The sequence below is a fragment of the Carcharhinus amblyrhynchos genome, chromosome 3, assembly GCF_965287045.1.
Source record: "Carcharhinus amblyrhynchos chromosome 3, sCarAmb.v2.hapA, whole genome shotgun sequence".
Lineage (NCBI taxonomy): Eukaryota > Metazoa > Chordata > Chondrichthyes > Carcharhiniformes > Carcharhinidae > Carcharhinus > Carcharhinus amblyrhynchos.
The window spans coordinates 6689325-6833503 of NC_137326.1; the positions used below are offsets into that span (position 1 = coordinate 6689325).

General features: G+C 45.7%; 3 protein-coding genes across 3 annotated transcripts; 1 reads left to right on the forward strand and 2 right to left on the reverse strand.

Annotated features, from left to right (window-relative positions):
• The first annotated feature begins 20332 nt into the window (after positions 1–20332).
• On the forward strand, positions 20333–42196 carry hmces (5-hydroxymethylcytosine binding, ES cell specific). The gene is made up of 7 exons (XM_080186228.1): positions 20333–20419; positions 25497–25723; positions 28341–28484; positions 29531–29653; positions 35200–35348; positions 37046–37238; positions 41804–42196. The coding sequence occupies exons 2-7, from the start codon at positions 25535–25537 to the stop codon at positions 41999–42001; spliced, it is 996 nt and encodes a 331-aa protein (XP_080042354.1). The 5' UTR covers positions 20333–20419; positions 25497–25534; the 3' UTR covers positions 42002–42196.
• Positions 42197–51087: 8891 nt separating this feature from the next.
• LOC145363374 (coatomer subunit gamma-1) lies at positions 51088–112048 on the reverse strand. The gene is made up of 24 exons (XM_080218654.1): positions 111906–112048; positions 101345–101397; positions 98612–98692; positions 92843–92914; positions 91152–91231; positions 89106–89181; positions 86563–86655; positions 86178–86264; positions 83632–83789; positions 79870–80003; positions 78639–78706; positions 76140–76328; positions 73937–74032; positions 72446–72689; positions 69743–69818; positions 61929–62032; positions 60738–60863; positions 59191–59259; positions 58927–59069; positions 56834–57005; positions 55312–55409; positions 53131–53269; positions 52482–52580; positions 51088–51612 (listed from the first exon to the last, which is right to left on the reverse strand). Exons 1-24 carry the CDS (start codon positions 111940–111942, stop codon positions 51482–51484), a joined length of 2625 nt encoding a protein of 874 aa, XP_080074780.1. The 5' UTR covers positions 111943–112048; the 3' UTR covers positions 51088–51481.
• A 15236-nt stretch (positions 112049–127284) lies between these two features.
• Positions 127285–131846, reverse strand: LOC145341309 (uncharacterized). The gene is made up of 2 exons (XM_080186230.1): positions 131650–131846; positions 127285–127965 (listed from the first exon to the last, which is right to left on the reverse strand). The coding sequence occupies exon 2, from the start codon at positions 127951–127953 to the stop codon at positions 127435–127437; it is 519 nt and encodes a 172-aa protein (XP_080042356.1). The 5' UTR covers positions 127954–127965; positions 131650–131846; the 3' UTR covers positions 127285–127434.
• Positions 131847–144179: the final 12333 nt, after the last annotated feature.

Sequence of the window (144179 nt, forward strand, 5' to 3'; positions counted from 1 at the left end):
ATAAAGAGATCTCGGGGTACAGGTTCATAGCGCCTTGAAAGTGAAGGCTCAAGTGGACAGAGTGGTGAAGAAGACATTCGGCATACTTGGTTTCATTGATCAGATTATTAAATACAGGAGTTGGGATATCTTGTTGAAGTTGTACAAGACATTGGTGAGGCCACACTTGGAATACTGTAAACAGTTCTGGTCACCCTATTATAGAAAGGATATTATTAAACTAGAAAGAGTGCAGAAAAGATTTATTAGGGTGCTACTGGGATTTGATGGTTTGAGTTACAAGGAGAGATTGGATAGACTGGGACTTTTTTCTTTGGAGCATAGGAGGCTTAGGGGTGATCTTATAGAGGTCTATAAAATAATGAGGAGCGTAGATCAGCTAGATAGTCAATATCTTTTCCCAAAGGTAAGGGAGTCTAAAACTCTAGGGTGTAGGTTTAAGGTGAGAGGGGAGAGATACAAAAGGGTCCAGAGGGACAATTTTTTCCACACAGAGGGTGGTGAGTGTCTGGAACAAGCTGCCAGGGTTAGTACTAGAGGTGAGTACAATTTTGTCTTTTAAAAAGCATTTAGACAGTCACATGGGTAAGATGGGTGTAGAGGGATATGGGCCAAATATGGGCAATTGGGAATAGCTTTGGGGTTAATAAAAGAGGCAGCAATGACAAGTTGGGCCGAAGATCCTGCTGTAAACCTCTATGATTCTATGAGATCATAAGATACGGGGGGCAGAATTAGGCCATTCGGCCCATTCAATCCTGGCTGATAAGTTTCTCAACCCCATTATCTCATCTTTCACCCATAAACTGTCAGCCCGAGTCTACTCCAGTTCGAAGGGTCAGTCTGCTGTTCTTTATTCTATTATATTAATGTAACGGCCATTTTGAGTTTTAAAAAAGACAGAATCCATTTTGAGTCCTGTTTTACCAGGGCAAGATTTCAATTTCTGTCAAAACTGGTCTGGGCTGAATGTGCATCTTCTTACGAGCAGTCACCCAACTCCAAAGAATACTCCATCTCACCCATGATGGGTAGCACCAAATCGAACTTCAGAGAACGCAAGTTCAGGGGATGATCAAACGAGCCAGAAAGTTGATTTTTCTTATTTCTGGCAAAGACAAATACACAAAATACAATATCTACTCGGTCACACGAAAGGGAGAACTATCAATAATTAATCAGGATGTCAGTTCAGAGTTTAAAAATAGAAATTTGCAGAAATGCACTAAAAATAGCCAGAGGAGCTAGTTTATTAATAATTCACAAACGCAGGGTTAAAAAATACCAACGGCTGATATACTTGTCTCAGACATAAATGGAGACATTTAAAAATGTCCTCCCGCATTAGTGAGTTCCAATATGATTTTTCGTCATTTCCCCAACGGAATCCGCTGTGCGATATTTGGAAGTGTCTTCACTAGCTCGCGGTGACGGTGAGACTCGTGCGCTCCGGGGATCCTTCCAGCAGTGTGGGTCGGGAAACTCACTGGGGTCTTCTTGCTCCTGGTGAGGGCACCGACGGCAGCAAGGCCGCGGGGTGGTGTCAGATGAAGTGAGGTCTAAGCAACGGCAAGATTGTGTGGACGGTGGTGGCCACACTCCGCCATCCCCCGCGTTAAACAAAGTCTGTATCTGTAGCTATTCTGACCACCTGGTCAAACTAGTCAAATCTCGCTCTATACGAGCTCCATCACTGAATATTCACATCAACCGATCCCACAGTGCCAAGAACTCCCACCATTTTTCACTGAGGAAGAGCCTGCGTGAGCACAACGTGCCACGGATATGTAGCATTGCCTTGCTTCGTTCCTCCCAGAATCAAGTCACAGTGGCAGAGTCCCTCCAGTTGCAGTGTTGTGGTCCCTCCTGTTGCATTGCTGCCTCACAGCGCCAGGGACCCGGGTTCGACTCCGGCTTGGGGCACTGTGTGTGCGGAGTTTGCACGTTCTCCCCGTGTCTGCGCGGGTTTCCTCCGGGTGCTCGGGTTTCCTCCCACTCTCCAAAGGTGTGCTGGTTAGGTTGATTGGCCAGGCTAAATTGCCCCTTAGTGTCAGCGGGATTTAGCAGGGTAAACGCATGGGGTTAAAAGTGGAGTTTATTTACGAGTCACAATTCGGCTTAAATTTACACTATAATGAAGTTACTGTGAAAATCCCCTAGTCGCCACACTCCGGCACCTGTTCGGGTACACTGAGGGAGAATTTAGCACGGCCAATGCACCTAACCAATGTCTTTGGAGAGAGGGAGGAAACCAGAGCACTCGGAGGAAACCCACACAGACTGGATAGGGCCTGATAAGGGGATAGGGCCAGGGTGGGATTGTTGTCGGTGCAGGCTCGATGGGCCAAATGGCCTCCTTCTGCACTGTAGGGATTCTACGATGACCTGAGTTCAGCTGTTTGCCTTTGTGGTTTACAACGCCTCCAGCTCCATGTTTGTTGTTGCCGGGTACTTGCTACTTACGGTGCTCCCCATACTCTGACTTGATTTTGATTGTCATTAGTATTCAGTGAAAACTACAGGACATGATGATCTTTCCAAAGTCGTTTTCTTCGGATGGCTCAATGGTTTTGCAATCCCTCCGTTGGCTGTGACTGTTGTTTGGCTTCCCCGTCACCATAGAATCCCCACAGTGCAGAAAGAGGCCATTCGGCCCATCAAGTTTGCACCAACAACAATCCCACCCAGGCCTTACCACCCCCCCTCCGTATCCTACATATTTGACCCGCTAATCCCTCTAACCTATGCATCCCGGGACACTAAGGGGCAATTTAGCATGGCCAATCAACCTGACCATAGAACGCTGACGTCTGGAGTGGAATCATTGGGAAAAAGCAGGGTGGGAAAAGCCAATGCAAATCGCAACCTTCAGCTGGCAAAATATGCCCAGCGTGGCCTCGTTATAACAAATGCCCTTATTCACCAGAAGGGCAAATCGGGGGCATCCTAAATCAAAGCACCAGCACCTACTGGATTGGTCAGGACCTGAGTAGTGCTTGGATCACGCAATCCATGTAATGGTCTGATGTTTGCTGTGTAGATCATCTACTTGCTCGATCGGTGATGAGATGAATGGTGACCTGGCACGGGGACATTGCAAAGCCCGAAAGTCCAAGGGGAAGAAGATGAGTGCGTTGGCCCAAAAGCAGCCTGACTATCGGTGGCCAAAACATCACCCCTGCCAGGTCCTGTTTTCTCAACTCTCAAATGAGAGGGCACGGAACATGTCTCAAAGGCACTTGGAAGCTTTTCTTGAAGCAAAACAACATTGACATTCATGGCTGGCTGGCCATTGGTTGCATCACACTTTGAGTTAAGGTCTTAATGATGAGGTAGTGTGGGGGCAGAGGAGGAAAGAAAAGGAAGCGAGTTCCTACACCCCCGACCCCACAACTTCATGGGATCTCCGCTCCCATGCACCCAAATAATCAGTGAGGCAAGAAACAGCTTGTTCAGACAAGTGAAGACGCAACTGCAGAAACCCATGATTCTTTGTAATGATATCCTCAAATTAAGGGAGAAACATAGGGAGAGGTTGGCCAGGCCAGGACTTGATTCCTAGGAGAACGAGGGGTGACCTTACTGAGTTGTATAAATTCATGAGGGGCAGAGATGGGATGGACATACGTAGGGTGAGGTTTTCCAGACACGCTCCCCCCCAAGATTGGAAAATCCCACCCGAGGTCAGACTTTCGCATGGTCCAACACTCCCCCCAAACTCCCGTCCACTCTGACTCCCACGGTGGGTGGGGCAGGAAAATGTCCCCCCTCATGGTATCTTTTTTTCCCCCAGGAAAGGGGGAATTGAAAACAAGAGGGCACAGGTTTATGGCGAGAGGGGAAGAGTTTAAAAAGGACCTGAGGGGCAACTTCATCACACAGAGGGTGATGCAGGCGTGGAATGAGCTGCCTGAGGAGGCGGTTGAGGAAGGTACGATAGCAACATTTAAAAAGCGTTTGGATGAATACATGGATGGGAATAGAAGGATATGGGCCAAAGATGGGCAATTGGGACTAGCTGGGAAAGCACTGTGGTCGGCATAGACCAGATGGGCCGAAGGGCCTGTTTCTGTGCTGTATCGCTCTATGACTGACAGCCAATGATAACGACAATTTTGAAGCAAGCTAATTAATCCAGAGCGTTCCTCCACAACAGCAATCTCCTCTGCCTGATATCATTGCCGTGAATATCCTCATTAACCTTTCCACGGCTTTTCGCAATTACAAAATTAGCCCAACTCAAACAAGGCTGGAGATTAGAAAAGTTTTCCCCGAGCATATAGAGGATATTTGAAATAGATTCCCAACCAAAGCACACTAATTAATACGCTCCTCCACACAATGAGCTAGATAAATGTGTGAGCAAGCTTGAAGGTTATTTGGGTAAGAGCAAGTAATGATCAACAAATCACCGCGTAGCACAACGGGGGCGATTCTGAGCACGCCCTCGCCCTCCGCGGGATTGGCGGGGTGCGCTCGAAATCCGGAGAGCGCAATTCACGCCGGCGAGTTTCCAAATTCCGATCGTACTGGCCCCTTGCCGGTGGAGTGGTGTCAAGCAGGCCACAGGGCAGCAGGAAGTTCATTTCGATACATCAGGATGTCAGAGGAGACGTCAGGGGTAAGTTTTTCACTCAGAGAGTGGTGGGTGCGTGGAATCGGCTGCCGTCGGTGGTGGTGGAGGTGGATTCGATAGGGTCTTCTGGATGAGTACATGGGACTTTGTAGGATTGAGGGTTATAGGTAAGCCTAGTAGGTAGATCGGTGCAACTTGCGGGCCGAAGGGCCTGTTTGTGCTGTAGTTTTTTTCTATGTTTCTATTAGCGAGTACTCTCTCTCTCTCTGGGACTTCCTCCTTCACTCGATATTCGGCATGTGCCAGTGTGAGGTCAGACCAGCACCATTTACAACACCTCCACACAAGCGTGAACCTTCACCTCCGAAGGGGCGTGTGGGGGGGTGGGGGGGGGGGGGGGGAGCAGTTCGGAGGTGAGCATTCAGGGAACCAGCACCCTCTGGGGGGGTGTTCACTGCACAGGGGGCACTGGAGAGGAGGCGGGGGTATACAGATAAGCGCAAATTGATGCTGGGGGGGTTGAGGATGCCACAATCAGGGGGAGAGATCCACAGAGGTCACTTGCAGGTCTTACCTTCCCATCACGTGGGCCGCTCTTTGCTTTAAAGGGGGTTTTGGATGCTGGTCCATTTCCTTCTGTGTCCTCCTTCCTGGGTGTTCCTGTCCATATGTGGAGATGCCAGCGCTGGACTGGGGTAAACACAGTAAGAAGTCTCACAACACCAGGTTTAAGTCCAACAGGTTTATTTGATAGTAAACCCACAAGCTTTCGGAAACGCTGTTCCTTTGTCAGGTGTGTGGAAGGTTCTGATCAGAGAAAGGCATATAAAGTCACACACAGTTCACAGATTACTGATTAGAATGCAAGTCTTTACAGCTAACCTGCTATTCAAGTCTTCAAGATGCAGACAATGTGAGTGGAGATAGCATTAGGCATAGGTTAAAGAGATGTGTATTGTCTTCAGACAGGACAGTAATTGAGATGTTGCAAATTCAGGCAAGTCATGGGGGTTACAGATATTTGATAGCCAAGTTCTGCACACATGAGGATGGCCTCAACCAGGATCTTGAGTTTACAGAACATAGAACATTACAGCGCAGTACAGACCCTTCGGCCCTCGATGTTGCGCCAACCAGTGGAACCAATCTAATGGCCCTCTAACCTAAATTATTCCAATGTTATCCATATGCCTGTCCACTCACCATTTGAACGCTCTTAAAGTTGGCAAGTCCACAACTGCTGCAGGCAGGGCATTCCACGCCCTTACTACCCTCTGAGTAAAGAACCTACTTCTGACATCCATCCTATAACTACCACCCCTTAATTTAAAGTTATGTCCCCTCATGTTAGCCGTCACCATCTGAGGAAAAAGGCTCTCACTGTCCACCCTATCTAACCCTCTGATCATCTTGTATGCCTCAATTAGGTCACCTTGTAACCTTCTTCTCTCTAATGAATATAAGCTCAAGTCCCTCAGCCTTTCCTCATAAGACCTTCCCACCATACCAGGCAACATCCTGGTAAACCTCCTCTGCACCCTTTCCAATGCCTCCACATCTTTCTTATAATGCGGCGACCAGAACTGTACACAATACTCCAAGTGCAGCCGCACCAGAGTTTTGTACAGTTGCAACATGACCTCACGGCTCCGAAATTCAATCCCTCTACCAATAAAAGCTAACACACCGTACGCCTTCTTAACAACCTGGGTGCCAGGTCACACTATGTCACACTATCTATAACCCCCATGATATGATGTGGAGATGCCGGCGTTGGACTGGGGTAAACACAGTAAGAAGTCTCACAACACCAGGTTAAAGCCAACAGGTTTATTTGATAGTAAACACGACAAGCTTTCAGAACACTGTTCCATCGTCAGGTGAGTGGAGAATTCTGATCGCAAACAGGGAATATAAATGCCCTGTTTTTTTGCCTGACAATGGTTTTACGGTCATCAGTAGATTCTTAACTCCAGATTTTTTTTTCTTGAATTCAAATTCCATCATCTGCTGTGGTGGGATTCGAACCCGGGTCCCCAGAATATTAGCTGAGTTTCTGGATTAATGCCACTAGGCCATTGCCTCCCCAGGTCAGGAATTATCCTCAAGGTACTCAACTAAACAATGCTGTTCACCTGTTTATGGTAATGACATAATTAATGTAGCACTAAGACACTGTCACATTATAATCCTCTTACCAAAGCAACTGGTAAGATAAATACAATCTACCACAGCTTGGTAGCTTCATCTATAGTCATCATTCTCAGGTTTCCCTTACCTGGTAGATCTTTATCTTTTCTGAATTCCTCTCTGGGTCTATTTGAAATGTTAGGAAGTGATCACGAACGAGTTTGAGCTCATTTTGGCTCAGAGCCTATCCTTTGGACAACTTTGTATCGCATTTACATAGTTCTCTGTGGCGCACTTTCACAAATTCTCTCTTCAGATCACTAAGAGCTGTTGGTGGCACAGCCCTCACGTCGATGCACAGATAGTCAATATTCTGGAATAGTTTCCGTCTTTTTATGATCAGTAGCATTATCATCGATAGAATACCCTGATAAATAAAGAAAGGACAGAGAAAAAGGCAAAATAGATTCTTAGTATACACTCTAAAATATCAATATAAACGTCCTGATTTATCAGTTCCAGTGTAAAGTTAAAGCTGATGGGAGGTCCATCATAAGAACGTAAGAAGTAGGAGCAGGAGTAGGCCATCTAGCCCTCTGAGCCTGCCCCGCCATTCAATAAGATCATGGCTGATCTGAAGTGGATCAGTTCCACTTTCCCGCTTTCTCCCCATAACCTTTAATTCCCTTGTCTATCAGAAACCTTTCTACCCGTGAAATATATTCAGCGAGGTAGCCTCCACCACTTCAATGCGCAGAGAATTCCAGAGACTCACCACCCTTTGAGTGAAGAAGTTCCTCCTCAACTCTGATCTAAACTGCCCCCCTCCCCCTTATTTTGAAGCTGTTCCCTCTAGTTCCACTATCCTATCTAAGTGGGAAGAATCTCTCTACCTCTACTCTATCTATCCCCTTCATTTTCTTATATGTCTAATCATGAACAATGTTCAAAGGTGCTTTGAAGAAGAACATAAAAACTAGGAGCTGAGGTAACCCAGCCAGTCACTCGAACCTGCTTCATCGTTCAGTAAGTTCATGGGTTGTTTCTACTCCTCAGCTGTACATCCCAACACTATCCTTATGCCCCTTGATCCCCTTTGTGTCCAAACATCTGTTGATGTCTCCCTTGAACGGACTCAGTGACTGAACATTGTGACGCTACTGTGCCTTTAAGGAAAGTATTTCTCTGCAGTTTTTTTTAAGCCGACGAGGACGTCTTGTATTTTGGCATTTGGTATTTTTGCTGCCTGCAATCCTCCTATTGTTGCTGAAGTAATATAATGGGTATCTTGTTTATTTTTAATCTGGGCCCAGTGCAGTGTCCTGGAGTTTTATGACCCTTTTGGGAATTGTTGATTTGTGTTTGATTGGCAGGTTTGATTGGCCTTTGGATAGTTTTCTCCTCACAGGCGAAATCCCAAACTCTTTATTTCCATTGGCAGAAGCTAATTTGGACTGCCGGCTGAAAGCGGTGTTTTTATCTCTCTCCTAGGCATTGGAAATTCTACTGTTCGTCCTGGCTAGCTGAACGCTAGAAGCAAGCAATGTCTCTTTCTCTCAAAGTGTGCTGAAAGCTTCAGCACTACAATGCCATATTCGAAGGACTAATTCACAGCAGGTGTTGCAAAGCTGCAAGATCCAGCATCACGTGAGTATACTTGCTTTCGGTGCTAAGCCAAGAGTGGGGTGCACGCTTGTGTGATCTGTTTAGCTTAGAACAGCTGTTAAGGTTCATATAATATTATAGCTATGCTTTTGTAATTGCTAAAGGTTATTGCTAATTTTCTTATCATATGTTAACTGTGTTCTTAAATGAACTTCTTTTGATAAAAGCTTCCTAGTGGGTCACTAGAATCATACCTGGAACGAAACATCTTATGCTCACCAGTGCCAAAATTCAGAGTGCACGAATTAATGGTCTTGGCTGAATTTATAAAACAGCTTGGAGTTTCTGGCCTGGATTACAACAACATCCATAGCCCACTGGGGTAAAGAATTTGAGAGATTCACAGCACTTTGACTTAAATAGTCAGAGTCCCAAATGGCCAACCTCTTATCCTGATCCCCTTGGTTTTAGATACCTGAGACAAGATAGCAAAGAAAACTCATAAATAGTGTGTAAATCATTGAGAATTTAATGAACTCAACTTGACAGTATCTGATCTATTGACTTTATAGCAAACTGCAGCGTTCATTTCTCCTCTGCAAATTGATATCTGTATATTGCAATATATTGTAATTATTTATAAACTTAAATGCCCAGAATTGTGCATTTAGTTTATTATTTTATATTTTATTTTTATATTCCTGATCGCTGACAGCTGTGTTAAGAATTATGAGCAGATGTTTTATTTGTATTACCATCAGAATTCAGCATATGTTGCTATGATGATTTTTCAATAACTAATTATCTATTTTTTCCATCTATCTGTCTCTGCCATCTATCATGAGTCCCCATTATAATTCACCCTGTATCTGCCTCTGAGGGACCCACGTTTATTCTCGCTAATACATTCCTTTTCACATATGTACTGGAGCTTTATTAACCTGTTTTTCTGTCTCCAGTTAATTTTCTCTCATTTGGCACAGTGGGTAAGCACTGCTGCCTCATGGCTCCAGGGACCCAGGTTCGACTCCCAGCTTGGGTCACTGTCTGTGTGGAGTTTGCATGTTCTCCCCGTGTCTGCGTGGGTTTCCTCCCAAAGATGTGTGGGTTCGGTGGATTGGTCATGCTACATTGTCCCTTAGTGTCCCGGAATGTGTCAGTTAGAGGGATAATCAGGGTTACAGGGATAGGGCATGGGTGGGATTGCTGTCACTACAGACTTGATGGGCCGAATGCCCTCCTTCTGCACTGTATGGAATCTAAGGTTCTATTCTATTCTATTCAACTCTATTTTCTTCTTTCTTTTTGAATCAATTTTTCACCAGGTTAGTTACCGTAAGGATAAAAACATACAACTAAGGATAAAGGCCGCAATCTTATTGGCGTTCATGCCAACTGAATTTTCCCATCTCGCCGCGGTGAACGGAGATTTGGCTGACCACCAAATTTTCGGATTTCACCTCAGTGGGAGCCTGGAGTGAACAGCCAGTAAGATAGCGCCCAGATTTTGAATTGGAGACCGAATTACTTCAGGATGCTCTCGTGTACTTATTCCCACCCTCTAACCACATAGGCCTCAAGGCAATGAGCGGGATTCTCAAGCCACGTGTGCCCCAAGACTGGAATTTCTCATCCAAGTTCAACAGATCTTTAAATGGCCTGCCTAAATTTCTGTCTCGTCCACCACGATTCCCAAGGAGGGCAAGGCAGGGGAATTCCGGCCTATGTTTGCTTTTGATGTTACCTGCAGATCATAGAGTGCAGAAGGAGGCCATTCAGCCCATCAGGCCTTCACCAACCACAATCCCACAGAGGCTCTATCCCATTAACTCCACATATTTACCCTGCTAACCCTCTGACACTAATTTAGCACAGCCAATCCACCTAACCCGCACAGCTTTGGACTGTGGGAGGAAACCTGAGCACCAGGAGGAAACCCACACAGACATGGGGAGAACGTGCAATCTCCCCTTCACAGCTCCAGGGACCTGGGCTCGATTCCACGCTTGGGTCGCTGTCTGTGTGGAGTTTGCACAATCTCCTCGCGTCCGCGTGGGTTTCCTCCTGGTGCTCTGGTTTCCTCCCACAGTCCAAAGATGCGCAGGTTCGGTGGACTGGCCGTGTTAAACTGACCGTAGATGCATAGGTTAGAGGATTGGTGGGTAAAATATGTACGGCTATGGGGGTAGGGACGGGGTGGGTTTGTGATCAGTGCAGACTCGATGGGCTGAAGGGCATCTTTCTGTACTGCAGGGTTTCTATGATTTCCACACAGAAAGTGACCCAAAACCGGAATCTAACCCAGGCCCCCGGCGCTGTCAGGCAGCAGTGCTACCCACTGTGCCACCCTGCTGTCCTAGGTTGAGTAAATCTGGGGATGAGAGAAAAGAGAGGATGACGGGGGAAGGGAAAGAGAGAGAGAGAGAGAGGGACAATGGCTGGGATACTCCAATCTCCTAGGAATTGCCACCACTGCTAGCTGGAGAATTTGGCGCTCAGGCAAATCTCCATTCACAGCAGCTGGGATTCTCTGACCTCACTCGCGGCCGGAATTCTCTGACCTCTCCCGCAGCTGGGATTCTCCGACCTCACTCACGGCTGGGATTCTCTGACCTCTCCCGCAGCTGGGATTCTCCGACCTCTCCCGTGGCTGGGATTCTCCGACCTCTCCCGTGGCTGGAATTCTCCGACCTCACCCCTGGCCGGAATTCTCCGGCCTCTCCCATCACTGTGATCGGAGAGCGCCAAACCTTTCCGTCCTCTCTGGCAGCGGCGGTGAGGCGAACAAGACCGGAGCGTGCCGGTCAGTATACACTCCTCATTGCCAATGATTTGCTTGTTGCAGTGAGTTTGTTACCACTTCCTCGTGCTTTCGTGGGACATTTTTGTATCAGGCTCCAGCACATAAGAAGCAACCCATGTGGAAAACGTTAGATGAACGTTACAGCTCACCAGATCGAGTCGCTTACACTGTGCCCTCAGCAGTAATTAAACAAGGTGCAAAATATGGATGGTTGAGGTTCTGCGAAAATCACAGTGGGGAGGTGATTTCCTCTGTGTGCGAGGCGCAAAGAAATTATAAACCTGTTCTTTACAAATGAGCCTTCTGATTCTCACTGCAGTTATCTCACAAATTAAGCCTTCTCACACTCTATAATGTGGGTATTTAAACTCTTAAACTGAGGAGAGTCAAATCATTGCAGATTGCCGTGGAAAGGGCACAGAGCTGAGGAAGTGGTATTGATGAGTGATCCAGTGACCCAGAGTAATGGGTCACTGGGGACCTTGGCTTGAATCCCACCATGGTCGACAGTGAAGAATTGAATTAAAAAGAAAACAGGAATTACGATGAGACATTGTTCTAAAAACCCCATCTAGTTCACTAATGTCTTTTAGGGAAGGAAATCTTCCGTCATTGCCCAGACTGGCCTATATTTGATTTCATTCATTCCTGGGACATGGGCATCGCTGGCTGGCCAGCATTTATTGCCCATCCCTAATTGCCCTTGGAGGGCAGTTGAGAGTCAACCCCATTGCTGTCACATGTAGCCCACAGCAGGTAAGGACGGCAGATTTCCTTCCTTAAAGGACGTTAGTGAACCAGATGTATTTTTCCGACAATGGTTTCACGGTCATCAGTAGATTCTTAACTCCAGGCATTACTTTTTATTGAATTCAAATTCCATCACCTGCCGCGGCAGGATTCGAACCCGGCTCCCCAGAACATTAGCTGAGTTTCTGGATTAATAGTCTAGTGATAATACCACTAGGCCATCGCCTCCCCTGTGACCTCAGATCCATAGCAATGTGGTTGACTCTCAAACGTCTTCTGAAATGGAGGGCAATTAGGGATGGGCAATAAATGGTGGGCCCAGCCAGCAATACCCACATCCTATAAAATCAAGGAATGGTATTCTGTAAATTTGGAATCTAGTTATGTCAATCCATAGTTTCTGATAAGGAGCCACCAGGAACTTTAGTCAACAAACAACAACCTAGATTTGTGATTGGAGCCTTTAATGAGCAGAGATGGAAAAGAGACTGCAGAGTCACTGGGATGAAGTATCCTGTTCCGCCTACCATGAAAATCATCACAGGCAAGGGGCCACGGAAAGATCCGTTGACCTTGGGTGGGATTTTCCGGCTTCAGGGCAAGCACAGCCAGGAAATCCCACCCATTATAACCAATTTTCCACCATTACGGGAAGTCAAGATCCATCTACTTGCACCCTAATTTTATTAACTAGCCTTCAAAGCAGCACTTGACAAAATGCCTTTTGAAAATTGATGTAATTAACATCCACTGTACCTGCTTTCTCAGTGTTAACATAAAAACCTCTATTCAATGAGAGTTACAATACCCGCACGTCCAAAATTAACCCATGAGCTTCTAGTATTTGATTTGATTTGATTTATTACTGTCACATATATTAACATACAGTGAGAAGTATTGCTTCTTGCACGCTATACAGACAAAGCATACTGTTCATAGAGAAGGAAACAAGAGAGTACAGAATGTAGTGTTACAGTCATAGCTAGGGTGTAGAGAAAATCAACTTAATGCAAGGTAGGTCCATGCAAAAGTCTGATGGTAGCAGGGAAGAAGCTGTTCTTGAGTCGATTGGTATGGGTCACTGTTTGTGTGGAGTTTGCACATTCTTCCTGTGTCTGCATGGGTTCCCTCTGACTGCTCCGGTTTTCTCCCACATTCTGAAAGACATGCTGGTTACGTGCATAGACCTGAGCAGGTGCCGGACTGTGGCAACTCGGGGAATTTCACAGTAACTTCATTGCAGTATTAAGAATGTTCCTGACTTTGGGGAGGCCCAGATCTAGGGGTCACAGTCTCAGAATAAGAGGGAAGCCATTCAGAATCGAGGTGAGGAAGGACTTCTTCACTCAGAGAGTTGTGAACCTGTGGAATTCTCTATCACGGAAAGCTGTTGGAGCCAGTTCATTCAATATGTTTAAGAGGGAGCTGGATGTGGCCCTTGTAGCTAAAGGGTTCAAAGGGTATGAAGAGAAAGTGGGAGTCGGATACTGAAAGTGCGTGATCGTATTGAATGGTGGTGCAGGCTCAAAGGGCCAAATGGCCTACTCCTGCACCTAGTTTCTATGTTTCTCTCTTTCCTCATCTCAGCCCTAAATGGTCCAGCTGGTATTCTGAGAATGTGCCCCTTGTTCCGGATTCCCCAACCATGGAAAACATCCTCCCTGCATCTACACTGTCCAACCCTGTTAGAATTTTATACATTTCAATCAAACCTCCTCTCATCCCTCTACTCTCTAGTGAGTACAAGTCTAGTCAAACCAATCGCTTCTCATAGGGCTGTGGATGGAGAAAGAACGGCTACAACAATAATTTAACAACAATGATGGCGATAGTGGCTTTTAAATGGCCATTCTGGCTGACAGTGAAGCATGCTGGGTATTTTGGTCAATTTATAGATTAAAACCAGATACAGGTGGTAAAGAGGCTGTGGTCTGGATGCTGTGATCTGAAGCATCTTGCGTTGGTCAGGTCAGGGAAGTTGTTTACATTAACTGAGACATTGTGGCGCTGATTTTTATGGCTGCTATGTGTGGGACATGTAAAATGAACTAAGCATCATGGCTTCGTTCAAAAGGAGTTTCACTGGATGTTCGAGCCATGTGACCAGTTTCTTGTTACACAATTGGCTGGTTGACAGAGAATCTTCCAGAAGCAAGTGGAGAATTGTAGGTAAAAGATATGTGAGTTCTTTGTTTGGCAGCGATAACTCGGAAGAGAATAATCACTGTAACAAAGCTTTACCCTGAAGGAGGCGGTACTAGAAGTGTTACATAAAGAAATAATTGAATTACTGTCCTTGTTTGTCTCATTAAACTGGAATGTTTGAATTAAAGCTGTATACTTTAAAGCCTCTACTTTCTCAGAAGCCTAAGGAAATTTGGCATGTCAGCTACAATTCTCACCAACTTTTACAGATGCACCATAGAAAGCATTCTTTCTGGTTGTATCACAGCTTGGTCTGGCTCCTGCTCTGCCCAAGACCGCAAGACAAAGGTCATGAACATACTCCAGTCCATCACGTAAACCAGTCTCCCATCCATTGACTTATAGAATCATAGAAACCCTACAGTACAGAAAGAGGCCATTTGGCCCATTGAGTCTGCATTGACCACAATCTCACCCAGGCCGTACCCCCACATCCCTTCATATTTTACCCGCTAATCCCTCTAACCTATGCATCTCAGGACACTAAGGGGCAACCTTAGCATGGCCAATCAACCTAACTCGCACATCTTTGGACTGTGGGAGGAACATAAGAACATAAGAACGTAAGAAATAGGAGCAGGAGTAGGCCATCCAACCCTTCGAGCCTGCCCTGCCATTCAATAAGATCATGGCTGATCTGTCGCTGCTCAGTTCCACTTTCCCGCCCTCTCCCCATAACCATTGATCCCCTCTCCTATCAAAAACCCATCAACCCGCGTCTTAAAAATATTTAGCGAGGCAGCCTCCACCACTTCAACGGGCAGAGAATTCCAGAGATTCACCACCCTTTGAGTGAAGAAGTTCCTCCTCAACTCCGTTCTAAACCGCCCCCCTTTTATCTTGAGGCTGTGCCCCCTAGTCCTACTGTCTTTTTTGAGCGGGAAGAGTCTTTCCACCTCTATCCTATCCATCCCATTCATCATCTTATACGTCTCAATGAGATCTCCCGTCATTCTTCTAAACTCTAACGAGTACAAGCCCAGTTTATTCAGCCTCTCCTCATAGCTCAACCCCCTCAACTCCGGTATCAGCCTAGTAAACCTCCTCTGCACTCCCTCCAAGGCCAAAATATCTTTGCGCAGGTGCGGCGCCCAAAACTGCACACAGTACTCCAGCTGCGGCCTCACCAATGCCCTATACAGCTGCAGCAAGACCTCCCTACTTTTATATTCAATCCCCCTCGCTATGAAGGCCAGCATCCCATTCGCCTTCCTGACCACCTGCTGCACCTGCAAGCTGGGTTTTTGCGACTCATGCACAAGGACCCCGAGGTCCCTCTGCACCGTCGCCTGCTGCAGTTTTTCGCCCCGTAAGTAATAATCCTTCCTACCATTCTTCCTACCAAAGTGGACCACCTCACACCTGCCAACATTAAATTCCATTTGCCATTTCCTGGCCCATTCGCCCAGCCTATCTAGATCCTTCTGTAGACTCTCCACACCCTCCGCACAATTTGCCGTTCCCCCAATCTTGGTGTCATCAGCAAATTTCGACACCCTACACTCGGTTCCCTCCTCCAGATCATCTATATAAATGGTAAAAAGCTGAGGCCCCAGCGCCGACCCTTGGGGCACTCCACTAGTCACCATCCGCCAATCCGAATAGCACCCATTGACCCCCACTCTCTGCCTCCTATTTGACAACCAATCCTCTATCCACGCTAACACCCTACCCCCAACTCCATGTCCCTCGACCTTCTGCAATAACCTCTTGTGAGGTACTTTGTCAAACGCCTTCTGAAAATCTAGAAAGACCACATCCACCGGCTCTCCTCTATCCACTGCCCTAGACACATCCTCATAGAACTCCAGTAAATTTGTCAGACACGACTTCCCTTTAATGAAACCGTGCTGCGTCTGCTCTATCAAGCAATTCCCTTCAAGATGCCTCGCAATTTCCTCCTTAATGACAGATTCTAACATTTTACCTACCACAGACGTTAAACTAACCGGCCTATAATTCCCCGCCTTTTGCCTGGCACCCTTCTTAAACAACGGCATAACATTAACCGGAGCACCCTGAGGAAACCCACGCAGACATGAGGAGAATGTGCAAATTCCACACAGACAATGACCCAAGTCGGGAATCGAACCCAGGGCCCTGGAGCTGTGAAGCAACAGTGCTAACCACTGAGCTAGCGTGCCACCCTACACTCTGTCTACACTTCCAGCTGCCTCGGCAAAGTACAGTAAGAAGTCTCACGACAATTATTGGTTTATTTGGTAGCAAAAGCCACAAGCTTTCGACAAAGCAGCCCGCCTCAAAATGAAACTGAGTGGATGATTAATTCAAAAGTTTATTTCAGAAAATACATGGAATCCCTACAGTACAAAAGGAGGCCTTTGGGCCCATTAGTTTGCATCAACTCTATATCAAAGTATCTTACCCAGGCTCTATCCCCAAAGGCCCACATATTTCCTCCACGAATTCCCCTAAGCTAAGGGGCAATTTAGCATGGCCAATCCACCTAAACCAGACATCTTTGGACACTAAGGGGCAATTTAGCATGGCCAATCCACCTAACCTACACATCTTTTGAAATCTTAATGGCAATTTTGCATGGCCAATCCATCTAACCCCACATCTTTGGACTGTGGAAGGAAAACCAGAGCACCCGGAAGAAACCCACGCAGACACGGGGAGAATGTGCAAACTCCACACAGACAGTGGCCCAAGGCAGGAATCAAACCCAGGTCCCTGGTGCTGTGAGGCAGCAGTGCTAACCACTGTGACACCGCGCTGCCCCCACACCTCTGAGATTTTGGACAGAACATGTGATAAATGTATCAAACATAGGAGAAACAAGAAACTCGGGCCTTGTGATTCCCAAAGTCCTCCACCGTGAGGATTTGCCTCATGTTCATGGCTGACTCTGGTGCAGACTAACTGATGAGCATTCATTCTTCCATCATCATCATATCATGTATTTACTAGGACGATGGGAGCTGATCTAGGTGGACTTTGGTTGACTTCTCCGACCCGAAAATCCTAACGTTGCGCTGAAAATTGTGAATTAGGCAGAGGCCCAAATTCCAGCCAATTACCAAATGTGCTTTGGATCTCCATTCTCAGAGCCCTGCTCCAAATTCCTAACCACTTTTTGCTTCCCCTGTTAAGAATTAACCAGACAGAAGGTACAAACAGGTCTGGTCAATCACAGTGGATGTGATGGCCTAGTGATATTATCAATATAGAAAGCATTCTTTCTGTTTGTATCACAGCCTGGTATGGCTCCTGCTCTGCCCAAGACCACAAGAAACTACAGAAGGTCACGAATGTAGCCCAATCTGTCACACAAACCAGCCTCCCACCCATTGACTCTGTCGACACTTCCCGCTACCTTGGAAAAGCAACCAGCATATTAAGGACCCTGCATATCCTGGACATTCTCTCTTCCACCTTCCTCTGACAGGAAAAAGGTACAAAAGTCTGAGGACACGTACCAATCGATTCAAGAACAGCTTCTTCCCTGTTACCATCAGACTTTTAAATGGACCTACCTTGCATTAAGTTGATCTTTCTCTACACCCTAGCTATGATTGTAACACTACATTCTGCGCTCTCCTTTGTTTCCTTCTCTATGCTTTGTCTGTATCATGCACAAGAAACAGTGGTTTCACTGTAAACTAATACATGTGACAATAATAAATCAAATCATGTATCACTGGAGTATTAATTCAGAAACTCAGCTAATGTTCTGAGGACCCGGGTTCGAACCCCGCCACAGCAGATGGTGGAATTTGAATTCAATAAGAAATATCTGGAATTAACAATCTACTGATAACCATGAAGCTATTGTTGGAAAAACCCTCTGGTTCAGTAATGTTCTTTAGGGAAGGAAATCTGCCGTCCTTACCCGGTCTGGCCTACATGTGATTCCAGAGCCACAGCAATGCCCTCCAAGGGCAACTAGGGATGGGCAATAAATGCTGGCCCAGCCAGCGACACCCATGTCCCACAAATTAATTTAAAAAAAATTACACCCTGGGAAATTTCGAACTCAGTAACACAGCAGGAAAACCTCAAACCCACGTACTAATGAGACATCAATTCATCCCATCAATATTTCATTAGAACAAGCAACTAGCTCTGGATTCTTTATTAAAAAGCACAGCCTGTTGCTCAGCACTAATTCATCAAGCTCACCCATTGGATCAGGGTGGCTGAAAAAGTGCTGCTACGGCCCATTTGAAAGGTATTGATTCTCTCTAAGCAGTTTTGGGCTCCTGCCAGAGAATTATTGTAACTATGTTCATGCTTCGTTAAGTGACTTCAAACGATTAAAAGAAATAAAGCCCCTGCATTCACAAGGTGGTTAGCACCGCTGCCTCACTGCACCAGGGACCCAGGTGAGATTCCCGGCTTGGGCCAGTGCCTGTGCGGAGTCGGCGCGTTCTCCCCATTTCTGCATGGGTTTCCTCCGGGTGCTCCGCTTTCCTCCCGCAGTCCGAAAGACGTGTTGGTCGTGCTAAGTTCTCCCTCAGTGTACCCGATCAGGCACTGGGAGTATCGTGACTAGGGGAATTTCACAGTAACTTCATTGCAGTGTTAACGTAAGCCTACTTGTGATACTAATGAATAAACTTTAAAATTTTGAACTTTTCACGACATCAGGATGGCCCCAAAGTGCTTTTTCACCCAACGAGGTACTTTGGAAGTGTATTCACTGTTGTAGGTAGGGCAGCACGGCGGCACAGTGGTTAACACTGCTGCCTCACAACACCAGGGATCCGGGTTCAATTCCGCCCTCAGGTCACTGTCCGTGAGGAGTTTGCACATTCTCCCCGTGACTGCATGGGTTTCCTCCATGTGCTCTGGTTTCCAACCAGGGTCCAAAGATGTATGGGTTAGGTGGATTGGCCATGCTAAATTGCCCCTTAGTGTCAGGGGGACTAGATAGGTAAATGCATGGGGTTACGGGGACAGGGCGGGATTGTAGTCGATACAGACTCAATGGGCCAAATGACCTCCTTCTGCAATGTAGGGATTCTATGATTCTATAATTTGAACACACAAGTAGTAATGTAATAATGATCTGATTTTGTTTAAGAGGTAAAAATTAGTCTCTGACACAAAAATAAAGATCTGCCAAGAGGCAAAGGTTTGGTGAGTGTCAGGCCAAGCAGAGGCATGAGTAGGAAAGCAAAGATCGTGCTGTGTGCAAATAGGATTGCCAACCCTGACTGAATGTATTCCTGAAGATTTCGTCGCATGATTTGCTCAGCCACAATATGCCTGTCCTTGTGACGCATGGCCTTCATACATCAATCCAAAAGCAAAAAGACACACCACCAATTGGATGATACTTGACTTCACTCAAACAGCCTTTTCCCCCAATTTCAATATTATTATATCTGCTAAAGAGAAATGTTCAAGGGAAACGTCAAAAAAAATTAATGTCCCGATGATTTTTGTCTAAAGTCGCACATAGCAGTGTCCTGGAAATTGGCCTCCAATTCTTTCAATTCCAATTCTTCACTGTATATCAATACATGTGACATTAATAAATCAAATCAAATCAAATCCTGGAGGATCCAGGCCAATTCTGGAGGGTTTTCAACCCTAGCCTATTCCAGCTTGCCTACCTCACAGTGTCAGGGCCCTGGGTTTCATTCCTGGTTCAGGTCACTGTCTGTGTGGAGTCTGCACGTTCTCCCCGTGTCTGCGTGGGTTTCCTCCGGGTGCTCCAGTTTCCTCCCACAGTAAGACGTGCAGTTAGACAAATTGGTCGTGCTAAATTCTCCCCCAGTGTACCCGAATAGGCACCGGAGTGTAGCAACTCGGAGACTTTCACAGTAATTTCTCTGCGGTGTTAATGTAAGCCTACTAACAAATGAACTTTAATAAATAAACTTTAAAACAAGAGGAACTGAACTTCCAAAAGTTTGGAAAATGGTACAAATAAAGTTCTCAAAGGGTGTGAAAGAAACTCCACATGAATAAAACTCTGCCCTTCAGTGTCAAAAAACACAACTGAGGGTAAAAGAGAAGTGAAGAAGAGAGAACTGGTGAAAATAAATTGGAGATGAAGAAATCAGCAATTGGGACTAGTTGTCCTTATCAAGATGGCGGGCGGGAGGGCCGGAGTCTGCAATTGGCGCCTGCTTGACCTCACCAAGATGGCGGGGCTGGAACGGGTCCGGGGGCGGGGCCGCGCGATGTCTGAGGCTGAGGCTGGGGCGGGGCGGGCGCCGCGCATGGGCGTGGTGATGACGTCAATGCGTCCTGGCGTCAGGTCGCGTCGGGCGGCGGTGTTACGTGGGCCGATCGGCGCGCGTTGGCAGGCGGAGCGGCAACAATGTAACGCTGCGCCAGGTGTGTCAGTGCGGCCAGTGTATCCAATTGGGCAGGTAAGGCGGGAAAGGCAGTGAGACCGAGTGAGGAGAGGAGAGGAGAGGGGGGTCCTCAGGGAAGCTCCTTCTGAGCTCCCAGCCTTACAGTACAAGCCTGGGCAAGAATGGTCAGCTTGTCCTTAAAGGAGGTATTGAGCTAACTTGTATCTCCCATGGAGAGGAGAGGAGGGGGAGGGGTTCATTGAATATTTGGGAGGAGGGGTTCATTGAATATTTGGGAGGAGGGGTTCATTGAATATTTGGGGGGTGGGGTTCATTGAATATTTGAGGGGTGGGGTTCATTGAATATTTGGGAGGTGGGGTTCATTGAATATTTGGGAGGTGGGGTTCATTGAATATTTGGGAGGTGGGGTTCATTGAATATTTGGGAGGTGGGGTTCATTGAATATTTAGGATTCAGGGAGACATGGTGGTTAATCGTGATATGGAGATGCCGGCGTTGGACTGGGGCAAACACAGTAAGAAGTCTCACAACACCAGGTTAAAGTCCCACCGGTTTATTTGGTAGCAAACGCTACCTGACGAAGGGGAAAAGCCCCGAAAGCTAGTGGCGTTTGCTACCAAATAAACCTGTTGGATTTTAACCTGATGTTGAGAGACTTCTTACTATGGTGGTTAATAGCTGGGTTTGAGTCCCTGGTCACTGTGTGGAACCTCGCAGCGCCAGGGATCTGGGTTCAATTCCCAGGTCACTGTCCGTGCAGAGTTTACACATTTTTCCCCCGTGTCTGCATGGGTTTCCTCTGAGTGCTCCGGTTTCCTCCCACACTCTAAAGTTGTGCGGTTTAGGTGGATTGGCCATGCTAAATTGTCCCTCAGTGTCCTAGGATGAGTAGGTTAGGGGGATTAGTGGGCTAAATACCTGGGGTTATGTGGGATGGGGTGTGGGTAAGATGCTCTGCTGCCTCACAGTGCCAGGGGCCCAGGTTTAATTCCTGGCTTGGGTCACTCTGTGTGGAGTTTGCATGTTCTCCCCATGTCTGGGTGGGTTCCCTCTGGATGCTTTGGTTTCCTCCCACACTCGAAAAATGTGTGGGTTAGGTGGATTGGCCATGCTAAATTGCCCCTTAGTGTCCAAAGATGTGTAGGTTAAGTGGATTGGCTATGGTAAATGCGCAGAATTATGGGTTTTTGGGAGGGGCTAGGTACGACGCTTTGTCAGAGAGTCAGTGCAGACTCGATGGGCTGAATGATTGTATGCTACTGGGATTCTGTGGTTCTGTGAACTGTGGTGAGGCTCGGAGAGATTTGTGTATATTGTGTATGTATGTTTTGTCACTTTGATCTTTATCCCACCTCCCTGTTGCACCTTTCCCCTGACCCTAAATTAGTATCAGGCGCCGACGAAGGATTATCCAGACTCGGAACATTAGCTCTATTCTCGCCACAAATGCTACCAGACTTGCTTTGATTTTCCGACCCTTTGCTGTTTTTGCCTCCTTTTCTCATTCGGGATCACGTTGTGTTCGGCAATGCTCCCGGGAAGCACTTTGGGATATTTTAAATGTGCTACATAAATAAGTTATTCCTGCTCATTCATGTGATATATTCTTTAAAAACAAGAAATTAAAGCAAAATGTCTGGCAGTACCTATTGGGAGAGCAAAAGCAGATTTAACGTTTTAAGCCCTTTGACTCGTTATCAGAAAAAAGGTTAGAAATCAAAAATGATTTTGTTGGGAGCAGTTGATATTTAGATAGTTTTTTTTCTTTCTTAACATTTACTATTATTTAAAAGCTTTTACGTTCTTTCTGAGCTGCTAAGTGTTGATACTTTTTTTGCAGTTTGGTTATGAAGGGTGAATGTATTCAAGGGGCGGCTGGATATAGCACTTGGGGTCAAATGAGATCAAAGGCTATGGGGAGAAAGCAGGATTAGGTGATTGAGTTGGACAATCAGCCATGATCGTAATGAATGGCAGAGCAAGCTCGAGGGGCCAAATGGCCTCCTCCTGCTCCTATCTTGTATGTGTCTATGAATAAGGAAAGTGAAGCCCAGTGTAAAGCTTGTAATTTGCTCGCTGACTCAAAGCACTTTGGGGTTAAACTGTGCCGTCCGAGCAATTATTTTTTTCTATAAATCTCCAAGTGGGCGCTGAGTATTTGATTTATTATTGTCACATGTATTAACGTACGGCAAGAAGTATTGTTTCTTGCGCGCTCTGCAGACAAAGCATGCCATTCATAGAGAAGGGAAGGAGAGAGTGCAGAATGTAGCGTTACAGTCATAGCTAGGGTGCAGAGAAAGATCAGCTTAGTGCGAGATAGGTCCATTCAAAAGTCTGACAGCAGCAGGGGGAGGAGCTGTTCTTGAGTCAGTTAGAAGTTTGTCATTTTCTGTTGGGTAACAGGGAAGAAGTTATGGGTGTTTTTTTTTTCAGAATGTGTATGCTCATCTGTGGCTTTTTTTCAGAAACATTTGCAAGTTTCAGTTTGACTGACTCCTTTCCATTTCTTTTGCAGTTTCCTCTCTTCGTGTAGATGGTTATTTGTGAAACAGGCTCCGAAGCTCAAAGTTTATTGTTGTTTATTTGTGCGCTCAGTGCCAGGCTCTGTCCTTATTCTCACCCAGTGTGCCCATCTGCACTCATTAGGGAGCACCTGGGGAGACGCTGATGGAGCCACCACCTCCAGAAGAAGGGCACTGAGGTTGACCATCGCTCCCCTGTGCCTCCCCCCCAGGGTTTAGGCCAGCTGTGACTGCGGTGCACAGACCGGATATCGAAGCTGTAACCCCCTCCTCTGTAGAGTTCTCTGCTGCACCTGCAGGTGCACTCTTCAAATGGCCAAAATCTTACAGACTCGGTGTCAAAAAATAATCCTCACATCTGGTGTCTGAAGTTCACGGCATGGAGGAGGCCATTCTGCAACCGTCAAGTTGCCCTCCAGCCGATCCTCACATTCCAGTAACGCTGTGGCTCAAAGTTTAACGTTTATTTATTAGTGTTGCAAGTAGGCTTGCTTACATTAACACTTCAATGAAGTTACTGTGAAAATCCCCTAGTCGCCACACTCCAGCGCCTGTTCGGGTACACTAAGGGAGAATTTAGCACGGCCAATGCATCCTAACCAGCACGTCTTTTGGACTGTGGGAGGAAACCGGAGCACCCGGAGGAAACCCACCCGGACACGGGGAGAACGTGCAGACTCCGTACAGACAGTGACCCAAGCTGGGAATCGAACCCAGGCCTCTGATGCTGTGAGGCAGCAGTGCTAACCACTGTGCCACTATGCTGTGGTTGAGGCGGTTGATTTATTATTGTCACGTATACTGGGATACAGCGAAAAGTATTGTTTCTCGTGCATTATACAGCCAAAGCATACCGTTCATAGAGTACAAAGGGGAGTAAGTTGCCAATCGGGCTTTTTAAACATTAATGGGCATTTCTGTCTCTTACCACTGTTTTGGACAGTGAGTTCTAGATCACAACACCCTCTGGATGAAGCAGATATCCCTTCAAATCCCCACCACATCTCCCATTTCTTATCCCAGATCTTTGACCCATGGTCATGGAGCGGGGGAGGTAGGATCCAGTTGGCATGGCCCACATAGGAATCAATGAGACAGGTAGAACTACACTTTTGTTGCATTCCTTTAGCCCCCACTAGTCATCGACTTTGCACCAACTCTCCCAAAGAGCACCCCACCCAGGCCCCCTCACTCGCCCGATCCCAGGAACCCCGTATATTGATCATGGCCAATTCACCTAACTTACACATCTTGGAACACTAAGGGAGAATGTAACATGGCCAATCCACCTAACCCACCTAAATCTTTGGACAGTGGGAGGAAACTGGAGCACCCGGAGGAAGCCCACGCAGACATGGGGAGGACGTGCAAACTCCCCACAATCGCCCAAGACCAGAATCAAACCCGGGTTCCTGATCCTGTGAGGCAGTAATGCTAACTACTGTGTCACTGGGCTGCCTACGGATCATTTAACAAGGACTTTGGACAGGACTTTAAACCGATGGGGAGGCGAATTCAGGTGAAGTTAGATCCGAAGGAAAAAGTTGAGTCAACAGAATATTGTAGCAATGAGAACAAAGATAAACAGTGAGACAGAGTTTAACAGTGATTCGACATAATGAGCGAGGCCCTTGCAAGAGATAGTGATTTAAAAAAAAAAGTTAAAGCTTCTTTATTAGAATGCGTGGAGCATCCACTATGCAGTAGATGGAGATAACTGGTTTCGATCTAATCATCATTGCAAAGACACGGTTACAAGGTTGGGAAATAAATACCCAAGGGTGCACAATGTTTCAGAAAGCCAGACAGAATAGGAAAAAAGGGAAGGGGACAGCCCTGATAGTAGAGGATGACATAGCTCCTGAGTGAGGCAGGAACTTGGTTCAGGAGATCACTGGTGAGAATCCGTATGGATGGTGATTAGGAAAAGCAAGAGTCAGTAAATATTGGTGGGACTATGTTATAGCCCTCTAACAGTTATATTGTTGGATGGAGCATTAAGTGGAAGTTGTTGCTCATTTTCACTCTATGGATGTGTGTAATTCAGTGTTTGTAAAGGGGGGTAGTGGATAGAAGTATCCTTAAATGTGAGTTAATGCAACTTCAGTTCTGACATCTTCCAGCAAATTGAACATCGTTTTCCTGGTTGGAAGAAGTTGGGAACATTTTCCATTGGTTTCCAAATCACTTTCCTTGGTGGTTTTTCCAGAATTATAGTTTAGAAATTTAACCCCTGCTTTCCCATCCAAGCTTGCCGTTCTATGTGACCCCGTTTGGGATGCTTTGAAATAGCGATGGTGGCCATTATCTGCTCCAGCCCCTTCCTTCTCGGGGTCTCGACACCGCTGGGTTCTTCCATCTCCCTTTGTTGCTTCCTGCTAGATCTGAAGCTTATTTCTTCCAATGCCGCGCCCTGAGCGAAGGTTTAAAAAAAAGGGCATGGAGGATATTGAATGATCCTCAGTCGGAGGATGCAGTCAAAGGGTTCGAGGGAGAACTTTATAGAGTGGTGTGAAGTTTGAGATTGGACTGCACTCCTCGCTCACGCTGTGGCAGAATGCTCATTGAATGTCATTCATTTTACATCGTACCATCTCTTTTACAGGCCTAAAGGACTTGGACCGAGTGCTACTGACATCCACCATGTGCGGGCGCACTGCGTGCTCACTGGCTGCGGATCAGATCAGACGCGCCTGTGCCTACCGCGATAGGCAAGGGAAGAGGAAGGACCCCGAGTGGAAAAAAGGGGACAAAGACAAGTACAAACCCTCGTTCAACAGAAGCCCGCACTCTACCGGCCCAGTGCTGGTGTCCAGAAAGCACTTCTACAAAGTAATTCCCACCCTGGGTTTCTCGAATGTGTTTCTTATGCTCCTTTGCGCTTGGGGATTGGAAAGCGAGTCTAGCTTTTAATTTGCGGTCTGGTTTATTACTAGGGCTGGCCACGGTGGAACAGCGGTTAGCACTGCTGCCTCGCGGTGCCACGGACCTGGGTTTCGATTCTGGCCTCCGGTCACTCTCTGTGTGGAGTTTGCGCATTCTCCCCGTGTCTGTGGGGGTTTCCTCCGGGTGCTCCGTTTTCCTGCCACAGTCCAAGGATGTGGGGGTTAGGTGGATTGGCCATGATTGGGGGATTGCGCGGGGTTACGGTGGGAGATTGGTCCTAGGTAGAGTGCTCTTCTGGACGCTTGGGCATTCTATGGTTCTATCCCCACCCCAGTTGCTGCATTATGTTCGAGCCAAAATGAAAAGGAGCGGCAAAGTCAACAGATAGACTTTTATGGACTCCCTACAGTGCAGGAGAAGGCTATTCGGCCCATCGAGTCTGCACCGACCGCAATCCCACCCAGCCCCTATCCCTATTGCCCCATGTATATACCCTGCTAGTCTCCCTGACACTAATTAGCAATTTATACTGGCCAATCCACCTAACCGGCATGTGTCTCAGACTGTGGGAGGAAACCGGAGCACCGGGAGGAAACCCACGTAGACACGGGGAGAGTGTGCAAACTCCACACAGACAGTGACCCAGGCTGGGGACCGAACCCAGATCCCTGATGCTCTGAGGCAGCAGTGCTAACCACTGTTCCACCCTGCCACTTTTCTCCGTTAATTGGATTTGAATTAACTCTGGGCGGGAAGGCATCAAACTTGTTACTTTCTCTTCTTGCCGGGGTACAGTTCCTCACGTTCCGCCTGATGTCCGAGCGCACTGGTACGTTACCGGGTAAACGCAGTAAGAAGTCTCACAACACCAGGTTAAAGTCCAACAGGTTTATTTGTAGCAAACGCCGCTAGCTTTCGGAACTGACTGTGTTCCTTTGTCAGGTGGGCGGGAGTTCTGATCACAAACAGGGCATATGAAGACACAAACTCAATTTACACGAATAATGATTGGAATGTGAGTCTTTACAGCTAACCAAGTCTTAAAGTTACAGACAATGCGAGCGGAGAGAGCATTAAGCAGAGGTTAAAAAGATGTGTATTGCTTACAGGCAGGAAAGTTACTGAGATTTTGCAAGCCCAGGCAAGTTGTGGGGGGTTACAAATAGTGTGACATTACCGGGCTCACCAGACCGGGAGTTAAAACAGTGCAAAAGCGAAATACTGCAGATGCTGGATATCTGAAATGAAGTGGAGATGCCGGCATTGGACTGGGGTAAACACAGTAAGAAGTCTGACAACACCAGGTTAAAGTACAACCAATTTACTTGATAGTAAACTCACAAGCTTTCGGGGTTTGCCCCTTCCACAGGTGAATGGAGAGTTCTGGCCTCAGAGAGGGCATATAACAGCACAGACAGTTTACAGATTACTGGTTAGAATGTGAGTCTTCGCAGCTAACCTGCTATTCAAGTCTTAAAACTTGAATTTTAAAATTTTAAGGCCAGAACTCTCCACTCACCTGACAAAGGGGCAAACCCCAAAAGGTTGTGGGTTTACTATCAAATAAATCGGTTGGACTTTAACCTGGTGTTCTTACTGTATCTGAAATGGAAACAGAAAATACTGGGAATGTTGAGTTGCTCAGCTGGCGTGTGTATATATAGAGAGAGCGAGCATGCGAGAGTTAATGTTTCAGGATGATGTCCTTGTATCAGAGCCTTACACCAGGCATGGAGCGTTTATAATTATTTATTCCGGCAAGGCTACAACTTGGACCCATTCGCAGTTGCCCCGAGAAGATGAGGGCTCCTTCCTGAAGCACTGCAGTGATGGTGTTCCCACCACGACATTGGGGGATTGCAGGATGTTGGCTCGAATGGCCTTCTCCTTCTGTTTTGCGTGTTTCTATATATATATATATATATACACCCATTGAAAAAGGAATTGGATTACACAGAAACATTTGGTAGCCACTTGTGCTACCAAACAAACCTGTTGGACTTTAACCTGGTGTTGCGAGACTTCTTATTGTGTTTACCCCAGTCCAACGCCGGCATCTCCCCTACATGGTACATGTCAGCATGTGACAGAGGGGAACTCGGAGGTGGTAATGTTCCAATGACATTGTTCTGGAGTGGGGGGGGGGGTGGATCCAGGGGCTGGGTGCGGGAGGTGATGGTGTAGACCAAGAGTGCACTTCCGCATTCGATTTGTTAACTTCACTCTCGTGTTCTCTTTGGTGGAATTTGAACATCACAGACTGTTTTATAAGTCCAAGTACCTTTAACGTGAGACGTTGCTGTTCTCCAAGTACCGGCTGCCCTCGGTTGTGTTTGGATGGAGAGTATTTTTTTATGTTGGCAACAGGGACCATTGCAGCTGCAACTATTCCTGCTGTAGCCCGGAACCCACCCTGCGCTGTCTCCATCTGGCGGGACTGGCCAGGGCTAGGAAGGGAGCCCGCCCTGAAGGTGTGTGTGTGTGTGTGTGTGTGTGTGTGTGTGTGTGTGTGTGTGTGTGTGTGTGTGTGTTTGACTGACCGGCTCTGTGTTTGTATTGACAGAATGCGGAGAGTGATGAGCCTATTCTGGCGGCCATGCGCTGGGGTCTCATTCCTTCCTGGTTTCGGGAGAGCGATCCCGCGAAGATGCAGTACAACACCAGTAACTGCCGCAGTGACGGGATGATGTACAAGAACTCGTACAAGGTGTGGCCCTCGATCTACCCTCAGATTTATCTTTTAAAAAAAAAACAAAGTTTGTTTATTTGTCACAAGTAGGCTTACATTCACATGGGGGATCAGGATACTGAATTTGATGATCAGCCATGATCAAAATGAATGGTGGAGCAGGTTTGAAGGCCGAATGGCCTACTCCTTCCGTTTTGCCTGTTTCTGTGTACCCATTGAGAAAGGAATTGGATTGCATAGAAACATTGAAGCTAGGGGCAGGAGGAGGCCATTTGGCCCTTCGAGATTGCTCTGGGGATCTTATAGAGACTTAGAAGATAATGAAGGGGGTGGATAGGGTAGAGGTGGAGACATTCTTCCTGCTTAGAAAGGACAGCAGGACTAGAGGGCACAGCCTCAAAATATTGGGTGGGGGCAGCTTAGAACGGAGTTGAGGAGGAACTTCTTCACTCAAAGGGTGTTGAATCTCTGGAATTCTCTGCCCGTTGAAGTGGTGGAGGCTACCTCGCTAAATATTTTTAAGTCACGGGTAGATAGATTTCTGATAGGCAAGGGAATTAAGGGTTGTGGGGAGAAAGCGAGAAAGTGGAACTGATCCACTTCAGATCAGCCATGATCTTATTGAATGGCGGGGCAGGCTCGAAGGGCTAGATGGCCTACTCCTGCTCCTATTTCTTATGTTCTCATGTCATTCATCACAATCATGGCTGATCGTCCAACTCAACAGCCTAATCCTGCTTTTGCCCCAAGTGACATATCCAGCCGCTTCTCGAATACGTTCAATGTTTTGGCATCAACTGCTTCCCGTGGTAATGAATTCCACAGGCTCACCTGGGTGAGGAAATGTCTCCTCACCTCCGTGCAGAGTCTCCTCCTCCTCCCCCAAGAGGAAGAAGGCAGGGCTATGGCAGAAGGTGGGTGATTGGCCCTGGATAAACTGCACCAGAGCAACAGGCTGTGTGGCCTGTGCTGCAACCGTGGTATTCGGAACCTGGATGTTTAGATCCAGGCTCCACAGACTCCGATGTTCAGGCCTGTAACCATCGTAACCTGTTCCCCAACAGGATCCTTTCATTAAAGGACAGCGCTGTGTGGTGTTGGCTGATGGATTTTACGAGTGGCAGAGACAATACGGAGAAAGGCAGCCCTATTTCATCTACTTCCCACAGACCTGCGAGGAAGAGGAGGTACACGCAACAACCTTTTTATAATCTCGGGCGCCTCTGTAGCCAGTTTGAAAGTTTATTTATTAATTGCCGCAAGTAGGCTTGCATTAACACTGCAGTGAAGTTACTGTGAAAACCCCCTTAGTTGCCACACTCCGGCACCTGTTTGGGTTACACTGAGGGAGAATTTAGCACGGCCAGCGCGTCCTAACCGGCGCGTCTTTCAGACTGAGGGGGGAAACCGGAGCACCCGGTGGAAACCCACGCAGGTACGGGGAGAACACGCAGAGTCCGCACGGATGGTGATCCAAGCTGGCAATCAAATCCTGGTCATAAGAACATAAGAAATAGGAGCAGGAGTAGGCCATCTAGCCCTTCGAGCCTGCCCCGCCATTCAATAAGATCATGGCTGATCTGTCGTGGCTCAGTTCCACTTTCCCGCCCTCTCCCCATAACCCTTAATCCCCTCGCTTATCAAAAACCCATCAACCCGCGTCTTAAAAATATTTAGCGAGGCAGCCTCCACCACCTCAACAGGCAGAGAATTCCAGAGATTCACCACCCTTTGAGTGAAGAAGTTCCTCCTCAACTCCGTTCTAAACCCCCCCCCCCTTTATCTTGAGGCTGTGCCCCCTAGTCCTACTGTCTTTTCTGAGTGGGAAGAGTCTCTCCACCTCTATCCTATCCATCCCATTCATCATCTTGTACGTCTCAATGAGATCTCCCCTCATTCTTCTGAACTCTAACAAGTACAAGCCTAGTTTATTCAGCCTCTCCTCATAGCTCAACCCCCTCAACTCCGGTATCAGCCTAGTAAACCTCCTCTGCACTCCCTCCAAGGCCAAAATATCCTTGCGTAAGTGCGGCGACCAAAACTGCACACAGTACTCCAGCTGCGGCCTCACCAATGCCCTATACAGCTGCAGCAAGACCTCCCTACTTTTATATTCAATCCCCCTCGCTATGAAGGCCAGCATCCCATTCGCCTTCCTGACCACCTGCTGCACCTGCAGGCTGGGTTTTTGCGACTCATGCACAAGGACCCCGAGGTCCCTCTGCACCGTCGCCTGCTGCAGTAACCTGGTCCCTGGCGCTCTGGGGCAGCAGTGCTAACCATCTTGCTGCCACGTGGAGTGGGGCAAGAAACCGGTGCACCTGGGGGAACCCACGCAAACAATGGTGGGGGAGGGGGGGGGGGGCGGGGGCTGGCGGGGGGAGAACATGCAGACTCCACACGGACAGTGACCCAAGCCGGGAATCGTATCTGGGTGAGTGGGTGGCTGGTGCTGTGAGGCAGCTGTGCTGGCCACTGTGCTACCCTATCTATCACCTTGACTTGAGAAGGAACACCAGTCCCATCCAACACCTGCGTAATACCCACTGTGGATGAGGTTAGTGCACAGTCCAAACAGGGCAACTCTCTCCCCTTACTCTGTTCTTTAGCCCTGACTGAGTGGTAGCTATTCTGATACTGGAGAGGATTTGCTCACTGCCCATTCATGTCATTGCTCTGCAGGTAAATCAATTTAGTGGAAAGAGAGGGGGCAGAAGAGGGACATCCTAATTTATTGATGACATGGTGTAGTACGCCCTTGTATAAGGTCAGAGGGTTGAGGAGTTTGGACTTTAGAGCAGTGAGTTAGATTTCCTCATGAATCTCCAGACAGGTAACAATAATGACAATCGTTACTCACTGTTTGCTGAAGCTTTCCCTCTCTCCCTCTCTCTCTGGTTAATTGAGCACATTGAGCTAATCACAGATCTTTCTCCTACCTTCTGATTATCCTCTCGAAAACATGCTGACGGTGGAGCAATCAACATCGGAACTCGGTTAATTTAATCAAGTTAAATAACTGATTCAGGTTAAAAGCTGATTGTTGGAACGCACTCAGCAGCATTAAGTAATTTACAAAAGGAAAGAGAGACCGAGGGTGGATCAATGCCTCCTCGGCTTTTGGCAGTGTTTGTTTGGTGGTAAGATGGGTGTCGTAGACGCTTGCTGCGCGGAAACAGGTCCTTTGGCCCAACTTGTCCATGCCGCCCCCCCCTTTGTTTTTAGAAACCCCTAAGCTAGTCAAATGGGAGGAAACCGGAGCACCCGGAGGAAACCCACGCAGGTATGGGGAGAATGTGCAAACTCTGCACAGTCAGTGACCCAAGCCGGGAATTGAACCTGGGTCTCCGGTGCTGTGAGGCAGCAGTGCTAACCACTGTGCCACCGGGTCACCCTTGCCTGATTAAGGAATATTTGGAACAAGCGCTGGCCATAAATAAACTGGACACTTTGATCTCCCACTGGACGGTCATCAAGCTATCAAAGCTCACCTGCTTCCTCTGGGATTAAAGGGTGCACTGGTGTGCATCACGGTGTTGAACGTCCAGCTTTGGGAGGGTGGTCAAGTGTCAGTGTGCCATCGTATAGAGGCAGCTACTTCCCACTTTCAGATCCTGCGACAGTGGCACAGTGGTTAGCACTGCTGCATCACAGTGCCAGGGACCTGGGTTCGATTCCCAGCTTGGGTCACTATCTGGAGTTTGCATGCTCTCCCTGTGACTGCTTGGGTTTCCTCCGGTGCTCCAGTTTCCTCCCACAGCCCAAAAGACTTGCTAATTAGATGCATTGGCCGTGATAAATTCTCCCTCAGTGTACCCAAACAGGCGCCAGAGTGTGGCGACTAGGGGATTTTCACAGTAACTTCACTGCAGTGTTAATGTCAGCCGACTTGTGACACTAATAAATTAAGCTAGTCCCCGTGTGAAAGGGCAGCACAGTGGTTAGCACTGCTGCCTCACAGCGCCAGGGGACCTGGGTTCAATTCCAGCCTTGGGTGACCACGTGGAGTTTGCACATCCTCCCCATGTAGAACGATAGAAAATTACAGCTCAGAAACAGGCCTTTTGGCCATCCTTGTCTGCGCCGAGTCATTTTTTTTTGCCTAGTCCCACTGACCTGCACTTGAACCATGTCCCTCCACACCCCTCTCATCCATGAACCCGTCCAAGTTTTTCTTAAAAGTGACCCTGCATTTACCTCTTTATCCGGCAGCTCATTCCACACTCCCACCACTCTCTGCGAGAAGAAGACCCCCCCTAATATTCCCTTTAAACCTTTCTCCTTTCATGGGTTTGCTCCCATGGTCCAAAGATGTGCAGGTGAGGTGGAGCAGCCATGCTAAATTGCCACTTGTGTCCAAAAACGAGTAGAACATAGAACATAGAACATTACAGCGCAGAACAGGCCCTTCGGCCCACGATGTTGCGCCGACCAGTTACAAAAACAATGACCCACTAGCCTATACCAATCCCTTTTCGTCCATAAACCTATCCAGAGATCTCTTAAACGCCCCCAAACTAGACGCATTTACAACTGCAGCAGGCAGGGCATTCCAATCCCTCACCACCCGCTGGGTAAAGAACCTACCCCTGACATCCGTCCTGTAGCTACCCCCCCTTAATTTAAAGCCATGCCCCCTCGTGCTAGCTTTCTCCATCCGAGGAAAAAGGCTATCACTATCCACCCTATCTAAACCTCTAATCATCTTATATGTTTCAATAAGATCCCCTCTTAGCCGCCTTCTTTCCAACGAAAACAACCCCAAATCCCTCAGTCTCTCCTCATAGGACCTCCCCACCATACCAGGCAACATCCTAGTAAACCTCCTCTGCACCCTCTCCAACGCCTCCACATCCTTCTTGTAATGCGGGGACCAGAACTGCACACAGTACTCCAAGTGCGGCCGCACTAGAGTAGTGTACAGTTGCAACATTACACTGCGACTCCTAAATTCAATCCCCCTACCAATAAACGCCAGGACACCGTACGCCTTCTTGACAACCTTATCTACTTGATTCCCAACTTTCAGGGATCTAGTCCAGGTAGTAAATGTACAGGGTTATGGGGAGAGGGCCTGTGTAAGATACCCTGTCAGAGAGTCGGTGCAGACTCAATGGGCCAAATGGCCTCACTGCGCCGTAGGGATTCTATGAAAACAAAAGTGGAAAGCAATGTGCTTAAAAATCACCAGCCGTATTCCCAGAAGCGGTTGACAAGCTTGTTTGGAGTGTAGCCCTGGTTGGAAATGCAGCAGCCATTTTTGTACAGAGCAGGATCCCACACACGGCACCTTGTCATTGGGGCAGAGAAGGAAATCGAGTCTCTACTGGATTTCTGGAGTAACCCCAGTCCCATTCCCGGAGACTCTATCCCCGTTTCCCAGCATGTTTATTTCCCTCCAGTCTCCATCCAAGTTCCTTCTGAAATCATTCACTGTCTCCGCTTCCCCCACTCTCTCCTCCTTAGACAGCGCGTTCCAGGTCATTGCCACTCACTGTGTGAAAACAAAGCCTTCCTCACATCGCCAACATATTACTTGCCCCAAGACTTAATCTCTTGTCCATCAACTGTTGGGAACAGTTTTTCTCTGTCTGCTTTATCTCAACTTGTCACCGTTTTGTCCACCTTGAGTAAATTTTGCACCCCAGTGTTCATCTCTCCACAGAGAACAACCCCATCTTCTCCAATCTAAACTTGAAGCTAAATTCCCCTCGCCCGGAACCATTCTGATAAACCTCCTCTACAGCCTCTCGAGGGTCCTCACTTCCAAAAGGAGTTTAATTTAGATAAATGCGAGGTGAATCATTTTGGTAGATTGAGCCAGGGCAGGACTTAGTTAGTGGTAGGGTGTTGGGGAGAGTTACAAAATCTACGGGTTCATGCTCATAGCTCATTGAAAGTGGAGTCACAGGTGGACAGAGTGGTGAAGAAGGCATTTGTCGTGCTTGGTTTCATTGGTCAGAACATTGAATACAGGAGTTGGGACATCTTGTTGAAGTTGTACAAGACATTGGTAAGGCCACACTTGGAATACTGTTTGCAATCCTGGTCACCCTATTATAGAAAAGATATTATTAAACTAGAAAGAGCGCAGAAAAGATTTATTAGGATGCTACCGGGACTTGATGGTTTGAGTTATAAGGAGAGGCTGGATAGACTGGGACTTTTTTCTCTGGAGTGTAGGAAGCTTGGGAGTGATCTTATAGAGGTTTATAAAATAATGAGGGTAAAGATCAGTTAGATAGTCAACAACTTTTCCCAAAGCTAGGGGAGTCTAAAACTAGAGGGCATAGCTTTAAGGGGAGAGATACAAAAGGGTCCAGAAGAGCAATTTTTTCACTGAGGGTGGTGAGTGTCTGGAATGAGTTGCCAGAGGTAGTAGTAGAGATGGGTACAATTGTCTTTTAAAAAGCATTTAGACAGTTACATGGGTAAGATGAATATAGAGGGATATGGGCCAAACATGGGCAATTGGGACTGGCTTAGTGGTTAAAAACTGGGCGGAATGGACAAGTTGGGCCAAAGGGCCTGTTTCCATGCTGTAAACCTCCATGACTCTTAAGTGTGGTGACCAGAGCCGGACACAATACTCTAGTTGCGGCCTGTCCAAGGCTTTATAAAGACTCAGCCTAAACATCGCTGCTCTTGTCCCCAGTGGCTCGATTTTCCCTGCTTGACTCGCCTCGATTTGACAGTCGCCCTATCGGTAATGTCCGAGTGTTTGCTGTTGCAGGTGGACAGCGAGGAGTGGTCAGGCCGGCGGCTGCTCACCATGGCTGGCCTCTTTGACTGCTGGAGACCTCCGTGTGGAGGGGAGGAGCTGTACACGTACACCATCATTACAGTGCCGGCTTCCAAAGCAATGGACTGGATCCACGACAGGTGAGACCCAGGAGAGGAACCACGTTTGTTGGGGAGGCGAGGGTAACGTTCTGTCGTTCCTCTGATGCTGTCTCCCCAAGCGAGCGCACAACAAGTATAACCTGGGCCCCAAAGCAGGTAATTGTGCACAGATCAGAAACTAGTCCTGCGAGTACCTGATCTCTGATCAGGATAGTCCCAGGCTGTCCTTTGCAGGTACTCTGATCTCTAATTTACTGATTGTTCATTATCTCGTACACTCTTGAGTCCAAATTCATCAAAGATTCCATCAAGGCCCAATAAACAAATTTAAGAATCTTGAGACGCGAATGGCCCAGTTTGGAAAGCGGCCCAGTTCAGGCCTGGAGCCAGTTGAACGCAGATGCAAGTTCCTCGAGACCGGCCTTTGCCACTCAGTCACTTCCCGTTCAGGCGGGTGGGGAGATGGTGGTGTAACGGTAATGACCTTGGACGAATAATTCAGGAGGCCCAGTATCTGGGGGACGCGGGTTCGAATCCCACCACGGCAGCTGGTGGAATTTCGACTCAATTAATTAAAAAGAAAAGAGAGAGAGTCTGGAATAGAAAGCTCGCCTCAGGAATGGTGACCGCAATGACCATCATCGATTGTCATTAAAAGAAAAAGAAACATCTGGATCACTAATGTCCCCCTTAAGGGAGGAAATCGGTGACACAGTGGTTAACACTGCTACCTCGCAGCACCAGGGACCTGAGTTCGATTCCCAGCTTGTGCAAACTCCACACGGACAGTGACCCATTCTCCCCGTGTCTGCATGGGTTTCCTCCGGGTGCTCCGGTTTCCTCCCACAGTGCAAAAGACGTGCTGGTTTGATGCATTGGCCGTGCTAAATTCTCCCTCAGTTTACCTGAACAGGAGCTGGAGTGTAGCAGCTCGGGGATTTTCACAGTAACTTCATTGCAGTGTTAATGTAAGCCTACTTGTGACAGTAATAAATAAATATAGAAACTAAAAGCAGGAGGAGACCATTTGGCCCTTCGAGCCTGCTCTGCCGTTCATTGCGATCGTGACTGATCATCGAATTCAATATCCTGATCCCCACCTTCTCCCCATATCCCTTTAACCCCTATAACTTTAAACTTAAATCTGCTGTCCCTACCCAGTCTGGCCTACATGTGACTCCAGAACCGCAGCAATGTGGTTGACTCTGAAATGGGCAAGCGAGACACTCAGTTAAAGGGCAACTGGGGATGGGCAACAAATGCTGGCCTGGCCAGTGACACCCCCCAATCCAGAGTGTAGGAGAAAGCGGGAGAGTTTAACTGGCTTCCTAGCTGTAAGATTGATTTGCCCAAAGATGTGCAGGTTAGGTGCTAAATTACCCCCTAGTGTTCTGGGATGCATTCATCAGCGGGACTACAGGGGTAAATATTTGGGGTTATGGGGATTACGGGGATAAGGCCTTGTGGAATTGTTGTCGGTGGAGACTCAATGGGCCGAATGGCCTCCTTCTGCACCGTAGGGATTCGATGTGCTCTGGAGTTTTGCCCACGGTTTCTGGGGAGTTGAGAAGTAGTCAGTTTCTGTGTGACAATGTCCAAACCCCTCTGCAGCTGTGAACTCGCAGCGGGTCCTGTGTCCCGGGTGCTTGCAGGTCTAGATTGGTTCCTGGTCAAACAAGGTTTTGGTTGTGTAAAATTCTCATCCTTGTTGTCCCCACCACCACCACCCCCGACAGAATGCCAGCCATCCTGGACGGGGAGGAGGCCGTGAGGAGGTGGTTGGATTACGACGAGGTTCCGCCTATGGAGGCGATGAAGCTGATTCACCCGACGGAATACATCGCCCTTCACCCTGTCTCCACTGTCGTCAACAATTCCAGAAATGACTTCCTCAAATGCATCAAACCCATCGAGCTGGGAGTTAAAAAGGTAAGGGTCTTATTTTTCCATATAGAGTTCACGTCGAGATAAATGACTGAAGTGGGGGCTGTATCTTTGTGATTTTTGATTTGGGACTGTGTGTTGTTTTGTTTTTTTTCATAGCCTCCCCCCCCTTTTCCCTGAGTGAATTGAGACTTCCTCAGGCCCACACCCATAGTCTCTCCCAATACTGTGGCCATTCTCCAGATACCCTTGTTTTTTTATTCATTCATGGGACGTGGGCATCGCTGGCTGGGCCAGCATTTATTGCCCATCCCTAGCTGCCCTTGAACTGAATGTCTCACTCAGCCATTCAGAGGGCAGTTGAGAGTCAACCACATTGCTGTGGCTCTGGAATCACGTGTAGGCCAGACCAGGTAAGGATGGCGGATTTCCCTCCCTAAAGGACATCGGCGAACCAGGTGGGTTTTTTCCAACAATCGGCAATCGCCCCACGGTCGTCAGTAGATTCTTAATTCCAGATATTTTTTTATTGCATTCAAATTCCACCAACTGCCGTGGCGGGATTCGAACCCGGGTCAACATTAGCCGAGTGACCACTAGGCCAGTAGGTCATTGCCTCCCCTGCAGTGACATTCAACTGTAGACTGAATCACGGAGCCTGTTCTCGTTCTCAGCTGAAGCATCGTTCAATTTCTCTCCACCTCGTTACTGCTGCCGGTCAGCAAACAGCACAGATTGGGGTTCAAACCTGCAACCTTCCTCAGATGGACAGTCTTTGGTTTGGACTGTTGTTGTCACATGTATTAACATACAGTGAAAAGTATTGTTTCTTGCGTGCTATACAGACAAAGCATACCATTCATAGAGAAGGAAAGGAGAGAGTGCAGCATGTAGCATTACAGTTATAGCGAGGGTGTAGAGAAAGATCAACTTAATGCGAGGCAGGTCCATTCAAAAGCCTGACAGCAGCGGGGGAGAAGCTGTTCTTAAGTCAGTAGGTACGTGACCTCAGACTCTTGTATCTTTTTCCCAAAGGAAGAAGGTGGAAGGACAATGTGTGCGGTCTTTAATGATGCCGGCTGCTTTGCCGAGGCAGTGGGAAGTGTAGACAGAGTCAATGGATGGGAGGCTGGTTTGTGGGAAGGATTGGGCTACATTCATGACCCTTTGCAGTATCTGGTCTCGGGCGGAGCAGGAGCCCATACCAAGCTGTGATACCAGACCAAGAATGCTTTCTATGGTGCAACTGTGAAAGTTGGTGAGAGTCGGAGCTGACATGCCAGATTTCCTTAATCTTCTGAGGAAGTAGAGGCGTTGGTGGGGCTTTCTTAACTGTAGTGTCGGCGTGGGGGGACCAGGACAGGTCGTTGGTGATCTGGACACCTAGAAACTTGAAGCTCTCGACCCTTTCTACTTTGACCCTATTGCTGTCCTCAGTGGTTTGAACAACAGTGGCATCTAGTGATGAGCCCTTGCATTCCAGGCGAAATAGAAAATCGAAGCCTGATAAAAGTGGAAGCAGAGAACAGCATGTAACCAACAAAGGAATATTTCGAGGGCACTACCTTTAATTTGTGCCTATAAAGAGCATTTATTTTTAAAAATACCTAATTGAGACAAATGCAATTCTTGCATACTTTGAAACCACGGGATTGATTTATTTGATAAGTAAGTATTCCCAGCTTTCAGTCTAAGATTGCTTTTCAGAATCACAGTTAGCTGCACAATTAAGGTTTATTAAATAGTAATTCCAGAGAAAATTGATTTAATTTTTGGGGTGACGATTGCACACGCTCCCTTAACACCCTCGTTAAATTCTTTTGTTCCTGCGGAATCTCTCTGGTTGGTTGCTTATAGTCATTTACGGTAAGAAGGAGGGTATTCAGCCTTTCCTCAGTGCTGGTGACAAAGCAGCTTTATAGAAATCATCGAACCCCTACAGTGCAGAAGGAGGCCATTCGGCCCATCAAGCCTGCACCGACCGCAATCCCACCCAGCAACCCCCCGTGAATCCACCCCGTCGATCCCCCTGAGGGTACTAAGGGGTAATTTAGCACAGCCAATGCACCTAACCTGCACGTCTTTGGACTGTGCTAGGAAACCGGAGCAAAACCCACGCAGATATGGGGAGAACGTGCTAACTCCACACCGGCGGCCACCCGAGCCGGGAATCGCATACGGGTCCCTCGTGTTGTGAGGCAGCAGTGCTAACCACTGTGCCACCGTGCCGCTTGATGCTGCCTTTGTGCTTTTGGTTCACAGCACGTCAAGATTTAGTGCAAGTCTTTTTTTCAAGTTGAGATGAGGGTCTTGCCTCCACCACCCTTTCAGGAGCTGGGTTCCAGACTCCGGCCTCTGGGTGAAAAACAACTTCAAATCTCTCCTTAATCCTTTGGATGATTCTCTCAGTCCGTGCCCCCTGATAAATTTATTTACTAGTGTCGTAAGTAGGCTTTTATATAGGGTGGTACAGTGGTTAGCACTGCTGTCTCTCAGCATCAGGGACCCGGGTTCGATTCCCACCTTGGGTCACTGTGTGGAGTTTGCACGTTCTCCCTGTGTCCGCATGGGTTTCCTCCAGGTGCTCCAGTTTCCTTCCGCAGTCCGAAAGACATGCTGGCTGGGTGCATTGCTCACAGTGTATCCAGACAGGCGCCAGAGTGTGGTGACTAGGGGATTTTCACAGTAACTTCATTGCAGTGTTAATGTAAGCCTACTTGTGACACTAATAATTAAACATTAACACTGCAATGAAGTTACTGTGAAAATCCCCTAGTTGCCACACTCTGGCGCCTGTCTGGGTACACTGAGGGAAAATTTAGCACTGCCAATGCACCTGACCAGCACGTCGTTGGTACTGTGGGAGGAAACCGAGCATCCAGAGGAAACCCATGCAGACATGGGGAGAACGTGCAGACTCCGCACAGACAGTGATCCAAGCTGCGAATCAAACCCAGGCCCCTGGCGCTGTGAGGCAGCAGTGCTAACCACTGTGCCATCTGTATATTTCTCCAATGGGAACTGGGTTCTTCCTGTCCATACTTTGAGGTCCTTTGTCACTTTATGCACCTCAGTTAAATCCCCCTCCTGCCTGTCCTGCCCCCAGGGTGTGGGCCTCACTGGCCAGTTCCAGCATTTATTGCCCGTCACTAATTAATTCTTGAGAAGGTGGTGGTAAGCTGCCGCCTTGTCCATGTGGTGTAGGTACACCCACAGTGCTGTTAGGGAGGGAGCTCCAGGACTTTGACCCGGCGACACAAGGAATGGCAGCAATGGCTCTCCCTCTGTTGCAATAGAGAGAGAGAAAAATACCCATTTGATTAATTTTCACTAATCAAATTAATGAAATGAAATTAAGCAATAATATTTGGATGGAGAGTGAGTTTGTCAGTGAGTCCAGGGCAGATGATGGGGGGGGATGATAACACACAGGGTCACAGCCTGTCCTTTTATATCACTCCGTGACCTATTTGTGGCAGGTTCTGTTGTTCACGATGATGTTTCGGGAGCTGTATAAAGGGGCAGATTGTGCTGAGTGTGGATTTGCTGCTTGTCGTAAAGTGAAAGAAAGACAGACTTGCCGATTCAAGAGAGATTTCTAACAATCCCAGGACGTCACAGAGCAGCTTACGACCAGTGAAGACTTCTGCAACTAACGTAGGGAAATCTGGCAGCCAATTCGAGCAAATAAGATAGTTGACCAAATAATCTCTCTCCTGTGATTGAGGGATAAATATTAGCTGTAACAGGGGGGAAGACTGTCCCTGCTCCCCTTTTGCGGTCAAGGCCACGTAGATCCTTCATATTTACCCGAGAGCGTAGAGATGCGGCCTTGGTTTAATGAGAAAAGTTGAGGGTGCGGCGCCCCCTCGGCACTGACCCTTCCTCTTAAACAATAAATCCTAAATATTGTGTGGCACGTTTGAATTGGGACAGAAGGAAACCGCTCAGCCCATCACTCATGCTGGCCCTTTGCGAGAGTTATTCAATCTCTTTTCCTGCCATTTCTTTTTTCCTGCAGGTCCTGCTGCTTTAGTTAGCAATTTCACTATTGAATTATAGAATCTCTGCAGTGTAGGAGAGGCCATTCGGCCCGTTGAGTCCACGCTGACTCTTTGGCATTTCGTGTTACGTGTGAGGCCACGTTCTTCTGTTTAAACAAAAAAATTGTAGATCCTCCAAATGTGGCTTAAAAATCCCACTGCGCGAAACTGGAATTGGCTTCATCAGCACAGAGCAGTGAGTGGGTCCAGGACGGCAGGGTGGCCCAGTGGTTAGCGCTGCTGCCTCACTGCACCTGAGATCCGGGTTCAGTTCCCGGCTTGGGTCACTGTCTGTGTGGAGTTTGTACATTCTCCCCATGTCTGCGTGGGTTTCCCTCCAGGTGCTCCGGTTTCCTCCCACAGTCTGAAAGACGCGCTGGTTAGGGTGCATTGGCTGCTAAATTCTCCCTCAGTGTACCCGGACAGGCACCGGAGTGTGGCGACTTGGGGATTTTCACCGTAACTTCGTTGCAGTGTTAATGTAAGCTGACTTCCGACACTGATAACCTTTGAACTGACGTGTTTGGTTTTTTTTTTGTGTGTGTGTGTGTCCCTTTTCTCCGACAGGAAGCCAAACCCATAGCTAGTAGCAAGCTGATGATGAACTGGCTGCAAAACCCCTCGCCCAAGAAGGAAGAAACTGGCGACGCCAGTCCGGTGAAGGTGAAGCCGGAGACGCCAAGGAAGAGCGGCAGCGTGGGCCTGATGCAGATGTGGCTCCAAAAAGGTGAGGAGCCCCTGGCCAAGAAACTACGCACCACCTGAGATACCGCAAACCCGCGGCCTGCCCCAGCCCCGCCCCGGAAGTAATTCACACACCGTCGGTCGGTGTGGGCCGGTGAGGGGGGGGCCGTCTGTCACCAAACGTTGCACGCGTTCGACTTCCTTGCAGTTCTGTTCTTTGCCGCGTTCCAGTTGCGATGTTGTACATTTGACTATTACAGGTGTTGGGTTGGGTTGGTTGGGTTGGGTTGGGGGGTGCGGGAGGGGAGCGGGGGGGCAGGGAGGGCTGAAATAAAGCAAGGCTAAGGACCCGGTGAAATAGTTAGAACCCTGTTAGACCAAGCCTCACTTCTCCCCGCGACCCCCCCCCCCCCCCCCCCAACCTCAATTTGGCTGTGCCATAGCCACCCAGCGAGCAAGGGAGGGGTACACTTTGGACAGCGCCTTCTCGGCGGAGGGGGGGGGGGGGGGACGCTGGCCGGCGCCTTCCCGGTGGTGGGGGGGGGATGGCATATTGTCCAACGGCATCAATTGTCCTGCAGCATCCGTTCTGTACCACTGGGATCGGTCTTCAAGTTTTGCTTTTAAAACTCCCCTCGTCAGCAACCCCCCCCCCCCTCCCCCCCCACTTGGACCTCGGACCTCAGCATCTCGTGTGACCAGCACTTCAACACTTCGGGCAGCGAGGGACATTTGGGCAGCGGGTTTATCCAAGTGGGAAGAATCCGTCTTAATTTAAAGGAAAAGAATTAAACGCGGGGGATTCTCTTGCAAGTCCAGAGGCTGATCGGACCCCGCTCTCTCCACCATCGCACCCCCCACCCTCAGGACTTTGACCTCCCTCTACCCCAGGCTGCCTGTCTCCTGGGATTCTGTTGTCCTTCCCTTGGCAAAAGGCGTTTAACTTTTTTGTGTTTTTTTTAAACCGTTGCAGTTCTTGTTGCTTCTTGAACAGCTGTTCTGACAATTGACTGTAATTACAGCGAAATAAACCTCTGCCTTTTCCCTCAGTCGCCCGTGTGGTTTATTCAGGCGTGCTGGCACGGGGAACGGGATTTGTGAAACTTAATTTTGGGAGGAAGGTTACTTGCAGAAGGGAGTGAGGAAAACCGCATTATGAAGAAGGATCTGGCAGACAGGGTAGATCCAGGAGATGGTATTCTTGTGTGTTGTCGATTTTTCACTGAATCCGTTTAGGGTGGTGGGATTGGGGCCGGTGACCCCCAGAATATTACCCCCCGTTTGGGGTTTGCCAGTTCGGTGACCTGTACCGTTTGGCCACAGGAGGAGGTTGCTCCCAAACCCACTTGCCCAGGGACCACTAACGGCACATCCACAGCACAGAATGGATGGGCTGATTTCCCTGTTCCCGCGTTCCAGCTTTGCTTTGGATAGCTGAGTGTGTCTCGCCTTGGCAACAAGGCAGCATGTGACCCCCGGGTGTGGCATCTGGCAAAATTGGAGTCGACGAGAAACAAGTGTAAACTCTCCGCTGATTAGAGTCATCTGTGGCACAAAGGATGATGGTTTTGTGGTTGGAGGCCAATCATCTCAGCTCTAGGACATCTCTGCAGAGGTGAGGGCAGTAGAGCGGCCAAGCTGATTGGCCGTTTGCAGGTAAAATTTGCATAGGTGCAGTCACTGCGACCAGAAAGTGGACCTCCGAAAGACACCCTCTATGTTCGAATGAAGGCAAGTGTCCAGGTGAGTGCAGCAGAGTGGCGAAGCTGGTTGGTTGTTGCAGGTAAAATTTACACAGGTGTAGTCACCGCTACCAGATGGTGGTTTGTGGAGGCGCTGTTGTGGAGAGACAGTTAAATCCCAAACACTATCAAAAAAAAGTCATCAGGAGGGCCACAAACAAGGAGAAGGTGAGTTGAAATTCTTTTATCCTTTTACCTGTATAAGGGTAGTATGGCAGCTGGGGCAGTGGTATGCTCCTCCTGTCAGATGTGGGAAATTAGGGAGCAATCTAGTCTCCCTGACAACTTTGTCTGCAGGAAGTGCTTGCATTTGCAGCTCCTCAGAGACCGCATTGTTTGTTTGGAGTGGCAGATGAATGCTCTCCGAAAGCTCGTGATTCCAAATAAATCTGTTGGAGTTTAACCTGATGTTCTGAGACTTCTTACTGTCTGTAAGACGATACGGCAGAAGAAAGTCAGTGGACTTGAGGAACCAATGGAATCAGAGTGAGAGATCAACCTCAGAGGGTGGAGACCTCTCCTGGGCAGAATCATCAGGCAGCCATGTAGTCAACGCATAAGGATTGGAGCTCCGCTCCAGGGCAGCCTAGAACAGCAAACCACCTGTACAAGTTTCTTTTATCAATAAACACCTTCTGTTCCCAACAAATCTCTCGATCACACTGAGTGCCACTACATAAGGCCACTGGAGGCTGGGCTGAGAGAGAGAATGGGAATAAAACCAGGTGAAGTGTTAGGGATGGAGTCTGCAATTGCATTTGATTAAGTGCCACTTTATGTAGCAGAAGCAGTAGGGGGATTAGGGCCCTGTGGGGATGATGTCTGATGAGTCTACTGGTCTTCCATAAATTAACTGAAGCAGCAGGAGATGTAAAATTAATGCATAAAATTTAGTGTGATGCTTTAATTAGAGAAGAGGGGACAATTGGATTCAGCTGTGGTAGATTTTCCAGCTCTCTGGAAGTTCGGACCATTTTCCATCACAGACTGTAAATAACACTGGCTTGCCGCCTTGTCCATGGGTTAACATGTGGTGTTGCAGTGGTTAACACTGCTGCCTCACAGGTCCAGGGGACCTGGGTTCGATCCCCAGCTTGGATCACTATCTGTGTGGAGTTAGAACGTTCCCCCCCGTGTCTGCGTGGGTTTCCACCGGGTGCTCCAGTTTCCTTCCACAGAATAAAAGACGTGTTGGTTAGGTGGATTGGCCATGCTTAATTGCCCCTTAGTGTAGCCGAACAGATGCTGGACTGTGGCGACAAGGGGATTTTCACAGTAACTTCATTGTGGTGTTAACGTAAGCCTACTTGTGACAACGATAAATAAAAAAATCTAATAATTCCTCAACTCCTCCACTCCTGTCTCATTCCATCCAAAAAGAGAATTGATTTGATTTATTATTGTCACACGTATTAGTATACAGTGAAAAGTATTGTTTCTTGTGCACTATACAGACAAAGCATACCATTCATAGTGAAGGAAAGGAGAGAGAGTGCAGAATGTAGTGTTATGATCATCGCTAGGGTGTAGAGAAAAATCAACTTAATGCAAGGTAGGTCCATTCAAAAGTCTGATGGATTGGGCTACATTCACAACCTTTTGTAGTTCCTTGCGGTCTTGGGCAGAGCAGGAGCCATACCAAGCTGCGATACAACCAGAAAGAATGCTTTCTATGGTGTGGGCAATTTTAAGCCTGTCTCCCTGTGGGTATAAGAAATATCTAGTCTTGATGCCCCCAGCGATGCAGATGTGTGGACCTGTTTTGATGCAATAACCTAGTCTCACCAATGAATGTTAACCTTACCTCCAAGTCCACTGTGCAGTATCTGTACCTCCAGCCTACTGGATCCCCACTCCTAAACCAACTCCTCATCCCCCAAAACAATGGTCCTCAACCAATCTGTTCCTGTACACTGGTGTGCCATGAAGAACCCCCAAAGCATATTGCGGTGCACAGGTTGTGCTGTGAAGAATCCCCCCGCGAAAAAAGATTCAAAATCCACGTAACTAAACTAAAACTAGGCTCCGTCCTCAGCTGCTTGGTCAACATCTCTAAGACCCAAAGAATCTTGGACCTCCAGCACTGGCTGGGAAAGAGCTGCACGTGCGCAGTTTAGAGTCTTTACGATGGTCAGATCCATGCTCCAGGGACTTGGAGTTGAAGACAAAGGTCCACAAGCGCCCGCACAAGAAGAGAGCAAAATCCCTGGGAGAAGCGAAAGAGACGGGGAGGGGTCGGGGGGAAAAAAAAAACAGGCGAGAGGACAGGGAGAAGTTACAAATGAAGTTCCCAGCAAGAGAAGATGACGGGAGGTGAGTCTCAAAGTGTTTTATAGTGTAGAGATGTGTTGTGACGTATTAAAGTCTCACAACATCACGTTGAAGTCCAACAGGTTTACTTGATAGCACGAGCTTTCGGAGTGCTGCCCCTTCGTCAGGTGAGTGGGGAGAAAGTGTCATTCACTTGATGAAGGAGCAGTGCTCTGAAATCGCGTGCCACCAAATAAACCTGTTGGATTTTAACCTGGTGTTGTGAGACTTCTCACTGTGCCCACCCCAGTCCAACGCCGGCCTCTCCACATCGTGACGTGTTTAAGGTTGGGAACCACTGATCTAGAATACCATCACCTGGATCTACCCTGACCACTAATTCCCCCCCCATCCTGATCTAGTCACCTTCCTTCTCACCTTTTGGCTAGGTGACCGTACTCTCTGGGCAATGCTTTGGGATATTTTTCCACGTTAGAGGTATAAATACAATTTACATCAAAGGGTTTTTTTAAAAACACCCACAGTCTTGATGAGTAGCCTCATCAGCAGTATGTTTAGCTGTAAGACCATCCTCCCTCTATCCTGCCTTCCAAATTCATCTCCATCAGTTCAGCCTGCAATTGTTTTCCCCTCTCTCGGCCCTGAATCCATCCTCACTTCCAAAAAAATCAACAGATTGGAGCACAATCGGCAAGTTTGGGTCCAGATTAATTGACCTGATGATAAGATGGCTGCAGAGGGGTAATCGTAGAAATCCTACAGAGCAGAAGGAGGCCATTCAGCCTATTGTGTCTGTAACGGCCTCAATCCCATCCAGGCTCTATTCCTGTAATCCCAAACATTTACCCTCTTAACCATCCCCCACCCGACACTAAGAGTCAATTTAGCACACCCAATATGCACCTAACCAGAAAGTGTTTCAGACTGTGGGAGGAAACCCACGCAGACACGGGGAGAATGTGCAAACTCCACACAGACAGTGACCCGAGGCCGGAATTGAACCCAGGTTCCTGCCGCCGTGAGGCAGCAGCGCTAACCGCTGTGCGCACCGTTCTGCCCAATACCAACAGTCCATCGGAGCTCTGATAGTTGTCAGTAGAACATCTGGCTTTTAGTCTGAGGGTCGAGAGTTCAAGTCCCTCTTTGGGACAAGGGGGGGGGATCAATGTCTTCACCCACTGTTCAAACTGTTAATGTTATTTAAAATAAAACCAACTGTCCATTGCTGGCCCTTGAACTTTGACTTTTCACCCACTGACTGCCTGCAACAGTGCTCGTTGTTTCTTCAGAAGCAGCAGGGAGCGGAGGAGGTTTCGGTGGCTAAAAGCTAGCCGGTGGTGGAAGCTGATGTGATTCACCCGAGGCACTGAAATAGGAATTTCACAGTTATACCGTTTGCTTTGTAAGTTGGAAGTAGATCAACCCTTCTGTACGCTTGAGTGAGGAAAATTAGGAATGATAAGATCGCTAAGCGGCAGACTCCCCACCAAGAAAATTAAATATAATGCGTGCTACAGGAAGCAGGGGAATGGAACAGGTAGGATCATATAAACATGATATTAGGTATAGTAATCAACTCATCATTCAGTGTGATTTTGGAACATTGATTGCACAGCACGAACTGCATTAGTGAAACCAGAAATAGATCAGGACTTTTAACAGCTGCAGGGATTGTCTCAAATACAGAAATCCAACGTGTTATATGTTTCTGGGGAGATGAAATGATGCTCGGGAATGAGATTGGCTTTCATTTGATCCTAGGAATGTAGCTTGCGACAGGTTGTGAAACACAACCAAGTCTCAGCGCTCCAGCATGGCATCTAGTTTTCTATTAGGCAAAGGACAGCGTGAGGTGGGGGGGGGGGGGTGGTAGGAGGCAAGAGAAAGGGAGAAAGCAGATAGGTTTCTCTGCCCATTGAAGTGGTGGAGGCTACCTCGTTGAATGTGTTTAAGTCACGGGTAGATAGATTTCTGATCGATAAGGGAATTAAGGGTTATGGGGAGCAGGCAGGTAAGTGGAACTGATCCACTTCAGATCAGCCATGATCTTGTTGAATGGCGGGGCAGGCTCGAAGGGCTAGATGGCCTACTCCTGCTCCTATTTCTTATGTTCTTATTGGAAGACTGGGTTTGACCAAATGTCTCAAAAGTTCACACGTACTAGTCCTAATTTCTATGTGCGTATGTTTGTGTGAACAAAGAGCAAAGAAAGTTACAGCACAAGAACAGGCCCTTTGGCCCTCCAAGCTTGCACTGAATATGCTGCCTGACTTAACTAAAATCCCCTACCCTTCCAGATATCATATCCCTCTATTCCCATCCTATTTATGTATTTGTCAAGACCTTAAAGTCACTACGTTATCCACTTCCACTACTTCCCCTGACAACGAGTTCCAGGCACCCACTACTCTCTGTGTAAAAAGTCTGCCTCGTGCGTTTCCTTTAAGTCTTACGCCTCGCACCTTAAACCCATGTCCCCAGTAATTGACTCTTCCAGCCTGAGAAAAAGCTTCTGACTATCCACTCTGTACATGCCTCATAATCTTGTAGACTTCTATCAGGTCGCCTCTCAACCTCCTTCATTCCAGTGAGAACAAACCAAGTCTCTCCAACCTCTCCTCACAGCTAATGCCCTCCGTATCAGGCAACATCCTGATAAATCTCTTCTGTACCCTCTCCAAAGCCTCCACATCCTTCTGGTAGTGTGTGCTACTGCCATTCCCTGGAAAATTATGCAGAGTTTTAAAAATATATTTCACTCCGTTTATTGTCCTAATTCCCCTCATTTCGGTTAAGAATCAGCCACGTTGTTACAGCTCTGGAGTCACATGTAGGCCAGACCAGGTAAGGACAGCAGATTTCTTTCCCTCAAGGCCATTAGTGAACCAGATGGATTTTTCTGACAATCAGTGCTTATTCATTGGAGAAAAGAAAATGTTGGAAAATCTCAGCAGGTCTGGCAGCATCTGTAAGGAGAGAAAAGAGCTGATGTTTCAAGTCCAGTCTTTGTCAAAGCTGAAAGGCATAGAAAGTGGGTGGTATTTAAACTGCAGGATGAAGGAATGAAAGATGAGTCATAGCATCAGAAACCAGGGGAAAGGCTGCTAATGGCAGCCCATAGAGAGAATAAAGGGGGTGAGTGGGCAAACGGCAGAGAAGCTGAAATGAAGATGTTGGCGGGAAGGGGAGGAGGGAGGAAAATGGATGGGACAGAGGCAAGATTTAGAAAAGGAGAAGGGAGAGAAAAGAGAAAGGAAGGGAAGGGGCATAAAGCAAGGGGGAAAGAGTCAGGGGAGGTGGAAAGAAAAATGAAGAAAGACAGATTTTCCAGCATTTTCTCCATTATTCATTGGAAGCTACATTGGATTTTTTATAATTGATTTACGGGATGCAGGTATAACTGGCCAGGTCAGCATTTATTGCCCATCCCTAATTGCCCTTCAGAAGGTAGTGGTGAATTGTCTTATTGAACTGTTGCAGTCCCTGGGGGTGTAGGTACACCCACAGTGCTGTTAGGGAGGAAGCTGGAGGATTCTGACCCAGTGACAGTGAAGGAGCAGCGATATATTTCCAAGTCAGGATAGTGAGAGGCTTGGAGGGGAACCTCCAGGTGGTGGTGGTGTTCCCAGGTGTCTGCTGCCCTTGTCTTTCCAACTACATAGTGGTTATGTAGTTGCAAGGTGCTGCCTAACAAACTTTGCTAAGTTACTGAAATGCATCTTGTAGATGGTGCACGTAGCTGCTACGGGTTTGTCAATGGTGGAGGGAGTGAATGTTTGTGCAAGGGAAAGCAATCAAACAGGCTGCTTTGTTCTAAATGGTGTTGAGCTTCTTGTGTTGTTGGAGCTGCACTCATCCAGACAAGTGTATGCATTTACACATACACAAGCATGTATACACACATAACTGAGAACATAAGAAATAGGAGCAGGAGTAGGCCATCTAGCCCTTCGAGCCTGCCCCGCCATTCAATAAGATCATGGCTGATCTGTCGTGGCTCAGTTCCACATTCCCACCCTCTCCCCATAACCCTTAATCCCCTCTATCATCAAGCATGTTAGCACGATTGGATGTGAAAGGACTGCAGAGCTTAGATCTGATCCGTTGGTTGTGGGATCACTTGCTGTTTTTGCCATTTGGTATGCAAGTAGTCCTGTTTGGTAGCTTCACCAGGTTGATACCTCACGTTTAGGCATGCCTGCTGCTGCTCCTGGTATACCCTCCTACACTCTTCATTGAATGTGTTGATCCCCAGGCTTGATGGTAATGGTAGAGTGGGGGTATACTGGCCCATCAGTTTGCAGATTGTGCTGGAGTACAGTTCTGCTGTTGATGGCCCACAGCACTTCATGGATGCCCAGTCTTGAGTTGCTAGATTGGTTTGAAGTCTGTCCCATTTAGCACGACACATCATGTTGGAGGTTATTCTCAATGTGAAGGCAGGACTTTGTCTCCACAAGGAGTGTAGTGGTCACCCTTACCTATACTGTCATGGACAGATGCATCTTTAGCAGGCAGCATGGTGAGAATGAGGTCAAGAATGTTTTTCCCTCACCTCCTGCTGCAGTCCCAGTCCAACAGCAACGTCCTTTAGAACCCAGCCAGCTCAGTCTATGGTGGTGCTGCTCTTTGTGATGGACACTGAATCCTCCCTTTCCCCGCATCCCCCTGGGTACAAATTCCACCAGCTGTACTGGTGGGATTTGAATTCTTGTCCTCGGAGCATTAGCTGGGCCTCTGATTAGCCCAGTGTCATTACCCCCACAGATCATTGAGTAAAATGAAGGAGGGAAGGTGAGTAACAAATTGCACAATGAATTGCTTTGATTATATACGGGCGGCACGGTGGTGAGCACTGCTGCTTCACGGCACCAGGGACCCAGGTTCCATTCCCAGCTTGGGTCACTGTGTGTGTGGAGTTTGCACATTCTCCGCGTCTGTATGCGGTTCCTCCCAGAGTCAGAAAGACATGCTGGTTAGGTGCATTGACCCAAATAGGCACCAGAGTGTGGGCGACTAGGGGAATTTCACACTAACTTCATTGCAGTGTTAATGTAAGCATTACTTGTGACACTAATAAATAAACTTTAAAATGTTCCGATTGAAGCTTTGATTGTTTCACTTTGCCCTCGATTGGAACTAAAGAGATAGAAATTGGAATAACAAAAGCCTTTTTATTCAACAAATCGCAGATGGGAAAAATTGTAATGCCCCTGTCCTCCATATTATAGTTTGTGTTTATATATATATAATATACATGCCAATTTTCTTTAATGTAACAAGTCCTTATTACAGACATGAAGGGTGTTTAAAATTCCCTCCGCTTAGCAGACATTAATTTTCTAAAATTGTCAGAGTTATTATTACAAATGATGATTTCACCAATCTGTTTCTAGACGCAAAAGATCCAACACCATCTATGTTGCATCACTGACGATAGTTTGACATTTTTTTTCTCCATAATTAGCAATAAAATTGAGTTTGTGGCGTTTTCTCAGAAATTTCTCACCCGCCCCGGGTGACAAGAGCGTTTTCTTCACGGAAGAAACTAACCAACGGAGGCCATGATGACATCGACAGGAACTTCATCTTTACTCCGTGCGGTCACCTGCATTGTCACGCCGTCCATCAGGGCGAGCCTTGCCCGCACGAGGAGGTCATGACCTCCACGGAAAACGCCTGAAACAGGGGGAAAAAAGATGGCAAGGTTATTGGATCAGGGTCAATGTTGTTGTGGGGGAGGGAAGGGAAGGGGGAACATGAGCAGCAGAAGGAATAAAGTTAATACAGCACACAAACAGGCTGTTTGGCCCATCAGGTCTGCACTGGTATTTATGTGCCACATCAATCTCCCCACCTCTCCATTTCAGCCCTTTCACTCCCGTGTGCTTCAGCTAGTTTTGCACAGTCACCCTGGGAAAAACCTGTTTCTGGTGTCCCTGTGCTGAGGCAGTGCAGCCATAGTGCATACAGTGGATACAGTAGTTAGCGCTGCTGCCTCACAGTGCCAGGGACCCAGGTGCAATTTCCAGGTCACAGTCTGCACGTTCTCCCACATGTCTGCGTGGGTTTCCTCCCAATTACGTGCAGGTTAGGTGGATTGGCAATGCTAAATTGACTCTTATTATCAGGGAAGTTAGCAGGGTAAATGGTGGGGTTATGGGCCTGAGTGGGATTGTGGTCGGTGCAGACTCAATGGGCCAAACATCCTCCTTCTGTACTGTAGGGATTCAATGAGTTTCTTTTTAAAAGTCTACAGTGGTCAGAGCAATACAAACCAAAGTTTAACAACATTTTACTACGTTAAAGGCACTATATAAATGCAAGTTGTTGGTAGGGGTTGACATAAATCACAATAAACCAACTGAGCCTGGGGAAGAGAGAATTGACAAAGATCGAACTCTCCCTTCCACCTACAAGAAGCAGATCTCTGGGACAACCGCTGAAGTTGCAGCAACAGGAGGCTTAATCAAGTTATTATGTCTGATTCTAGTCACAACTGGCCATAGCTTGCAGGGGGGCTGGAGGAGGTTGGAAAAGCACCTTACCTGCCAAATAAAGCGTGTGCGAATTCTTATTCTCCGGCACTTTATCAGACCGCTCACATGGCTGCATGCCCAGGAAGTTAACAATGTTATTCACAGCCTCTGAAAATACAAACAAGTGCAAGGCTTAAAGACGAACTATATATGGCATCAACACAGTTCCTGGCCTAAACCCATCTGCCGGCACCCAGCAGCTGACTTAGAACTGGTGCGGACCAGGGGAATCCAACTGTTCAATTAAATCAACCGTCTGCAGTCTAATCCAAATGACCGAATCCTAATCACTAACTCAGCCTGCTCGCAGACACATTGCTCACTGCTGGATATTAAACTTCCCAAGGAAGAGACTAAATATTCAATCCAGTCCCCGTCTCAAGATATACCAGCAACTCGACCACTGCTGGGTGTTAGAGAGGAGCTGGGCCAAGCTGGGAGCAGGCAAACACACATGCACACACTCACTCAACACACACACACACACACATAAACTGCATCCTTTTCAAAACTGCAGCGAGATGCTAGTCACATCGCACTCTAATTTCTTGGGCCAAGAGGGGTTTATTTGCAATAGAGTCCCAATAAGAAACATTATTAACAACCTGTGCTATCTGCAGCTTAGTGCTACAAATGTTAACCACTGGTTCCTACTAACCATCGAGTGTTTTCATGCTTGACAAGGCGAAGGTCTCTTCCTTCTCGAATTCGCTCCCCACCTCCTCCCAGGCAGCGCTGAAGTTTGGCTTCAGGACTTTCTGGATGTGATCTGCCACAGTGATCTCCACATCTTCCAGCTGGGAGAAGAGACAAAACAAAGCTGGCTGTGAGTAGTATCACATTCAATATGGTGGGAGGGCCAACAGGTATGGGGGTTCAGGCAACATGAGCCATCGAGCTGAGGGTAAAGACACTCATTCATATTTACTGACACGTCTGCAGCAAAGTTAATGTTTGCAAACGAGCACCTCTAGCCTCAAACTGCACAGAATATCCTGAGCGCTGGTAGCTTCGTGCATACCCCTGACTGTATTTACACTCGGGTGGAGTATACATGGGCTTGAGGTTCAAGTTAAATAGAAGAAGAGAAAAAACATGATTCAGCCCATCATGCCTGTGCTGGCCAAGGAGCTATCTAACCTAATCTCACTATCCAGCTCTTGGTCTTTAGCCCTGTAGGGTACGTTATTTCAAATCTATACCCAACTATTGTTACTAAAATACTATGAGATCCTCCTCTACTACCTCTTCAGATCGAGTCTCAGACTCTCCCAACTGGGTCAAAAAATGTCTGAAGTCCCCTCTAATACTTCTGCTGATTACTTGAAACCCATGCCTCTGGTTACTTTAAGGGAAGCTGGTCTTTCCCAGCCATTCTATTTTGGCTACTCAATTTTATTCAACTCAATCAAATCTCCCCTCAGCCTCCTCTTTTACAGCCCCAGCCTGACCAAGAATCCTGCAGCTGAAGTTCTCCCCTGTTAGCAACATCCTGGTAAATCCCTGCATTCCCCAAGGTGATGACATCCTTCCTGGAATGCTGTATTAGAATTTGCCTCATTCCTAAAGCTAACCAAAATTCAATGTGAGTGTCAGAGTTTTAGTTTGTGTTAACGTCAGTTATTGGTCAGAACAACGGGAGTAGGAGCTGTAGTGGACATGTTGCCAACACGTGTGAATAACAATAAAAACCCCCAAGCTGTATCACATATTTGAGTGTCGCGGTCACCCTGTTCCTTTTGTGATATTAACTGATCAACAGCTGGACCATAAGACGGCCATTAGGTGAAGTCTGGAGACAAACGAGAAGAAACTTGCTACAATGTACATTGGGGGTATCAGGTGATATAATTCACAGGGAAAGGGTACACAAACCAGGGAACGGCCCCATTAAAGTCAGAACTCACCACACAGCTATCTACAAAGGCCAAGTTTGATCACCTCACATCTGCAAGAAGCCAGCTTATATGAATCTATTGTATGATGATAATAGTCTTAGTTACAGCTAATGGTGAGTGAGTATCTGGACAACACACGCAAGTCTGGTTTCAGAGTTATTTAACTGCGCTTAAAAGATTTCCTAACATGCAACTAGTGTCATATACAGTAGCCTCCCTACTCTTCTATCCTATGTCTTGGCTAATAAAGGAAAATATCCTGTACTCCTTCATAAGCATATTATCTACCTGTCCTTTTACTTCGAGGGATTGGTGGGCACATACTCCAAGGTCCCTTTGTTCCTCTCCACTTCTCAGTATCCTGCCATTTTTTGTAAAATCCTTTGCCTTTCCCAAATGCATTACCTCACACTTGTCCAGGCTGTAATCCATTTGCCACCTCTCTATCCATCCGTGCAGTGCACTGATAAGCTCCCTGCAGCCTGATGCTTTCTTCTTACTATCAACTACACAACTAATTTTTACAGCGAGGAAGCACTGTGCTGGTGGAGAGGCCATGTTTCAGTCAAAGCAAGATCTCATCTGCCCATCTCAGGTGAATGCAAAAATTTCCACAGCGCTACTTTCGGAAAAAGTAGGGGCATTTGCCCGCCCAGTCAACATCACTCATGTAGATTCTCTGTTGTGGGATCTTGCTGTGTATAAATTGGCTATAACGGACTGTGGGACATACTGGAGTAGAGTCATAGAGTCCTAGAGGTTTACAGCATGGAAGCAGGCCCGTCAGCCCAATGTGTCCATGCCGCCCAGTTTCAAATGAATATCGAAAGGTAATCAAAAGATATTAAATGAGTAGAAATGTTTTCCTCCTACTGCATCAATAAGGCAGGGTGCACTAGATTCATCTGGATGTAAAGGTAGGTTAACGCACTCCCACTTACCACATACTCATCTTCATATCCCTCTTCGTCAGCTTCTCCTGTGTTTGGATCACAATCTTTCACAGTGAACTTTAAGGTGCAGCTGAACGTACAGGACACTAATGGAAAGAAAGGCATGAGCTTCAAGTCAAACAGGGCTCAGAGGAAAGATGTCACATTCATACATCGAGGGAGGGAGACAAAATGGCAAGGGTTAACTTGGGTGCTTGCCACAGCATCTTAACACTGCACCGATATGTGGTCACTAATTATTCACCAGCTTAGACTTTTAATTGTCAACTGGTTTGTTATCACTTCCTCAATGCCAATCCCAGATATATCAGATGCCGGATTATCCACAGCTCCCCGGGAATCCAGAACATTTTCTCGCATTTTCCCTGATGCACTGTATGTGGGTGAATTGAACACCGAGATCGACAGATAACTGATGGGCAAGGGGATCGAGGGACATTGATCAGGGTGGGTAAACCAGTAGCAATCTAATTTAATGGTGGAAAAGGCTGAAGGGACTAAATGGCCTCATCCTGTTTCTTTAATCGGATGTGGACATCATTGGTAAGGCCAGTCCTAATTACCAGTTGTCCATCCCTAATTGCCCTTGAACTGAATAGCTTGCTTGCCCATTTCAGAGGGGCAGATAAGAGTCAATCACATTTCTGGAATCACATTTAGGCTAGACCAAGTAATGAGGGCAGATTTCCTTCCCTAGCGAACCAGATGTGTTTACAGTAATGATATTTATTATGGTTGCCATTACTGAGAATAGTTTTATATTCCAGATTTATTAACTGAATTGTAAATTCCACTGGCTGCCATGGTGGGATTTGAACCCACGTCCTCATTGTTGGCCTTGGGATAACTAGCCCAGCGATGTTATCACTATTTCGCTGTCTCCCCAAAGTGATGTTCACTGAGTCACAGAACTTTGAAGTCTCGAGTCAGATAGTACAGCAAAAGCCATGGAGCAGAGGGAAAGGGGGAGGAAGGAGGTGAGAACAGGCCTGGCAGAGTACCCCAGGTCAACCAACAGGCAGAATTAAATGTCTGAGGGATACCCAACCCCAACTGTGGAAAAATGCAGAGGGGCCATGAATTCTTTCAATTCTTCCAATGATCAACACAATGCAGGTGGAAGCTGCTCAACGAGGGCTAAATATCAGGGTCTTTTAGTGTTAGGGGGATTAACAGGGTAAATATGTGGACTTAAGGGGCTAGGGTCTGGGTGGGATTGTGATTGGTGCAGATTTGATGAGCCATATGGCCTCCTTCAGCATTGTAGGGATTCTACGAAATGCAAGTGAGTTGCGCACAAAAACATGATCAGTATTTTCTTCAATCTTTTATGTTTCGTATAATTATGTGAGTTAACTAGCAGAAACTTGAAGTGTTAGCTAACCAGTACAACGTCACGCACACTTTTGGGGCAGTTTCGCTGATCGTACTCAGAGCAGAAATTTTACCCTCGGAGGTTACAAATCTGGCCACCCAAAACCCCCCAAGTAACTACAGCCGCCGTCCTCACCTGCTGTCGGATCTTCTTCCGGTAACGTCACCAGCGTGTAGCAGATGCCTGGCTGGTTATAGGAGAGGTTGGCTGCTGGGATACAGCACACCACTTCGTAACCTTCTGTAGGTTCCATCTGCACTGTGACATTCTCCAGGATTTGATCATTCAGAGTGTTGGTGCAATCAAACTGTACAGATCAAAGAGAAAATCCTTCAACAAACGCTATTCGATAAGAATGCCATTATATCAGCTTTTGCAACTGGTAGTCAACCCACTTTCCCTTCAACTGTGACCCTCAGCATCCTCCAGGCTTTCACACACAGCTTACCCAGTTATGGCATGTTGAAAGGGTTCAGATTCCTTTCTGCTCCCCATTTCAATGGCAGGCAACCAAGGTACACAGTGTCACACAAAAAGTGAAAAATCCTTCTTCTACTAACTAAGCAGCACAGTGACAGTGGTTAGCACTGCTGCCTCACAGCACCAGGGACCCAGGTTTGATTCCCGGCTTGGGTCACTGTCTGTGTGGAGTCAGCACGTTCTCCCCGTATCACTGTGGGTTTCCTCGAGGTGCTCCGGTTTCCCCCCTCAGTCCAAAGATGTGCTGGTTAGGTGCATTGGCCATGCTAAATTCTCCTTCTGTGCACCTGACCAGGCACCGGAATGTGGTGACTAGAGGATTTTCACAGTAGCTTCATTACAGTGTAAATGTAAGCCTACTTGTGACTAAAATAAACTTATAATCTTTTTAGGTACTTGCTGGAACTCTCAATTCCAACTCCCCATCATCTCGCAGCTATTCACAGAGATTAACAGTGAAATCTGAACTTCTCAATATGAGTAGTGCTGATGCGATCCTGGATCTGTGCACCTTCATGTTGGATGGTTGCATCAGATGGTCACGGAAATAGTCACTGCTTGGGACGTGCATGTTACATAGAATCCCTACAGTGCAGGAGGCGGCCATTTGGTCCATCAAGTCCACACTGACAACAATCCCACCTAGGCCCTATTCCTGTAATTCCACATATTTACAGCCTCCCACCCATTGACTGTGTCTACACTTCCTGCTGTCTTGGCAAAGCAGCCAGCACAATTAAGGACCCCACACACCCCAGACATTCTCTCTTCCACCTTCTTCTGTTGGGAAAAAGATATAAAAGTCTGAGGTCATGTACAACTGACTATAAAGAACAGCATTTTTCCTGTCGCTATCAGACTTACCTTGCATAAAGTTAAACTTTCTCTACACCCTAACTATGATTGTAACACTACATTCTACGCTCTTTGTTTCCTTCTCCATGAATGGTATGCTTTGTCTATATAGCACACAAGAAACAATACTTTTCACTGTATACTAATACATGTGACAATAATAAAATCAAATCAAATGTTAATCCCACTGACATTAAGGTCAATTTAGCATGGCCAATCAACCTAACCAGCACATCTTTGGACTGTGGGAGGAAACCAGAGCACCTGGAGGAAACCCACGCAGACGCAGGGAGAATGTGCAAACTCCCCACAGACAGTGACCTGAGGCCAGAATTGAACCAGGGTCCCCGGTGCTGTGAGGCAGCAGTGCTAACCATTGTGCCACTGCGCCACACTTGGTCAAGACTCATCACTCAACAACATCACAAGCAACAAACTACCTTGGCAATATCACACTGATATTTGTGTGAGCTCGATCTGTGCAGAATGGCTGCTGCATTTCCTACATTTCAGAAGTACCTCAATGGATACAAAGCACTGCGGGACACACCATGGATGTGAAAGATGTGATATAAATGCAAGCCTTTCTTTCTTTTACAGCCATGACTCCAGGGTGTACGGTCCCCAAGACATTACAACAGTGACTACACTTCAAAGTGCTTCATTGGTTGTAAAGCTCTTTGGGAGGTCATGAAAACGCTGCATAAACGAAAGGCAAGCCTATCTTTACTGCTGTTTCAGCTCAAATCAGAAAGTTAAATGGTCAGCACTAAGGCTATAAACAGCACCCACATACAAGCACAGGAGGAAACTGAACAAAAAGATTAATCACCCTGCCCAGATTTGCTACACAAGCAGAGAGGCAACACCTGTGAGGTCCGGGAGTCATTTACCTGGAACACAATGTGATTTGTGAAGGTGTGCTTGGTGCAGCGGATAACATACTCTGTCTCTGATTCCGTGAGAGGGACGGGGTTGGGTGACGACTTGAAAAGCGAGCCAAGGTCCTTGAGTTCTGGGATAGCAGCAAGTTGTTCTGAAATGGAATGAGATTTTCATTTGTAATCTGGCAGGTTCACTGAAAGCACCAATGCTGAAATCGATTGCTGTTGTTGTGCACGATAAACTGCAACTGCGGTAGTCAAAGCCGTCCCTACCTTGGAAAATATCCTGTCTGCTCGATGCCACCTTCTCTGGCATTTTGACTGCAACCGCTGGAGTTATTTCTGTAGTAATAAAATATCAGTTACAACTCAGAACAATGGAGAAGTACTGCTGGGGGAGGAAAGCAGAGGTATCCCCTTTTCACATCTTTCTGCAGACTTCACTGCTACAGTGATTCACCAGGCTCCTTAGTGATTTGCGGGGAGGTATCTCTGAACTTCAACATGGTTTCGAAAGGGAAGGGGGAAGAAATAAACCCAGTTTTAAGCGTTGTTTAATAGCCAATTGACTTACACCTGTCCTTACACAAGGTAGAGAATAATTCAAGCAATTTACTTATCTATACGATATGAATGTAGGGATAGGGATGTTTCACTGCAATTGTATAGGGTGTTGGTGAGGCCACATCTGGATTATTGTGTGCAGTTTTGTTGTCCTTATCTGAGGAACGATGTCCTTGCTATAGAGGCAGTGCAGCAAAAGTTTACCAGGCTGATTCCTGAGATAGCAGGATATGAGAAACTATATTCACTGGAATATAGAAGAGTGAGAGGGATCTCATTGAAACTTATAAAATTCTAACAGGGTTAGACAGGGTAGATTCAGAGAGAATGTTCCCAATGGTGGGGGGAGTCCAAACCTAGGGGTCATAGTTTGAGGATAAGATGTGAACCTTTACTCCTGCTCCTATTTCTTATGTTCTTATGTTCTTTTTAGACAAAAGTGAGTGGTGATGTGTGGAATTCACTATCACACAAAGTAGATCAGGTCAAAATATTGGGAGATTTCAAGAAGGAATTTAGGGCACAATCTCAGGCTGAAGGGATGATCACTTAAAACAGAGATGAGGAGGAATTTCTTCAGCCAGAGAGTAGTGAATCTGTCAAACTCTTTGCTGCAGAAGGCTGTGGAAGCCAGGTCATTGAGTGTCTTTAAGACAGAGATAGATAGGTTCTTGATTAATAAGGGGATCAGGGGTTATGAGGAATGGGGACGATAAAAAGAATCAGCCATGATTGAATGGCGGAGCAGACTCGACCGGCCGAGTGGCCTAATTCTGCTCCTATGTGTTATGGTCTTATAGTTCATAGTCCTAAAGGGATCACAGGATATTGAATTTAATGATCAGCTGTGAAAATGAATGGAGGAGCTGGCTCAAAGGGCCAAATGGCCTACTCCTGCTTCTAGTTTCTAATTTTTATGTTTCTAACTTTATGAAAAGCTTTTTCGAAAGAATGTAACACCAACAATACTTCCATTTCCTCATTTCTGGAAACATCTTAGAACCCAACTGCTATCAAAAAACCATTCAAAATAAAAGATGAGAAGGATCATTCAACTTAACTTGGCTCGTTCACCTGGAGACAGAAGGGGAATACAGTCTTCCCCTGGCCCAACCATACTGCCTTTGAAATGATTCCGAGATTTCAGTCTCCACTACCTTAACCAGGGAGTCATCCCACCTTTCAATAAAAAACAGTGAAGCTCGTGGTACACCTGGGACCAACGGGAAATACTGCTCCGAGAGAAATGCACCTACCAGGCTTCTGTTCAGAGATGGGAGCCATGGACAACGGAACTGATTTCAGGTCAAAGGGTTTTTCAGTCGGCTCCAGTGTGTAGTGGTGCAGTGCTCGTTCCAGGCCTGGAATGGATACTTGCAGTCCTGGACAAGGAGACATTACATTGTTTTTAAAATGCACTTACTGTGCAATATGTTGAGCATTTTATAATCTAAAATCTGAGATACACCATGCATTTCATTCTCTGCAATGTTCTTCAGGGCAGCATAGCTGCACAGTGGTTAGCACTGCTACTTCACAGCGCCAGGGACCCAGGTTCAATTCCAGCCTTGGGTGACTTATCTGTCTGGAGCTTGCACGTTCTTCCCACGTCTACATGGGTTTCCTCCAGATACTCCGGCTTCCATCCGCAGTCCTAAGATATGTAGGTTAGGTAGATTAGCCACGGTAAACGTTTGGAGTTACAGGGATACAGAGGGGGAAGAGGTCCTGGCTAAGATACTCTGTCAAAGAGTCAGTGCAGATTAGATGGGCTGAGTGGTTTCTGCTGCACTGTAGGGATTTTATGATGAAGCAACTGAAGAAACATGTTGGAACACAATCATCTGTCACCTCACCTAAATAAATATTAGTTACATTTCAGCTTAACTAGCCAGGTTTCTTCGCCCCTTCACTGGCAGTAATGTCTTCACTCAAGCTGTGAAATTACCCCCTAAACCTCCCGAGTGCCTCACTTCTTTGAGCATCTAATATTTCTTTTCTTGGTTTGGTGTCAATTTGTGTTTCATTGTGCTCCTGTGAAACACTTTAGGTTGCTTCACTAGGTTAAATGTGCAAATAGAACATTGGAGAGTCATTTGGCAACATAGGGCATCAAAGCTTAGCCCAAGCCTCTCCTCACTCTATTTTCAGACATGTGCTGCAGAAGTCACTGTCTAGTCCTTAGAGGTGAGATCTCTGGTTCACTTTCCCATCTCCCTACTCTTAGCGCAGAGGCCAATTCCAGTTCTTATATCTGAGACATGAAAATAACACAAACCGGAGATCATGGATGGAAACCAGCACCTTTGTGGGTTCTACAGCCCACATGACAAGACATTCATTGAACCTTTTAATGGGGTGGGATTTGCAATAAATATTTATGATCTATTAGTGTTACGACCAGGAAGACAACCTACATCAGAGTTCACACATTTGAGGCTCCTTACCATTGAGGATATAGGCCGAATTCAAAGCCTTCTGTTTCTGCTCCAGCACACTCAGGTAAAAGGTGGCCCGATCTCGCACCTCGTTGTCATCATCCATCATGCATCTGTGCAGAGTACAGAGTTGCATCACAACATTTAATGACAAGATGTTCAACATCCAGGGGACACGCATGTAAAACTTAATCGACAAAAGAACCTGGAAAAATTAGGAAAACTTTTTTTTTTAAAAAACGCACCACGTCATTTGGATCTAGCAGGATGGAGGAAGCAAATTCAATCACAGCTTTCAGAAAGGGATTAGATAAATGAAAGAAAATAACATATTTTGCAAGGCTCTAGGATAAGATCAGAGGTGTGGGAATAGTTTAATAGTTCTTTCACTGAATGGACAGGAGCCAAATGGCCTCCTTCTGTGCTATGTTTCAGCACCTTGTGCTAATACTAAATATCTCCCTCAAATGTATGTGACTTTGGATTAACAAGAGCGAACACATATATATGCGTGCACACAATCTTTAATTAAATCATCTTAATCAAATTCTAAATCATTTATCAGTAGCAACAGCGCAGAATTTCAAAGGTCCAGATGCCCTGGTTTAAGATCAGAGCCAAGACAGGCAGGTGTTAATGTGGGTTGTTTGTACTCAATAGTTGAAATTTGATTTCCAAGAACTGGAGGCTGACTTCTAACTCAGTTGCCAGCCCCCCAGGGTTAGAATGGAGTCTCCAGGAATTGAAGATTAATCTCAAGAAACCATTCCGAGCAAACCAGGAGAACAATCATAAGGATATTAAAAGAAGTGTTTTTCACATCTCTTTGAGCACTAATTATCAAAGTATTGGAGAAGGGAATAGGGCTGTTCAACTGACATCCAGAATCGACCAAATGGGTAACTCATCATTGTTCCAATTAGCTAGGGAAAAACGGGTGCACCGTGGAGGGAATACTGGTGCACCCAGCTGCTTTCAAAACATCATTCAAAATAAAAGTTGAGTTGCAGTTTATCTCCGACAGAACATCTTACCCAGACCCTATCAATGTTAACGGTAGGATTGCCAATTCTGGTTAGCGTAGTCCTTCAGGTTTTATCACATGACATGCCAGCCTCTCAAGAACATGATAAATTGGGGCAGGAGTAGGCCATTCAGCCCCTAGCCCTGATCTGACGATCAGTAGGTTCATGGCTGATCTTATCCAGGTCTCAACTCTCCTTGTCTGATAGTTTTTGAGGCAGAGGCTAAAGGGAACAAACACTCTCTTTCCATCACATTTAGGAAGAGACTTTCAAAGACTCTCAATCCGCCGAGAAAAAAAATCATATTAATATAATAATCATATATATTTAGCACATTTATGGCTCATATTTATGCAAAATTCAGTTTTCAAGATCATTGGGTTAATGGTAATCACTGAACCCTGAAGCATTTGTCCCAACACTCATATTTTAAACATTTCTTTTGCTTTGTCTACACGTGAATCTGCACATTCCCTCATCTAATTAACCGTATTAACTTAAGATTCAGTCCCCAGAGCTTCAACAGGAGGCAGTCACAGGACTTGAGCAAGTTCCCAACTTAGGACGGCACGGTGGCACAGTGGTTAGCACTACTGGCTCATAGCACCTGGGACCCAGGTTCGATTCCCGGCTCGGGTCACTGTCTGTGTGGAGTTTGCACATTCTCCTCGTGTCTGCGTCGGTTTTCTCCAGGTGCTCCAGTTTCCTCCCACAGTCCAAAAATGTGTGGGTTAGGTTGATTGGGCATACTAAAATTGTCCCTTAGGTGCATAGGTTAGAAGGATTAGTGGGTAAAACATATAGGGACATTGGGGTACAGCCTGGATGGGATTGTGGTCGGTCCAGACTTGATGGGCTGAATGGCCTTTTTCTGTACTGTAGAGTTTCTTCTTCTATGATTTAGTCAGTGGTCAGAGCCACTGAAGTTTCCCACCCTCGGACAGCTGGTACCGTTAATTAATTCTCTCACTGCAGTGAGACCAATGGAGCTCTCCAGACAGAGCAAACATGGATAGTTTGTGGGTTCCACTGAATATCTTTATCAATTAAAACGTTGTCCAACTGAACCCTTTTTGTCACCTGAACATCAAAGAATTAAACAGCACGGTAACTGGCTATTTGACCCATCTGGCCTCTGCTGGTTCTTTGGAAGAACTATTGCCAATCAGTTTCACTTTCCTCCCACCCGAACATGGGCAGCACAGGGGTTAGCATTGCTGCCTCACAACGCTAGGGACTTGGGTTCGATTCTCCACTTGGGTCACAGTTTGTGTGGAGTTTGCATGTTTGCCCCGTGTCTGCATGGGTTTCCTCCCACACTCCAAAAACGTGCCGGTTATACGTGTTGGAGAATGCCAAATTCTCCCTCAGTGCACCCGAACAGGCACCGAAGTGTGGCGACTAGGGGATTTTCACAGTAACTTCATTGCAGTATTAATGTAAGCCTACTTGTGGCTAATAAATATACTTTTTACTTTACGTCACATCCCTGCAAATTCCTCCCATATTTATTCACCTTCCTTCTGACAGTTACTATTTAACTTGTTTCCACTACCAGTACATTCCAAACTATCATAAGCCGTTGAGGAAAAATATTTTTCTCAAACTACTTCTCGTTCTTTAGTAGAAACCTTACATCGCTCTCCTCTGCTAACCCATCCTTCTGTCAGCAGAATGGTAATTTAACATCTTTATTCCATCAAAACCATTCATGATTTGAACACCTCTACCAAACCTCCTCCTGATCATCTCTGCTCCAAGGAGAACATGTCCAGTTTCTGTATCCTTGCTGCCAACAGGAGGTCACGCAAAACCTGAAGGCAATCTAATTAACTCATCCTTTCCTTACAAGGTGCCTCTGTGCCTCCCTGCTGGGAAGTGCCTGATCTCTGTTCTGCAGTTTCCCTTGACAACGCCACAGAGATCAGAAGCCCACACTGAGGATGGGAAACAGCATGGTTTCTGAAGTTCAGGAATAGCAGATGCTGGCTGAACTCTGCAAATCCAAATAATCTCGGCAAGCACTTAACACTGGCCCAAAATCTCTCCGCCTTAATACCAACCGCTTTTACTGTCAGGACAGATCTGTCTTTTCAAATTTTGAAAAAAAGTCTTTTAAAAGAGTTATGATGTTGGACAACCTTCTGTTTGATCCTTCAGGGCTGAAGTTCCAAATGCTTATTTAGCACACTGGTTTTCACACTCAAAACTGCCATTCCAACATGTTTGATACAGTCATAAAACCTTTTCAAATAATCCCTGACATTTAATGGAAAACAATATCATTAAAATGGTATACAGTGCAATTTGGCAACCGCTTACAGAGCAGAACACTTAAAATTATCACAGAAAATTCCAGCCTCCCCAGATTGAATATAAATCAGTGACTTTCACAGCATTAGGGCTTTATTGAGAGAACAAACGGACCTGTATTTATGAACCTTTGGGATGTCCCAAAGCACTTTACAGCCAATGAATTACTTTGAAGTGTAGTCATCATTGTTACATAGGCAAATTCCCCACAGTAAACAGAAATAGCTAAAACCATTTCTAATTCAACAAATGTATTTAAGCTGACAGATTTAAAAATATCAGTCAAGCTTCTGTGTTTGGCAGCCTTAACGGGAAGTTAAGTCTCGGGAATGCAGCTGGCTGCAAGTTCTCCCGGGGTTTGATAATGCGGAATCAACTCCAGGGAACTAAGAGGGGATTGCACTCCCGAGTCCCTGCTCCCTCCCACCGCCAATCCCCAAACTAAATTTGATGGAGCACCCGCCTGCCCACTCACCCTTTCCTCTCAGACAACTTGCTGTCGACACGACAACCCAATAGCCAGGAAACTCAATATGACAGGCTTTAGTGGACTGGAGGTAATGTAACATTTATTTATTAGTCACAAGTAGGCTTATATTAACACTGCTATGAAGTTACTGTGTAATTTCCTTAGTCACCACACTCAGGCTATGCCTGTTCGAGTACACTGAGGGAGAAGTTAGCATGGCCAATCCACCTAACCCACACATCTTTGGACAGTGGGAAGAAACCGGAGCACCCAGAGGAAACCCATGCAGACACGGGGACAACGTGCAGACTCCGCACAAACAGTCACCCAAGCTGGGATTCAAACTCGGATCCCTGGCGCTATGAGGCAGCAGTGCTAACCACTGTGCCACAAAATGTGTTGCATTTATACAGCACCTTTCATGATTTCAGGACACATTTAATTGGTTGACAGGGGCTATGGGAAGTATAAGTTAGTGTTTTAAATAGGAAACAATTTGCTCACAGCAAGGGTCCCACAAACAACAATCCTGTAATTGACCAGGTAATCTGTTTTTTTTATCAAGTGACGCTACTTGAGAGGTAAATATTGGCCAAGACGCTGGGGAGAAACTTCTGCTGTTCCCTGAGAGAGCCAGGAATCTTTTACATTCATTTGAGAGGTTCTACGTTTTACCTAAAAGGTGGCACTTCCAACAACGCACTTCTCCTTCAGCACAGTGGCTGTGTCAGCCTAGATTGCAGTTGGCTTTTTCACAAAAAAAGACAAGATTTTTTAAAAGTTTATTTATTAGTGTGACAAGTAGGCTTACATTAACACCGCAATGAAATTACTGTGAAAGTCCCCTAGTCGCCACACTCTGGGGCCTGTTCGGATACACTGAGGGAGAACTTAGCATGACCAGTGCACCTAACCAGCGTGTCTTTGGACTGTGGGAGGAAACCCACACAGACACGGGTAGAACGCGCAGACTTCGCACAGACAGTGGCCCAAGCTGGGAATCGAACCTGGGTCCTTGGCGCTGTGAGGCAGCAGTGCTAACCATGCCACCCGTGATTGTATTTCAGGAGAATTTTATTTTATTGTAGCACATGACATAGAAGGTTCTCCTCTCTGTGCTTTTCCTTTAAGCAATTAATTAAGAAGTCAAACCAAGTATAATTATAAAAAGCAACTGACAGTGACATTGTGTAACTGATCTTGTGGGCACCATCAGTGCTTACCAACACCAATGTTAGGCATTCACACTGATCTCAGGCGCTAGGCTGTTGTAAGACTTAGCCAATAAACACTCCTAAGATGTGCAAGTACATTCTGAGGTGTTGTTCATTGCAGATGGAGGAGCTTTGCTCCAGAAATGTGACTTTTCTGCCTATGCTTACAATCTTAATATACCAACCATACATTGAAAAATGAGTAAAAACATCCCCATGCAAAGTAAAGAGGCACAAAGGTGTCAGGAGAGAATTCTAGAAGTTTAGGGACGAGGAAAGTGAAGGCACAGCCGCCTTTAGCGGAGCAATTAAAATTTGGGATCAAAAGAGAAAACACTGGAAAATCTCAGCAACTCTGGCAGCATCTGGAAGGACAGAGAGCAAAGAGCTGATGTTTTGAGTCCAGATGATCCTTTGTCAAAGCTAAAAGGCAGAGAAAGTGGGAGATATTTATACTGCAGGGTGAGGGAATGAAAGATGTCATAGCCACAGAAACGAAGAGAAAGGCTGCTAATGGCAGTCCGCAAAAAGAATAGAAGGTGGGAATGGCCAAACAGCAAAGAAGCTGAAATCAGAGGGTAAACTGACAGATGAAGATGTGGGTAGCGGGGGGCAGTAGTGGTGGTGGTGGAGGAGGAATGGGTGGGAGGGAGGTAAAATGGAGAAAAAGGAAAGGGGAAGCAAAGGCGGAGAAAAGGGGAGATAAGATAGGGGGAAAGAGTGGGGGAGAGGAAGAAAAATAAAGGAAGACAATGAAGAAAATAAAAGGTAGAGAACAATTAAAAATGAAATGAAATGTAAACAAAGGGGGCTAAGGTGGGGGAGAGCTAATCATCTGAAGTTGTTGAATTCGATGTTGAGATCAGAAGGCTGTTAAGTGCCTAGCTGGAAGATGACGTGCTGTTCCTCCAGTTTGCGTAATTATAATTTGCAATTAAAATTTGGGGATGCTGAAGCAGCCAGAATTAAAGGAGTGTAAATATCTGCCAGGATTGTGGGACTGGAGGAGATTACAGAGATAGGGAGGGGCGTGGACAGGAGAAATTTGCAAATAAGTCTGAGAATTTTAAAATCAAGGTGTGACTGCAAGCCAGTGTAGGTCAGCAAAAACAACTGCTATAAGAAATGGGTCTTGGTGTCAGGACACAGTTAGCTAGCACCAGTGAACTAGATTGGATTTTATGACAATTGTTATGTGGACACAATTACTGGTATTAGCTTTTCATTCCAGGTTTATTTAATTAACTGGATTGAAGTTCTCCAATTACCATGGTGGGACGTGTGTCTCCAGATCACTGGTCCAGATTTTACTATTTCAGTGACATAACTATAAAGCTACCACACCCACCACACACTGGTGAGCAGAGATCACAGCATGGCAACGAGGACAGAGAACTCTGACTTATCTTTTATTCATTCCTCCAGATAGCACGGCGGCACAGTGGTTAGCACTGGCGTCACACAGCGCCAGGGACCTGGGTTCGATTCCCAGCTTGGGTGACTACCTGTGTGGAGTTTGCATGTTCCCCCTGTGTCTGCGTGGGTTTCCTCCAAAGCGGTGTAGTTACGAAGATTAGCCATGTTAATTATGTGGGGTTAGGGGGTGGAATGCTGTGTCAAAGAGTTGGTGCAGACTCGATGGGCCAAATGGCCTCCTTCTGCACTGCAGGGATTTTATGGAATTCTATGGATACAGCATCTCCCCATTTCTAAATCAGCCCCTCTCTGAAATCAGCTAACAGATGAAAAGCTGGAAAGAACAATCTCTCCTCTTCCTTCCACCCCTCCCCCAACACAACTAAAAAAACACATCTCTATCTGCAACAAAGCTGAACTCCACATATTTTATTCTAAACAGTCAGCCATATTGCTAATCACCAGAGGGTTGAAATGGAACCAAGGGAATATACTAGCAAATTCACAATTAAATAGAAACACTTAGATCAGAGCTTTAAGCTTGTGAAGCTGACGCTGTATTTCTGGATATGGTAAAAATACTCCACTGCATCCTCAGGAATCAGTAAAATTATACTGACTAGCACACCTGCCCCTCCACAACAGTACTTCTACAGAAAGTAGGTAAATTATACTGGGAAGGTTACCAGGACTGCAAGCCTGACAAAAAAGGAATAGAACAGCAGGTCGTTCAGCCCTCCGAGCCATCATTCAGTTTGGGTGGTATAGTGGTTAGCACTGCTGCCTCTCAGCACCAGGGACTCGGGTTCGAATCCCAGCTTGGGTGACAGCCTGTGCGGAGTCTGCACATTCTCCCTGTGTCTGTGTGGGTTTCCTCCCACAGTCTTAAAGACAGGCTGGTTAGATACACTGACCAAGCTAAATTCTCCCTCAGTGTACCCGAACAGGTGTCGGAGTGTGGTGGCTAGGGATTTTCACAGTAACTTCATTGCAGTGTTAATGTAAGCCTACCTGTGACTAATAATAAAATAAAAACATTAAAAAAAATTAGACTTCCTTCTGAATATACACATCACAGAAACTACACTGAACAGAGTTAACTGCAAATAAGGCAAAATACTGCAGATGCCGGAATCTGAAGCAAAAACAGAAAATGCTGGAGAAACTCGGCAGAGGTCTAACTGCATCTGTGGAGAGAGAATAGAGCCAACGTTCAGTCAAAACTGATGGCTTAGAAAATCAGACAAGATTTATATTATGAGGGAGGAGGCTGTAATTGGACAAGGGGAATGTAAACTGCACTGTGTACCTATCCATTACAGCAATATGTTCAGACTGGGGTAAGTACCCCGACACGGTGAGGCTTATCTGCATTGTGCACCTTACCTCTTCAACAGAACGCTTACACTGGGGTACATCTCTTCATTCTGGGCTCCAAACTTGGCCAAAGCACTCACAGCAGCTAAAGTTTTAAGAGAAAGAGATACAATTCTTTAATAAGGGTTTACAATAACATCAGGTAGGCAGCTTGAGTGCACCTTTAGGTACAAATCAGGATGAATGCAGTGAAGGCAGAATTCACCTCCCCAGGTTCAACATCCGAAATAAGACAATTGTTCTTGCATTTCACATCTGCGATGTGTGTTCAGGACTCAGTGCAGCTTTCTGTCCACACTCAGAGGAAACTCCTTTACCTGTTCCTTGCATAAAATTTAAAATCCAAGAGTTTGCTGGTCAGTCTTGCTGCTGGATTCAATATCTGCTCCCACATCACTGATGCCCTTTGTTTGTAGGATACACGATCTATAGGATGTATTACAATATCTCACCATAGTTTGTTAGGGATCACAGAGCTGGACACATTCCAATGAGAAAAGACAAGAGTTTCAAGTTCATGGGATCACCTTTCAAGGCATTCCCTCCAAATCTCACATGATAATGATTTGGAATGTACGCTATTCCTTCATTATCTCTGGGTCAACAGCAAGAAATTACCAACCCAGCACCATCATGGGACTGCAGTGACTCGTGATGGTTTACCACCACCTTCTCGGGTCAACTGGAGATGGCCAACAGATGCAATTTTTGTTTCTATCACCCAGAATGCCGATCCTGAGGTCACAGCTAGCCATCTGGCTTCTACTGTTTTAAATAAGGGAACATCAATGGGAAAATATCACATCAAGTCTATCTTCCAAACCTGCAATCGCTACAGTCTGGAAGGAGAAGGGCAGCAGGTACTTGGGAAGGGCATCACCTGGAAGTTCCACCCCAGTCAGTCACCATCCTGACTTAGAAATATATCGCTGTTCCTTCACTGTCACCTGGATCAAAATCCTGGAATGGTTTCAAGGAGATAGATATATTTCCAATTTAAAAAAGTGATAAAGGGATATGGGGAGCAGGTGGGGAGGTGGGTTTGAGACCAGCCACCATCTGATTGAATGGAGGAGCAGACTCACAGTGCTCAACTTGCCTACCTCTGCTCCTAATTCCTATGGAACTCCCTCCCTAACAGCACTGCAGGTGTATACTACACCACCTGGACTATAGCAGTTCACCACCACCTTCTCAACAGTAAGTACGAAGGATAATAAATGCTGGCCTAGCCAGTGACCTCCAAGTCTCGTGAATGAATAAGAAAACCGATCTCACCCTAAAATCCAAACAAACACACACATTTCTGAGCAGGGACTGCTAGAGTGCAGTCAGGAGGAACCCATTAATTCTGTAGCAGTAACGCTAGTGATTGTTCCAAGTGTGATCAAGTGAAGACCAAAACCTCCTCTTACCAACAACAGGAATGGAACCTTTAGCTCTCGCCATGAGCAGGGTGAGTGATGATTCTGTTTTGACAGGAGACGGTTAAGGTAGTATTCTGGAGAATGGAAAGTTGAAGTGTTTTTTGTTCATGGGACGCATTTACTGCCCATTCCTAATTGCCCCTTGAGAAGGTGTTCCCAGGTGCCTGATGCCCATCTATATGGTAATGGTCGTGGGCTTGGAAAAGATTGTCTAAGGGGCCTTGGACAGTTCCAAAGCACATCTTGTAGATGGTTCACTCTGCTGCTACTGTGCACTGATGGTGGATGGAGTGAATTTTTGTGGACGGGGTGCCAATAAAGCAACCTGTTTTGTCCTTGATGATCTTGAGCTTCTTGAGTGTTGTTGGAGCTGCACTTATACGGGCACGTGGAGAGTATTCCATCACACCCCCGATGTGTGGCCTTGTAGTGGACAAGCTTTGGGGAGTTGGGAGGTGAATTATTTGTCTAGAATTCACAGCGTCTTATCTGCTTTTGTAGCCACAGTATTTATAAAGCTAGTCCATTCAGTTTCTGGTTAATGATAACCTCCAGGATGTTGATAGTGGGGGAGTCAGCAGTGGCAATGCCATTGAATGCCAAGAGGTGGTCAGAGAATCCCTACAGTGCAGGAGACCATTTGGCCCATTGAGTCTCCACCCAGGCCCTTTTCCCATAACCCCACATATTTACCCTGCTAGTCCCCTGGGCTAAATTGACCCCTCAGTTCAATTTAGCATGGCCAGTCAACCTAACCCACACATCTTTGGACTGTGGGAGGAAATCGGGACACCCAGAGGAAATCTGGTGATTGGATCTGCAGACACGGGAGAACACGCAAACTCCACACAGATAGTGACCTAAGACTAGAACTGAGTCTGGGTCCCTAGCGCTGTGAGGCAACAATGCTAACCACTGAGCCACCATGCCGCCCCAAATGGTTAGATTCTCTCTTGTTGGAGTTGGTCATTGCCTGGCACTTGTGTCACATGAATGTTACTTTCCATTTGCCAGCACAAGCCTGGATATTGTCCAGGTCTTGTTACATTTGGACATGGACTGCTTCAGTATCTGAGGGTTCACATATAATGTGGTTTTCTCCAAAAACACTTGTACTTATTGCTTCTCTCTCTGCTATCAGAAACCCATTGACAACTCTCACTGTTCAATAATGCCAGTTTCTTTTCTCCTTCCTTTTCCCGCTTGACCTTGTTAAGCAGCATTCTGCAACCCACACACCTTACACAAGAAGTATCGGTGACAGCGGACTCAAAGTGTAACTTACCTGCGCGGACCTCTTCATTCTCCAGGATGACCCGATTGTAGATGAAGCGAATGTACTTGGAAGGGTTAGGTGTCCTGGCCCCTTCCCTCCCGAGCAGATGAAGGATGCGGGTGGCCAGGACTGTAAACTCACAGTCCTCAATGAACTCGCAGAGGTGAGCCAGCCCCGTCTCCTTGCTCTCCGGGTTGTCCTCGATGATACAGATGATGCAATCCACAATGGCGCGCTTGTACTCAAATCCACCCTGAGGGAAAGATCAGGAGGCAGAACATGGGCCAATTTCCCAACAGCTTCACTGCTCATTGAGTCAAAAGAGTCACACATTCTGTATGCTGCGTAATGATAGAATACTACTCCATGACTGAGTAAACAGAAACCCCTCAGCTAATTTACTTAATGGAAATTTTGAACTAATTTGGGAAGTGCCTCCATGAGATTAAATATTGTGAGACTTCTCCAAAACTGCTATAAAACATGCATGTTAAGTCAAAAATGATATTTAGCCCCCTAATTGGAGGGTATTAGCTATAAGGTAAGATGAGTAAACTAGGATTGTTCTCCCTGGAAAGATGGAGGTTGAGGGGTCATCTAATAGAAGTTTATAAAATTATGAAGGGCATAGATAGGGTGAACAGTTGGAAGCTTTTTCCCAGGTCAGAATTGACAAACACAAGGGGTCACAAGTTCGAGGTAAGGGGGACAAGGTTCAATACAGATATGCGGGGGACGTTTTTTATACAGAGGGTGGTAGGGGCCTGGAATGCACTACTAAGCAAAGTGAGGCAGACACACTAGGATCATTTAAGACTTATCAAGATAGACACATGAACAGAATGGAAGTAGAGGGATACAAACAGATGGTCCAGTTAGGAACACATGATCGGTGCAGGCTTGGAGGGCCGAAGGGCCTGTTCCTGTACTGTACTTTGTCCTCTGACATCAATAGTCTTACTTTCACCCACTCTGCTTTATGTTTGCCAGTATTTCTAAGAACTCAAGTGATAATATGTGCTCCCTCTTCATTATCTGCTCCATTCCCATTTATCTGAATCTTTTTAGATTGCTGCTTTCCAAATACTTTAAGTTATGTTTTAGTCTCTATCTCGACTGGGGAGCTGCCCAAACCTTTGGGAAAACAACCCAGCGCACATTTCAATCAGAAAATACTTTTCCTCCGGTTGGTTTGAAGAAACCTGCTTTGAATGCAAACCAGTGAATGTGTACTTGAAAGGAAAAGGTTTGAAGGGCTATGGGAAGAAAGTGAAGCAGTGAGGCTAATTGGACAGGTCGGTCAAAGACTTTACAGGGGCACGATGCACCGAGCGATTTGCCTCCTCTGGAGAGTTCTACAAAGTTTTCTAAGCAATAATCAAGGCAGCTGTAAACATTGTCCATAACCAGCCACAAATTTAATAAAAAAACTGTAAATACGATTCTTATTTAAAATGCAAGTGTTATTTCTGAGATACTTACGATTTGATATGAACATACCTCTTCTCTCAGCATGGTGAACAGGAAATTCATCATCACGGAGTGCTTTCGTGGGTATTTCTGGCACAGAGCACTAATGGCCTGTACCACCACCACCTAGACGCAGATTCATCAGGAGATCATTAAGCAGCCAGTTAGCAGAGGACTCCCTCCAAACATCATTGTTTTCTTTAATTTAGATCTGAAATACTTGTAAAACAATAATCAAAAATCATGTCACAGAGACCAAGAATCAAACCCAATGCTTTCTGGACCGTGAGCAATGTACTTGACCTGGTTAGCTGTGACTCAGTGGGTAGTACTCTCACCTTAGTCAGAAGTTGAGGGTTCCAGCCCCATTTCGGAAACTTGGGACACAAACGGACCTTTGTATGGCCCTGTCCCACCCGCTACGATTCCCGTGGCAGGCAGGACGGAAAAATTCTGCCCAAAATCTCAGCCGATACGCCCAGTGCTGGTACTACGGGAGTGCTGCACTGCCGCAGATACTGCTGTTCAGATGAGACGTTAAAGAGAAGCCATGTCTTTCCTGTCAGGTGGGCCTAAATGATCACATGACTCTATATTTTAGCGTTGCAGCGGTATTCTGCACGGTGTCCTGACCAACAGATAACTCTTACCCAGCTTCATCTTAAAGTCTTTTTTTAAAAGAAAAACAGATCATCTGGTCGTTATCACATTGCTGATCGTGGGACCTTGATGTAAAGCAGCAGTGACAACACTTCAAAAAATACTTAATTGGTTCTAAAATCCTCTGGAGCATCCAGAGATTTTGAAAAGCTCTAAATAAGTGCAAGTTAAAAGATAACGATGAACGGTTTGATTTTGGTGACCAGCCCTCATGATTAATGGAAGTGAAAGGTGCCATTGCTTTTTAACAATCTCTCCTGGACACCGATTTGATTTATCGTCATATGCATTAGTATATGTATTGCTTCACGCGTGCTAGGGGACTTTTACAGTAACTTCATTGCAGTGTTAATGTAACTTGTGACTAATAAACAAACTTTAACTTTATAGACAAAGCATACCATTCATAGAGAAGTAAAGGAGAGAGTGAGTAAAATATAGAATTAGAAAGTATACTGGGCACAGCTTGCAAGAAGCAGCCTCAAGCAGATGAGAATTGGCTTAGTCTCATCACACCTTTCTGTTTGAATAGCTCCCCATGTTATCTTTTGATTTATTAGCACTATGTTTACAGGGCTTACTGGTAGCTCAGAACATGTGTTACCAATCACAGTATAAGCTACTTCAAGTTATTACTGATTTGAAGCTATATGATTACAACTCGCTTGCCCACTGGCCTGGTAACTAAATGTAGCACAGATGTGCAGATTTATTCCCCATTCTATGCTGGGTTAGTTGATCTCAGCCAGGGCACAAGTATAGTTGACTCTGGTGACCTGTGGTCAGGAAGAATAACCATCTTGGGTTTTTGATCCTGTTCTCTATCCACTGGCCCTGCTGGCGAGAGACAGTGAGTGCGCGCTTGTGTCATATTTACTGTCCAGGTGGCCTGTGAAGCCCCCTAGGTGGGAAGCTAAAGGGACTGTTGGTATCCTGTGATGTATAACCTTGGCAACAATTAATGATCAAAGGAGATGAGGTGAAAAATATAAAAACATGTGTAATTATGTAAAATAGGCATGTGGGATCTTTGATTCAAAGCTGGAGAAGCACAACAGGGAAAAGAATAGAAAGATATGGTGATGTGGTGAGATCAAGTAAGGTGACATGACTTGCAGAGCTTAAATATTAATGTAGACTAGTTAGGCCATATGGCCTGGCCTTGTTCCCATATATAAAAAAATCCATCTTTTAAAACAAAAGGTACAATTGCACTGAGAATTCATGGATTTGTGGGGTGGCAGTTGTTAGCACTGCTACCTCATAGTGCCAGAGACTAGGGTTCAATTCCCGGGTTGGGCCACTGTCTGTGCGGAGTCTGCACGTTCTCCCTGTGTCTGCCTGGGTTTCCTCTGGGTACTCCAGTTTCTTTTTGCGGTCCAAAGATGTGCAGGTTAGGTACACTGGCCATGTTAAATGTGGCGGGCTATGGGGATAGGCCAGGGGGGAGGGTCTGGATGGGACTCGATGGGCCAGACAGCCTCTTTCTGCGCTGTCGGGAGATACTGGAAACGGGCGAAGAGGCACAGTGTTACTCAGCTCCGTCACTGAACATGGAGGGAAAAATGATTACCTTGAACTCATCTGAAATTTCAGACATGAAGGAGGAGATCTGCTTCATGAGGCGGTCAATGCTGCTCTCACTGCCCGTTTTCAGCAGGGTGGTGATGGCCAGGGTGGCAATGCTGCGGTTGGAGTCTGTCACCAGGTTCTCCAGATCCAGGTTGCACGCAGTCACAGCTGATGGGTGCTTCATCGCCACCTGAAAAAACAAGTATTGTGACTTTTTTTTTAAGAAAAGACCCATCAGCACAAAGCCACTGACTGTGTTAAACATTCCAAATAAACAGGAGCTGCAGAAATTCAGCCAGACCTTTGATGGTTGATGATTTTCTTTGCACATAATGTTAGAAAAGAAGTGTCACAGTATTGTGTAGACTGCAAAAAAAAACCAGGATGATTTCAAGTAGAAGAGGATGAACTGTCAGATAAAGTTAAAATATCCTGCAGTGCCATGGGGAAAGAGTATGGGAACGGGACTCATTAAATAACACCTTGCAAAATGCCACCACAGGTATGATGGCTGAGTGACCTTCTCCTGTGGTGTACGATTCTGTGGTCCTACAGAGACTATTTAAGTAGGACAGCTACCTCTTTGTGGCATAGAAAATACCGAGAGCTAAATGTAGCACTTTGAAATTCAGTAAGCTGATTAGAGTCATGAATATAAAGTGAAAATAAATTTAGGTGAGATACCAGAAGGAACCTTCTGATCCCAAAGGGAGATAATTGTCTGCAATAGTGTCCCCAGCAGCGAGTAACAATTTTAATGGTGTGCTACATTTGTGGGGTTAGTGGCACTGGAATATTTAAGGGACAAGCTTGAGTGACCCTCAATTTTCCTGAAGTCTCGAAAAATGTTACTGCATTTTATGTAAATGAGGCACCAATATTTCGGATTCTGCCACCGAGGTCTCCCACGTGTAACACTGTACTGCTGCACCCTTTTTAATGAAAACAACATAAAGCCAAACCACACAAATCACATGCTTTTGGGGGTCATGGTGGCACAGTGATTAGCACTGCTGCCTTAGAGAACCAGGTTCGATTCTCGGCTTGGGTCACTGTCTGTGTGGAGTCCACACCTTCTCCCCACGTCTGCGTGAGTTTCCTCCGGGTGCTCCGGTTTCCTCCCACAGTCTGAAAGACGTGCTGGTCAGGTGCATTGGCCGTGCTAAATTCTCCCTCAGTGTGCCCGAACAGGTGTCGGAGTGTGACGACTCAGGAATCTTCGCTACAAGTTCATTGCAGTGTTAATATAAGTCTACTTATGACAAAAACAAATTCACTGCGCAACCCCCGCCCCCGCTGGCCCCGTTTCAAATAAAAAATTAACTAAAAGTCTAGACATGTCATTGGTCTTGATCAGGGTTTTTTTGTGGGAATTCATCAGTGAGTGAATGTAACGAGGGGAGGGATGTCAGGAGCTTAGTTTAGAAAGGCGTTGTTGGTGCAGGCTTGGTGGGCCGAAGGGTCTATTCCTGCGCTGTACTGTTCTTTGTTCTTGCGAGTTCAAACCCTTGAGACTCCAGCACAATCTGGGCAGAAAGATTCGTACTGAAGCAGTGCCCACCTCACAGATGTCTGTGCATGGAAGTTTCTATGATGTATAAGGCCATTTCTCCTGATATCCATGATGCAGAGATGCCGGCATTGGACAGGGGTGGGCACAGTAAGAAGTCTCACAACACCAGGTTAAAGTCCAACAGGTTTATTTGGAATCACGAGCTTTCGGATAAAAGGGCAGCGCTCCGAAAAGTCATGATTCCAAATAAACCTGTTGGGCTTTAACCTGATGCTGTGAGACTTCTCACTGTCCCCCGATATCTAAAGCAATATTTATCGCTCGGATCAACATGAATAAAACACTACTGCATCACTGTTAGTGTGAATGTACAGTGCATAATTTTGATGCCGTAGCTCTTACAACAGTGACTACACTATACAAATACTTAATTGGCTTCAGATCATTATCCGGTTATGGAAATGCACTACCAAAATGCACAACCTTGCATTGAGAAGGATATGGTGTTTAGTAGCAATGACTTCAGAATATCCTTTTACGACACCTATCATTAGTTATGATGAAGTAACTACTCTTGAGAGTTGTAGTGCAGGTCAGTGATCCCAGTTTGTGCCTCATTGCTACAGCAATCAATAACTAATCTCACGGTTATGTTCTTTCCCGGAATCATCATTTGATTTCAATGTTTATCTACACTTCCATTAAAAAGCTGCAATGATCTCGACCTCAAATTATTCTCCATGGGAAAGTATTCTGCTCTCCAACACCTCTGAGTATAGTTTTAAATCAGACACCTCATCACTGACTCCTGAGCTGAGGTAATAATTAAATCCCTCCATAATTTCTAAAGAACTTTTATTGTATCTTCCACCAATTCTTTACCGCTCCTGCATGCCTTTGTAACTATAATTTCCCATCACTGACATCATCCAAGAGGCATAAGGAAGCTTTGGTGCAAATCTAGCAACCCTTCAAATCTCCTCTCACCTTATTGAGTGTCCTCACTGCTGCATATCGCAGGGCAGCCTTAGGTGAACTACAGAACAACTGTAACACTGCAGGGAAAAAGAGATCAGGATCAAATGTCACAAACAGCAGAAATTGTTGAAACTCATTACAATGCAAGTCATTAGATGTTGCTAAATTTAACTTAAACCCTTACAGGTACTGTTTTGTGCAAGGTTGTGAAATGATAATATGCGACGGTTCCATTTTCTTAATGCAAACAATACTTTTTTAAAAAGTGTAAGTGTGTAATAAAATGGAGCAATACAGGCTGGTTTAGATGGTACAATGCAAGATTTATCTGCTATTTTACAGGCAGTGAGCTATTATCATAGGCTCATAGACATCTTGTCCATGCCTTTCCTCTTCCCTGCCTCTATTGCCTCTCTGTCCCTACAATGCTCCAGGAACTATTTTACTCCCTTTGCCTCACAATTTGCAGACAAGTCTTCAGCTGGCCAGGCCATACGTACTGGAATTCCTCCCTAAACCTTTCCAACTCGTTACTTCTTTAAAACTCTCCTTAAAACCTCTTTGATTAAACTTTTATTCACCCATTCTGTAAGCTCTTCCTTCCTCTCCCCTATGTTGATTTTGCTCCAGTTATGTTCCTTTAAATACCTTGGGGCGGCACGGTAGCACAATGGTTAACACTGCTACCTCACAGTGCAAGGGACCCAGGTTCGATTCCCAGCTTGGGTCACTGTGTGGAATTTGCACGTTCTCCCCATGTCTGCATGGGTTTCCTCCGGGAGCTCCGGTTTTCTCCCACAGTCCGAAAGACATGCCGGTTAAGTGCATTGGCCATGCTGAATTCTCCTTCAATGTACCCAAACAGGTGCCTGAGTGTGGCAACTAGGGGACTTTTCACAGGAACTTCATTGCAGAGTTACTTACACTAGTAAAATAAATCTTAAAAAATTTTACGACATTAAATGCAAAAATGGAGTGAATCTTTTTTTGGTGTCACTTGCTATACAGCTATATAGAGTGAATGTTAGGTCAGCTGTCTCTAGCCTTTTGATAGATGAGGGGAACTGACAGGCCACCTGACCTCTCTCCTGTTTGTGAACTGTTTTGCCTTGTGAATTTGATTCATCGATTAAGAATCTAAACATTTAAGTTGTTGAGCCAGCACAAAAGTAATTCTCAGATGATTTCCCCTCAGTAGTATTTATTCAAACCATTCCTCTTTTCGCTTTCACACACTTACCAGAGACAGCAGGTGCTAGTTCTTTGGCTGTACAGTTTGGCAGATTGACAATAGCAGAAGCTGCTTCGTAGACCACCATCTCGTGCTTGTTTCTCATGCAGTTCTCAATGAAGTCAAACAGTGGATTATCACGGCTGAGAAAACAACAAAGCAACCTATTACCACCCTGTCGATGCTGCAAACCTGCCCTCTGCACCTCAGGCACCTTAAAAAAGCAGGTCTGGATCTGAGGACTGAAAAGGGCCACACTTCTGCAGAGCACAAGCAAACCCAAAAGTTGACTATTACTGAAAATTGGATAAGCTTTTGAAGGAAAATGTAGCAACGTCACGTGCAATCACAGAAACCCCCATGGTGCAGACAGAGGCTATTCGGCCTATCAAGTCTGCACCAACAACAATCCCACACAGGCCCCATCCCCGCTTAGTCACCCTGCTAACCCCTCTAACCTATCACATCCCAGGACACTAATTTAACATGTCTAATCAACCGAACCTGCACATCTTTGGTGTGTGAAAGAAAACCAGAGCACCTGGAGAAAACCCACACAAACACAGAGGTAACATGCAAACTCCACACAGACAGTGACCCAAGTATGGAGTCAAACCCAGGTCCCCGCAGCTGTGAGGCAGCAGTGCTAACCACTATGCCGCTGTATGTACAATGTATACTTTTGGAATAGGGTACCATATCACGGCCAGTCATGCTTCCTCACCAAAGGCATTTTGCCGTGTTCATAATTCACCACAATAATATCTAGTGCCGGGATTCTTAGTTAAGGAAGGCTGCAGGAATTGGGATCTTTTGTATGGAAAAGTAAACTCCAAGTAGGATTCAGGAAACACTCACGTGCACTTTGATACTCAAGTATGGAATGCTGCACTCCAGTTTTTGCCAGCTACACTAAGTTGGTGGCTACTCAACGTAATGCTGCTTTGCATCTTGTGCAGGCATACTCCTTTGGCTTTTTCTTATCAACTCACTAATGGTACCACATCAAAGTCCAACAGGTTTATTCTGTAGCGTGATCTTTTGGAGCACTGCTCCATCATCAGGTGAGCCTGATGGCAGAGTGGCAGATGGTCCTATAATCATCTCTAACCATCCAGAATGTCAACCAACCATGTTGCAGATGGGTGTCACTAAAAAGAACCTCTGAACTGCCACTCCCCCACTCAATAAAAACAAGCACATACAAACGCAGTAATGTTTTCCACCCATTTCTTCCCCAACTTTATGGAAATTCAGGCTAACTCTGGGGCTTTATTCATTATTATACACTGAGGCTGCCTATTGGACTCATTCTGCAATCTTAGTCACGGTCAGCAAATTCAGCCTCACCCAGCATGCTCAAAGCACCCCTCCACAATAGATAGCGTCAGATGTGTAAAAGATGCACAACCTCAGGCTAACAGAATGATCCTTTAAAACAGAAATGCGGAGGAGTTTCTTCGGCCAGACAGAGTTGAATCTGTGAAACTCTGTCGCAGAAGGATGTGGAGGCCAGGTCATTGAGTGTCTTTAAGACAGAGATAGATGGGTTCTTGATTGATATGGGGATCAGGGTTATGGGGAAAAGGCAGGAGAATGGGGATGAGAAAATAAATCAGCTATGATTGAATGGTGGAACAGAGTCAATGGGCCAAGTGCTCCTATGTCTTATGCAAAATGGACGAGTGAACGCTTTGCAATGAAATCACATACGTTTCGTTGCGATAGTTACACTTTGAACTGACATCTTTAAAAACTTGGTTCAATGACAAAGTCAAACTGCAGGTTTACATGTTAAAAAATGCATGTTACACACAAGGTTTCACAGTGCGCCCCTGCTTCCCCACCACCCCCCCCCCACCAAACCCCTACAAGAATGTTTGCATGTGATTAGTTCTGTTTCACAAAGATAAAGCTCTGAATAATGGGGGAAGACAGATTGCGGAGGACACTTGCTGTGCATCCTGAGGGATCCTGGATACCATGCTGAATGAAGAATTCAGAGCTGCAAAATTTGGATGCCAGCCTAATATTTCCTTTTGGAGCTGAAGCCACAGTGAACGCGTTTGTAAGGAATGAAGCATTCAATATCATTTGCGTTTCTACATGCCAGTCAGGAGCTACGACTTATACCTTAGAACAGAGTTTGCTCATGATCTCATTTTGAAAGTAACCTTTGCTTCATTTTCAGCCACTATTATTGCATCTTTCAAAATGGCAACCATTAACGTTGCCAATTTCTTATACTTCCCTTTAGCTAAATTTGAAACCACCCCCCCCCCCTTAAAGGCACCGACTGCTTGGTGATAATATAGTTCCATAGTTGCCCAGCCCCCTTTTGTGCGGTACGCGAACCCAGGATTATCTATGCGTGAACCACGAGTCAGTATCAGCAGGCTTTTCAAATGTCGAGCTGCTTCACAGTCGAGCCTGATCTTGAGCTCACCAGAAGGGATTACGCAGAAGCAGTCAAGCTGTGGGATGACTGTCTGGCTTTCCCCATGAGATACTGAACACAGTTGTAATGCACTAACTCAACACACACCTTAGAACCAGAGGCCTCCTGGGTCTGTATGTGCTAGATAAAAGCAGTAGCATCTGTGAGGGGCACATCAACGTTAAAATCAGAACCAGGTTCTTCACACAAAGGGTGGTAGAGAAGTGTAAAACTCTCCCAGCAAAACAAGTAGATTCCATCCGAGATCGATGGATTTTTTCTTCTATACAAGGGAGTGAAGGCTACCGAGCTAAGACAGGCGGATGGTGTTTAGGTACAGATCAGCAATGATCTCACTGAATGGTTAAACAAACGAGAGGCTGGAGAAACTTATTTGTTTTCACTGGAACGATGGAGGCTCAGGGCCAACCTGATAGAAGTCTGCAGGATTATGAGGGGCATGGACAGATTGGATAGTCAGAAGCTTTTTCCCAGGGTGGAAGTGTCAATTACTAGGAGGGATAGGTTTAAGGTGAGAGGGGCAAGGTTTAAAGGAGATGTACGAGGCAAGGTATTTTTTTTACAGAGGGTGGCAGGTGCCTGGAACTCGCTGCCAGGGGAAGTAATGGAAGGAGATATCATGGTGACTTTTAAGGGGCATCTGGACAAATACATGAATAGGATGGGAATAGAGAAATATGGCCCCCGGAAGGGTAGGGGGTTTTAGTTCAGTCGGGCAGCATGGTCGGTGCAGGCTTGGAGGGCCGAAGGTCCTGTTCCTGTGCTGCGATTTTCTTTGTAAGCTCAAAAAGTTGAGGGGAAATAGGATAGATGTACTTGAGGGGCTGAGAGAGAAGTACATGAGGGAGAGAGCACTAGAAGGTGAGATGAGGAGCAGGGGAGAAGGCTCATGTGGAGCAAACATTTTCCATTACCCAAGCTGAGTGGTTTGTATCTGTGCTGTAAATGTTTTGCAATCTATGCATGGAGATTGCTAAAACTGGTTTCATACATATTCCTTACAGGAACAAATTTCCCTTCAGTTTCTCTTTATGATAGCATGTTCCATATTCTAACCACTCAGGGTAAAGGAGGCAGGTCCCAGTGGAACGTACAACACCACCCACAGTTCCCTACATTTGATTTGGCCATTTCATTCATAGACCCCACTAGGAGGTTGATATGAGAACAACAATTCATCAAACAATTTGAGCCTAGGACCACCACGAGGTGAAATGCACCAACTCAATTCTTGCCAGGTACGTGAGCCCTTGTCACAAATCTCAATGGGAAAACAGAAAAGGTTGGGTTCATTGGACCTCAGAAGTTCTCACCTGTGGTCATCTTCCTCCAACAGTTTACTGGCGATGCGAATCATCATACAATAGGCAAATGGCGACTTCAGACCCTGGCGTGAGAACTTGGTCACCATCTTGTTAACCGCAAGCCTGTCATTTTTCCGGATGTGGTACAGTAGCCCCAGAGCATGATACTGAAATAGTGAAGAGCAGTCACTATTAAATACAACACTCAATTTACACACAAAAATCTCTTTTAACAGAATTGGTTGAGGGGTATTTTGTCCAGAACATTGGCAAAATCCCTGCACTTCTTTCAACAATGTAATGGGATCATTTAATTCCTTTTGAACAGGTAGGTAATGCAGTTTAACATCTTATCAAGAGGTGTACTCCTGACAATGCAGCACTCTTATCAAAATCTTTCATCACTTTCAACCTCTCTACTAAATCACCCCTTAACTTTCTCTGCTCTAAGTGGAACAATACCAATTTCTCTGGCCTCTCATCCCCAGTATCATCCTGGTAAATCTCTTCTTCACCTCCTCCAAGAATGTGAAATCCTTCTTAAAGTTTGAAACTCAGAATTGGACACAATACTCCAGTCTAATTGGTGATTTATAAATGTTTAGCATAGCTTCCATGTTTCTAATATGTGTGTCCAAACACCACAGAACCATTAAAAAAAAGTTACAACACAGAAAGAGGTCACTCAGCCCACTGTGTCTGTACCGGCTAAAGGTACAAGCCAGCCATCCTAATCCCACCTTCCTGCATCAGGCCTGTAAGCCTTGCAGGTTACAGAACTTCAGCTGCAAATCCTATTGATGAGTTGAGGGTTCTGCCTCAGCCACCAATCCAGGCAGTGAATTCCAGCCACCCACCACCTGACGGGTGACATTTTTTTTCTAATGTGTTATGATTCAGGTTAGAAACTCCAAAGTGTTTTATGAAGCCTGACTGAATCATAAATTTTACATCTTGAATTTGGCTAGGATATGCATGATATGTTCCACTTCGGGTATGATTCAAACAACCCAACAGGGAGCTTTTATCAAACAAAGTTTATTTAAGAATATAGTTAACATATAGGGAACAAAAATTAGCAACAACTTCTATCAATTACAAGCAAAAAATAAAACTACGATAATGTATAACCTTTAACTAATATATGTCAGATGTTCCAATCAAATCCAATATCGAATAAACAAAACCCTTTGAACAGATTTATCACTGCACAGGCTAAAGCTCACATAATACTGAAATCCAGTTCCTTGGATTGAATGCTGATTTCAAATGATCTTGAAAGCTCAGAGCAGTCTACAATCAGATCAGCTCCCCAAAACATTCCAGAGCATTGCTTCTTTACTGCAGCATGACAATAAGCCCTTCTTTCAGCAAACCGGTAAAGTTTTCAAAAACAGAAAGAGAAAGAGACTTCTTTTCCAGCTTGCTTCTAAGACTGTCTCTAACACTGCGGCCAAAATGAAACTGAAAGCTGAAAAACTTGTCACCTGACTCGTTCAGTTTTTTTCCTCCTTCCAGCAATGACGTCACCCAAAGCTGTGACCATGATTTAAAAAACTCTTAAAGGTACACTAACATCACAAATATTCCCTCTAATCCTTCTACTAATCAACTTAAACCTGTGGTCCCTAGTAATTAATGTTTCCGTTGGGGAAACTGTCTGCTCCATTGAGGACCCTCACAATTTTGTTTACCTCAAATCAAGTCACGCCCTCCAAGTTATCTCTCAGCCTCCCCTGTTCAAAGGAGAGCTGTTCTGGCCTACCCAATTTTCCTAACAGCTGAAGTTTTCAAGTCCTGCAAATTCTTGAAAATCTCCCCTGCACCCTCTTCAGACAATTATGTCCTTCCTGTAATGTGATGGCCAGAAATGTGCACAAAGTTCCAGCTGTGGCCTAACCAGTGTTTTGTACATACCCAGGGTTACAACTCTGCTTTTTTTTAAAGTTTATTTATTAGTCACAAATAAGGCTTACATTAACACTGCAAGAAAATTACTGTGAAATTCCCCTAATTGCCACAGTCCGGCGCCTGTTCAGGTCACTGCGCCCAACCAGCATTTCAGAATGTGGGAGGAAACCCACGCAGACATGGGGAGAACGTGCAGACTCCACACAGGCAGTGACTCAAGGCGGGAATCGAACCCGGTTCCCTGGCGCTGTGAAGCAGCAGTGCTAGCCACTGTGCTACCATGCTGCTTTCGCATTCTGTGCCCCATCCAATAAAGGAAAGCATGCCATATGCCTTCTTTACCACCTTGTCTACTTGCCCTCCCACCTTCAGGGACCTGTGGGCATGAATAGCAAGGTCTCTCACTTTCTTTACCCTTCTCAATATCGTCTTGTTTATTGAGTATTCCCTTGCTTTGTCTACCCTCCCAAAATACATAACCTCACACTTCACCAAGTTGAATTTTACATTCAACTAACTCAGCACAAAGTATGGATTCACCTGGACCTTTGAGTGGGTGTCTGGCCCACTGGATGGTGTACATATCCATTAAGTTATCGGTGAATAGGCTGCACTGCTTTTGATTGTGCCGCTAATTCGTTTACCTGCACCATTATGTTGTCACTCGAGGCTGCCTCCTGAGCTTCGTTCACCCAACGCTTCACAACATCAAAGCCAGTCTTGAGCAAATGCTGCGAGACACAAAGGAAATGGTCAATTAATGATATCTACTCGCCTCTCCCAACCTATCCATCCCAGCAAAATGTAAATCCCACAGCAGCATGCCATCACATATCTAAAATTGACAAAAGTAAATGTTATTCCTTCTTAAAAATGGTGCTGTACCGAATAAGATCAATGCAATTATTACAAAGGAGGCGTAATAAGAAATAGAATCGGGCTGAGTAATAATCCTCCCAGCTTCAGGACAAGCCAACATTACTCATGTACTATGGTATTATGGTATATTTTGCAGCAGACAACACTCACCAAGGAGGAAAGCAATGCGGAGCTGGAGACACTGGGCACTTTGTCCACGATTGCCTGCTTCATGTAACGCTCAATGGCTTGCAGCATGGTGCTCTGTCAGGGAACATACAAGAGAGCGAGTGAAAGCGATCTGAAGTACCAACTTTGGAAAAGGTCACTATTTCAATCATCGGCGAGGACAGACAAGTTATTAACAGTTCAGAACAGCGACAAGGCAATGATACCAAACGGGTCGATACATAATCTGCGCTTCCTTGCAAGAACACATTGTGGACCCACTGTCAGAGGACATGGTCTTTAAAATTCAGAAGCCTCGAGCAAAACTGAAAAATATTTTTTCAAATAACAGAACCGCAGATTAAACTGAAGGAAGTCTGGTTCAACTGATACAACAACAACAACTTACATCGAACGGTGTTGTAGGTGTATCTACACCAGATGGACTACAGCGGTTCAAGGTGGTGACTGACCATAATCGTTTCAAGAAAAATTAGGGATTAGCAGCAAATGCTGGCCTTGCATTCACATCCTGTGAATCTTTTTTTTAAATCCGAAGGTACTTTACAACAATCAAAGATAACTAAACAGTAAGCCACGTAGGGAGATATTTGAACAGGTAACCGAGAGCATAATTAAAGAATAGGTTTTAAGGAAAGCTTTGAAGGAAGAGACAGGGGTTGAGAGCAGAGAGGTTTAAGGGGGGGGGGGGGAATTCAAGAGCTTTACACTTTGACAGCTAAAGGCATGATTAACAAAGAGTGAGTGAGGAAAATAGCCTTGGAGAAGCATAGAAATAAAAAGGGACTGTTTCCACACGTTGGCAAGGCACAGGGCGCCAGGAGGCCTTCTGGGCCGGCCAGCTGCTGCACGCCTCACCCTAATGTCAGTGGATGAGACCAAGGCCAACTGGCCAGCGACTGCAACCCAAACCCTTAGCCCCAACCCGAAGCCTAGTGACCGTGGAAGCCACCTGCACATCCCAGCAGAAGCCACCAGCACATCATAGCAAGTGGCTGCAACTCCCACTATAGCTGTTAAGAAATGGGGTCAAGGATAATGGCCACAATGGGTCCATTTGATGCACACAGACATCAGGAAAATTGCAAAAATCTTTGGGATTTTCCTAAACCCACTCTTCCCTTCGATCTGTACAGAAACAGTGAATCTTGGTAACAACAGTGGGCATGGGGCATGGGGTGGGGGGGCGGTGGGTGTGGAGGAGAAAGAAGGGGGCAAACGAATTTTACTGTGAGGCACAGTTGCAATAAGAGGTTCACTACAACAGCCCAACCGTTGCAACAATGCTCACGTCCATCATGGGACTGGCTGCATCAATTCTTCTGCAATGGTTCCCCTCATCATAAGCAAATTTCACTAAAAATATTTAGTTTGGGTTACTCGTAATTTTCCTTTCTTTTCCCCTAAATGGGCCCATTGTTAAAACTCTATTAAAAAACAATCCAGACTTGAAGAAATGTTTCCAAGCCTGCTTAAAGTAGAGAATCTACATATAATGACAGAGTCGTAATGGACCTTCTGTGATGTATAATTCTATGATTCAATATCCTGATGGGCGTAGTAATCAACTATTTGGGTTTATTATGACAAAAGCTTTACCCTGAACAGCTGGCCTGGTGGTTAAGAGGTTAAAAAGCACAATCTGATGCTGTGCTGAGCCACAGAAACCATAGTGATCCTAGGCCTGTGTCCAGTTCACCAATTGCATCTTGGGGCAGGCAAGAGGCATCACAAACCATCTAAGGTGAAATTCGAGCCAGGACCCTTGTAACTCCTAATGCAGAACGTCCCACTGGGTGAAGCCTTCAGGAAGGCATCAAGAGAGGCAGAGAGCTTCAGGGAGGGAATTTCAAGGCACCTGAAGGTACGCTTGCCAATAGTGGAGCAATGAAAAGTAAGGATGCACAAGAAGCCAAAATTGGATAACATCATCAAATTAATTCATAGATCCATGTGAATCCAGGAATAAATTGCCTTATGTTCACATAGTCTCACAGATAGTATTAATAGTACTTTTAACAATTATGGTGAATGATGTCAGTACTGCGGAGTAATCATAGAATCTGACAGTGCAGAAGGAGGCCATTCGGCCCACTGAGCCTGCATCGACTACAATCCCACCCAGACCCTATCTCCATAACTCCATACATTTACCCTAGCCAGTCCCCCTGATACTAAAGGGCAAATTAAGCATGGCCAATCCGCGTAACCTGCACATCTTTGAACTGTTTTCCCTTTTTGAAATTAAACTCATTCTTCCCTAACCAGGTATGGTGCAGGTTCGATATAGGGTGAAGCTCTCTTTCACTTTGCTCCTATAAATTGCCTCAAACTCCTCCATGCCAATTAGTACTGGAAATGGGGCTGACGCTGTCCAACTTGGGGACCTGACTGTGAGCAGGGACACAGTGTGTTAACAACAGGACGCCTGTGTCTGGAATTTTTAAAAGAGGTCTTCCCCCTTATAAATTATACCCACACACTTCAATGATTTGCTGGTTCCCCCTTTTGAGTCTGGTACTTACATCAGTAATTTTACACAGTGCCCTCACAGCAGGTCCGCGATAATTGTCTTCTTTCCCCGTCATATCTTTTGTCAAGCTGAAGGGCGGAAAGAAAAATTCAAACTAAAAATTGGGAGCAAGAACTCAACTAAAGAATTAATTTACATCATTAGCTTCATCTATAACGAGCACGTTTCAGGATAATATGTGGCCAATTAAACTGCCACTCCACATTTAACACCATTCTGAGATTTTTTTTTGCACCATCATGAAATCAAGGGGGGTGGGGAGAAAGGATATTTTTATTGGTTTAACAGTTTCCACAGTCTCAGGACATCCCACACGCTACTGAGTCAATTCTGCAGTCATCACTGTAATGTCGCATCACCACACCCAATTTGAGTAAAGAAAATTCCCAGAAGCAGCAATGTTGCTTCAGGGATAAATATTGGCCAGGACAGGAGGGAAAACTCCTCTTTTTCTAAAATTTATTTGTTTGTCACAAGTAAGGCTTACATTAACACTGTAATGAAATTCCCCTAGTTACTACAGTCCGACGCCTGTTCAGGTCAATACATCCAACCCGCACATCTTTGGACTGTGGAGGAAACCAGAGCACCCGGAGTAAACCCACGCAGGCAAGGGGAGAATGTGCAAACTCCCCACACAGTGGGGAGATCAAAGCCAGGAATCGAACCCCGGTCCCTGGCGCCGTGAAGCAGCAGTGCTAACCATTGTGTTACCGTGCCGCCCCTTCACTTAGGAAATAGTGCCACAAGATCTTTTTACACCCACCTGGGAGAACAAAGTCTCTATTAACTCTTCATTAAAAAGACAGTATCTCTTTCTGTATAGCCCAATAGCACTGCACCAGCGTGTTAGCTGAGCTTATGTGCCTTGAGCCCCCAAGCTTCTGATGCAGAGGCGAAAGCGCTGCCCCACTGTAGCTCAGTGCACTGCCTCCTACTCTGGTTCACTCCTTCCCAGGGACCTCTAAATCATGCAGCTTCCTCATTTTCAGTTTTCCCCTCTGACAATCAGATTCTAACTGATCAGATGGCCAACACACTTCCACGGTGGTTAGCACTGCTGTCTCACAGCACCCAAGACCTGGGTTCGATTCCCGGCTTGGGTCACTGTCTTTGCGGACTCTGCACTTTCTCCCCGTGTCTGCATGGGTTTCCTCCAGATGCTCCAATTTCCTCCCATAGTCCAGTCAGGTGCATTGGCCATGCAACTTCATTGCAGTGTTAACGTAAACCTACTTGTGACATTAATAAATAAACTAAATAAAAAACAAAGCCTTATCATAGGCAGTCTCCACTAAAGAGTGTGCAAGAACTGCCTTTATACGTTCTGAAGTAGTCTGGTCAGGAGAAATGTAATGTTAAAAAAAGATGTAAAAGAGGACTGTTAGTGCGGAAACAGTATGCCCTGTGATGGAGAATGAATGTCATTAACAGCCTTTGCCTGTGAAGATTGTCTTGTCTGCAGCTGGTATTATAGCACTTCTGCTTTGATTTATTTCTCATAAGCCACAATATAACAGAAATTACAAGGCATTACCCGACACGTAAAGCTTTTATTGCAGATGCTAGCCTTGATCTTCCTCCCATGCTTGTACTTTACTGAGTGCAATTCTACTTGTTAAAAGCTGCTGCTCAAATAGATTTTACAGGCTGCGATATAAAGTGGTCATAAGGAGGTACTTTATGTAGCACAGGAGCAGGAGCTTTTTACTCAGGCACCTCATCCAAGTATCTAAGCGACACATTGCTGGACTGGGAGTCGATGTCGGTCTGCGAGGAGAGGGGGTGATGAGGGAAATGGTACAATTACAGCAAAGCTGAAGAGAGAGCAATCCCATGCCCACATCACTCATCTGCGAGAGCCAAACAAGGAGTAATATTGAGAGTGTCTACAGACTGGATGCTCCCGCTCTTTTGAGTACAAAAGGTAACGTAGGTGCAGTTTACTTTGGGGAAGAATTGGGTAAACAGGAAAGCTGGGAGGATGGGTAAATGTAAGTGTTTTACCGCCTGCTAATAAATCCTGTGCAACACAAACCTGCTGGTAACGATGATGACATCCTCAGCAATGGTAGCCATCTCCTTGATTGTCAGGTAGCACATTCTTCGTAGGGTGGGCTGATTGAGATAATGAGAGACAATGGGTAATTGATACTGAGTCAACAATTCTCAGGTTTGACCAAGGCTGTAATGAGGCCAGGAGCCAAGTGACCCTGGCAGAACCCAAACTGAACTAATCAGTCAGCAGATTACTGCTAGTAGGTAACACTCGACAGCCCTGCTAACACATCTACCACTTTGCTAATGATCTAGAATAGAGTGATAGGGCAGTAATTGGCTGGGTTGGATTTGCCCTATTTTGTGGACAAGACACACCTGGGCAAACTTCCATATTGCCTTGTTGGCGTTAGTGTTGTTGACACTTCATAGCAATCAAGCTATACCAATAATGGCTGGGTTGGATTTGCCCTATTTTGTGGACAGGACACACCTGGGCAAACTTCCATATTGCCTTGTTGGTGTCAGTGTTGTTGACACTTCATAGCAATCAAGCTATACCAATAATCTACTAAAGTAGGGGTCTCCAAACTACGGCCCACGGGCCGCATCCGGATCGGAGTTTGGAGACCACTGTACTAAGGAGACAGACATGAGTAAAGGAAAACTCTCAGTGGACAGTTTTTAAAACAACAGACTTAAAGGCCTTCCTTCAGTACCATAACAATTCAGTTATTCTGTAAAGTCATCTTTTCCTTCAAAGTTTGTTCCACCTACCAATTATTGAAGGTGAAGGAGAAAGGGAAGGAATTTACTAGTCGGTATCTGGCCCTAGAGTTGCTTTTTCTTTCTCTCCATCCTGCCAAAGACATCGCCATTGCAGCATGGGTGTATACACACAAGGACTGCAGTGATTCAGAGTAACAGCTCACCTCCACTTTCTCAAGGGTAATTAGGGGTGGGCCAGGAACATTAGCCTTGCCAGTGACGCTCACATCCCAAGAATGGGCTTAAAAAAAAGTTACTGAATGCACAAAAATGAAATAATCATAACCGTGACACAGAATTAAAAGGCTTAATTATAATTCTTTGGAATTTTTTTTTTGAAAGGATCTTCTTGATGAGATTCTCTAACCCAAAACAAATAGCTTGGCTGATCCGATTTAGCACATGAGAAAGAAGCAAGTTTTCTGCGGTACCGCGATGATCATCTTACACAGTCACATTAAACATGAGGACTACACTGCCCAAACAATTCATTATATTGATTTTTTGGATTTAATTAATGGACTTAAAGCTCTATTTGAATAGATCTCTGAAGAGTAAGCATGCATTTCTGGAACGTTTATATCATTTTCACTTGAATTGGGAAACAGAGCATGGGGATGCTAGATGTTGCCTTCCAGCACTGAGAGTCAGGGAAGGGCATTTTGAACTGGGTAACACAAGGGTCAAGTACTGGTATCTGCAAATTGCTCACTGGTGGTGGGATCATCTTGAGGTGATGAGTTAACATAAGAACATAAGAACATAAGAAATGGGAGCAGGAGTAGGCCATCTGGCCCTTCGAGCCTGCCCCGCCATTCAATAAGATCATGGCTGATCTGTCGTGGCAGCATTGCACACAAAATGGGTTACATTTAGTTTTAGCAAGTGATTATTGCTTACCGGTAAGCACTGGTACTGATGCACTAGCTACAAAAACAGGTACAACGTTTTAAAGCCACTTACGTCATTTGATTGGAAGAGTTTGGTCATGGCAAAGAACGCCTCGGTAGCCTCTATGGAGCCCAGATGTTCCCCCTATATAATAAACATAAAAACCCTTCTTAGCTTTTCCCATTAACAGAACAGGCAACAATAAGACCATTCAGAAAGCATACAAAACTTAAGCATTCTTGGGTCATGGTTGAACTTTCAAAGGTCTTCACCAACTGCTCCACTCCATCTGAATTTTCCTGATACAATCAACATTAGACACACTGTGAAAAACCCTTTCTCACTCTGTTCACCTCAGACCTTTCAGAGACTCATCTGACTGACCCTTAACTTAAACCCCATTAAAGTTTATTTATTTTTTTAAAATTTATTTATTAGTCACAAGTAAGGCTTACTTAACACTACAATGAAGTTATTGTGAAAATCCCCTAGTCGCCACAGTCCGGCACCTGTTGGAGTCAATGCACCTAACCACATATCTTTCAGACTATGGGTGGAAACCAGAGCACACATAAGAAACCCACACAGACCAAGGGAGAATGCGTAAACTCCACAAGACAGTTAGTCACCCAAGGCCAGAAACAAACTTGGGTTCCTGGCGCTGAGAGATGACAATGCTAACCTCTGTGCCACCCCTGTGGATACAAATGTGTTTCCCAGAACATAGTTACACTCTGGATTTGAAGAGATCTTCACAAAAAGACACTACAAGATTACGAGGGGCAAGAACAGAGTGGATAGTCAGAAGCTTTTTCCCAGGGTGGAAGAGTCAATTACTAGGGGGCATAGATTTAAGGTGCGAGGGGCAAGGTTTAAAGAAGATGTACATGGCAAGGTGGTGGGTGCCTGGAACTTGCAGCCGGGAGAGGTAGTGGAAACAGGTACAATTGTGAGATTTAAGCTGCGTCTGGACAAATATATGAATAGGATGGGAACAGAGGAATATGGTCCCAGAAGCGTAGGGGGTTTTAGTTCAGTCAGGCAGCATGGTCAGTGCAGGCTTGGAGGGCTGAAGGACCTATTCCTGTGCTGTAATTTTCTTTGTTCTACAAGTCTTTTAGAAAGCACAAGGTTCATCATTACTCTTGAGGGCTGACAGCATAAAGACCACCCACAGTGCATCACCATGATAGTACTATGGAGACTGAAGTGGAAACAAGATATTCTGGATAAATAGGAAAGGTAGCATACAGCTGCAAACCCGACCCTTTTAAAAATTTAACTCCTTTCATTTCTACAGCTCAAAATACAATCTTTTGAAACCTGCTCGTGGTGAGGCAGCACCATCTATCGGCCACATTGTAATACTGCCATATTAACCAATTAAAAGAGGTAACAGACTGCATTTGGCACTTTCTCCACCATACATCACTACATCGAAGTGTCCTGTACACTTGTGATTAATGTGTCCAGTCACCGCAATCAAGAGTAGCAGCATCCAATAAATCAAATAGAGTACTGAATTATATCAGTTAATCTGTAAGAGTACAGGGCTGAATGGCCTGTTTCGATGCTGTAACTACTTTTGTTATCCCTAAATCATATGTGCCACACAGGGTCGATCAGGATCTTGGTTATAATGCCCAGTTTTGATCATCACGCATAGGGAAGAAGTATAGACTCTGCCGGCAGCACACAGAGGAACAATAAGACTGGTCTATTTTATGAGAAACATAGAACTCAGGAGCAGGAGTAGGTTGTTCACTCTTTGAGTCTACATTGTTATTTGATGAGATATATTGCTGATCTGGTCATGCACTCAACTCCAATTTCTTGTCTGTGCACAACACTCACCCCTTCCACATAACCCGCAACTTGCTTGCTCACCAAAGATATATCTCAGCCTCAAATAAATTCCATGGCCTAGCCTCTTACGTTTTCTGAAGAAGTGAATTCCAAACACTAACGACCTGAGAAAAAAATTTCCTCACCTTGGGTCTTATTCTTACACCATGCCCCGAGTTCTGGTCTCCCCCAGAAGTGGAAATGTCCATCCCTACCAAGCCCCCTCAGGATCTTATATGTTTCAATAAGGTCACCTCTCTTTCTTCTAAACTCCAATAGGTATAGACCCAACCTGCTCAACCTTTCCTCATTAGGGAGCCCTTCATCCAAGGAATCAGTCAAGTGAATCCTCTCTGAAGTGCTTCTAAAGTAATTATATCTCCTTTCAAATAAGACCACCACAAATGTACACTGTGCTCCAGATGTGATCTCACCAAGGTCCTGTACAACTGCAATAACACTTCCCCACTTCTATATTCTATTCAAGTTGTAATAAAGACAAACATACCATTTGCTTCCCTAGTCCGTATCAGCGTACCAACTTTGTGCAATGTATCTACCAGGACAGCCATATGTTGGAATTAGTAGGTTTGTCCTGGATAGATGAGTTACAATCATTCACCAAACACATTTATCCTTTTAAATTCCCTCCTGCATCCATTATGGATGATACCTCCAAGAATCTGTATAGTAACACAGCACAGGAGATCATTTGGTCCTTTGTGTCTTCCCTTTGAAAGTGTTAAACAGCTATCCAATTATCCCACTCCCTCTCTTCACACTTTCCCTGTGGTCCATAAGACATAGGAGCAAAATTAGGCCACTCAGTCCATCGAGACTGCTCTGCCATTCAAACATAGCTGATATTTTTCTCATCCCAATTCTCCTGCCTTTTCCCCATGACCCCTGAGCCCCTTATTAATCAAAGGCCTATCTGTCTTAAAGACACTCAATGATCTGGCCTCCACATCCTTCTGTGATAAAGAGTTTCACAGACTCACCACTCTGGCTGAAGAAATTCCTTCTCATCTGTTTTAAAGGATCATCCCTTTAAGCCTGAGGTTGTAGTTCTAATTTGGTTCTCGTTTTTCTACTAGTGGAAACATCTTCTCCACATCCACTCTACCCAGGCCTTGCAGTATCCTGTAAGTTTCAATAAGATCCCCCCTCATCCTTTTAAACTCCAACGACTACAGACCCAGAGTCCTTAACTGTTCCTCACACGACAAACTCTTCATTCAGTCCTGCAAATGTTTTCCTTTAAGCACAATACTTTTCATTTACCAGTATTCCTGCTAGTTGAACATTAAGTATCTCTGCTTGATTTTACATTATTGGAGTGCTTCATTAATACTTTATGTCTACATTTTATCTTTATCTCAATGTGCTTTGGAGAATAAAAATGTTACAGACAGCAAAGACACTACATTATCTAGTTTTGGAGAAGGTGACAAACATCCTGGAATTTCAATTACAATACGTACAAGTTCACAAGATGTTATTTATCCCTACTTTAGGATTTCATAATTTAGGTAAAAACATTCTAATCACTATAGCTTATATACAAGTCACGTCCCTATATTTAAAAATAGTTGCATCTATATGGCATCATACCAACAACAAATTACACTAATTTCAAAGAAGCTTTTTGGTGGTGTTGGTTAAGGAATAAATATTGACCAGGGCACTAAACTCCCTCCTCTTCAACAAATTGTCTCATGGGATCCTTTACATCAAATTCAGCAGGCAATTGGAGTATGCTGATTTAGCACCTTATTCAAAATAAGGGTAAATCTGGCAATATAACAATCCCTCAGTACCCTGCTGAAGCGACGGCCTAGATTACAAACAGACGTCCCTAAACGAAGGTTCAAGTTTACAATCTTCTATCTCTGAAATAAGAGGGCAAATAACTGGAGCAGTGGATATTTACAGAACTTAAAATTTGAATAAGGCTTCCGTCACAAGATGGGACACATGTAAGCTCACTGATCAATCAGCAGTTTAAGAGATACTAAATGTCCAATTATGGAAACAATGGAATTATTGGAGTTTTCAATTATGTACTTAATTGTAGTCCACCACAGCTGTATGGTCAGCCCTGTATTATTTGTTAATCAATGGTCATTTAGTCACGATTATTATTTTTGAACATTTTGTCCACAAGAATAGTGTTTAAATCATAAGAACAGTAATAGTCTATTCAGTCCCTTGAGTCTATTCGACCACCCAACATGACATTACTGATTATAAGAACATAAGAAATAGCAGCAGGAATAGGCCATCTAGCCCTTCGAGCCTGCCCCGCTATTCAATAAGATCATGGCTGATCTGTCGTGTCTCAGTTCCACATTCCCGCCCTCTCCCCATAACCCTTAATCCCCTTGCCTACCAAAAACCTATCAACCCGCATCTTAAATATATTTAGCGAGGCAGCCTCCACCACTTCAACGGGCAGAGAATTCCAGAGATTCACCACCCTTTGAGTGAAGAAGTTCCTCCTCAACTCTGTTCTAAACCGCCCCCACCCCCTTTATCTTGAGGCTGTGCCCTCTAGTCCTACTGTCCTTTCTGACGGGAAGAGCCTCTCCACCTCTATCCTATCCATCCCATTCATCATCTTATATGTCTCAATGAGAACTCCCCTCATTCTTCTAAACTCTAACGAGTACAAGCCTAGTTTATTCAGCTCTGATCTGTATCTTAATGCTACCCACCTGCCTAGCAAAAAGTCAATCTATCTCAGATCTAACCTTATTAATTGGGCTAGCATGTACTGTTTTTTTTGTGGGACAGAGTTCCATATATTAACCAACGGATAAAAGCAAATTACAGCAGATGCTGGATCTGAAATCGAAAGAGAAAATGCTGGAAAATCTCAGCAGGTCTGGCAGCCTCTGTAAAGAGAGAAAAGAGCCGACATTGAGTCCAGAGGGTGATCTGGACTCTAAACGTCAGCTCTTTTCTCTCCTTACAGATGCTGCCAAACCTGCTGAGACTTTCCAGTGTTTTCTCTTTTGGTTCCATATATTAACTGCCTTGGAATTAAGAAGTATTTCCTAACTTTGCCTGAGTGACCTAGATTGGATTTGGTAAGATTATGCCCCCTTGTCCTACATAGCCCATCGGTAGAAAGCTGTGTTTCACTAACCTATCAATTCCATTCAGAATCCTAGAAATCTCAATCAAATCAGTCCTTTGCCTTCTATATTCCAGGGAAAAACCTAGTTTATGTGGAAATTACTTAAGTGAATAGCACACATGCATTTAAGCTAAATCAACCCGAGAGAGAGAGAAAGGAACTTAAGGATCTTGTGATAGGGTGAGAGTAGCGTGGGAGGAGGTTTGTGTGAAGCATAAACACTGCCATGGATTAGTTGGCCCATTTCTGTGCTGCACATTCTATGTAAATATAAACATCAACAAACTTGTACAGGCATTTTTACCACTGGGACCATTTAATACTGGCAACATTTCCGGAAATATCATTGTTTCCAATCACATCCCCACCACTACCATCACGAAAACCGACCACCCTTCTTCGCGTCTCACATGGCATAGTAACTGATCTGTTGGCAGCACATTGTAGGAACTTGCTTTTACACAACATGCCAATCAAGGCCAGGTTACATTGAATAGTTTAAAGTTCTGATTACAAATCAATAATCAGGGAGCTGTGTTTTCTGCCAAATAGATTGTAAAGCATGCTAGGAATTTCTTCCAATTACAGAAACTAGTGGCTTCTTCAGTAATATGAGGGATTTGGCCCCATTTCATTTCCTCATATTTATGCACTCTTGGTAGCAAAGCTTCCCAACGTTGATCCTGAATGAGTCTTTCAGACTGAAAACACCAGTTACTAATTGCTCAAAGGTTGAAGAGCAAAGTTCAAAGGATTTAATGGGCCGCCTCCTGCGCCATAAATGACTCCAAACTTATTGTGCATCTGCTCAAAATACGAAGGTTATTTCTTAAAGCATTAGGAAGCAGCCCAACCTGGTTTATCAGATACAGGATCTTGGTCAGAATGTGAGCACATTTCCGAGGATTGATCGGAGTTTCGTTAAACACTCGAGCCTGTGAAGAGAAAACAGCAAAGTGCTTTGTATCACATCACTAACAATCTTAGTAATTTTGCAGGAAAGTAGGAAAAAGACTATCCATTCAGTCCATCAAACCTCTACATCATTAATCACCTGATCATAAAACCTAATGCAGTCCCCGGAACAAATTCAATTCCATTCATGGGATATACTTAAATTGCCTCTTTTTTAAATTCAACACCCAGATGTTCTAATTATAACAAGCATTATCTGTGGTGTCAAAAAAGATTCTGAATCTGCTGGGTGAGGCTAGACAAAAGTAACAGGGTCAATCATTTCAGTAAGTAAATGGAAGAATGCAGTACTTCACATTAACATGCTGCTGCCTTCCCTTTGGAGCTATGCAATTAAAACCACACACACAGGCACATACACTTCAATTTAACCTGCTTTCCATTCTCTCCAGAAAGGAGACGGTTGAGGGTACCACAACAGGACTGTTTAATACTATGAGATGGTTTGATAGATGAAATGTGGAGAGGATGTTTCCACTTGTGCAGGGGTTCAAACTGAGGACCATACATATGAGGTATTCACTAACAAACCCAACATGCGGAAATCTCTTCACTAAAGAGAGTGCAGAACTTACTACAATAAGGAATAGCTGAAACAAATAGCATTGGCATGTTTAATGGCAAGTTAGAATCTAAAACACAGGAGTGCAATCTCAGGATAAGGAGCTAATTATGTAAGACTGAGATGAGGAGAAACTTCTTCATTCGAAGGTTGTGAGTCTTTGAAATCATAGAACCTCTACAGTGCAGGAGGTCACCATTTGGCCTATCGAGTCTGCACTGGTCACAATCTCACCAAAGGCCTATCCCAGTAACCCCACATATTTACCCTGCTAATCCTCTTGGCACAAAGGCTCAATTTATCATGGCCAATCCGCCTAACCCCTACATCTTTGGGTGTGGGAGGAAATCAGAGCACCCGAAGGAAACCCACATAGACAAGGGCAGAATTTGCAAATTCTACACAGTCACCCAAGGCAGGAATTGAACTCGGGTCCAGCAGTGCTAACTACTGTGCCACTTCAGAGGGTTGTGGATTCGTCATCACCTAATACATTTAAGGTTCGGAAAGACAGAGGTTTGGTCTCTCTGGGAAGCAAGGGATATAAGGAGCAGGCAGGAGAAAGGAGTTGAAGCCAAAATAAGCCATTGAATAACACAACAAGCTCGGTGAGCTGTACAATCCATACCTGCTCCTATTTCTCATGTTCTAAGCAACTCAAGATCAGAATACAAGGATGCATTTCAGGATGAATTAGGGTGGGAGGAGGCTTCTGTGGAACTTTAATAGCAGCTGAAATCAAATGCCTGCTTCTGCACTTTTTTTTATATAAAGTCATTGTCGGGATGTGGGGCATTGCCGATAAGTCCAATGTTTATTGTCTATCCATAGCTGCCCCTGATGTGGTGGTGCCTTTTCTCAAAGGTAGGGGAGACTAAAATTAGAGGGCTTAGGTTTAAGTTGAGAGGATAGCAATACAAAAGAGTCCACAGGGGCAATTTCTTTTTTCACACAGAGGGAGGTGAGTGTCCGGAATGAGCTGCCAGAGGTAGTAGTACAATTTTGTCTTTTAAAAAGCATTTAGATAGTTACATGTGTAAGATGGGTATAAAGGGATATGGCCAAACGTGGGCAATTGGGGTTAGCATAGTGGTTAAAAAACAAAAGGGGGTGGCATGGACAAGTTGTGCCGGAGGGCCTGTTTCCATGCTGTAAACCTCTATGACCTCATCGAACAGTTGCAGTCCAATGTGGCGTGGGGAAGCCGCAGTGTTGTTAGAATGTAAATCCCAGGATTGTGACCCAGCGACAGTGGAGGAACAGCAATATAATTCCAAGTCAGGATGGAGTGTAGCTTGAAGGGAAACCTCGGTGATGCTCCCCTGCATCTGCTGCTCTTGTATTTGGTGGTTGCGGTCATGAACTTGGAAGGTACATGTCAAAGGAGCTCTGGTGGCTTGCTTCAGTGCACCTTGCAGATGGTACACATTGATGCCATTGTGCATCAGTGATGGAGGGAGTGAATGCTTAAGTTGGTGGATGGGAAGCTGATCAAGCAGGCTGCTTTCTTCTGGATAGTGTTGAGTTTCGAATTTATTGGAACTGCACTCACCCAGGCAAGTACAGGGTATTCCATCACATTCTTGACTTGTACCATCTGGTCCTTGACAGGGAGTGCAGGCAGCTCACCCCCAGCCATCTATAATCAAGTCAGGCTCTGGGCACTTGCCATAATTGGTGCTTGGTGCCGTGTGGACCCATGACCTGTTGTGCAGCTCTATTTATTTAACTTCCCACTGTCACTTTAAGTGAGCATCACTGGAAGGCTAGAAACCCAAGATCCTCACAATTGAAGTAAAGGCGACCAGCTCCAGGCATTCTGTAGTGAGAGTGCATTTTGAACATAGCTTTCAAAGCTGCCTTATGGATCTCAATTAATGGTCACCATGCCTCCAGTCAGCCACACAGTCCAGCAGGGGCTCGTGCTGTATAGTCATCACAATAGGAACCCTTGCTGACGTGTAAAGGGATTTCTGGAGGCAATGGAGCAGCCGCCAGCTGACTGGTATGGAAACTGGAACAATTGCAATGGGGAGAAATCAGTACTCACCTCCTGCAGCACAGAACTCTTCTCCAGGTGCTGGAATGGGTTTGAGCCCCCACCTAGACAAAACAAGCAGCAGCTTTAGAAAAATCATCTAAACAGTGCAAACCTAGGAATAAACAAGAGCAGACAACATTTATATATTGTCTTAATACACAAAATATTCCATAAGAACATAAGGGACGGGAGCAAGAGTGGGCTTCTTGAGTTTGCGCCATCTTTCACTAAAATCATGGCTGAATTTCTACCTGAACTTCATTTCCTTCCTCTATCCCTTTATTACACAAGCTTCCAATAACCTATCAATTCTCAAGCCTGCTTACACTCATTAACTGAGTAGAAAATCCTGAGGCAGCACTGTGTAGATAAAGGAATGAAAGAAGCGAAAAAAGTTTAGAAGAGGTGCTTGAAAGTTGAGTCAAAAAGTTTGATTTATTACTGTCACATGCACAGGGATAGTGAGAAGTATCATATCTTACATGCTATACAGTCAAAGTATACCATTCATAGAGTACATGGGGAAGAAGGAAAAGAGAGGGTGGAGAATGTAGTGTTGCAGTCAAAGCTAGGGTGTAGAGAAAGACCAGCTTAATAAAAGGTAGGTTCATTCAAAAGGGAAGGAGCTGTTCTTGAGTTGGTTGGTATGTGATCTCAGACTTTTGTATCTTTTTCCTGATGGAAGAAGGTGGGACAGTATATCTGAGGTGTACAGCGTCCTTGATAATGCTGGCTGCTTTACCAAGGCAGCAGGAAGTGTAGATAGAATCAGTGGTTGGGAGTTTGGTTTGCGTGATGGACTGGGCTACATTCACAGCCCTTTGTAGTTTCTTGCAGTCTCGGGCAGAGCAGGAGCATACCAAGCTGTGATACGTCCGGAAGCTTTCAATGATGCATCTGTAAAAATTTGAGAGAGTCGTAGCAGATATGCCAAGTTTCCTTAGCCTCCTTAGAAAGTAGGGGCATTGGTGGGCTTTCTTAACTATAGCTTCCGCATGGAGGGACCAGAACGGTTGTTGGTGATCAGAACACCTAGAACTTGAAGTTTGCGACCATTTCCACTTCATCTCCATTTATGTAGACTGGGGCACTATGCTTCCTGAAGTTGCTTTGTTTTACTGACATTGAGAGAGAGGTTATTGTCGTTGCACCATTTCACCAGATTCCCTCGTCAGAATTCTACCACCCCACCTGCCATGGAATTGCAGCAGGCGAGGGGTGGACAACGGAAATGTTCAGTGACCTTGGATGGAAATTTCCAGTCTCACTTGAGCGAGGCGTAAAATCCCGCTCTCAATCTCTTTCCTGTATCATTAGCGGTGTCACCAGCAAACGTGAAAATCTATTTGGAGCAGAATCTGGCTACACAGTCCTAAGTGTATAAAGAGTATAGTAAGGGACTGAAGACACAGCCTTGTGGGGCACTAGTGCTGAGGATAATCATGGAGGAGGTGTCATTGCGTATCCTTACTGATTGCAGTTTCTGGGTTAGAAAGTCTAGGATTCAGTCGCCTAAGGAAGCGCCAGGCCACAGGACTTGGAGATGAATTTTGTGGGAATAATGGTGTTGAAGACTGAGCTGTAGTCAATGAATAAGAGTCTGACATAAGTGTTTCTGGTTTCCAGGTGTTCCAGTTCAATGTAAGGCCAGGGAATTGGCGTCCGCTGTGAATCCGTTGTAGCGATAGGTGAACTGTAGTGCATCCAGGCAATCTGGAGGCCGGAGGTGATCTGTGCCAAGGCTAACCTTTCAAAGCACTGAATCACGATCAAGCAGCAAATCAAGCAGATGAATCATAAGATGATTTGTTCACTGCAGGCAAAGTGAGGGATCCACACTAAAGAGGCTGCAGTGATAGACCAGGACAAGACTATTGAGAGATTTAGAAACAAGTATTCAATGAAAATTTCGGATAATGAATGGCACATAGAGTCTGAAGCTCAGTTTAGAGTCGACACCCAGGTTTCAAGGGACATTGGAGGGGGTAGAAGAGAGTTTGTTGTGGGACAAAAATTCATGTCTTAAATGTTCCTGTGATGCTAATTGGAGAAAGTCGCACCTCATCTTTACCTTGCAATCAGACAGAACGTCTCCTGTCTCACAAATCAGGTACAAAGGTGTTATCAGCAGCTTGAGAGATAATGCAAACTAACGGGAATACTTTCAACTTTATATGTGGCTCTGAACACGTGTACTGGGTAATTCATGACGACAACATCTTCTTCAACTGCCCAGATAGAAGGAAACGGGGTGACTGTATTAAAAATATGTGACATGGATAAGGTGAAGCCAAAATATTATTTTAAGTTAACTCAGGCCTGTAAAATACAAATGATGTAAACTCAAATTTAAAACTGATCTTAAAATTATCCTTACTCAAAGTCCTAATATCCAAGTTAAGATTACGAAATGAAATGGGAATTCGAAACACCATTTCCTGGCTGAGGTACAAAGCTGAATACTAAACATGTATGAACTTGGTGGTCCAAATTGCCACTCACCTTTGACAGTTCCTATTTCTGCCCTTTAGATAAACGAGTGCTGATTGCATTAAGGCCATAAGACGTAGGAGCAGAATTAGGCCACTCGGCCCATCAAGTCTGCTCCACCATTCAATTATGGCTGATATTTTTCTTATCCCCATTCTGCCTTTTCCCCATAACACCTAATTGCCTTATTAATCAAGAACCTGTCTCCGTCTTAAGGACACACAATGACCTGGTCCCCACAGCCTTCTGCGGCAAAGAGTTTCACAGATTCACCACTTTGGCTGAAGAAATTCCTCATTTCTGTTTTAAAAGATCACCCCTTTACCCTAAGGTTGTGCTCTCTGGTTCTAGTTTTTCCTATAGTCCATTCCATTCCAATGGAATGGATGTTAAGTCATTCAAAATTAGGATTTCAAAAACTAGGATTCAACATTAGGACGCACTGTGGTTAGCGCTGGTGTCTCTCAGCGCCAGGGATCCAGGTTCAATTCCGGCTTCAGGTCAGCGTCTATGTTGGAGCTTGCACATTCTCCTCTTGCCTGTTTTACACCGAGTGCTCTGGTTTCCTTCCACAGTCCAAAGATGTGCAGGTTAGGTTAATTGGCCATGCCAACTTGACCTTTGTGTCTAGGGGATTAGCAGGGTAAATACCTGGGGTTACAGGGACAGGGCCTGGGTTGCATTGTGGCTGATGCAGACTTGATGGGCCAAATGGCTTCCTTCTGCACTACAGGGATCGTATGAAAAGCCAGATGGTGAAGTAGGAAGCCAGACATTTTTTTTCCCTTTAATACTAGATTTACTTACAGACTGCCACATTACATGTTGTCTTTCTCCTTAACCAACACTAACAGGCCGTCTTGATAAAAGAAATAATCAATAAAATTAAACAAAACAGAGGTGACAGTCTCTAGTAGGACACTGTAACTAACATCAAAGGAAACTTAACTAATTAACCCAGAATGTCATTCGCGGGGGTACTGATGCATCCTAGCCCCTGCGGTGCCCACTCTTCACAGAAGGCCTGAAGCATGCCAGTGGATACCATGTGCCAGCGGACACCACTATCCCTTCCCCAAGGCCACAAGGCTGTGAATGTAGCCGCAATGGAGGGGATCAGATAGATCCCTCCTCTGCCTACTGCCAGGGTCTGTTAACGATCACCTTGGCTAGGCTCAGGAACAAACTTACAGGGAGATCCTCCACCCTCCTTCTCCGATAAGGAAAGGGAGAACTCCCATATAGAGACACTGGGGAAGATCTTCTGCATAAGCTTTTAACAGTGCTCAAAATACTTAATCAATCAATCCCATCCACCTGTGTTACCTTAACCTTAGCACCATGAACATTCCATTAACAATGGTGAGGGATTTTGTGTCAAAATGACAACTGTAAAGCAGGCTAATACCAGTCTATTGCTGTGAAGTGAAAGACTTGCATTTATATAGCACCTACACAACACCTTTAACTCCTCCACTGTCTAAATTATCATAAGCTTCAACCCAGTTTCACAAAAGGATTTCCCAGAAAGCTGTTAAGTCAAGTATTTGCTCCATAGGTGCTCTGGGAATGCTCTGCGTCTCCAGGACATGGATCATAGAACATAGAACACCACAGCACAAACAGGCCCTTTGGCCCACAAGTTGAACAGATCACATCCATACCTACCAGGCCATAGACCTATCTGTAACTCCCAATCCCATTAAATCCCATGTACTCATCCAGAAATCTTTTAAAAGACCCCAGTGAGTTCGCCTCTACCACCACCAACGGCAGCCGATTCCACTCACTCACCACCCACTAAGTGAAAAACGTACCCCTAACATCTCCTCTGTACTTGCTTCCCAGCACCTTATACCTGTCCTCTCGTAGCGACCATTTCAGCCCTGGGAAACAGCCTCCGAGAATCCACTCTATCTATTCCTCTCAACATTTTATAAACCTCTATCAGGTCGCCTCTCAACCTTCATCTCTCCAGGAAGAGACAGGCAACATCCTTGTAAATTTCCTCTGCACCCTCTCAATAGCTTCCACATCCTTCCTGTAGTGAGGCGACCAGAACTGTGCACAGTACTCCAAGTGGGGTCTGACAAGGGTCTTATCAAGTTGCAGCATTACCTCCCAACTTCTAAACTCAATCCCTCGATTAACGAAGGCCAGTACACCATACGCCTTCTTGACCAATCCTCCACCTGCAAGGCCGATTTAAGAGTCCTATGGACCTGGACCCCAAGATCAAACTGGACTAAAAGGTTACCAATAGCCTGGTTCTTCATTAGGCAGGGAGAAGGATGGAATCAGTGGCTACAGAAGAGAGTTGTTGGTGGAGACTTAAGACAATGACATCAGATGTGCCAATGTTTAACTGGAGAAAAATTCTGCTCATCCAGTATTGAATATCAGAAGAGCAATGTGACAGTGCACAGTGAAATCGTCGCAGAGGTGAGTGAGGTAGAGCTAGGTGTCGTCAGCATACAGACGGAAAATGTGTTTCAGATAATATCACTGAGGGGTAAAGTATAGATGGAAAAAATGGGAGATGGCCATGGATAGATCCTAGGGGACACCAAAGCTAATGAGAGCAGAGCAAGAAGGAAGAGTAAATAGGTAATTTCCTGTGGCTTGACAGATGCTCCTGTGTAGGATCTTGTGGTGTTTTATGATGTTTGAAGTGCTATATTAACACAAGTCATTGTTGTTGATTGACCTGTTATTTCTGTAGGTTAGCCCGAAACCAAAACTCAGAACTTTGTCCGCCGTTATGTCTCTGACTCGTTAAAGCAATCACTAGGTCTACAAGTGTCAAGCCAAACTTACCCAAATGATCGGTTCAGTGCCCGGTACAATTAGCCAACAGATCTGATTGTATTGTCAGGTTTCCTGAGTCACTTGTATTCAGAATGCAGAAACAGATTCAGTGTAAATCTGCAGTTTTTAACTCAGCTATAATTTCATCTCAACAAGTGCACATTCTTATACATAGGTCCTCTGGTCCCACTTGGAACATTGGACAGCTGCCACCAGTCCAATGCAATCTCCTTTGTCCCAGCTGAGGTTCTGTCCCTCTCTTGAAGGTCCTCATTAAATATACTTTGCCACATCTTCTTTATCCAGCTCCATCTTCTGGCAGTGAACATACTGCCAATCTGACAGGCGCATGTCTGGGAGGCAAAGGTCCTGTTCCTGCCAAAGTCAGTTGCCCCTCCATTACGATATCCCACAGGCACCTCTGACTAGTCCATCCGCTTGCTTCAGCACATCCTTGATGTTGCCTCTCCACATGTTGCCCAGACTTCTATGTAGACAGCACTGGTGAAAGACCTCCAACTCATTTGATACCTTTGCTGTTCTCTTCCATGTCTCACCAGCATAGATTGTGGTAGGTGCTTGTAGAATGGCTGATTCATGGATGCTTTGATGGTGCTGGATGCCCAGACCCTGTGGAGCCACTGAATGACCAGTGCTGCTTCGTCAGTTGTATGGACATCGACATCAACATCTACATCACCTCCCTGGGGATGGTGCTTCCTAACTAGGGGAAGTTGTCAATGCTCTGTTGTCTGATGGTGACGGGTGGACCTTGGTGCTCTCCAGTCATCACCACCTTGTTCTTCTTATTTCTGATGTGTAGACAAACGTTTACACTCGCAAGACTGGCAGTACTTTCACATTGTGCAAGAACAGAAAAAAACCTCAAGGATCTTCAGAAACAATGGTAGAAGCTAAAGCAAAGATGGGAATCAAATGAATGGAAGGAAAGTTTATGGAAAGCAAAGGTTGGAGGAGATCCCAGGCAATATTCTGCCCCCACCGCAGCGCAACCAGTAGTTGTCTTAGCGTGGGGACATTCAGGCTACACATATTTGCTCAGTACTGCTCATCTATAGTGGCAGCAGTAGCTCAGTTGGCACAGCCCTCAACTCTCAGTTAAAAAGTTGTACTCTCAAGATTTATTCACAAATGTTTATGATTGACACTCCAGTGCCATACTGAGGGAGGCATTGTCTTTCAGATGAAGCACTAAATAGAGGGTGATCCCTGCTCTCTTGTGGGCCTTAAAAGATCCAATGGCAGTAGTCCAAAGAAGAGGTCAATATTTGTCCCCCCATCAACACCAATTAAAAAAAAAACAAATTACCAGTGTTATTATCACATCGCTGTTTGTGGGGCTTGCTACGCGTAAACTGACTGCTGCATTTCCCTACATTATATCAGTTCAAACCATTACAAAAGTATCTCATTGGCTGTGGAGTGCAATGGCTTGTCTTGAAATTCATTAAAAAAAACACATGTCTGCTTTTAATGGTTGGATAAACCTTAAGTCCACTCAGAATCCATTATTATTTCTTGGTTAATTTGTTTGCAACTTCATTCTGGCACAGCTAACACTTTGGAAAAGTACTTATTCAGGTTGGCAGACTACACTGTACAGACATTAGTCCAACACCTCGTCACCTACTAAATGTCTGATGATGGCTTGTTCACTGGAGCATGACTGCCTTGGCATCAAACACTCAACAAATCAAAAAAAATGTTTCTGTAAATAAAGATTGAATTCAAATTTCTAATTATTGATTGGAAAGATTTTATTTTCACAATCTTTACCAGTTAAAGAAGCCACACTTTGCCAGGATATTGCGGTACTGCTTTGGCAACTCTTCAGAACAGCCATCCATCTCATCACGTGCAAAGATTGATAGCAAATACCAATGGACTGTGGAAGCGCAGAGGAAAGCAAAGCCCTGTTCTCACTGCCAGAAGTCACTAAAGGATTGGACCAAAATTCTAGGCTATGTTTCCCAGTCACTGGGGCCAATTAAGCTTTTTGGCCCAATAGTGTTTTTGCTCAATAGTTGGTTCCCCACCTTTCTCTGAAAATGAATCCTACTGTGCAAACTAAACACTGAACATTAATAAGCTCACTAGGGGTCTTAACCTTGTGTTACTAGGATAGTAAAAACAATACAGCAGGTAATAATAGACTTGAACTGGAAATACATAAAAAATAAACATCGCTGGGAAATAGGAATTGTTACTGGAGCTTTTTCTTTGCCCTATTGTTGGGAGGGGAGGAAGATGTCACATGATATGAACACAGGAGAGGCTGTGCAGTTGTGGCGCTACTCATCTTTTAATCCACTTTCTATCCTGATGTGCAGCCCATAATTATCCAGTTGTGATGTGTACAGTTTGTGCTTTGATCCTGGAAGATCCTGGTGAAGGAGAGCTGAGGTAAGAAAATCCTTTGTCAGAGGCAGCCAAGGTGGGGTTTGGTTTGCAATAGTGGTTTCACTGGTGAGCAGGTCTATAATTCAGTGACGCTGTTGGTGTTGAGGTGATCGCCACCATTATGAGTGAAGGTTTGGCAACAGTCTCGGTTGTCAGGCATGGATTATTGGTGCTGATGTTGCTGAACTGCAAAATATCCTAAAGAGAATGGGTGAAGCGGAGAAGGCAGTTTCCTCAGTGAAGGTTAATCTCAGTCCTTGGAAATCTTGCTGCATGGTATGTTGTACATCCTGACAGACTCGAGGAGATGGGGCCGTTGAAGGAGTATCCGTGCGCCTAGTCTCCCGAGGGGTGCTGGGGATGAACTGGTTGCCATGCTTTCACAATCTCAATTTTAGGGCTGGGCATCTCAAGTTCAGTGAAGCACAACATCTCTGGTCTTTAAGGCTTGGGGTCAGTTGATGACTCTGACCATTGGTCTTATGTTGTCTTGTCCTCTGTGTCCAATGAGAAGGGTTGGAGGTGGCTGGACGTGTCAGGCCCTTGCCACCCGCCGGGACCTCAGCTTTTCTTTGCTGGGATCTCGGGACAATGTGGAGGCTTCGGTAAAACTTTGGATGGAATCTGGATGTTGCTCGATGATTCTGTCATGGTTTGGATTTTCAAGTGGATGGTTTATATAATCCTGCAGTTCATCATTAATCCGGAACTTTGTTCCCTTGAGATTATAATCCTGATTTTGTGATCTCTCTTTTATCCTGACAAGGGTGCATGTAATATACAAGCAAAGGCATTTGTCAACAGTTAAACTGTTAATTTGCGAAAATCAGGATTGTCTATTTTGTCTTATTGATAGTATTCGTCCGCTGGCATCCTCGACTCTTCTGTGCAAATCAATTCGACTAAATTTTAAAAAGCTGACATACAAAATGAAAGGGACAGCCCCTGAAAGAGGAACCAGCCAAAACAAAAACAAATCACAAGTTAAATGTAAAAGATTAAACCAAGAGGTGAATGAAGGGGTTGATAACGCACCCCAGTCCCCGCTGTGCCCAACGGGCATGGAAGGCCTCGACAGAGCCTGTGGACACCGCATGCTCCCTCTCCAGGGACACCCAACCGTGAATATCGCCACAGTAGAGGGGCAGACAGTCAGGTTAGTTGACATCCTTGATCGCCTTCTGCCTGAACCTGTTAGTGTCTGAATATTCAGGAAGGAACTGGATTGATGTTTGGCAGAAAAAGGTAGAGCCGTGGATTATTTGAACGTTGAGATCAGCCAAGTGGAGCTAGTCCTGTATACCAATAGTTTTGAAAATTTCAGACATTAATAGACCCACTTGAAGCTCCTGCAAATGTTGTCAAATGCCTAGAGACTTTCTACAAACACTGACAGACTTAGCCTATTATAAAAAAAACTGGTGCTACCCAAACAAAAACATCTGCTCATGATTCCAAATTTTTACTAATTGGTATGCAACAAAATTAAAATCATAGAATCTACAGAGCAGAACACTTGGCCCAGCAAGCCTGCAGTGACAACAATCCAGTCAGATCCAATCCTTGTAACCCCAAATATTTACTCTCCTAATCCCCCTGACACTAAGGAGGCAGTTTATCATGGCTAATTAACCTAACCCACACATTCTGAGACTGTGGGAGAAAACCCACACAGGCACAGGGAGAATGTGGAAACTCCACACTGACAGTCACTCGAAGCTGGAATTGAGCCTAGGTCCCTGGTACTGTGAGGCAGCAGTGCTAACCACTGTGTGAAATGGTTAGTCAGTAAGTCAATAAACGCAGCAAAATATGAAATGCTCATGATGTAAGGACAAGCATCTGATGGGCAGACTGTAGTCACTCAAAAATTTAAAGCGGCTTAGAATCATACCTTGAAAATCTGTGAACAGTATCAGTAGAATCATAGATTCCCTCCAGTGCAGAAAGAGGCTATTTGACCCATCGAATCTGCACCAACTCTCGGAATGCTCATCTTACCAGACCCACCGCCTTGCCCTATCCCTGTAACCCCATGCGTTTACCATGGCTAATCCATCTAACCTACAGATCTTGGGACACTGAGGGGCAACCATGCCACAGTATTGTGCTTTGTTCTTTGGAGGGCAACCCCAACTTTTGCCAACGTAATCCTGGAACTAAAATCCCTCTCCCTAGAACCATTCTGATAAATCTCCTCTGTACCCTCATACAGGGCAGCACAGTGGCACAGTAGTTGGCACTGCTGCCTCACAACGCCAGGGGCCCAGGTTCAATTACAACCCTGGGTCACTGTCTGCGCTGAATCTGCACATTCTCCACATGTCTACATGGGTTTCCTACAGGTGCTCTGGTTCCCTCCCACATGCCAAAAGTGTGCAGGTTAGGTAGACTAGCTATGCTGAATTGTCCTTTAATATCCAAAGATGTGTGGGGTTATGGGGCCTTGGTATGATGCCCTGTCATAGAATTGCTGCAGGCTTAATGGGCTGAATATGCTCCTTGTGCACTGTAGGGATTTTATGGAGAGTCAAGGTTGAGATTGACAGATTTCTAGTTTTGATTTGATTTATTATCGTCACATGTAATAGCATGCAGTGAAAAGTATTGTTTCTTGTGCACTATACAAAGCATACCATTCATAGAGAAGGAAGGGAGCGGGTGCAGGATGTATCGTTACAGTCATAGCTAGGGTGTAGAGAAAGAGCTTTAGCCCCAGTGACTATTTAATAATGAGATGTTTGACTTTATCATGAAACATCTTGTTCCACACCAGCCTTAGTCCACAGGCTGCTGCTGCCATAGTAACCAATGGAGGCCCCTCAGCCCATCCTCTGAGACTGAGACTTACCGGACTCCTCGTCCTTCTTGTCGAACTTTTTCAGCATCTTTGCCTCACTTGGGTGCTGTCCGCTGATACTGCAGGCGCTCGGAGCCGCGGTCTTTGCTCGGAGTTAGTCTGCCCGCCTGTCTCACTCTCTCTCTCTCCCTCCCTGCCTCCCTCAGCCCCCAGTTCCGGTGTCAGTGCCTTCACTTCCTGCCAACCAGTCACATTGACACGTCACTAACCCGATCCGTCCTCACTGCGCATGCCCGGACCGTCCTCGCTGCGCATACACGCCAGCCACTCTCTCTTGAGCATGTGCAACGCCGGCCTCGACACGTCAGGAAACCGACTGAATTCGCGCATGTGTAGAATCGGCCGGACGGGCTGTCGTATCCATTGCGCACGCGCCGAAACCGGCCTTCTACTGCGCATACGCGTCCTGCAGCCATGACGCAAAGACAGGGAGGGGAGGTGATGGCGGATTGGTATTATCACTGGGCTAGCAATCCAAATGTTCTGTGGAGGATATGGTTCGAGTCCCATCACCGCAAATAATGGAATTTGAATTTAACAAAAAAATCTAAAATTAAAAATGTTCCAATTACCATGCGACCATTGTCAATTGTTGCAAAAACCCATCTGGTTCACTAATGCCTTTTAGGGAAGGAAATCCACCATCCTTATCTGGTCTGGCCTACATGTGTGACTCTAGAATCCAGGGCAATTTGGTTCATGCTCAACTGCCCTTTGAAATGGTAACTGTGGATGGCAATAAATGCGAGCCAGCCAATGATACCCCCATATTCCACAAATAAATTTTAAAAAATCATTGATAGTCATGGTGTCACCTTGGTACCATTTCATTCCAGTTAAAGGAATTTAGACCATGATGGCTTTTTAGAAAATCACCAAATGGTCATAGCACAGAAAGAGTCCAATTGTCCCCAGATGGAGGCCACTGTGTCAGTGTTCGCCTTCTGTCAAAGCAACTCATAAAGAATCCCAACAGTGCAAAAGAAGGCCTGAAAGGAACACTGCATCAAACAAAAGCTAATTTCAAAGCTGGGTAGGTTAGGTGGAAGGGCCATGCTAAATTGTCCCTTAGTGTCCAAAGATTTGTCAGTTAGGGGAATTATCAGAATAAATATGTGGAGAAACAGAGATAGGGGAGGCCATGGGTGAGATGCTTTTCTCAGAGAGTCAGCGCAGACTCAATGGGACGAATGGCCTCATTCTGCACTAAAGGGATTCTATGAAAAGAAACAATGAAGGGAGAGAATAAAGCACCCCTTTCACCACAGTGATATGAGGGACAGTCAGGAAAGTGGTATTACAGTCACTGTCAGATCAATCACAGTCTTATGGAATGGCAGCGATGGGCTGAATGGCCTTCCCCACACGTATTTCTTACGACCGTAATAATGATCTCATTCTCTTTTGCAAACCGCGATTAAATCTGCTTCCACCACACTCTCAGGCAGCGCATTCCACATCGCTGCTAAATCATATGATTCCAGACAGTTGCTCCAGTGCAGGGCCAAGGGAGTGCTGCACTGTTACAGACAGCAAGGTGGAGTTCAGGCCACAATCAGATCAATCTGGATCTTATTGGATGGCGGAGCAGTCCCGATGGGCTGAATGGACTACTCCTGTTCCTGATTGTCATGTTCTTTGCAGGAAAGTAATCAATTGAGGGACAATGGCCAAAGTTTATAATCATATTTAGAACATAGAACATAGAACATTACAGCGCAGAACAGGCCCTTCGGCCCACGATGTTGCGCCGACCAGTTACAAAACAATGACCCACTAACCTAAACCAATCCCTTCTCGTCCATAAACCTATCCACGGATCTCTTAAACGCCCCCAAACTAGGCGCATTTACAACTGCAGCAGGCAGGGCATTCCAATCCCTCACCACCCTCTGGGTAAAGAACCTACCCCTGACATCTGTCCTATAACTACCACCCCTTAATTTAAAGCCATGTCCCCTCGTGCTAGATTTCTCCATCAGAGGAAAAAGGCTATTACTATCCACCCTATCTAAACCTCTAATCATCTTATATGTTTCAATAAGATCCCCTCTTAGCCGCCTTCTTTCCAGCGAAAACAACCCCAAATCCCTCAGCCTCTCCTCATAGGACCTCCCCTCCATACCAGGCAACATCCTGGTAAACCTCCTCTGCACCCTCTCCAAAGCCTCCACATCCTTCCTGTAATGTGGGGACCAGAACTGCACACAGTACTCCAAGTGCGGCCGCACCAGAGTTATTTCTACCTCTCATTCAAGGAAAATGAGTGACCTGAAACTGATGGGGCAGAGAAATATTTACGCAGAGTAAATTTATTCTTGCTCATTTTTTTTTATGCTTTTGAGGGACACAGATATCGCTAGCTGGCCCATCCCTAGTTGCCCAAGAGCAGTACTAAATGAATCACATTGCTGTGCGTCCAGAGTCACATAAAGGGCAGACCGGGTAAGGACGGCAGATTTCCTTCCCTAAAGGGCGTTAGTGACCCAGATGGGTTTTTCCCGACAATTGATAATGGTTTCATGGCCATCAGTAAACTCCTAATTTCGGATTTCTTTTTTATATATTGAATCCGAATTCTACCAACTGCCGTGGCGGGTTTCGAACCCGGTGCCCAGGACATTAGCTGAGTGTCTGGATTGATAATACCACCAGGCAATCTCCTCCCCTTTAGGTATCCTGAAGTTCCTTAAGCCCCACAATCTCTGTGAGCAAACACTACTTCCAGCTTTATTTCCACGCAGCCAGAGATTGTGGAGGAGCCTTTTGTGCTATATTTAGAATATTTTGGAACGAGCTTGCACAAGTTAACAGTATCCTGGGCTGAGGCTACATCTCAGTGCTCTACCGTAACCTTCCAGCTACTGTTTACTCACCGTCTTCGCGGTCGTCATCGAACATCGCTGTCGTGCTCTGTCCCCGATCTTCAGGAACCTGTCCTCCCCGGCGATCGAGCTCTCAGGCACCTGTGTTGGTTTCGTGTACGGAAATACTTGCACTTCGACCCCTGCCTGACAATGTCAGCTCAGCACCCAGGCACTGAACAGTACAGGTGAGGGATTGGCTGAGGTGAAACAGGGGCCGATGTAATCCAGTTAAAGTTGACAGCTGGCGAACGGCCTCGTGAGGCAATCATTTTCAGCTTCTCCCCACCCCCCCCCCCCATCTTCCTGAACTCTTCCCAAGGCTCCAGCTTCACAGCTGTCCACAAACCCTCCAGTATTCTGCGCCTCTCCATTGCGAAAGATTAATGGGCTATTCAACCGTGGGAATGGATTGAAGGGATGACACTGGGTGACTGGGCTGCACAGTAGGGGTGGCACAGTGGTTACACTGCTGCCTCACAGCTCCAGTGACCCAGGGTTCAATTCCCGGTCTGGGTCGCTGCCTGTGTGGAGTTTGCACATTCTCCCTGTGTCTGCGTGGGTTTCCTCCGGGTGCTCTGGTTTTCTCCCGCACTCCAAAGATGTGTAGTTTAGGTTGATTGGCCAGGCTAAATTGCCCATAATGTCCTGGGATGTGTAGGTGAGAGAGGTTAGCGGGGTAAATGTGTAGGGTTGTGGAGATAGGGCCTGGGATGGGATGGTTGTCGGTGCAGACTCATAGAATCCCTACAGTACAGAAGAAGGCTATTTGGCCCATTGAGTCTGCACCGACCACAATCCCACCCAGGCCCTATCCCCACAGGCCCATACACTTACCCTAGCTAGTTCCCCTGACACTAAGGGACAATTTAGCATAGCCAATCCACCTAACCCACACATGTTTGGACTGTGGGAGGAAACCGGAGCACCCGGAGGAAACCCACACAGGCATGGGGGAACGGGAAAACTCCACACAGACAGCGATCCAAGCCGGGAATCGAACCCGGTCCCTGGCAGCAGTGCCAACCACTGTGCCACCGTGCCATCCTAATAACTCAATGGGCCGAATGGCCTTCTTCTGCACTGTAGAGTGTCTATGACAAGACTGGGCAAAACCAGAATAACCCAGTCCCCCCGCAACGTATCAACTTATTAAGGTAGAGGGTTATAGGTAAGCCTAGTTGGTAGGGACACGCTTGGCACAACTTGTGGGCTGAGGGGCCTGTTTGTGCTGTCGTTTTTCTATTTTTGTATATCGTTCACACTCTCCCCCCAAAAATACATAACAGGCAAAGATTGCCAGCTTTGTGCGGGGAATCAGTCTCCTTTCTGTAATATGGCGAACAAGAGCTGTTCACGGCAACCCAAGTGTGGTTTAACCAAGGTTCTGTACAGGCTTAACATAACATCCTTGCTTTTAGTTCTATCCCAGGACATGAATCCTTTGCTTTTTGATGGCCACATTACCCTGTATATCCATTTAACATTGCAAGGGCTCGCACTCTGGATTTGATTGAATTCATCAGTTAGCTGTAACATTCCAAACCCCAAGACTGAGGGGCACTCTAAAGCTTGGGGCAGCCACGCAGAGGTGCAACGGGGAAAGGTCGGACACAAGACCTTTCATCCATAGTGCACCAGGGGGGGGGAGTGGGAATTGTGTAGAAGCCCCTTGGGCTGTACGACTCACATCGAATATTCACAGTGAATATTGTACATATCGCAATTATATTGGAGCACCAGGATCAATGCAGAGAACTGACCTGATTTTGATTTGATTTATTACTGTCACATGTATTAACGTACAGTATTGTTTCTTGCGTGTTATACAGACAAAGCATACCGTTCATAGAGAAGGAAATGAGAGAGCGCAGAATGTGGTGTTACAGTTATAGCTGGGGTGTTGGGAAAGATTTGCTTAACATGAGGTACGTGAAACTCGTTGCATCCTCGGTGAGGGCCATTTTTGAATGTGGGCAATGTTCTTTCAGGTATTTTAAGAATAAAGTATATTTTTTTTGCAAAAAAAAGTTACAATCCCAGTTGTTGTTGTAACTGGACAGGAAGCTCCCAGAATGGAATCCTGGTTCAAAAGACCGGAACTTTTTTTTATAATCAAATGTTGAGGAACAGAGTCGCAGGAACATTCATTAATTTCAACGTAAATTTAAGTTTATTTATTAGTGTCACAAGCAGGCTTACATTAACACAGCAATGAAGTTACAGTGAAAATCTCCTAGTCGCCACACTCCGGCGCCTGTTCGGGTACACTGAGGGAGAATTTAGCACGGCCAGTGCACCTAACCAGCACGTCTTTCGGACTGTGGGGGGAAACCGGAACACCCGGAGGAAACCCACGCAGACATGGAGAGAATGTACAGACTCCGCGTAGACAGTGACCCAAGCCAGGAATCGAACCCAGATCCCTGGCGCTGTGAGGCAGCAGTGCTAATCACTGTGCCACCAAAAGACACTTAATAAACATAGAAAAATTGGATTATAATGCAATACTCCTTTACTCCCCCCTTAGTTTAACAAACACAGGTTTTAAGGGTAACAGAGATGACAAAGTACATGAGAAGATACAATGGTGTCATTAACACACAAAGTCCATTTTTTAAAGCACACAGATTGGGTGTGATCGCTCACACACTCCACTCTGAACCCAGTTAGTGTTTGTGCATTTTGCTTCAGAACATCCGCAGATGATTATCGTGTGAGAGATTCCAAATTCCACTCCCAAAAAACACGCTTTAAAACCTTCCCTTGCAGTAACGCTTTCACTTAGTGGTTTGCATTCTGAAATCCAGTCCAGAAATTTCAAAAGACACTTTTAAACAAAGCTTCTACTCCACTTTTAACAGCAAATCCAGTGCAGGAATTTATACCAACCCATTTAGGATTCTTTTGTCTCGACTGACTTCCACTGTCATTTCAAATAAAGTTCTCCAAACTGTAGTAATTTCTCACAAACCTTAGCAATGCTGCAAATATCTTTCTTGCCTCCCACAATCCACTCTCTTTTCAAGTCCCTGTACTTTTATTGAATAGTAAGCAGTTCTGGTTCCCAGTTTCCTCTGTTCAGTTAACTCCAAACTACTTGAAAACTCCTCCTCATTTTGTTGATTTCCTTAAGTAGCTGCTCTTCAGGAAAGTGCTTCTTAATTGTATGGTTTTTCCTACAGCAAATCTGAAAGAGATGTTGCCCCTCCAACCTTCTAAACTGACGGCTTTTAGCAGAGCGGTGAAAGCTACCTTCTCACTCCCTTCAATCCTCCAACTGTTTTCGCTTTAAATCAAACTACAAACAAGAGAAGGTTCTCCCCTCTGTGAAGTGGGCCTCCTGTTGCAAAGCAAGGGTTCTGGTGAGCGGGCGAGTAAGTGGAGCTGAGTCCACGAAAAGATCAGCCATGATCTTATTGAGTGGCGGAGCAGGCTCGAGGGGCCAGATGGCCTCCAAGTTCTTATGTTCTTAAATGTCCCTGCTACTATATTTATTCTTCATGCTGTAACCCTCTCTAAACACAATAGAATCATAGTTGGAACTTAACTAAGCCCCACACATGCAAACACCTTTGTCCAGCATGAATCTATGTACATGTCTCTTCCAGGCACAGAAACAGTAAATTAACCCCATCTAAAACAATACCTTGTCTCTAGTGTATAGCAATGCAAATATAAATCCCACAAAGTACCTTTATTTTCCTATCAGATTGATTGGTTCCTGTTCTGCGATCTGCATATCCCATATGCGCACATGACATTTTTAAAAGTTGATTTATTAGTGTCACAAATAGGCTGACATCAACAGTGCAATTAAGATACTGTGAAAATCCCCTAGTCACCACACTCTGGCACTGAGGGAGAATTCAGCATGGCCAATGCACCTAACCAGCACATCTTTGGACCGGTTAGTTCCCGAAGGAAACTCACACAGATAACAGGGCGGCACGGAGTTGTCAGCACTGCTGCCTCACAGCACCAGGGACCCGGGTTCAGTTCCGGCCTCGGGTCACCGTCTATTTGCATGGATCCCTACAGTGGAGGCACCTTGTTCTGCACTGTAGGGATCCAATGCTAACATGCAGACGCCACACAGACAGTGACCCAAGCCAACAAGCGAATCCGGGTCCCTGGTGCTGTGAGGCAACAGTGCTAGCCACCGTGTCACCCCACGTTTTCCCCAGCACCGTAGGGGTCCATCCACCTCTTCCCTCCTCATTCCTACCTTCTGCCCTTGCCTCCTGTCCCACCACCTGGGGACGCCCCCTGGGGGCATCTTCAGGCAGCTTCACCTCCTCAGCTACCTGCACCAACCAACGTCAGCCACTAGATGGAGACCAGTCTATCCGAAACCAGGGAGTGTGATTCACCTTTCACCTTTGCAGATATATTTTATATATTAATTAAATATGTTAAAATTTATTTTGTTTCTGTAGTTATTTCATTTAAGAACATTGGAATTTATAAATCTAAAAACTTATGAAGTTCTAATTTTTTTTTTGCTGAGAAAAGTCCCAGTTTAGTTGAAGTTTATCAGTGTCACAAGTAGGTTTATGTTAACACTGCAATGAAGTTACTGTGAAAATCCCCCAGTCGCCACACTCCAGCACCTGTTCGGGTACACTGAGGGAGAATTTAGCACAGCCAATACACCTAACCAGCACGGGAGGAAACAGGAGCGCTTGGAGGAAACCCACGCAGACATGGGGAGAACGTGCAAACTCCGCACAGATAGTAACCAAAGCTGGGAATCGAACCTGGGTCTCTGGCGCTGTGAGCCAGCAGCGCTAACCACTGTGCCACCAGGCTGCCCCACCCTAACAACTCTAACCCCATTTTCTAGCACTTGTTTACAGCCTTGTATGCCTCGGCATCACAAGTGCACATCTAAATATTTCTTCAGTGTTACGAGGGAGGGTCCCTGCCTCCACCACCATTTCAGGCAGTGAGCTCCGGTCTCCCCCCAGCCTCTGGGTAAAAAAAGGTTTTCCCTCACATTCCCTCTAAATCTCCTGTTCCTTGCCTTAAATCTCTGCCCCCTGGTCATTGATCCCTCCAACAAGGGGAAAAGTTTCCTCCTGCCGACTCTATCTCACTCCCTTGTCATTTTCTCCATCTCAATCATGTCCCCCTCAGCCTCCTCTGCTCCAAGGAAAAGAACCCCGGTCTGTCCAATCTCTCGTCAACTAAAGCCCTGTAGCCCAGGCGATATCTTGGTAACTCTCCTCTGCGCCCTTTCCAGTCCTAGCACATCCCTCCTGTGGTGTCCATCCTGGAACTGCATACAATACTCTAAGTGTGTCCCTACTGAGGATTTATACAGTTCCAGCATAATCCCCCTGCTCGTAAACTCTACACCACAGCTAATAAAGGCAAGTATCCCAATTGACTTCTTAATCATAAAATCCTTCAGTACAAAAGGAGGCCATTTGGCCCATTGAGTCTGCACCGATCACAATCCCATCCAAGCCCTATCCCCCATGCATTTACCCTAGCTAATACCCCTTGACACAAAGGGGCAATTTAGCATGGCCAGTCCATCTGACCTGCACATATTTGGTCTCTGGGAGGAAACCCATGCAGACATGGGGAGAATATGTAAATTCCACACAGAGTGATCCAAGCCAGGAATCGAACCCAGGTCCCTGACGCTGTGATGCAGCAGTGCCAACCATTATGAACTGCCCTACTACCTTAAGGGATGGTGTACATGCACACCGAGTGCCCTCTAATCCTCAGTGCTTCCCAGTACCCCACCATTCATCATGCATTCCCTTGTCTTGTTTGTCCTGCTCAAGTGCATCACTTATCCGGGTTGAATTCCATTTGCCACGGATCGGCTATCCTCTTCATCATTTACAACCCCACCAAATTTTATAGAACACAGAACACTACAGCACAAACAGGCCCTTCAGCCCACAAGTTGCGCTGATCATATCCCTACCTGCTATCTAAAACCCTCAATCTCATTAAATCCCATGTATCATCTGCAAACTTGCAACCCTCTTATGTTCAAGGGCCCAAGTGCAGGATTTCTTTCATATTTAGTGATTGATTTTATTTTGCAAGTTATTTTAGCTAGCAATGCATAGCGATGCATGTCCACGGTGCAGTATTTCAACTTGTACACGGTTGTTTCTGGAACAGGATGTGCCTGAAGGGACCTAACTCCAGTTTTAACATTGATGAAGCGTAGATTCCTATAGAAATCTTCATAATTCAGAAGCAGACCACAACGTCCTCCCCATATCTCTCCCCCCACACTCATCCCCCACACCCACACCCCTTCTGCCATCTTCCCCAACCTGAGACACACACCCTGCGCTCCCCCCTCCACACACACACACAAACAAAAGCTTTGACAAAGGGTCACTTGGACTCGAAACGTCAGCTCTTTTCTCTCCTTACAGATGCTGCCAGATCTGCTGAGATTTTCCAGCATTTTCTCTTTTGGTTTCAGATTCCAACGTCTGCAGTAATTTGCTTCAGACACCAAGTCAGTATTCTGTAAACTGCGTGTGCCTTTTATACGCTCTGTTTGAGAGCAGAACTCTCTACTCACCTGACAAAGGGGCAGGGTTTACTATCAAATAAACCTGTTGGACTTTAACCTGGCGTTGTGAGACTTCTTATTGTGTTTACCCCAGTCCAACGCCGGCATCTCCACATCATAATTTGCTTTTATCACAGGTTTGGAAGATGTTGTTGAAGGAACAAGTAAGGATTAGTAAGTTTGCTGATGACACCAAAGTCGGAGGTGTGGTAGATTGTGAGGAAGGGTGTCATAGTTTGCAGGGTGACTTAGAAAGGTTGCAGAGCTGGGCCGCGAGGTGGCGGATGGAGTTTAATGTGGAGAAGTGAGAGGTAATTCATTTCGGTAGGAATAACAGATGTGTTGAGTATAGGGCTAACGGGAGGACTTTGAATAGAGTGGAGGAGCAGAGGGATCTAGGTGTATGTGTACATAGATCCCTGAAAGTTGGGAATCAAGTAGATAAGGTTGTTAAGAAGGCATATGGTGTCTTGGCGTTTATTGGTAGGGGGATTGAATTTAGGAGTCGCAGCGTCATGATGCAACTGTACACAACTCTGGTGCGGCCGCACTTGGAGTATTGTGTGCAGTTCTGGTCCCCACATTACAGGAAGGATGTAGAGGCTTTGGAGAGGGTGCAGAGGAGGTTTACCAGGATGTTGCCTGGTATGGAGGGGAGATCCTATGAGGAGAGACTGAGAGATTTGGGGTTGTTTTCGCTGGAAAGAAGGCGGCTAAGAGGGGACCTTATTGAAACATATAAGATGATTAGAGGTTTAGACAGGGTGGATAGTGATAGCCTTTTTCCTAGGATGGAGAAAGCTAGCACGAGGGGGCACGGCTTTAAATTAAGGGGGGGTAGTTATAGGACTGATGTCAGGGGTAGGTTCTTTACCCAGAGGGTGGTGAGGGACTGGAATGCCCTGCCAGCTGCAGTTGTAAATGCGCCTAGTTTGGGGGCGTTTAAGAGATCTGTGGATAGGTTTATGGACGAAATGGGATTGGTTTAGGTTAGTGGGTTAGTGTTGTTTTTTTTTAAAAAAGCTGGTCGGCGCAACATCGTGGGCCGAAGGGCCTGTTCTGCGCTGTAATGTTCTATGTTCTTCTATATTCTATGAACCTTGATGAATTGCTGCAGTGCATCCTGTAGGTGGTACACACTGCTGCCCCTGTGCATTAGTAATGGAGGGGTGAATGTTTAACATGGTGTATGAGGTGACAGTCCAGTTGGTTGTTTTGTCTCGGATGGTGTTGAGCTTCTTGAGTGCTGCTGGAGCTGGTAAGTGGAGGGTCTTCCCAAACGCTATTCGCTTGTGCCTTGTAGATGGACCACCTCAGGGGAGCGAGGAGGTGAGTTACTCGCTGCAGAACTCCCAGCCTCCGTCCCGTTACTGTAGTCAGAGTATTTATGCGCCTGGTCCAGTTAAGTTTCTGGTCAATTTGTAACCTCCAGGATGTTGATGATGGGAGATTCAGCAAAGAACAAAGAACAACACAGCACAGGAAACAGGCCCTTTGGCCCTACAAGCCAGCGCCGCCCGTTTCAACACTCAGTGAGTGCCTCACTCCAATCCTTCTTCTACTTATGACTTTTGTCTACGCCTTGTGGACTCTACACTAAAGGGGTGCAAATTTAGAGAATAATATGTGCGCCAGATTAAGGGAGGTCTAATTTAGGGACAATTTATTAACACCAATCAATTAACACAAAGGTTGAATGTCTGGGGATGATTCTCTGACAAATATCAGCTCAAGCCTGAACATTGTCCAGTTCAAGCTGAATGTGGGGACGGACTGCTTTACTGTCTGTGGAGTTGTGAGTGAAATCCAAGCAGGCCTCATTGACGTGTCTCCCCTCAGGCTGTTTGTAATTGCAAACTCATGGAGGCCTCTCTCCATAGCTCACTGGCGCTTTGAGGTGCAGTTGAACTACACAAATAGAGAAAGCCTCAAAGTCCATTCCCAATCTACACCGTGAAGATCGATCTCACCTAGGGCAACAGTTCGAGGTTTTAAAATTTACTTATTAATTGTCACAAGTAGGCTTACATTAACACTGCAATGAAGTTACTGTGAAGATCCCCTAGTCGCCACACTCTGGCGCCTGTTTGGATACATTGAAGCTCGTAAATGTAGCCCAATCCATCACGCAAACCAACCTCCCATCCATTGACTCTGTCTACACTTCCCACTGCCTCGGCAAAGCAGCCAGCATAATTAAGGATTCCCACGCACCCCAGACATTCTCTCTTCCACCTTTTCCCATTGGGAAAAAGATACTAAAATCTGAGGTCACATATCAACCGACTCAAGAACAGCTTCTTCCCTGCTGCTGTCAGAATCTTGAATGGACCTACCTTGCATTAAGATGATCTTTCCCTACACCCTACCTATGACTGCAATACTACATTCTGCACTCTCTCCTTTCCTTCTCCATGAATGGTATGTTTTGGCTGTATAGCGCGCAAGAAACAATACTTCTCACTATATGGTAATGCATGTGGCAATAATAAATCAAATCAACACAATGAGGGAGAATTTAGTATGGCCAATGCACCTAAACAGCACCTCTTTTGGCCTGTGGGAGGAAACCAGAGCATCCAGAGGAAACCCGCGCAGGCACGGGGAGAAGGTGCAAATTCCACACAGACAGTGACCCAAGTTGGCAATCGAACCCAGGTCCCTGGCACTGTGAGGCAGCAGTGCTGACCACTGTGCCACCCTGTTCAGTTACACAGAGATTGTGAAGGAGTTGGATTGTTCTCCTTAGAAGACCGAGAGGAGATTTACTAATTGGTTATATTGTGACCTAATAATAACAATAACATAATAATCCCTGACTGCTTCTGCACCCACTACTTTGATTGAGCCGCCATTGGTGGCCATACCTTCAGCTGTCTGGACCCTAAGAATCCCCTCCTTAAAACTTTCTATCTCTCTTCCTCCAAGACTCTCATTAAAATGCATGTCTTTGAATAGGTTTGAGGTCACTTGCCTTAATACCTCCTTACGTGGCCTAATGTCAGACGTTGTTTGACAAAGTTCCTGTCAAGCACCTCAGAACACTTCACTGCAATAAAGACAAGTTATGTTGTTTTCCTTCACTTAAGTAAAGAAGTGTGGAAATTGATTTTTTGAAAAAATATGCTTCTGGGAAATATTGTGTCATTCTGTAAAGAATTCTGAGTGCGTAAATAAATGCTTTAGTTAAACTGAAGAAAGGTTAATGTCAAATTGTTTGAAGAATTGAGAAATGAAAAGCAGTTGAGATGCTAAATTCATGTATCTGTAATGAAGCTACGGTCAAGCAGTTTCATAAGTAAATAAGTTTAAAAATTTGCATTAGGAGATAGAGAGGGACTTACTTTTCCAGCTTTTAAATTTCAGAGGGGTGTAAAAGGCTGTTACAGTCGATAAAATTTTCATATGTAAATAAGGGAAGGTTATTACATTTTATTTGATCCTAGAAACATAGAAACTAGAAGGAGGAGTAGACCATTTGGCCCTTCAAACCTGCTACCCCATTCATTTTGATCGTGGCTGATCATCGAATTCAATATCCTGACTTCCCCCTTCCTCTCTTGGTCCCTTTAGCCCCAAGAGCCAAATCTAATTTCTTCTGGAAATCACACAATATTTTGGCCTTAACTACTTTCTGTGGATAAAAGCAAACGACTGCGGATGCTGGAACCTGAAACCAAAAGAGAAAATGCTGGAAAATCTCAGCGAGTCTGGCGGCATTTGTAAGGAGACAAAAGAGCTGATGTTTTGAGTCCAGGTGACCTTTTGTCAAAGCTCGGAGCTTTGTTAAAGCCGTGACAAAGAGTCATCTGGACTCGAAACATCAGCTCTTTTCTCTCCTTATGAACGCTGCCAGACCTTTGATCTGGACTCTCCCACTATCGAGAACATTCTTTTTGAACCTACCCTGTGTGTAACCCTGTTTAGAATTTTATAAGTTTGTACGAGTTTCTTACTCACTCTTCTAAACTCCAATGAATTTAGAAGTAGGAAAGACATGAAAGATATTTATATTTTGGAAAGAAATGCTTTGAACAATGGGATTGAAGGTGAAAGGGGCATGGAAGGACAGATGGTAAAGTGAATTGCAGTTGGCTGTGTGGGGAAGACCTCCTCGGAATAGCCCTAATTTGGGAGAAGACAAAGTTTGAACCAGCCATCCAATTGCAGCCTGAAAGATGTGCTGATTAGGCACTTTGACCTGAACAGGCGCCAGACTCTGGCGACTAGGGGAAATTCACAGTAACTCCATTGCGGTGTTAATGTAAGCCATGTGACTAATAAATAAACTTCAACTTCAATTTTAGATTCAAGAAAAGTCTTGGGGTGCAAAAAGCAATCTTGTTCTGAAGTTTCTTGGATGTTCATAGCAGAGCGGAAGCGGATTTGAGAGGTTGTGAGGTACATCTTTAACAAACAAACAAAAATTTTGCCTTGGGTAATATTACTGGATTTCTGTAGTTCAATATCTGTAAGGAATTGTTGTCTGGAGGGTGTACCCTTGTGGGTGTTTGATTTGATGTATTATGTATTAGTATACAGTGAAAAGTGTTGTTTCTTGCGCACTATACAGACAAAACATACCATTCATAGAGTACATAGGGGAGAAGGAAAGGAGAGAGTGCAGAAAGTTGTGTTACAGTCATAGCTGGGGTACAGAGAAAGATCAACTCAATATAAGGTCTGATTCAAAAGTCTGTCACAGTAAGGAAGAAGCTGTTCTTGAGTCGGTTGGTAGGTGACCTCAGACCTTTGTACCCTTTTCCCGATGGAAGAAGGTGGAAGAGAGTATGGAAGAGAGGGTGTGTGGGGTCCTTGATGATGCTGGCTGCTTTTCCAAGGCAGCGGGAAGTGTAGCCAGAGTCAATAGATGGGAGGCTAGTTTGCATGATGGACTGGGTTATGTACAAAACCCCTTGTAGTTTCTTGCGGTCTCGGTCAGGGCAGGAGCCATACCATAAAAAATAAGAAATAGAAGCAGGAGTAAACCATCTAGCCCCTCGAGCCTGCCCCGCCATTCAATAAGATGGCTGATCTGAAGTGGATCTTTCCCGCTCTCTCCCCATAACCCTTAATTCCCTTGTCTATCAGAAATCTATCTACCCGTGACTTAAATATATTCAGCGAGGCAGCCTCCACCACTTCAACAGGCAGAGAATTCCAGAGATTCACCACCCTTTGAGTGAAGAAGTTCCTCCTCAACTCCGATCTAAACTGCACCCCCCCCTTATGTTGAGGCTGTGCCCTCTAGTCCTGCTATCCTTTCTAAGCGGGAAGAATCTCTCTACCTCTACCCTATCCATCCCTTTCATTATCTTATAAGTCTCTATAAGATCCCCCCTCATCCTTCTAAACTCCAGCGAGTACAGACCCAGTCTTTTTAGTCTCTCTTCATAGTCCAACCCCCTCATCTCCAGTATCAGCCTAGTGAACCTCCTCTGCACTCCCCCCAAGGCCAAAATATCCTTCCGCAAGTGCGGCGACCAAAACTGCACACAGTACTCCAGCTGCGGCCTCACCAGTGCCCTGTACAGTTGCAGCAAGACCTCCCTACTTTTATATTCTATCCCCCTCGCTATAAAGGCCAGTGTACAATTCGCCTTCTTGATCACATGATGAAAGGATGTTTCTATGGTGCATCTGGGTCTGGCCTAGTTGGAGGAAGGGGGTGTTTTGTATGATTTTTGTTTTAATTGTGTAACTGCAATCTTATGTGTTTAAGTTTTCTTTCCCTCTTGTTAATCAATTTAATTTTTAACATCCCAAGAGTGTTACTGGACTTGCTGAAAACCGTACATCTTCCTCACGCTTTCAGAAGACAAAAAAAAATATGGCTTTTAAGCCAAGTTTCTCTCTGGAATTTTGTTTTGTTCGGAGATTAACATCTGCTGTGGTCAGAATAAAAGCAAGCCGTGTCCCGTATTGGAGCAAAATATAAGAAACAATATAATGCTGGAAGGGTTTAAGAATAGATTTAATTTGTTCACATTGCATAATACTAGCTAAGTAACCAAAACAAAAATTTAAAAAAAAGCAATATTTCAGCTTTTAAGTTAATTTTTCTTTTAAGCCGAGTGTGCCAGCTTGTTAGAAACCTAAATCATTTTCCAATCCGGGCCATCAATTCCGCATTGGCAGCAGCTTTTGCTCTCATATCTCTCGCCTTGGCAAGGTCAATGAGGATGCTGAGGATACTGGTTGGCACGTCCAGGGACAAGGAGAACCTCGTGCCCTTGCTGTTCCTCCTGGACATCAATGTCTCCTGCCGCCGCTGGGAATCAAAGGGGTACTGGAATGGGAAGGTGAACGTCCTCCTGGACCAGTCTGTCGCCTCGCCAAGGGAGCGGACCGCCGCCAGGTCTTCGCTTTTGACTGGCGGGAGGTCAGGGGACCGCCTGCTCTGCTGGGCTGCCAACCCGTGGCTCAGGAGGGTCCCCAGGTTCCTGTCGAGGATTCTTAGGGTCAGGAGCCTTTCCATTCCATCTTCTGGCATCTTGGGTGCGCTTTCCTCGTTGCTGTAGCTGCCCGCAAGCCTCTCGCTCCTGACCTTGTGAGCCTTCAGCGAGATCCCAGACATGATGAGAAGTACCCAGAATGTCACAAAGCTTTGACTGAACATCCCGAATCTGATCTAAAGAGAAGATAACATCACAGAATTGGTACCATGTGCAGTTCCTGAATGTGTTAGAAAGAAGACATATTGGTAATAAAGAATAAGGAATTGTACCACACTGGAACAGGCCCTTCGGCCCACCAAGCCTATGCCAACACATGACGTCTTTCTAAACTAAGGAACCTTTGCCCCTACATGGTCCATATCCCTCTATTCTCTGCCTATTCATGTCTCTGTCTAGATGCCTCTTAAACCTTGCTATTGTATCTGCTTCTACCACCTCCTCCGGCAGCGCATTCCAGGCACTTACCACCCTCAGTGTAAAAAAACCTGCCTTTCACATCTCCTTTAAACTTTTCCCCCTTTTATCTTAAACCAATGTCCCCTGCGATGTGGAGATGCTGGCGTTGGACTGGGGTGGGCACAGTAAGAAGTCTCACAACACCAACAGGTTAAAGTCCAACAGGTTTATTTGGAATCACATTGGCCGTGCTAAATTCTCCCTCAGTGTACCCAAACAGGAGTGTGGCGACTAGGGGATTTTCACAGTAAGCTTCATTGCAGTGTTAATGTAAGCCTTACTTGTCAGACTAATAAATAAACTTTAAAACACCGCATGGACTATTAGGAACTTTGGGATGTCCTTAGACCACTGAAACTTTAAAATGTGTAAAACTTTCAATGGGATAGTTAAAGACAGACTGGCTGAAATTCTCTCATCTCGCCCACTGAGGGAATCGTAGCAGGCGAGACAGAAAATCCGTTTAAAGATCTATTGAACTTGGGGGGGAGCTTCTGCGCACATGGCAGAAAATCCCGCCCACGATTTCCCTCTCGTGAGAGAACCTAAAACAAGGGGACAGGGTTTTAAAAGTTGAGTTAAGCCATTTGGGAGAGCGAGCGGGGAACACTTCTCCACACGTAGCAATGGAAAACTGGAATTCACTCCCCCGAGGCTTACAGGGCTGTGATCAATAGATGTTTATTAGGTAAGGGTATCAGGCGATATAGAGAGATGGTGGGTAAATGGAATGGATGTACAAATTGGACATGATTTGCTTGAAAACAGGCTGGGCTGCCTGACCTACTCCTGATCCTGTGTTCCTATAACAAGGTCAGTATTCCCTCTGGTCATTACTAAATCTTTCTCTGAAAAAAAAAAGCCAATAACTTTGCTAGAACTTGCTCAAACATTTGCTAACAGACAGTATCCAGAAGAATCCTACCCCCCCCTCCCCATCCCTTTCCCGCTACAGGAATGCACTACCTGGAAAGCCGTTGGAGACAGATTGAAAAGTAACTTTCAGGAAGGGTATTGCGCTATATCCGAGAAAAGGCGGAGAGAATGGCAGGGGAAAAGGTTAGGTGGATGACCCAAGAATGATCACAAGACCATCAGATATAGGAGCAGAATAGCCCATCAAGTCTGCTCTGATATTCGATGGTGGCTGATAAGTTTCTCAATCCCATTCTCCCGCTTTTTCCTCATAACCTTTGATCCCTTTTACCAATCAAGAACCTAGGTATCTTGGTCTTATAATACACGACATGACCTCGCCTCTAAAAGCTTCTTCCTTTTCTTGGGATCCACTGCCAACCTGATTTTCCCAGCACATCTACATATTGAAGTCCCCCATAATCACTGTAACCTCGCCTTTCCTACGTGCCCTTTATATCTCCTGGCGTACCTTGTGCCTCACATCCTGACGACTGCTCTGTCTCTGACTCTATGAACGGTATGCTTTGTCTATATAGCTCGCAAGAAACAATAATTTTCACTGTGTATCGATACGTGTAACAATAATAAATCAAACCAAATCAACCATAGATTCCCTACAGTGCAGAAGGAGGCCATTCCGTCCATCGGGTCTGCACTGACCACAATCCCACCCAGACCCTATTCCCGTAACCCCACATATTTATCCTGATAATCTCCCTGACACTACGGTCAATTTAATATAGCCAATCAACCTAACCCACACATCTCTGGACAAACCAGAGCTCTGATTTCCATTTCAATTTGATTGGGATTTGGTACGGAGAGCTTCCACAATTAATTGCAGAAACTTTAGCTGCAGTTTTTCGGAGATGATATTGCAGGCATAACTTTCACAGTGAAATTCCTGACCTCCCCCGTTGCCCTGACTTGTTCCAACCCTACAATCCTCCGAGATCTCTGCGCTCCTCCAACTTTGACCCCTTGTCCAACAGAAAAGCAGGAAATGCTGGAAAACCTCAGCAGGTCTGACGGCACCTGTGGAGCGAGAATAGAGGCAACATTTTGAGTCAGAGTGACTCTTCCCCTGGACCCTCCTCCCCCAACCTCTCTACCTCCCTCCTCCTTTAGCACACTCCTTCAGCTTCTTATCTTTTGGCTACCTGACCTGTTATCCCTTGTTTATCGGGGTGGGGGAGGTGGTGTCAAATTTCGTAGAATCATGGAATCCCCACAGTGCAGAAGGAAGCCATTCGGCCCATCGAGTCTGCACCGACACCAATCCCACCCAGGCCCTATCCCCACCTAGTTACCCTGCTGATCTCTCTAACCTAGCACATCCCAGGACACTAAGGGTTAATTTAACATGCCCAATCGACCTAAACCTGTACATCTTTGGACAGTGGGAGGAAACCGGAGCACCCGGAGGAAGCCCACACAGACACAGGGAAAATGTACAAACTCCACACAGACAGTGACTCAATCTGGGAATACGAACCCAGCGCTGTGAGGCAATAGTGCTAACCACTGTGTCACCGTGTCGCTCCATTTGATCAACACTGCGGAGAGGCTCTTTGGGGTGGTTTGTTATATCACAGGGGTGCTATACAAATAGAACATAGAACATTACAGCGCAGTACAGGCCCTCGATGTTGCGCCGACCAGTGGAACCAATCTAATGACCCTCTAACCTAAACTATTCCAATGTTATCCATATGCCTATCCACTGACCATTTGGCCGCCCTTAAAGTTGGCGAGTCCACAACTGCTGCAGGCAGGGCATTCCACGCCCTTACTACCCTCTGAGTAAAGAACCCACCTCTGACATCCGTCCTATAATTACCACCCCTCAATTTAAAGCTATGTCCCCTCGTGTTAGCCATCACCATCCGAGGTAAAAGGCTCTCACCGTCCACCCTATCCAACCCTTCGATCGTCTTGAACGCCTCAAAGTGGCATACAAATGCAAGTGGTTGTTGTAAATTTGGGACGGATGGGAGGGGGCTGCTCTCTCGGGAGAGTGGAGCAGATTGCCCTGTGAGTTTGAAAGCCAGTGGAACACCCCCAACCCCCCCCTCCTCAAGCCTTCAACAAAATAATTTTAAAAACTGCAACACTACAAGTAGAATTTCCCTCCCCTGGTTACTGAAAAGAATTGCACTTTTCCTCCGAAAGTGTCCCAGATACTCAAACACTCTCTTCAACACTGCATCCGAGCTTTAAAAACATAATTCCGATCGAATCCAAAGGACAGTGCTCGCTTTATCTTTGTAGGGCAAAAGATAACCTCCCTTGGAGGAGAGGGAGGGGGGAAGTGACTGTGTACAATATCAAAGCAAAAGCAATTTCCAATTTATTTCCCAGAGATTACTGGACGAGTCACAGAAACTGCGCCTGAATTTGATCAGTTAATCGGATAGTTTCCCCCTTCAAGTAACTTTTATAAATAGTTTCTGCTTTCTCTGAAACAACAAAAAAATCAGTACCTGGAGAAGCTTGCGAGGTGAGAGCTCTCCCTTGCTCTTTGTCCCTCCTGCTCAGATCAGACGCACAAAGCGTTTCCTATTATATTTCAGAGAAGCCACTGATTTATAGTTGCTCCCTCTCCCTCTGCTCTTTAGATGCCTCTGGGGTCTAACACTCCACTCGTAATGAAAATATTTTCCTCTTACGTAGGAATGACTTGTGTCTAACACACAGACACACAGGAGAGAGAGAGAGAAAAAAAAGCAATCACTTAAAGGAACGGTTCTTCAGATCCCTGCCGTTCAGTGGCACAGGGAGATAAAGATGCATTACATTTCCCGCAATGAACTTCACAACCCCAGTTTAGATCCTTCTGCGATTAGGGTGGTAGGACTTTTAAAAATAACATTTTTTTAAAAAATTTGATTCGATTTATTATTTGTCACATGCATTAGTATACAGTGAAAAGCATTGTTTCTTGGGCGCTACGCATACAAAGAATACCGTTCATAGAGTACATAAGGGAGAACGAAAGGAGAGGGTGCAGAATGTAGTGTTACAGTCATAGCTAGGGTGTAGAGAAAGTTCAACTTAATGTAAAGTATGAGGTGGAGATGTCAGCGTTGGACTGAGGTGGGTGGGCAGGGTAAGAAGTCTCACAATACCAGCTTATGAGCTTTTGGAGGTGACTCACCTGATGAAGGAGCAGTGCTCCAAAAGCTCATGATTCCAAATAAACCTGTTGGACTTTAACCTGGTGTTGTGAGACTACTAACCTACGGTAGATTTTGTAGATGCCAAATGGTTAAAATCCTACCTTTTACACTCTCTCTCGCACTCTTTTTCTCCTATCTGGCACAGTGGCATAGTGCTGCCTCATAGTGCCAGGGTCCTGGGTTCAATTCCAGTCTTGGGTGTTTGTTTGTGTGGATTTTGCACATTCTCCTTGTTTCTGCATGGGTTTCCTCCCACAGTCCAAAGATGTGTGGGTTCGGTTGATTGGCCATGGTAAGAAATTGGCCCTTAGTGTCCAGGGATGCGTAAGTTAGGGATTAGTGGGTATAATATGTAGGGATATGAGGACAGGGCCTGGATGGGATTGTGTTCGGTGCAGACTCGATGGGCCAAAGGGCCTCTTTCTGCACTGTAGGGTTCTATGATTCTATGATTCTCCCCATGCCTACGTGAGTTTCCTCTGGTTTCCCCTCACGGTTCAAAGATGTGCAGGTTAGGTGAATTGGCCTCACTAAATTGCCCCTTAGCGTTCAAAGATGTCTAGGTTAGGAGAATTAATGGGATAAATATATGGGGTTCTGGGGATCGGGCCTGGTTAAGACATTCGGTCTGGGGATCAGTGCAGATGTGATGGGCTGAATGGCCTCCTTCTACACTTTAAGGATTTTATGATCCTATCTTTGAGGTCAGTTGACTGGGAAGAGGAGAAGGCCATTCAGCTGCCCCCATCCCCCCGTCTATTCGAACAATCAATTGGATCATTGGCTTCTCAGTATCTTAATTCCAGTTAAAAACCTTGTTTCCATAACCCTTAATCCCCTGCCTGACAGAAAAATAGCTATTTATTACAGTTTTGAACCTTTGTTTGACCTTGGTATGTGTTTGGGGAGTGGATTCCAGATCTAAGGTGCATTATCTACACCTATTTGCAGAGTTTTCATTCACTTCCCTCCACCAAGCATTCTTCCCCACCCCACCTCCTGGTTTTTGGTCCACTGCAGGTTTAATTATTACCCGTCAAAGCCTCTCTATACCTGTGATAAGATAGAAGGAAAATTAACAAAGTGCATGATAATATGCTCAACGCTATTTCAATAGGGAAGGAAAGAAAGGTGAGTTAGTTGCTACAATTCAGTGAAAGAAATAAATCCAAATGATTCTGAATTTGACATCACCCAAATTAGATTGGACAATGAGGGAGTTATCAGAAATTGGGATAAATTTCTGAGATACCTTCTGGAGAAAAATCAAAATGACCTGAAATAGTTGTTATAATTATGTAGTATTATATGTGGGAACAAACTGTGAAGAACTCAAGTAATTGTGCATGGTGTAGTTGCAGAAAATGCTGTCTCAGATGAGTAATATCCATGTGGATTTAATCCCCTCAGGTTGGCACTGGTTCAGAAGGAGAAACCGAAGTTTGCTTAGTCTGAGATGCAGCAGCCGAAAGTTTCGATCAAGCAACACCATGGATAATGACAAATCTCAGTTAATGGAGACACGGATGGAGGCAGGCGAGTGCAATGTAAGACTGGTGAAGGTGGAGAAGGAGAACCAGTAAGTGGACAATGATGCGAACAAGGGAAGTGAGCAGGTTCAGGGACGGTTGCAAGAAAAGTTGACATTTTTTATTCATTCATGGGATGTGGGCATCGCTGGCCGGGTCAGCATTTATTGCCCATCCTTTGAGGGCATTTAAAAGTCAACCACATTGCTGTGAGAACATGAGAACATAAGAAATAGGAGCAGGAGTAGGCCATCTAGCCCCTCGAGCCTGCCCCGCCATTCAATAAGATCATGGCTGATCTGAAGTGGATCAGTTCCACTTTCCCGCTTTCTCCCCATAACCCTTAATCCCCTTGTCTATCAGAAACCTATCTACCCGTGACTTAAATATATTCAGCGAGGTAGCCTCCACCACTTCAACGGGCAGAGAATTCCAGAGATTCACCACCCTTTGAGTGAAGAAGTTCCTCCTCAACTCCGATCTAAACAGCACCCCCCTTATCTTGAGGCTGTGCGCTCGAGTCCTGCTATCCTTTCTAAGCGGGAAGAATCTCTCTACCTCTACCCTATCCATCCATTTCATTATCTTATACGTCTCTATAAGATTCCCCCTCATCCTTCTAAACTCCAACGAGTACAGACCCAGTCTATTTAGTCTCTCTTCAGAGTCCAACCCCCTCATCTCCAGTATCAGCCTAGTGAACCTCCTCTGCACTCCCTCCAAGGCCAATATATCCTTGCGCAAGTGTGGCAACCAAAACTGCACACAGTACTCCAGCTGCGGCCTCACCAGTACCCTGTACAGTTGCAGCAAGACCTCCCTACTTTTATATTCTATCCCCCTCGCTATAACGGTCAACATTCCATTCGCCTTCTTGATCACCTGCTGCACCTGCAGACTGGGTTTTTGCGACTCATGCACGAGGACCCCCAGGTCCCTCTGCACCGTAGCATGTGAGTCTGGAGTCATTTGTTGACCAAACCAATGGCAAATTTCCTTCCCTAAAGGACATTAGTGAACCAGGTGGGTTTTTACAACAATCACTCCATAGTCATCATTAGACTTTTAATTCCAGATTTTTATTGAATTCAAATTTCACCATCTTCCATGGTAGGATTCAAACTCATATTCCTAGACCTGTATCTCTGGCTAACTAGTCCAGCTACAATACCACTACACCACCATCTCCCCTGATTTGCAACCTGAGCTGTTGAAATTACCTGAGCATAAACTGCAGGAGTGTCAGCAACAACTCATCATTTATGAGAAGGTAGATGTTGAGAATTCAACAGTCATATGTGACCTCAAGATGGAGATTGAGGAGCAGAAGTATTTTATTACCGCTGACAAAAAAAGGACAATGACATGAAGTAAGACAGTTTGATGAAACTGTGCAATCATTCCAAATGAACTAAAGAATCTATACAGCTCGCACAGACACAGATACCCAAAGAAACAATACTGTTCATGGCTGATGTTGGAGTAAATTATGATGGTTTTTACAACAGCGTAACTTCCACACTGATCACCAAAATCATAATTACAACAAATTCTGACACCAAAGAAGCCAATGTTCTGTATATCTTTGCCAAAGAATATGCAGAAAATGATAGTGAAGATCCAGAACAAGTGAAGGAAAGGAAACTACCTTGGATATTCCAATGGAGACTCAGGGAAGAATTTTGAGTGGACCATTTTCCAACAGAAGGTAGAGTTGGACTGCCTGACAGAGGAAGGCCCGTTAAAATGAAATGGGACAGAGATAAAGTGGAAAGAGATAAACGTACAAGGGGACAGGTTCTCTTTGACAAAATATTCTGAACTTATTGGACTCAACCACAGAAATTTTAAAAAAGGCAAATCTGAAATAGTTTGTGCCAGTTTCATTCTATTTAAACTTTTACTTTTCGGATTCATAGGTTGAAAAGAAGGGGTAAGACTGGGACCTAGTGAGTGATGATGAGAGTGGGGCTGGGGAGTGATGGTGAGATTAGGGCTGGGGAGTGATAGAGTGGGGCTGGGGAGTGACAGTGAGAGTGGGGACTGGGGATTGATAGAGTGGGTCCTGGGGAGTGACAGTGAGAGTGGGGCTGGGGAGTGATGGTGAGAGCGGGGCTGGGGAGTGATGGTGAGAGTGGGGCTGGGGAGTGACAGTGAGAGCGGGGCTGGGGAGTGATGGTGAGAGCGGGGCTGGGGAGTGATGGTGAGAGTGGGGCTGGGGAGTGATGGTGAGAGCGGGGCTGGGGAGTGATGGTGAGAGTGGGGCTGGGGAGTGACGGTGAGAGTGGGGCTGGGGAGTGATGGTGAGATTGGAGCTGGGGAGTGACAATGAGAGTGGGGCTGGGAAGTGATGGTGAGAGTGGGGCTGGGGAGTGATGGTGAGATTGGAGCTGGGGAGTGACAATGAGAGTGGGGCTGGGGAGTGATGATGAGAGTGGGGCTGGGGAGTGATGGTGAGAGTGGGGCTGGGGAGTGATAGAGTGGGGCTGGGGAGTGACAATGAGAGTGGGGCTGGGGAGTGATGGTGAGAGCGGGGCTGGGGAGTGATGGTGAGAGTGGGGCTCGGGAGTGACGGTGAGAGTGGGGCTGGGGAGTGATGGTGAGAGCGGGGCTGGGGAGTGATGGTGAGAGTGGGGCTGGGGAGTGACAGTGAGAGTGGGGCTGGGGAGTGACGGTGAGAGTGGGGCTGGGGAGTGACGGTGAGAGTGGGGCTGGGGAGTGATAGAGTGGGGCTGGGGAGTGATGGTGAGAGTGGGGCTCAGGAGTGATGGTGAGATTGGGGCTGAGGAGTGATAGAGTGGGGCTGGGGAGTGACAATGAGAGTGGGGAATGACAGTGAGAGTGGGGATTGGGAATGAAGGTGAGAGCAGAACAAGGTGAGATAGGTTGAGCAGGGCCTAGAAAAAATGTTGATACTGGGGCCTGAAATCAATGGTGTTATATATTTAAATAGTTGCATGATTGCTTTAAGACCCAGTCACATGATTTGATACTGGTGTCATTATGGTGTTGCACTTGGTTTTGTTTATGTTTTATGTCATACTCTGTACAGGCAGAGAGTTGCTTGAATAAATCTGCTGTTATTAGCCTGAATGTAAGGGCCCGATTTTACCATTTAGATTCGAAGTGCTGAATCTGGGTGTGATTCAGGTCTGACTTGTAATCCTGTTCTCAGGCACCCCCATACGCACTCAGCCTGAAAAAAATCAGTGATTCTGAATTGTGCTGCAGAAGCCTGTGGGGGGAGCTTATCCCACCCGAAATGCTACTGCTCCGATCGGCATATCCAACATTGAGGGCCGAAGGGCCTGTACTGTGCTGTACTGGTCTATGTTCTAACTGCGCATGCACAGTAAAAAAAAGATTTGAAAAACGTTCCCATGCCACATCGTTACTGAGCCACATAAAGCAATAAAGGGCCTGGGAGCAATGGCCCACACAGACATTGCCCTACCCCCACAACATAACTGTCCCCCTTATCCACCCACTGCCCCGCTACCCAACTGATCGCAACTCCTTGACCCACTTTCGCCCCCACCGATCACATGCAAAGTGGCAGTAGTCTTCCTCTGCCCTCCCCGCCCGCCCCCCCAGTCAGAGATCCATTTGGCCCACCACCTTTGTTCTTTGCTCTCCGTCCTCCCCACCCCACCCCCCCCGAGAACGATTTGGCCTTCCTCTTCCTCCCTCTCCACCAGAGAATGATCCAGCCTCCCTCCTCCTCCTTCCCCCATCACCAGAGAACGATCGGACCTCCCTCCCTCCTCCTCCTCTCCCCCTACCAGGGAATGATCTGGCCTGCCTCCCTCCCACCCCATCAGCGCCAGGACCAATCCCGTTCTGATATTCCTGATCCTGTTAATGAGTATTCACCGGGAGCAGGGTCCTTGGCTTAACACTGACCTACTCCATAGCCCACAGCACTGAGGCCAATTGCAGGCCCCCCCCCCCCCCCCCGCCCCCGAATACAGATTGGCCTTCCTGAGGTCAGCTAATGGAATGGAAAACTTGGAATTGAATTGGGAACTTTTCTGTCGCCTGTGGATCGCGTCAACTCAGGAGGGGAGAGAGGTCCAAATCCTGTTCATTTTCAAGGATTTCTTCATTCGATAGATGTTGACATGATTGAAGGCGGGGGATTACAAATCTAAATCTGCCTTGCTCCACTGGGCCTTGGAGACGTATTGGAGACGCGCATCTTCTGCTCACACAAACAAGAGTCATCTTTCTGACATTGACACTGACTCTGTCTGAGGTGGGAATGACGTCGAAAACTGCAATCATCCTCACTGCTTTCCATTTTGATATAGTACTCCGGAGTTCACTTAGAGCTGCTTTTAGTGCTTTGTACCCTCCCACACTTCCAAACCTTGTCAACCTAGCTTCCGTCTGGATTCCCTATCTTTAAACTAACAGCTAGAAGTTCAGGAGTCTCTGATTAGGGTGTAAAGGCATCAGATTGATACCTCAAACTGTAAGTGAGGAGGATTGAAGGAACATTAACTGTGTAATTAATCTCGTCACTGCCTGGCACTTGTTTCCTGCCCGGGGGTTTGTGTATACAGTGGTACAGAGTTGCTGCAATAAACACCGACTATTGCCTGTTGAGGTCTGAGTTATGATGCCAATCTCACGGCAAGGTTAATGTCAAACTCAATCCTTGTTTAGTATCTCTTCTGCTGAAAAATGACCATATTTTTCAGCCGAACTTTTTCTAAGGAATCCTTCCTCCCAAATCTTTTTCCAGTTGAGTCTGGGGATTCAGATTTCAGCTGCACTGCTTGGAACAGAGAAACGTGGAAAATAGGGACAGGAGTAGGCCAATTAGCCTTCCGAGCCTACTCCGCCATTCAATGGGGTGGCACGGTGGCACAGTGCTTGGCACTGCTGCCTCACCGCGTCAGGGATCCGGGTTCAATTTTGGCCTTGGGTCACTCTCTGTGTGGAGTTTGCACGTTCTCCCCGTGTCTACATGGGGTTCCTCCCACAGTCTGAAAGATGTGCTGGTTAGATGCATTGGCCGTGCTAATTCTCCCTCAGTGTACCCGAACAACAGTGATTAGCACTGCTGCCTCACAGCGCCAGGGACCCAGGTTCAATTCCCGGCTTGGATCACTATCTGTGTGGAGTTTGCACATTCTCCCCGTATCTGCGTGGGTTTCCTCCAGATACTCCGGTTTCCTCCCACATTCTGAAAGATGTGCCAGTTAGATGCATTGACCTGAACAGGAGGTGGACTGTGGTGAATGGGGAAATTTCACGGTAACTTCATTGCAGTGTTAATGTAAGCCTTACTTGAGACACTAACAAATACAATTGTAAATTTAACTTACATTCTCTGTATAAATGTCAGACGGATTTGAAATGTTAACTCTGTTTCTCCCTCTCCAGGTGCTGCCAGACCTTCTGAGTTTTCCAGCATTTCCTGATTTTGTTTCAAATTTCCAGCATCCGCCGTATTTTGTTTTTTATTGAGCACATTGCTTTTATTTGCAGAGAATGGCTCCCTGCCTTTGAATGCATGTCACTTATAGCAAGCACCAAGGAGCCACATTATGAGTGCAACTGATTATCTTAATTTGGTGGTTAGTGCAGGGATCAGCGCACTCAGTATTATTCAGCCAGTGCTGCCCAATCACAGACATGTTCTTTTGGGTTTTGAAAGTGTGGGCTGGTTATGGTCAGTCTGTACCTTCACCCATCACGAACAAAAGGAACAAATTGTCTGAATCAATATTCCAATCATTGGGATGTGTGGAGTACATACCCTGGCATCAGACTGGCATTGAAATTCATACACCAGGTTATTTTGTCTTGTAGGTGGCTCATCCTTTTGGACTTATCATAGAACCCCTACAGCAGAGAAGAAGCCCATCCAATCTGTACTGATTCTCTGACAGAGTGTCTTACCCAGGCTCTCTCCCCCCACCCTATCACACGGTAGCATAGTGGTTAGCACTGCTGCTTCACAGCTGCAGGGACCTGGGTTCGATTCCTGGCTCAGGTCACTGTCTGTGGGGAGTTTGCACATTCTCCTCGTGTCTGTGTGGGTTTCCCCGGGTGTTCCGGTTTCCTCCCACAGTCCAAAGATGTGCGCGTTAGGTTTGATTGGCCACGCTTAAAATTGCCCCTTGGTGTCCTGAGATGTGTAGGTAAGAGGGATTAGCAGGTAAATATGTAGGGATATGGGGGGGTAGAGCTTGGGTGGGGTTGTAGTCGGTGCAGACTCGATGGGCCGAATGGCCTTTTTCTGCACTGTAGGGTTCTATGATTCTATCCTTGTAAGTCCACACATTTACCATGGCCAATCCACCTAACCTACACATCTTGGGACACTGTGGGCAATTTAGCATGGCCAATCCACCTAACCTACACATCTTGGGACACTGCGGGCAATTTAACATGGCTAATCCACCTAACCTATACATCTTGGGACACTAAGGATCAATTTAGCATGGCCAAACCACCTAATCTACACAACTTGGGACACTAAGGATCGATTTAGCATGGCCAATCCACCTAACCTACACGTCTTGGGATGCTAAGGATCAATTTAGCATGGCTAATCCATTTAACCTGCAAATCTTTGGATTGTGGGAGGGAACCAGAGCTCCCGGAGGAAGCCCACACAGACACGGGGAGAACATGCAAACTCCACACAGTGACCCAAACCGGAAATCGAACCTGGGTCCCTGGCACTGTGAGGCAGCAGTGCTAACCACTGTGCCGCCGCGCAGCCCATAGACTGGCAACAACATTCCGTTAGTGGAAAATTCCACTCATGTAGTCATTGTATTGTCGCAAGCGTGAGAAAGCATGCTTAACATATTGTTCAAATTTTGCCAGTCAAGTATTCTTTTTCTTTCCTGCGGTATAAATTGATTGAAACCTGACATTCTTATGTGTGTCCTAACCAGTGCAAGGCAAACAGCTTTAGCAACATGTCTCTCTTTAAAGCAGAATGGTTTCAATTCACCTTCCAAAGGCCCTCAGGACAATTAATCTGAGCACTGAGACCCAGAACAAATGGATATTGCTTACTCAAGAGCTGCCTGGAATTGAACCAGGACACATCCCAAACATTGGCTCATAATCCTTCTCCCCCAATTCCATCTGCTAAGAAGTATCAGCGCTGAAACTAATTAACAATAAAAATTGGTGTCGCCTCAAGTCTTCAGTGCCCAATTAACGGTGTAATACAGTCACAGCGGCCTCTCTGTTGCGTCTCCGCTCGCTTGTCATGTTGCCCATAACTGTCACCCTTTCCATCTCAGCTCAAAGACTTCTTGTGATTTTCTGACACAATTAATGAACTATCTCGCTTCATTCTCCCGACAGCAACTCGCAAGCTCCCTGTGCGAAAGAGAGGGTAAGGTGCTGGTGGCGTCGCCAGTCTCCAGGCGAGAAAATATATCTTCCCAAGACATTATTACGTCCGGGCATTTTTGCAGGGTCAGAGGGAGAATTAAACAATTCCTGCAGGTGATAAACTCACAAGGGGGTAGAGAGAAACTTGTTTTGATGTGGAAATATAATTATCATAATATAATCTTGAGCAGGTACCCGTGTAATCAAAGCTGTAATTATCTTGTCCCATTTAATCTCCCTATCTCAAGTTTCCCTGTCACCCTCAGTGCTGTTACTGGTATTATCAATATTGTTCTTTTGAACTTTCCTCTCTTGTTCCAACTAAGTTGCAAATATGCCATTGTTCTTTCTTCATACCTCCTCACTCTTTCCAATTCTTACAACCAGTTTATCAAACAACAGAGCAGGAAGCTATTCAGCTCATCATGCCTGTTCTAGTTCTTTGGATGAGTTGTCAAATTAATCCCACACTCCCCTGCTCTTTCCCCGGACCCATGACAAATCTTCCTCTTCTTCATATTCATCCAATTCCACTTGGAAAGTTGCTATCAGAATCATAGAATCCCTACAGCGCAGGTCTTTTGATCTATCGAGTCTGCACTGACATCTGACTTAGCCAGTCCCTCTTCCCTGCCCTATCCCCGTAATCCCATTCATTTACCATGGCTAATCCATCTAATCTATACATCTTGGGACGCTAAGAGGCAATTTTGAATGGCCAATCCACCTAACCTGCACATCTTTGGACTGTGGGGGGAAACCAGAGCACCTGGAGGAAACCCACACTGACACAGGGAGAATGTAGAGACTCCAAACTTTGGGCCTGTACTCGTTCGAGTTTAGAAGGCTGAGGGGGGGATCTTATAGAGACTTACAAGATAATGAAGGGGCTGGATAGGTTAGAGGTAGAGAGATTCTTTCTGCTTAGAAAGGAAAACAGAACTAGAGGGCACAACCTTCAAATAAGGGGTGGGGGGGGGCAGTTTAGATCAGAGTTGAGGAGGAACTTCTTCACTCAAAGGGTGGTGAATCTCTGGAATTCTCTGCCCATTGAAGTGGTGGAGGCTACCTCGCTGAATACATTTAAATCACGGCTAGATAGATTTCTGATTGATAAGGGAATTAAGGGTTATGGGGAGAAGGCGGGAAAGTGGAACTGATCCGCTTCAGATCAGCCATGATCTTATTGAATGGCGGGGCAGGCTCGAGGGGCCAGATGGCCTACTCCTGCTCCTATTTCTTATGTTCTTATGTTCCACACAGACATGCACCCGAAGCCAGAATTGAACCCTTGTCCCTGGAACTATAAGGCAGCAGTGCTAACCACGCTGCCCATATTGCCCTGTTTCTACCAGCTTTTCATAAGACCACAAGACATAGGAGCAGAATGAGGCCACTCGGCCCATCGAGTCTGCTCCGCCATTCAATCATGGCTGATTCTTTTCTCATTCCCATTCTCCTGCCTTTTCACCATAGCTCCTTATTAATCAAGAACCTATCTATCTCTGTCTTAAAGACACTCAATGACCTGACCTCCACAGCCTTCTGTGGCAAAGAGTTCCACAGATTCACCATTCTCTGGCTGAAGAAATTCCCCCTCATCTCTGTTTTAAGATTACACAGGGCAGTAGAAACAGATTAATAGTAATTTTCCAAATGGAATTTCAGATTATAACAGCTCACCTTAATTTAAAAAAAATTTTATTCTCATGGCTACTCCGCCATGTAAATTTGTGCCTTTCTTTCAGTGGAAGCAGTTCCTCCCTATTAGCTCGACCCAAACCCTCATAATTCTGATCATCTCTAGATCAAGTTTCTCCTTCATCTTCATTTCTGTAGGGAGTGGTGTAGGAGGATGGATTCCTGAGGCATTGGGACAGGTTCTAAGAAAGGTGGGGCTTGTACAAACTGGATGGGTCACACCCCAACAGGACTGGGACCAATATCCTTGCGGGCGTGTTTGTTGGTGCTGTTGGAGGAGGCTTTAAACCAGTATGGCGGGCGTGAGAGTGGGTACATGTGAGCAAGGAGTTAGAGATGACGGAACCAAAAGAGAAAACGCTGGAAAATCTCAGCAGGTCTGGCAGCATCTGTAAGGAGAGAAAAGAGCTGACTTTTCGAATCCAGATGACCCTTTGTCAAAGCTCAAATGCTTTGACAAAGGATCATCTGGATTCGAAACGTGAGCTCTTTTTTCTCCTTCAGATGCTGTCAGACCTGCTGAGATTTTCCAGCATTTTCTCTTTTGGTTTCAGATTCCAGAATCCGCAGTAATTTGCTTTTGTATAGAGATGGAAACTGGGTTTGGAGGCAGTACAGAAGAGGTTTCCTCAGATGATTCTGGGCATGGAGGGGCTGCCATATGAGGAAATATTAAACAGATTGAGTTCGGAAGGATGAGGGGCGATATGATTGAAACGTATAAGGTTCTTAAGTGGTTAGACAAAGAAAATATTTCCTCTCGTGGGAGAGTGTGGGGCCAAAAGGCACAGTCAGAGAATAAGATGGATTTGAAGAATTTCTTTCTTCAAAGAGCAGTGACTCTGAAATTCTTTGTCCCAGGAAGCTGCGGAGGTCAAGTTCTTGAACATTTTCAAGGCTGAGATGGATAGGTTTTTAATCAGTCGGGTTCCAGAGAGAAGGCAGGAAAGTGGGCTTAGTGAGTGATAGATCAGCCATGAGTTTGTTAAATGGCAGAGCAGGATTGAAGGCTGAATGGCCTACTCCCGTTCATATTTCTTATGGTCTAACAACCCCAACTGTCTCTCCCTCTGTTTGGGTGCCCCTGCTGTATGAGCGCTTTGGTGATCATGGCCTTGATAAGGTACTCCAGTTGTTTGCTGTTGAATTTGGTGAACTGGTGCGACAACAATAATCTTTCCCTCAATGTCAGCAAAACCCAAGGAGATAGTCATCGACTTCAGGAAACACAAAGGA

What these genes read in the sequence shown, in the direction of transcription:
- LOC145341309 (XM_080186230.1), bottom strand. Translation starts at nt 127,953, where the DNA reads ATGTTCAGTCAAAGCTTTGTGACATTCTGGGTACTTCTCATCATGTCT.
- LOC145363374 (XM_080218654.1), bottom strand. Translation starts at nt 111,942, where the DNA reads ATGCTGAAAAAGTTCGACAAGAAGGACGAGGAGTCCG. An exon ending in CAAGAAGGACGAGGAGTCCG is followed by an intron (nt 101,398 to 111,905) that starts GTAAGTCTCAGT and finishes TGTTTTGTCTAG; the next exon opens with GTGGGGGCTCAAACCCATTC. An exon ending in CAGACAGGATATTTTCCAAG is followed by an intron (nt 59,070 to 59,190) that starts GTAGGGACGGCT and finishes ATTCCATTTCAG; the next exon opens with AACAACTTGCTGCTATCCCA.
- hmces (XM_080186228.1), top strand. Translation starts at nt 25,535, where the DNA reads ATGTGCGGGCGCACTGCGTGCTCACTGGCTGCGGATCAGATCAGACGC. An exon ending in ATGGACTGGATCCACGACAG is followed by an intron (nt 35,349 to 37,045) that starts GTGAGACCCAGG and finishes CACCCCCGACAG; the next exon opens with AATGCCAGCCATCCTGGACG. An exon ending in TCGAGCTGGGAGTTAAAAAG is followed by an intron (nt 37,239 to 41,803) that starts GTAAGGGTCTTA and finishes TTTCTCCGACAG; the next exon opens with GAAGCCAAACCCATAGCTAG.